This window comes from Plecotus auritus, assembly GCF_963455305.1.
Source record: "Plecotus auritus genome assembly, chromosome: 8".
In the NCBI taxonomy this organism is placed as follows: Eukaryota; Metazoa; Chordata; class Mammalia; order Chiroptera; family Vespertilionidae; genus Plecotus; species Plecotus auritus.
Window position 1 is genome coordinate 56,003,009 of NC_137782.1, and position 144,179 is coordinate 56,147,187.

Here is a 144,179-nt window from a genome sequence, read left to right on the forward strand (position 1 = left end):
AACTGCAGTGTGCCAGCTCGTTCCAAAGTGGTCTGCTAAAAATGCAAACTGTATGCTGTCTCCAATGACTTCAACTGAGTAAAAATAAGCCTAGAGGGGAAAATAAACTTCTTTTTTCCCTAAAACTTCACACAGGGAGTAAGCAAAACTTCCCAAATTTCTGGGTAATGACTAGCATTTCCAAAACGGAGTTTGATTTGGAATGTGAGAAGCCAAAGGTACCTGTGAAAATAATGGGGCAACTGGGAAGCACAGGTTGCCTTAATCAGGCTTGAGGGAGAGGCTAGAAGCACAAAGCTAAGCCCTCCTCTGGCTGAACAGAAACACTCGCAGGCGTCCTCAAACTATGGCCCGCGGGCCACATGCGGCCCGCCGATGACGTTTATCCGGCCTGCCGGGTGCCGCTGCCTGTCCTGCTTAGCAACCGACTCATCCTGGGCCCACAGTGCGCACAGGAATTTGTTCATAGTTTTTTTGTTTGTTTTTTTTTTTAACTATAGTCCAGCCTTCCAACTGTCTGAGGGACAGTGAACTGGCCCCCTGTATAAAAAGTTTGAGGACCCCTGCAGAATCCATTTCACTTTCTATAGGTTGGTAACTTTCAAAGTTCTCAGGAATGACCAGTAAATGGATTTAAAAAAATCATTGTTTTTGCCAACCCACCCTCCCTGACTTCTTTCCTGCCCTGAAGGGGGTTTGGTGTCTCCATCCCATCCTTCCTTACCCTGGGTACAGTTTTGCAAGCCCAGCTACTCATTAGCTTGTGATGGTATCCTGGCTTGGGAGGGCAGGCCAGGATGGGGCTCAGCATGAGGGCCTGTGGGGAGAACCCAAAAACACAAGGAAAGGCCATCAAAGATGAATTTCATCTGCCTCAGGATTTTGCTGAGGACCTGCTCTGCACACACGTGTGTGAATGAGAATGTGTGCATATATGTGTGTTATTGAATGGATGACTGTTTATTATTTTTTTGTTGGTTTGATTTTTTTTCTGAGTTGGGTATTAAAGCATATTTAGGGGGTGCTGTATTGCTGTATTAAGCCGCTGTGTGGTCTGGGGAGTCCCAAATAATTGGCTGGCAGCTCCATGAAGTTCCATGCCCATGACCTGGATGGAGTTCCCCAAGAGTGAAATGAAGATTTGGAAATGTGAGCAAGCTCTGGGTAGCCATAAACCACAGTATCACAACTGTAAACCCATTTTGTGGAGATGTTGGAGCTGTCTACCTTAACCCCTCCCCCTCTCTGCTTAGAAATCAGGACTTCCTGTTGAAAGAACACAAGCTCTGCCATTAACTGAAGGAAACTACACAAATGAATCAGGCTGCCTAGTGTGGGACCTGTAGCAAGTTACTTGACTTCTCTAAACCCCAGTTCCTTCCTTTGTAATTATAGCACTTGCTTCAAAATGTAGTTGGGAGAACAAGATGTTATAAACCATGTAAAGTGTTTACCATAATGTCTAGAGCATAGCACATAGTCATATAGAAGTGTTGTTATGAGATGGGTATGAAAAAGATGATTTAATTTCAAAGCACTTGTACACTTTTCCAAAGATCAACTTACTTAGCCAAGTAATAAACTCTTGTTTTACAATAAAAAAAAGATGATTTAAAGTCTTAGCCCTTAATTATTCAATGGGAATAAGAATAATACCTGCACGACAGAGGAAACTGAGATGAAAAAAGTGAATGACTAGAAAAGTATTTTTAAAAATACAAAGTATTGTTATTTATTTAAAAATTAACATACTCTCCAATCTTCTCTGACATGGGATATAGATAAAACATGAACTTTACCCCCTCCAATATATTTTTATTGATTTCAGAGAGGAAGGGAGAGGGAAAAAGAGATAGAAACATCAATGATGAGGGAGAATCATTGATCAGCTGCCTCCTCCATGCCCCTCCCCCACTTAGCAATCAAGCCAAAAACCTGGGCATGTGCCCTGACCGGGAATCAAACTGTGACCTCCTTGTTCATAGGTCAATGCTCAACCACTGAGCCAAACCAACTGGGCTAACATGGACTTTTGTTGTAATGATTGTGACTTATTTTAGCGGATCTTAGCACAGATCGTTCGGTGTGTATCAGTTGTTCAAGCTTCACTCTTGGGTCAGCAAGTTGTCCTAACCAAGGGTGTGTTGGTCTATCTGGAGTGTGTTTAATGCTCCCAACAGTACAGAGACCTCAGACTGCATTGAGCTTACACAGTATGTGGTTTGCATAGTATTTTGTGCCTGATCTGGGAAACAGAATCTGTTATTTCACTTTCTTTAAAATCTGGCCGGCAGTTTGGGGGAAGTAGGTAGCTTTTACCCATTTCAAAGCCTTTGGGTGGCTATTATTAACTACTGTAAAGAACCTAAATGTTGCGTATGACCTCACACTTAGTTCATGACGATTTTTATGAATAGTCTTTTTAGGGCAAAATAAACAAGTTTATTTTTCTACTAGTTACACCTCTATTGTCAAGGCTAATTGTTGAGTAATACCTTATGACTTGGTATTCACAGATAGGCATTGCCACAAGTGCCATGAAATGGCTCTCTCCCTTGCAATAGGCACTTTAATGTACTTCCAGGTGGGTTTTGAAGCTGCTGATTCTGAGTTTAAATCCTGATTCTGCTTCTGTGTTACTTAGGGCAAGTTACTTAACCTCTCAGAGCCTCAGACTTTTAAAAATTTATTTATTAAATGTATTGGGGTAACATTGATTAATAACAGTATATAAATTCCAGGTATGCAACTTTATAATATGACATCTATATACTCTATTGTGTGCTCACCATCCAAAGTCTAGTCTCTTCTGTCACTAAGTATTTAACCCCCCTTTACCCTCTTTGCCCTCCCGCACCCAGATCCTCCCCATATTGTAACCACCATTCTCAGATTTCCTTTTTAAAATGGTAGCTATCTTTAATAGTACCACTGTACAGCCTACTTTTTCTCCATTTTCCCCCACAACCCCAGTGCTTATCTGTGCCAACTCTTTCAAATGCCTTCAATTCAGTGGCGTTTCAAATGCTTTAATTCACTGGTGTTTTACAAATTTACTGAACTCTAGAATCTCTAGGAGAGCTTTCAAAAATAGAAATTATGGTAGTTTGCAAAAAAAAAAAAAAAATGGCCATAGTAATTCACTATGGCAATGTGATTGGGCAGTTCTTTCCATTAAGGGTGGAGTCTCTTTCCACTCATGCATCTGTGAATTGGTGCTGGGCCTATAATGGTTTTCTTTGGTCAATAGGATATGGCAGAAGGAACTGTACCAGTTCCATGCCTAGGCCTGAAAGGCTGTCCAAACAAAAGCCATCTTAGACTGGCCAGTCCCAGGCATCTGGGGAGCTGACTGCAGATGTACCAGTGAGCCCAGCCAAGACCAGAAGAACCACCCGGTTAAGACCAGCCCATACTGACAACCAACAGGATTGTAAGCTATAACCATGGTATTTCTTTTAAGTCGCTATGGTTTAGTGTGGCGTTATATAGCAAAAGCTAACTAATACACAAATGTTTGAGGTCATATCCGATTGGTTGGATGGGACCTAAGTTTCAGTATATTTTAAAAGCTCTCTGGTCCCTAGCCAATTTTGCTCAGTGGATAGAGGGTCAGCCTGCAAACTGAAGGGTCCTGGGATCAAGAGCACGTACCTCATTTGCAGGCTCGATCCCCGGCCCTGGTCAGGGTGTGTGGGGGAGGTAACCAATTGATGTGTCCCTCTCACATCAATGTTTCTCTCTCTCTGTCTCTCTCCCTCTCTTCCACTCTCTCTAAAAATCAATGGAAAAATACTTTCAGGTGAGGATTAACAACAACAAAAAAGCTCTCTGGGTGAATCTAATGTATATTCAGAATTGAAAACCACTGTCTAGATAAAGGCACTTAGTACTTCATGAACTGAATTATAGGTGGGTCTTTCACTTAGATCAAAATTTACCTAATAGAACTCCTTTGAAGCTTGGGGATATTTAAGTTTAAAGCAAATAAAAGAATTCTTTAATGCATTAACTTAGAGAAAATAATAAGCCAAGATGTGACCTATACTAAAAATAAAAATACCTTCAAAATATTTTTTGACAAAAAAATGCAAGGCACTTTAGACATAACCTATCCCAACCTAACCTTGTAGGAGAGACTGAAGCCTAGAGAGTTCAATGACTTATTCAAAGCCATATAACTAATTTGTGGCACAGCTTAGATTCCATGGGAAGCCCCAAATTTGTTTGTTTTTCTTGATTATTCCATATGGTGGCAATAGTGTGATCCTCTTTTTGCTTTAGCACATGTGAGCTCATTTGAAATCTGTACAAGGATAATTTTAGGATAAGTTATCTCTAAAGTTTTGATGGATTAAGAAAAAGGCAGTCTTACGGGGACATCCTTAACCATTTGTGATTGTTAACATGAATGAGAGATTTGATTATAAAATCTGCCTTGCATCCTGGCAGAGGTAAGAGGTTGCACTCCTACCAAGCAGACAACTTTCCTGTCCTTTAAGGAACCACGGTGGGATACAGTAGCTGGGGAGGGGGGTGGGGTAAGATGCTTCATCCTTTCCATGAAAAGAGAAAAAAGCCGACTGAGCCATGGTCAATGAATGAAAGCAGTTTATTTGACATTAATTGCAGAATTTACAGCACTACCATTTAATGATAGGAATAAAAATAGAAAGAATCCAGTGTAAGCAGTGTTGCAGACAAAACATTAGGGTGGGAATTAAGCAAATTGAAAATGCAATTAACATTCAAAGACATCTTCCCCAAAACTGGGAGCTTATCAAGGGGTAAGGAGCCCCCCCCTGCTAATGGTATGTTATCCTCATCCCCAGCAGAATTTCAGGGCAGCCACTGAACATATACCTTGTTGACCATCCCTGGGAAATCTTTCAGCACAGTCTGACTTAACATGTCTGAGATGGGGCAAAATCTAGGTTATACTATACTTTGGAAATTTAGCTCAGGGTGAAAAGAAAATAAGAATGTGGATGAACTAGGGTTTTCTTTTTCAAAACAGAACCGAATGGCAATTTGATAGGCGTGTTTTCCTGATTTTAAGTATGAGAGGTGATGTCAAAGAGATTGACTAAAAAATGAAAGTTTAAGTCCCCCTCTCTGATTTTCTCGGAAATAACATCTGTAAAAGCCAGGAACTGGGACCAGAGCTGTGCATGTGACTCTTTGATCTCTTGTCCCCTTGGAATCTGGATAGAGACCCAGGGAAAGGAGCTGGATTTCTACTAATGGGCTGGGTTTCTGGAAGAACTGACCTAGAAGCCATGTGGCAGAGCATGGGCTGTCACAGGGAAGGTTAACCACCGTGTAGCCATTTCCCTGGGGCTTAAAGGCTCTCTTCTTTCCGTTTTAAACTTTAAACAGAGCTGGGGCAAATTCTCTTCTTTCCCTCTTCCTCCCTTCCCTCATTTTAGTCCTCTTTAAAATTATAAAGTTACCACCGGATTGGAAGCAAGGATTCAAGCCCCACAGGCCAGCATGTGAAATAAAAAGGACTGACTCAATCTGGAGAACAACAGTCAATGAAAGAAACATGTTCTCCCTTTGGTGGGAGGATGGTTTCTCTAGTAAGAATTCATTGACCAAGAAAGAATCTACAGTTCCTGTACTAAGAAAATGTTAACATGGGAAGAAAGATCAGAAGAGGAAGGATGGAAAAATAAAAAAGGCCAGGCTCTTTCTCTGCAGTCCAGAAACACAGCTTCTTTGAGAAAAGCAAAGGGTAAAGAAGAGAACTAACTGAAATGTTGGTCAACCCTGAATTATCTTTGCCCGTGAAATTCTTTGGCATCCTAGCCCAGGGGAGAAGAGACTGGAGTGCTCTAGGATTGGGGGCGGGGATGGGAAGAGAATAAGATTTGGTGATTGGAGATATGAATTGGAAGAGAAACCAGAACCAAGATTATGCCTGTTGCCCTGGATGGTGTTCTCAGTGGTTAGAGCGTCGGTCTGCGGGCCAAAGGGTCCAGGTTCAATTCTGGGTCAAGGGCATGTGCCTGGGTTGCAGGCTTAATCGCTGGCCCAGGTCAGAGGATGTGCGGGAGGCAACCAATTGATGTGTCTCTTTCACATCTATGCTTCTCTCTCTCTCTCTCTCTCTCTCTCTCTCTCTCTCTCTCTCTCTCTCTCTCTCTTTCTCTCTTCCCCCCTCCCTTCCACTCTCTCTAGAAATCAATGGAAAAAATATCCTTGGGTAAGGATTAACAACAACAACAAAAGATTATGCCTGTTACCATCTCAGTCTCTGCCTGCCAAGCTTAGATGTTATCATTTTGTCAGTACGAAGGTTGTCTTCTTATTTCAGGAATTCCAGTTTGCCAGATGTCATATAGCCTTTCATGATAAGAAGTTTGCTGGTACCATTTAGACTTTTGTAACACAAAATGACATAGTAAAGAAAGGAAATAATTTAGCTTCAAGGAAGTATCTGTTAATGATACAATTACTCAGCCAACAGTCTTTGAATACTTAACCTTCCTCACCAGGTTCCCTGTCATAATCTGAAAACAAAACTCCCCCCTGCCCTAGCCGGTTTGGCTCAGTGGAGAGCATCGGCCTGCAGACCAAAGGGTCCTGAGTTTGATTCCGATCAAGGGCACATGTTGCAGGCTCCTCCCCAGCCTGGGCCTTGGTCGGGGCTCGTGCAGAAGGCAACCAATTGATGTGTTTCTCTCACATCGATATTTCTCTTTGTCTTTCCCTTCCTCTTCCACTCTCTCTAAAAATCAGTGGAAAATTAGCCTCAGGTGAGGATTAAAACAAACAAACAAACAAACAAACAAACAAACAAAAACTCCCCTTGACAGAAAACTGACTCTTAAGCTAAATGCCAAATTGAGACAAAGCAAAGAAAATGGGAAGAAACCCCAAGTTGTATAGCTTTTTGAAGAAGTCTTTCAAGCAGTGATAAAGTAGGCATTGACGGGCCATTTTCTTGGCTCAGTAGCTGTGGTCCAGCCTGTCGCCTAAGAAAGATCCACAGCATGCGCAGTGTGCATGGCCCCTGAGAGAGTGGCAAGGCATGAGGCAGTGAGGTCTCCTTTTCCTTCTTGTGTTTTTCCAGATCAAAGACCTGGGACTAGCTAAGATATAAATTAGAAACAAAATCACAGAAAAACCCATCCATGCCTTTCTTTGTTTTCCAAACAATCCTCTGCACAAATTATAGATGAAATAGCTAAGCCAGAATGCACAGCAAGTGTGATGGGGGTTGGTTTGGAAGAGCCCCCTGGACTGTGGGGACCTGGACCCTTTGCAGTAGTTAAGGGGGAGGAAGACACCCTCAGCGATGGCGCAGGTGAAGCCAACAGTTGGCTGCCCACACCTTGGCTGGTGGAGCCCAGCCTGGGGGAAGGTGCCTGCCTGCTGGGCCACAGAAGACTGAGGATTACTGCTTTCTCTTCCTGCCTTTCTGTAAGAATTGGGGCCTGCCTTCATGCTGGCATGTGCTCAAGGCCAAGGGATTCCGGAGAAGTGCTGGGGCCAAGAGAGAGTGAGGTTGGAAAGTTTGGGCCCAGCTCTCTTTAAAGCTGATAGTTATGGAGATCTCCTCCTAGAGCCAACATTGACTTTCTAGCTCATGACCTTCCATTCCCCAGGCCGGGCCCACATTCCCACCATGAGACAGGAGCGAAATCCAGGCCACACTGAGGTAATCCCACAGTTCTGTGTCTCCAAGGAAAAGGACACCCACGGGCACAAAGCATTGAGTAAAAACCCTTTAATAACAAAATAACATTCACGATGTAGCTACTTCAGTTGTCTGGAAAACTCAGCTTACACTTGATTCAACATATCACTTTCCACAAAGTCTAAAAAAAAAAAAAAAAGACATAGGATGGCATAACAAAATATACCTCGAGTTTCATATGACAAGACTTCTTGGCAAATTCTAGTGGACCAGACCCGTGCGTTGCTTATAATAAAAAGGGCAGGGCACCTTCATGTCTCAGACATTCCTCTGTTTACTTTGGATGGAAAATGCATTTGAACCTTGTAGATACTACAACACCTGCATCAAGAGGAATAGTTTGTGGGTTTGTGAGTGTGAAAACTTCACTGAAACAAATAATCAATTCAGTTTATTGCGGAAGAACACATAAAGTTTTCTGGAAGATTAAACACGATTACAATCATTAACTGTCTTACAAAAGCCAACTTAAAATTCTTGTATCCATTCCCATCTTTGGCAGGTTAATAAGGGGAAAAATAAAAAAAGACTATTACAAAGCTTTCATTATCACCATCTACTTTATAAGGCCAAAAAAAAAGTTCCTTTGTGTTATTAATGAAAATGAATTCCCAGCGCTGTCTCATCGACAGGAAATAGGAATGCTCTACTGTTGGTGGTTTCCAATGTTTTGCATAGCAGGTTGCTGCTTTCCCAACTCGGGGCTGCACTCTCCTATGCAAAGTGTGCTTGGCAGTTGATTTGGCTTTATGTCAACATTTTGGTTTGGGAAATAGGTATGAAACTTGAGAGTAGGTCTCAGAACCAAAATATAAGAAAGAACAAGTTTGCTCAGAACCAAAATATAAGAAAGAACAAGTTTTCATTTGCAAATGAAAAATACTTTTTGAGATCTCGAGCCTCAGATAACTAGGGAGTTTAAAGCAAGATGGTTTTCTGAAACAGGAATTCAAAACTTCTTCCACTCCCCATTTAGTATAGATGTTGTATTGTTGGGCAGGAAAGAGCAATTTAGAGTCCTCTCCGACTCTAGGGAAGAAGAACCACGATATGGCCGCACAGGTGATGTTGTAGGGAATGGTCATCTATTTTTGCCAAAATCACTGGAATAGTTGGTGGAGTTGTCCAGGAGAATGGACAAAACAATAAAAAGCCATAGAATAATTATTGATATAGATGTCATTTGAATTTCTATTGGGAATTTGACCTGACAACAAAATACTAGAAGAAACCAAGCATAATCCAAGTGGCCACTCCCAAACAGAGAGTCAGGAGAGGGGAGAGCTAGATGGATTCACATCTCCATGCACATGGCTAGTTAGGTCTGAGGTCATGAACATAAAGCCAAAATGATGCCCTTTTGTGGAGACTGAAAATGCAGAGTTGAGTTGTTTTCAATGCTTGTTTCCAAACCCCTCTTGCACAGCATGAGACAGCTGTGTCACAAGGATCCCAGTTGTGGACAACAAGTTGGCTAACTCAAACTTGGAATGACCGTTCTCATAAAATTTGAACCCAGTTCAACTGACTCATTTTGAAATTCCAACAGATGTAAAGGTATTTTCGAGGTGAGACATCTCCCATGAAAACCAATGTTACCACTGCCTGAGGCTGAACTGTGTACATTTTCACAGTTTAATGTATACACAACTGTTCCACAACTGCTAACAAACGATTGGCGCCCATGCATAAATAAAGTCCATTGAACCAAAGGGGAAGGACGATCTAGTTCAAAATGAAATGTTGCTATTAAGACCACAATGCATCACATTGCTAAGTTTTTAGCCTCATGCATAAACTTATAGCACTGATTGGCAGTTGCTAATTATAAAACTACACTGTTAACACAGAACAATTAATTGTTCAGACCAAGTAGCACAAATGTAGAAAATAATATTTTTTTTTCAACAGAGCAAATGAACACAGATTGTTTCTTCAGCAAAATATGAAACTGTAAACTTTGGGCTCATTCTGCAACTTTCCCCAATCAAGAATAAATAAAATCCAAAGGGGGGAAAAAAAAAGAACACACATTTTTGTAAGCGCACCTTTTTGTCTATTACAAAAGCACAACCTAAAACATATAAAGCTTTTTTTTTCTTTTTTCTTTTTTTAAATCACAGTTACCAAAAGAAACAGTGAATATTTATTACATACGCTATAATAACATTACTCTAAACACTATTATCTATGAGGTATATCTGAGAAAATTCGGTAAGGAATTGCGCGGTCTGCATTGCCAACATGCCCAGGGTTCATATTAAAGCTTTGGAACCGTGAAGAACTAGAAAAGGGAGAAGGACGGGGAGCAGAAGGAAGAGACAGAACCTTTGGTATTAGTACAAATCTTGTTCTTTGCAGGGTTGCATTGCAAAGCACCACAGTACAATAAGCCCACCAATTTACTGTATGGAGGCCCAGTTGAAGCTGAGGTATTCACAGGAAGGATTAAAAAAAGCACAGAGAGGTCCAGACTGGCTAAATCGTTGCTTTGGTTCAAGCAAGGCACTCGTCCCGTGGTTATGTCACACTTTGCAAGTGAAGCATGAGGCTGAGGGGAGATTGCTGAGGAGGGGTCTGCCACTTGGGGATGTTTTCTGTGTTCAGGCTGCCATCGCTCTCTCTAGGTTCCTTCTTGCAGGGGCCTGATGGTAGGAAGGAAGGGAAGGTGGTGTTTGCTTAGAGGGGAGCACTCTGCTGCTGAATGCTCAGATCTCTGGTGGGCCTCCCAGGTGTTCTGAGACTTCTATCGCCAGTAGGAATTGGGGAAGAAAACCAATGCAACGTGCTGTTTGGAAGGAACGCCCTACAAGCCTGCCATGTATAGGGGATGGTGGGGCTTTCAGTTTGTCTGGATTGGAGGGAACTTTCGCAAATCAGTCTGGTGCTTGGAAAGCACAGAAAGGGGATAAGTGAGTCTCCTAAAGGCGGTCATCTGTCTTCTAAATTCCTCTACTAGCTACTCTTTGTTGAGGCATGCGCTGATTGGTCTTTTTCTTTTTTAGCTTCTTTGTCTACATGGTCCCTTAAAAAGCTCAAGGTAGCTACATCTCTATGTGAAATGCAAAATACTAGTGCTCAATAAAGAGCTGTAAAATGACAGGTGGGTCTTTGCATATGTCTAATACCCATTTGCTCAAAAGCTGAGAATGATTCATTGGCCAACATGCAAGTCACTCTAATGAATGGACCTTAATAGTGACTGAATCATGTAATGCAATAAAAAAAAGACTAATTTCATGAGTAAGAAGGGAAGAGAGAAGCAACTTTAAGTAATCATTTCTTAACTGGCTTGTTTATTCCTCTGAAATTTTGGGTCATCTGTCATTTACAATAAATAATCCTTGACATAAGACTTAATGTTCTCTCACTAGAAATGAAATATAAACACACACCTACAATTCAAGAGGAAAAGGCAAAAACTGAATAGCTTACTAGTAAATGTCACCTGTACAAACGGTGATCAAATTCCTTTTCTCTGATACTAACCTAAAATATCCATAATAATTAAACTCAACAGACCACGAACAAACTCTCTCTTCCCATTGAATGAAAGTGTATGTATAGCACACTTTGTAATGGGGAACTTCAATAGTGATCACATCGGATCAATGTGTACTTCCTAGGCAAAAACCTCTCGATGGGCCCTCATATTTCAAGGCTGGCCATTTTTATAGCAACTGACCATAAGTGACTTTCTGTTGAGGTTCTAACTAGACAAACACTGAAATGCCTCTGACTATTTTTACCCACTGAAATGTTAAGTGATAGGAACGGGCCCTACTCATTGCTAAAGGATTGCCACCCTGCTCTTTGCCAACGTGTGGCCTGTCTCCTGCAGAGGAAGCGCCTAGCACTGGAGCAGGAGGCCTTTGCCTCTACATAGCGTTCAACTCCTCCAGGCCTCCGGGGGAAGGGGAGTGTTGACTAAATGATTTCTAAGCTCCCTTCTAGCTCTACTGTTGAGTGGTTAGAGTTTCTATGGTCCAGTAATTGGAAATCTTTACCGTTTTAGCTCCATAGTAAGGACAAGGTCATGGCTAGGACTGAAGGCCACTTCCAACCAGACTTCTTCACCCATTTGGCATTGGAATTTAAGGAATTCAATTACAGCAGCATCTGAATTTGCATCCTGAACATGTGGCAGGAATGGGGAACAAACGAGAGAAACACAGAAAATATCCCTTCTCAAATTAGCAGCCGCCGTCGCACAGATAATTCTTTCTTTGGGGTATCTGAGCTGTGGCTGTACATACCATACATCAGAGAGAATAGTTAAAATTGTAAAAGAGCACAAGCAAAATGCAGACCGCACAGAGAAAGGAATCTTTGGTATCTTTGGTGTCTCAACACGATTAAAATTACAAATGGAAAAAGTCAGTGAGGTAGCCTTCTTTGGTTCTCACTAGAAATAGAAAGTTTTTCCTTTTTTTTTTTCCTTTTTTTCTGCTTTTTTTTTTTTTCCTTTTCTGTTTTGTTGTTTTACACACACACATAGTTCATTCTTGGAAGCAGCTAGTGTAAGGGTTTCTCTCTTTTTGCAGTTATGATTTTTTAAATGTATTTTTCCAGTTTCTGTATAGAAGCCCCGAAATCCAGGCTGGTGAAGCAGGGTCTCGGCTTATGTTTTCTGAATGCACAGGTTCAAGTTGAATAGTCATTGCTTGTCCACAGACTTTGCTCTGTTGTTCTGACCACAAACAAACTATAGTGCTCTCTGTTGTTTTAAATAAAAAATATAAACTATACAGTGCACCTTTCACAGATGCTGAATAAGTTAAATAAATAAGTTACATTAGGAAGGCTCTGCGGGCCCCAATAATTCAAAGGTGAAGTTTGCCTGGTACCAGGTGAGGCTGCGAACTTAAATTAAATAATTTAATAATTGTTATTTAAACTATTTTCAAAGTTAATTCAAGAAGGAAACATACCTTGATTTCTCTTTTTTTCCTGTAACCTGTACTTCTTCCGTCTGTAACAGAATTTCACTGCTTCATAAAGCAAACTAACCTTCAAGAGATTGGTCTAGATTTTGATAAATAAGCACAAGGAGTAAAATCAAACTAAGGAAGGATGATTAAATAATTACCCACATCCTATACATTTCTGTACTAAAAACTAATTAAATAAATTAATTACATAGCTGGTTGGGTCATAACCCAAAGAGACAAGAAAAAAAATGTTTCTTTTGACTGTCTTCATTTTTTGATGGACAACATTTATTAACCTCTTTCAATAGTGTAAATGAAAGTAAAGCAGGAAATTATAACTTCTAGAACTTATGCTCAGAAAGACCATTTAGATGTGACAAGCATGAAAAAATAATCACCACTTCCCCCCCCCCAACTCTAGCTAGCGAAGCCCCCACAATACCACATCACCATTGTCTCAACCCTGGGAACCAGAGTCCACTTTTCCCCTATTAATTTGCGCTTTCTTTTGCTATTTTTTTTCCCTTCTTTTTCTTTGTTTTATTCTTTTAGCCCCTTTTCAGGTCTTTGGATTTAGCTTTAGTTATGAGAGATCCAGAATAAAGCTATTCAACCGAAGTAATCAAGCATATGTATCATTCTTACAGAGATGATTAAATAACATCCAAGGTTTCTTGAAAGTTGAGTTTATCTTGGATGTGCCCAAATGAAGGTAATTCCAAGTGCACACAAGGAAGATATTTCTCCCCCTGAACTTTAGTTTTACATGTTACAATAAATAATGAAAACCATGTACGTTGTAGACATACTACATACATGTTAAATGATCATTTAAAATTCATTTATTGTAACAGATGACAGTAGATGTGTATGGAGATGTCTGTGCGCACGTATCTGTGCACAGTCTAGACACGCATAGGTAATGTGTGTGGCTATAAGGACATCATGAGAATACATGTCGAAAGATGTATCTAAACCTGTATACATCCAAGCTGACAGACTGTGTGAGCTTGAGGCAAACTTATCTACCAAGGTTTATGCTATTTGAAATGTCTGCTGCTAAAGATGGGGCAGAGTGGAAGACTTCCATGGGATGACCAAACTCGTGGCAATGTGTTTTTTCCTATGCACATTATCTTGACTAAAAAGGTATTACCTGGCTAATTCCAGTCGGCAAACTCAAACACCTGTAAGGAAAGCTCGGGCTCCAGTTTTAACTTGCCCAAGACTGTCAGAGACATTTTGGTATCTGAGAACAATGAGTATTTCCCGTCCTGTGGGATTCATGCAATCACCCATCAGCCTCCTTTGTTAAGCTTTGTGTCTACCTACGTGAAGCCCTATTTTGTTTTAATAATTATTTTTGTATTTTATAACGCATTCTAAGACTTCCTAAAACAAATAAACAAACCCTCCCTTTCTCCTGCCCCTGGCAAGAAAAATATCAAGGGTAGAAAATTGGCATTGGGAAATCCATATTTAAAGCCAATGTCATTAACTTGTGAGATCTTTACAAACTCATGTGCCCCTTCTTCCTTTAGTAAGGACTTTGTAACCTTCTTGGTAACTAGGATCTCCTGCTCTTTTACAGGTGACTTAGTCTTAGTGAAAGGTACCAAATTATTAAGCTAGTCAGTCTCGCAGGTAAATATCAGAAAGTTATAGGCACCAGCTCTCTCCCTTCTGCATCTACCATTTCCCCATTCACTCCTCCTGGTTAGGCTAACAAGTCCAAATCACAAAACATCAGCAGCAACAACAACAAAAAATCAGCTCTGATCTGTTAGGAATTGTGATAATTATGTTCCCACTATTTGTGTCTGGGTCTTGGTATAAACTGGGACCATATATATCATCTCTTTTTTTCTACTTTTTAATAGAGTTCATTATTCTTTAGTAACACTGGAATCCAGCCTGTTCTTTTTATATTTTTAAAAACTTCTACTATACAACTTCCTGAAAATCCAAGTTCACTGCAAAGTGTATTATTGTGACACAATGACAATCACACAGACACCTGTATATTTCTACCAATATTTTCAAAAGTGGGAAAGTGTCCCCCCCACCCTATCCAAGTGGTAATGATTTTTAAAAATCTGTTCAACTTTAATTTATTGGCATTAATAGGTAGGTGCCCAGCATAGACAAGGCAAAATGATTGATCATTTAAAAGATATTTATATTTGGCTTTGAAATACATTGTTTGACTTACAAACATGCATATATATATATATATATATATATATATATATACATACACACACACATGTGAGTATCAGATTTGCCTTCCTAATTTTTATTTTACTTTAGCTATGAATGAAAATTAGCTTGCATTTTCTAAGTCCATAATTGCCAAGAGCCTGCAGGAAAAGAGATACTACGGAGCCACTGGTCTCATCTCTCCAGAGAAAGCGTCAGGCTGGGTCCTTCCCGACTCATTCTCGCTGGTACCTGTAAACGGTACAGCCTACACACTATTTTACATTTTGGAAAAGCCTTTATTATTGGGGTTGAGTTTTTATTATTGTTGCTGTTTTCCTTTAAAAAATATTAGCTCTTAATAAAAATTTCCTGGAATGAAAGAATTATATTCCCAGAGCCAAAATCACATTGAAAACAGAAGTAAAGAATAAAGAAAAGTATTTTTCCACTCAATAGCCTTTGGACTTCTGGTGCCTCAAGACTGTGAATTTTGGTTTAGGACTGTCCCTTCACACTGTTTCTCCCATTGCTGATGGCTGAGGCATGCCTGGAATTTTTTTTTAGATTGAAGAAACGGACCCTAAACTATAACATGACCAAACAATTATTTTTTCCTGAAATTATTAATTTAAAAGTAAGATTTAAAAATGCTTGAGGAAACTCATGGGTCAAATTCCATTACCTTTCAATTTGTAGAGATTCTTTTTTCCTTTCAGATTTTTTAACAAATTGAAATTCGGTAGGGCTTACAATTTTGATACATAAATATATGGATACATACATGTATTCAAGTATGTACGTAAATAATTTTTTAAAACACACATTTCTCTCTAGTATGACATTATCTGGTGAGACATTTATGAAAAGTCCTTGGAGGGGAGTTCTTGGTTTTTTACATTATGACCTCTTGCTCAGGTCACCAGGAGCACAGAGGGTGTATGTGGCTACCCCTCATTTGGGCCAGTGTTGAAATCTCAGGCCACAAAGGCAGCCTCTTTTGGATTAGACATCTTCCAATGATGCCAAAGACTGAAATGCTGAGATTAGAATACCAAAGAATCACTAATCAAACCAAGCAGGCTTGGCTGCTCAATCTACTCTTGATAGAACAACCATTTCCACTGGCCACAGTCACAAGGAATCATTTGGAAATATGCACGTTGGAATTCATTTTTATCAACCAATATGGAGCATTCCCCTGCTGAAATAATGCTCTTTTTGGTCATTTGACAAAGGAGACATGGAGTATGAGCAAGAGACAAAGAGACATGGAAAAGTCAAGGAACAGCCCCAGGTAGGGTGAATGACAGAAGTCCAGGAGAGTCGCAACTCCATGGCTGCTGCCACTGAGAAGGGAGACCCACATGGTGGGAGTGAGAAGTGGGACAAGGGACAATGGGGCTCCCAGGGACAGGACCCTGCTTTGTATTTTCTCTCCAGGACTGAGACCCACCTCCACCCCACAACACCACTGGCCTTACCCCAGAGCCAGCTGTGGTTATACACAGGCTTGTCTATGCAATTCGGTAATTACCAACCTGAGGAAACCTGATTAACCCACTGCAATGGTAGGTGCTTCCCCTTTGAGAAGTCCCTTTAGTAGATCTACTCACCAGGAGGATCTAGAACACCTGGGACTGGGAAGCTCCTGGAGAACAGATTTCTGGGCTGGCCTCATCTCCGTAACTGGTGGGAATGGACCATGGAGCCTTCCCAGAAGATGAGCACACCACTGGCCCTGGCCTAGTTCTGGGGCGGGTCTGGGGATGGGCCTCACCACCTTGATCATGGTTGAGGCATAGATTAGCGATGACTCCAAATACAAATAAAATTCATTTTCACTATGGATCCATCTATCAACAGCTTATCAAGCTTGCACTTGACTTTCAACCTTTCTCAGGAATTTTCACAGAAATGTGAATACTCCAAGTCATCCACAGTGGTAAATGAACTCTGGGATGGCATGAGAAATGAGCAAAATTCTGAACGGAATACTTAATCAATGAAACACTTGACAAAAACAAGACATGAATTTGGGCAGCAATAATTTTGGGGTTATCACCAATGTCAAGTTGAATCTATATATGTGTTCATATATTATATATATATATATATCTTTCTTTAGAAATGCAACTTTACAGCTGATTTTTAAAAAGCTAATAGAAAAGTAGAAACTGGCAATTATTTTTACATGTTTCCCCCCACCCCCAAATGAAGCCCTGTTAGGATGTAGCAATCAAATGAGGCTGTCAATTCCTCTATAAACTCTTTGGTTCTGTGGCTTGGGCGAGGATGTGTCACCAAGACCCCTAACCCTGACCCTCACTCCCCTCCCCTCCCTTCCCCTGATGATAAGACTGAACAAAGAAGGAACCTTAAGTCTAAGGGATTAGCAAAGAACATTCAAATGACACTACCATTCCCCACACTCTGCAGAGCAGAGAGAAGAGAGTCGTTCACTATGCCAACATCTTAAACTTGGAGTCCATGGAACCTTTTGAGAGATTCCATATTGGGGTAGAAAGCCATAAAACAAAATGAAATCGAAACAATAAAATCAAATAAATGACCCTTTCCTTTCGTTGCTCAGAAACAAAATTGATTACCTTTATACAGATCAATGGTACTATTAGTATGATAGCCAGGCAAGAGGAGATAATGAACTGAAACAAAAGGTGTGAGAAATCCTCATCTTTGGTATTGTAGCTGTTGAGGTTTCTGTTGCTCTGTTCCGTGTTCTTTTGAAAAACTGCATAGGCACAAATTAAAGACAATCTTCAACTTTAAGATTACCGCGTGAGTTGTCAAATGAAGCAGCAGCCATTGAGGCGTTTTCCTTATTTCCATTCTTGTCTCAACCCTTTCTTTAAAATCTGCTTCCAAAAAATGTCCCAAGAGGTCTGTTTGAACACAGTGTGTCTCACTGTATTTTTTTTTTTCTGGCGTGCTTCCTTCTTCTTGGTGGTGATTTTCATTGATTTACATATTTACTTATTCACCTTAATGGGACAGTTTTGTTTGTTGCAGAAGTAGGTGCAGAAAAAGTTTCTTTGGTTTCGATTAAGTAATTCATAAAAAAAAGTCAGTCTCAAGTGTCTGTAAAGAATCATTGCAGCGTTTGGCTTGCTTTGAACACCCCCATGGTGCCCACCTGGGGCCATTCACTGGTAAATATGCACATCGTGACCTTCGCAATCTCCCAGAGTTCTGTGGGCGCTCTCCTGCTTGCTGTTGGAAGGTGACAGCCACTCCCTGGGTGGCTTGGCTGATGTCCTTGGCATAGCCTATCTGCTCAGCCTGATGGTGAGCCAAATGCAAGAGCTGAATGCCATTCGGAATTGCAGAGGTTTTCTGATTTCTAAAAGTAATCACAGTATTTTTAGGCTAGAAAATGGCAAGTAACAAATGTCTTTGGTTTGCAGTATTCTGCTTCTTTGGTGTGCTGTGTTTTCTCCAGTTTTATTCAGCTGTTTTTCTAGGACAATTTAACAATGGAAGAGGTTTAGGACTAGATGCATAACATGTATGGCGATTTGAATTACTATTTTTTTTTCTTGTTAGAAAACACTGAAAACATCCCTACCAATGGGATGGACGAGAGAACAACCCAAATCTGAAAGAGTGAGAATGAGTTACATGGTGGTCAGAATGCACAATAGGAGGAACCAGGTGACTAACAACCAAGAAGGATACATTAATGACCTAAAAAAATCTAGATCTTTTAAAATGCTGCATTTGCTCCGTGTACCATAACAGTTAAATTGGCCTCCTGAGTGTGCGTCTGCATTATGTACAAACAGAATTTGTAGCAAACTGCAAAATGTGCTTGAAGCCTTATTCCCAATGATTCCCTAATGACTTCACAATCGGTGTCTTGAAAATCCAGAGGTGGTGAATCCAAAACCTTCCTTTCTTCTCTGTTTATCTTCGTTGTGCTTGATACTTTGAGCTCAAGTGAACTGATTTGTTGTTTTGATGGATCCAAGACCATATTAGATTTTCAGGAGGTAAAGGAAAGAAAATTGTAAACTGGACCAACTTAAAGCTTTCAAAACCATTCAATGAAAAGATGCCTGAGTTGGAAAAACAGGTCCTTGGGTTTGTTTGTTTGTTTTTAACTTCATATTTAATACTTGTGCTCAGTAATTATTATATTCGATGTTTTTTATGTTATGGCTGTGAACTTTGGTGTATGTGGTGTGATGTGGCTAAGCACTTGGAAAGCAAATGAGGTCATTCTGGTTGCTAGAGTCTTCTTTTAAAGTAGCATCTTGGGAGCCCAAACTCAGGTGGAATTCCCACAGTTACTGGTGAGAACTCTGACCGCAAGAGGTTGATAGGACCCCAAGTGGGGCTGTTGACATTTTAAGCAGTCCTGAGCTTGGTTGACACTACTGAAATGAACTTACTCCAGGACGGCCCCATTTGGGTTTCTGAGATGCTCAGCATGCTCAGAGGACAAAGTCCGGTTCAAAGAGATTAATTTTCAGCTTGCACTTGGGCTCCATAGCCATTAAAAACAAAACAAAAAAGAACACCTGGCCTATGATTACAGCTAGAAGTTTCTTTTCAAGAGAATTGTGCTTTCAAATCACCAGTGAAGGGCCCCAGCTAAGAATCCAGTGTCTTTTTCCTTTGTGTTTTCTTTTGGTATGTGTTTTCCTCATTTGGAGGTGACTTGTGCCCAACTGAGAGTCCTTCCATCAGGCTTTGGTACAAGTGCTGGAGGTGGACGAGGAGCCCCCGGTGCTCAGGTCGTCCTGCCACTTCTCCAGGCTACGGCGCCGGGCGTTCATGAAGAAGTTGCTGACGGTTGTGAGCTCCAGGCCCAGCTGCTGGGAAATGGTGATCTGCATCTCTTTTGATGGGCGCTTGTTCTCCTTGAAGATGGCAAAGAGTGTTCGGCGTTGGAGGTCAGTGAACACCAGGCGGGATTTCTTCTGGGAATTGTTCCTGTCTTTGTTTGGTTCTTGCTCTTTGCGTTTGCATGCTGGAAGGGAAAGAGAGGAAGGAGAGAGTCAGTCCTGGCTCCCAAGAAGGTGATCTATTGAAAACATCGACAAAGTCAGACAAGGGGATGTAAACTGTTAAACTTTATTGTGTAAATTGCCCAGCTGTCAATAACCAGCCTTCCCAGCTCATCTCCAGGCGACAGAAGGCATCAGTCTGTATGCGGAGGGAGAAAGAAGACAGCGGGGCTGTTTTCCAGTCTGGTTTGGAACCAGTTGCTTTTTCCACCTCGCCTTCACCTCCCCCCCCCCGCCTTAAATTTCTGTAATCTGAAATCAGGGTCTGGGAAGGGAGTTAGGACTCCAGGTCCCTAGGGGAGACTGGTTAGGCAGTGTCTCTTTCATATTCATTCTTGAGAATTGTTACAACTGATCTGAAATTACTGTTGGAAGTCAAAACTTAAAAAGTGCATGATGTTTCAAAATCAAAGCTTCTACCTACATGCTTCAAAAAACTGTTAACAGAATGAAATTAGAAGTGATAGAATGATGGTATCATCCCGACCTAAATCCCCTTCTTCCAGACTTTTGAAATTTTAAGAAAAAAAAATAGGGAGGGAAAGACTATGAAAAAATTGGTTTAGCCTATTCTAATTTGGCTAGTCTGAAGTGATGCCAATACAAGAAGACCAGGGCTGAGAGTGGTGGAAGAACCCCAAGTTAAAATGACAGGACCTCAGGGTCCTTGGTATGTCAATTAGTATGTGCAGTCTCTGATTTAGCAGATGTGTACCCACATCTGGATTGACATCTGCAGCCAGGACATTAATTTATGTGTCACTAAGTCTGCCTTCCCGTACGAGTTCTCAAAGGCCGGGATCAGGTCTGTGAGATATTCCCAGTTGGCTCTTTCTGGGGCCATGAACATAAATGAAGGTTTGGGAGGCTAATGACAAGTAGTGTCCTGACTCTTTCCAGAATGTACACTTTACAAACAGATTTGTTCTCAGAAAAGTGACTTCTAAGGGTTAAGTAACGCAGTGCACACGTATTACAAATTTCAACATGGGAACATGTGTTAAAAGTCACTGGTAAGAAATCCCAGCTCGCCCAGGGATGCTGTGTAGTCTCAGCAGAGTTCATTGGAAAAAGCAAGGAGGAGAGGCACTGCATCCAGCACCCTTCCCCGAAGTAGATCCTGCTGGACATTCTGGCCCCAGATTGAGAATCTCTTCGTGCCAGAGTGATGCTCCTCCAAGACCAGCAGTTCGGGATGCTGCCCGATGCTTTTCCATACTCTTCAAGCTGGTTGCATTCTTAGGGAGCAACGTGCAGGGGGGCCGCTCTCCAATGCCGGCTGAGGGCCAGGGGAACAGCCTTCACTCTGATGGGTCTTAGGATTCTAACCTGAGGACCAACCCTCATTGGAAAGATATTCTGGAAGCTGAACTTCCCCCCACCTAACTGGCCACCCTACCTGGTGGATGCTGGATGCTGTCTCCCATAAAGGAATCCCTCCTGACATAAATAAAAAGTGATGACACTTTGCTTTGTTAAATTCTTTCTTCCTGACTTTTCCTTCTTTCATTTTGAAAAAGAAAAGTAATCCTGCTATCTTTGAATTTTAAACACACACACACACACACACACACACACACACACACACACACACACACGCATTTGTTTCCACCTGAAAGCCTGTTCTTCTGGGAGGTCTGGACTTCTCAGATCAGGCTCCCCCTGGAACGGAACTCAGAAAAGGCTGAAACAGCGGACAGGTTTCCCAGTAAAGATTCCTTCTTTGCTCATCCCTGTGAGGACCTTATATTTTTGTTAAATGATGCATGTTTGCCATAATCTCATTCTCACATGTACTCTCTCTCATCTAATCTCAACTCTTTGACAACAGTGCTTCCAAACTTTAAGGTGCACAGGAATCACCTGGAAACTCGTTCAAATGCAGACTCTAATGCAGGCAGCCTGGGCAAGGGCCTGAGCATCTGCATTTCTAACAAGCTCCCAGGTGATGCTGCTGGTCCACATGCCTCAGTTTGAAGACCAAGCCTCTACCTGATTTCTAAAATCTCAGAGGAGCACCTTGAAGGAATGAAAAGTTCCAAATCTGGGCTCCTTCATGGGACCTGGGCAAATTCCTTAACCCCTCAGTGCCTGTCTTCCTGACCTGAATGATGGAAATAATGATGCTCACCTCTATAGAGGCCTACGTGAGTAACATTACGTGAATGCTCCCTCTCCACCCTCCCTCTCACTGGAGTAACCCAGCAATCCCGAGGAAGATAAGCAGGCAGAATTGTTTTCATTTTAAAACAAAATAAATGGAGACCCAGAGGGTAAGGGACTGACCTGAGATCATATTCCAAATTTGCTGCAGACCCAGGGCAAGAATCCAGTCCTTCAGTATCTCCATCTTTCTCTACAGAAACGGCCCTTATGCTCTGGGCACAAGGCTCTGGGGGTCCCACTGTGTGGGGCAGGGTTCTGGAACCTATACTCTTATATACCTCCTCGGGCCTCTGGGAGACATGGGAGCCAGTGTGCTTAAGCACACTGCCATCTCAGGTCCCCAGACTATTGTTCCTGCCCAACTTCCTGGGACAGCTGGTGCCAAGCCTTCATCTGTGGGATTCTGATGAAGCCCCCTGATAACCAACTCTGGGCAGGTATCTTCTATAAACATTGGCTGAGACCCTATGTCAATTCATGCTCCTTTGGATTAACAAAACAGCCTTCAGTTTTCATACTAATACTGACCATTCTTCAGATAATGCTTTATTTGTGTTTTTAATGGAGTGTTTAGACAGTGTTGGCAGCTTCACCTTGTCCAACCAGTGGTAATATTTGAAGATTACATATGGAGTATCTGAAGATCACACAGACACACACATACACACATATCAAACTTAAGAGAAAATGTTAAAGGCTTAATACAGCAAACTGCAGAGAAAGAACAGAGCAATAGATCCGTGTATGCCTTCCCAAGAGCTGCCCAAAGCCACCGGATGCCAGGCAGTAGCCTGTGGTCTACAAATGTACCAGTCTGAGAGCCCAAAATAATGAGGCAGTAGGTACATAACCTGCCCAGTTCTTACCTCTGACAATGCCATCCACAATTCCTTTTTATATTTTTTATGCTACCAGGTACTTATTTCTCCACGTTTCAAAGAGCCAGGTTGCCCACCACTTCTGACAGTTACAGAAATAACAAACGCTAACAGTATTCACCCCATGATTCTTGCCCACAAAAGCAGTTGGTCAAGGGCTGAAGGAAAATAAAAAGAGGGAGAGCTTTCCCTGGTGTGATTCCGTCCAATGTGTCTGTTCTGGGGAATAGAAGTTGTTTATCTCTGTCCACCTTCTCTCCCCACTAAGTGCATGCTACCACCCCATGGAAGATTTGATTGACATAGACATGAGCCCTCTGAGGCCCCAGAACTATCTTTTCAGTTGTGAACTCAAGGCTGACAAAGATTATCACTTTAAGGTGGATAATGATGAAAAGGAGCACTGATTATCTTTATGAGTGGCCAGCTTAGGGGCTGGTGCAAAGGATTCATTGCTGAAGCAGAGGCGATGAATTGCGAAGGCAGTCCAATGACAGTTAACACTGGCAACTCTGGAAATGTCTGGAAGCTCACGGTTTCCTTTGGTGGCTTTGAAATAACAGCCCCTGTGGTCTTATGGTTGAAGTGTGGTTCAGGGTCCATGCATCTTTGTGGATAGCACTTAGTAGCTGTGGAGAAGATGCAGAGTCCGAAGATGAAGAGGAGGATGTAAAACTTCTAAGTATATCCAGAATGTGTTCTGCCCTTGAAAGTGCTAGCAAAGTTTCACAGAAAAAAGTTGTTGCTAATGAAGATGATGAAGAAGAAGATGATGAAGATGAGGAGGAGGAGGAGGATGAAGAAGAAAAAGCTGGAGAAAAAGCTCCAGTAAAGGAATTTGCACAAGATACTCCAGCCAAACACAAAGATCAAACCAGAATGGAAAAGACTCAAAGCCATCAACACCAAGATTAAACAGTCAAGAATCCTTCAAAAAACAGCAAAGAACAAACAAACGCCTAAAACGCTGAAAGCACCTAGTTCTGTAGAAGACATTAAAGCAAAAATACAAAGCAAGTATAGAAAAAATACATTGAATAATCCTGGCACTACTGGTAAATTAAGCCCAAAGATGGGGAAAGAGGAAAAGGAGAGATAAATATAGTCCATGCTGAGCATCATCAACAGTCCAGACTGAAGTCTTCTATTTTAATTTCAATGCCCTTCCTGACTTATCACCCACCCATGCCCCCTTCCAGGCTAAAAGCAATCTCACCTTAATCTTCTAAAGCAGTGGTCGGCAAACTGTGGCTCGCGAGCCACATGCGGCTCATTGGCCCCTTGAGTGTGGCTCTTCCACAAAATACCACGGCCTGGGTGAGTCTATTTTGAAGAAGTGGCGTTAGAAGAAGTTTAAATTTAAAAAATTTGGCTCTCAAAAGAAATTTCAATTGTTGTACTGTTGATATTTGGCTCTGTTAACTAATGAGTTTGCCGACCACAGTCCTAAAGCACTTTTCTTTTGACTACTGTGATTCAGTGAACTTTTCTTCCTACTCTACTTGTTCATTTGCCTCACCTCTTTGACCATGTTTTAAACACCTTTGTATCTACCTAGCTGCTCAGGAAATACTTGAATGAATAAAAAAATACACCCCCCCAAAAAACAATCAAAAAACACAGGCCACAGTGGCTCAGTTGGTTGAGCATTATCCTGTGCACTGAAAGGTTGCCTGCCTGTTTGATTCCTGGTCAGGGCACATGCCTGGGTTGTGGGCTCCATGCCCGGTAGGGAGCATGCAGGATGCAGCCAATCGATGTTTCACTCTCACATCAATGTTTCTCCCTTTCCTTTCCTCTAAAAATCAATAAAAAATCTTAAAAAAAAATTATACTCTACAGTCAAATACCCACTTCTAAAGAGTTAGGAAAATCCCAAGTAGCTCCCAAAACCCAGGAATGTGCATTAAAAACCCAACAGATGGTGGGTGCTCAGCATTGGTGTGGATGGGTCCCATCACTGCCGGGTTCCAGCTACTCCAGGAAGGCTCTGCCACTAGAAAGCGTGAGGCCACTTGGATCTACTTCTCCTCCCTCTTGTAGGATAAAATCAGAAGGGCATGTATAGGTTGATACTTAATATTGCAAGATGGTGAGGAGGGGTTGTGGATGCTGAGAGTCCTCAGCTACCTGCCCTCCCCTCCTCTCCACAGGTAGTGGCCTCTATGTGGGCCATGGAGGTTTGAGAGCTCGTTTCTATTTTAAAGACTAGGAGAAATCATTTGTTTATCTACAATGAAGCTCTCTACCCAAGCTACAGTGCCTTCCCTGTCCCCCCACCACCACCTGCTGCTCTCAGCCCTAGACCCCTGACACCTGTTTCTATCTTTTTCTCCATTTCTCATTCCCCACCTCTTTGGGGCAGAAATAGCATCAGCTCAGATTGAGAATGCTGGCTGTTTCCTGGGACTGGGACTGGCAGGTAGATATGGACAAGTAGAGGCATCTGTGGTTAACAACAAAGGGTCGGTTACTGCTTGAGGAATCCAGGGTCCAGGGTCATGGATAGACACATTTTTTAAACTACTGGGTTCCCAGGGTGAAATAAGAGGGAAACACCTCCCTCAAGATCTTGAGATGCCAACTTGCCTCTTCCCTCCTGGCCACCATGCTCTTCTCCCTCGGAGGGTCAGAAATGATATAAAGATGGTGCGTCTTCAAGGACGTGCCACTCCCTGTAGCTGATCTTTCCGAACCAGGAAAGACACAAGTGGCCTCCAGCACTGACCTTTCTCCTGCCTCCCACTGGGCCCCTATATGGTCAGGCTGCTCCTGGGCATCTTCAGGAATCCAGCTGTCCTCAAGCACCCAGAGTAAATGGCCACAGCTCTGTCCAGCACCCATATATGGGCAGCATGAAGATGTGTGGTTGGGCATGAGGCAAAGTTATAAAGCCAGGGGGACTCACTTCAGAAGGGGGTTGGCTTGATTTGAAGAGAGGCAAGACGGTGAGGGATAGCCCCGGGAATGGAGGAAAATGTTTAGGAGGCCTCAAAACATGATGTACTTTGCTTTCCTTGAACTTGCAGGTGGGGAGAAGCCCAGATGCCGACCACAGAGGTCAGTAACTAGCCTGCCAGAAAAGTCTGCTTTTCACCCACCACTAATTTTCAGTCCTATGAGAAAGATCTTTTGGTATTTGCATGCTGAGGGTTGCTGGAAGTCAGGGCATCTGTTGGTGGGGAGGGGAGAGGAGGGCAGAGTGGTAGGGAGAAGCAAAGTGGGGGGTAGGCAGAGGGCTACCCCTGCCTGCCTCAGTTTCCCCTTTGGTCTTCCCTGGAAGGGCTTGTGTCTGGACCTCAGTTCTGTGTGTGTGTGTGTGTGTGTGTGTGTGTGTGTGTGTGTGTGTTGGTTAAGGGAGACAGGATCTGATTGGTTCTGTGAGGCAGATGCAGGCTGGGGGTTGTTCTGAAACCACACTTCACCTGACACCTGGTGCCCTAGTGCTGTGGCCAGAGAGATGCCCAGGGGAAGGTGAGGGTCAGCGTCCCTGGAGAGGAGGGGAATCCCGCTCCACCAGCAAAACAGATGTCAGCTGAAATGATCAGCCCTGGGCATGGGATTCAGGCAGAGAAAGACCTATCTTGGAGTTGTTTTCAAGACCCATGGAAGACCTGCTTCTCTCAGCCCTAGACCCCTGACACCTACTGGCTGGTACTGATCAGGTTGGTTGAAGGCTAACCCTTGCCAGACTGACTGCCCCCTTCCCCAGGGGAAGAGGGCTGATTTAGTTCTCTGCAGTCTTTCTGCTCCTTAGCATGAATAAGAAGAGGCTTGGAGAGGAGGGAGCAGAGGGAACTGAGGCTTACAGGAAGTGGGTGTTCCCAAGGGGGCAAGCAGCCCAGAGGAGGGAACTAAGGCAGACTAATTGCAAAATTGGCCCCAATTCTTCCCTCCTAGCAACTATCCCCCTGCAATGTGACTGCAGCTCCTCCCAGCACAAGGGAGAATTTGTTCACCTTTCCTGTGGATCTGGGCTGGCCTGGTGATTTGCTTTGGTCAACCCAATGTGGCAGATGTGAGTGTGGCAGTTCTAGCCCAGACCTCAGAAAGCAGTGTGCTTTGTTCACACCCTGGGGATGCTGCCTGGCCAGCAGGAGACAAGCCCAGGCCAGCGTGGGTCAGTGGCCCCAGCAGCTGACTGCAGGCGCAGGAGCAAGTCCAGCTAAGACCACTTCAACAAGGTCTGGATTGGCAGAGTCACCCAGCTGATCTGTAGACTCCTGAGCAAGAATAAATGTTCATGGCTATATGCCACTGGTTTTGTGGTTCTGTGTAATGTAGCATTATTGTGGCCACAGATAACTGATATAGAAGCCAAGAAGAACTTTTGCTTTCTGCCCAGCGGGTGGGTCAAATGTAAGTTAAGAAGCCTCAGTTAGACATTGAGACCTGTTGCAAATTCCACATTAGCCACTTATCAGCTGCATGACCTTGAGCCTCAGTTTCCTCATCTATAATATGAGGATACTAATGCTCACACTCTGGACATTAAGAAGCTAGCTGTAATGCTCGGTATATAACAGGCACTCAGTAAATGTAAATATCCCTTCTTCATAGAGAAAGGAGAAAGATGAGGCTAGGAATTCAAAATTAGAAATGATTTCCCAATACTTCCTTGATGGTAAACTGTCCAGAGGGCTAACAGCAAAGAAAAGGTTAAAGATTTTTGTTTTCATTGTAAAGTTGTCTCATAGCCAATTCCCAGCCTTATGGAAAGGTAAGACTGTGATGCGTTTTCACATATATGTCAGAGATCCTAATAGGCTTTGGACCACTGGCGTTTCTGAACATCACTAATTTATGTCCAAATACAGTCTACATATGATGAGTATTGTTAGCCCCTCATAAATAATGCACAAGTGCTCTATCCTCCTTGCATTCAGTAAATACTTTCCCTGAATAGTTCAATGTGATCTTGCCATGGAGCAGGGGAGGGAAGGGGAAGGAAGTCATCAGGGTGTGCATTTGTCAGCGCTGACATTCAGCCTCCCAGTATATTATGGCTTTGGAAACTCTGCCTAACGAGACTCATTTCTACCTTTCAGCCTGAGAGCCTGAAGGTGCCCTTTAACAAGGGCTAGTGCGAAGGGGGAGAGTGACCCTCTCCAGCAAGGAGGGCGCACACACACAGGGGCTGGAGTTGTACTGGAAAAATCCATTACAAAGTAAGTTCTCATATGTATATCCAGCCTTGTTCCAAGAAACCTGTAGGATTTTGAGGAAAAAAGAGGAGAAATAAACTCCTTGGACTTGCCTGCTCTGAAGAGGTGGCCCTTTGGTACTGATAGAATACCGAGCCCTTCCTCTGGAACAAATTTGCATATTTAAGAGCTTTAAAAAATAGCAGGATCCCTTGCATTCAAATAGGGAGACAAGAATAGAAGAGTTATACACTGTTATAGTACACTAGAGGCCCGGTGCATGGATTTGTGCACAGGTGGGGTCCCTCGGCCTGGCGTGCACCCTCTCGCGATCCAGGACCCCTTGGGGGATGTCGGAGAACTGGTTTCAGCTGGATCCCCGCAGGCCAAGCCTAGGGACACCACTCGTGCACGAATCCGTGCACTGGACCTCTAGTGTGCATATAAGATCTTTGGTTAATCTCATCCCGCCCTCCCTCCCACCCCACTTCCCTCTGAGATTCATCAGTCTGTTCCTGTTTCCATGCCTGTGGTTTCTATTCCTGCGTTGAGTGTCTGCCCCCTTGTGGTCAGTGTGCATCACAGCTACCGGGTGAATGGTCAAACTGTTGGATGGTCGCTTATGCTTTTATATATAGAGATATTTACTGTTCAGGAAGCTACTGATGCTGATATATCTTAGCGATGCAGGGACGGGTCTTGGCTCACTGCTACAGGGGACATGAAGAGGAGGGTTCTGACACATGAGACTTGGGGCTCAGGCTCTAAGCATGTCCATCAGTCACTGAGGGCCAGAGGGTAACAGGAACACTGATCACCCATTGGGGAGGTAGAATTCTTGATGAAAGCAGAAGGGCTGCAAGGGACACGATCTTTTCAACTCATGATTTGATTATCTTGTGCTCTCTAAAATGTAGAAGCTATAAATAGTTCTCAGATGCTTTGCAGTTTTCCCTGCTTCTCTGTGATTTCCTGAGCTTATTGTCAAAGGCCACCTTGGTCCAGACTACTACGGAGACAGTACTATGATCTTGGCTCCTGAGAGCTAAACTTGAATTTCACTCTCCTTCTCCAACTGACCCTGGCCTGAGCCTGATGGGAAACTTAATGGCTTTGTCTCCAGGTTGGGAGCTGGCATTCCTCATGGACCAGATGCCAATCCACTCAGGCAGTGTAGCCAGCGCCATCCAGACCAACATCTATTAGGGAGACCAAGGACAGAGACAAGGAAGACACACCACACAAATGGACTTGGAGCCATCCTTGGTCGTTGGGTTTCATCCCTCTTATTACTCCCTAATGGCTCTGAGTGCAGCCAAAGCCCTGGCCAGACAAACCTCTATGCCATTTGGCGAATTATCCTGGACATGTGGAGGGCACTCAGGTTGAACAACCTACATGCCAGTGAGAGAGCTACTGCCTGACTTCTTGGAGCAAACATTGCCGGTAAGGGGGTAGGAGGAGGGATGCGGGAGCTGGAGGGAGAGAGGAGAGAGAGAAAATGAGAAGGGACAAGAGAGCAGGGACACTTGTTCTGGGGATGGCAGAAAGGAGTCATGTCCCAAGTGCAGAGATGCAGAAGTCCAGGGGGCTTGGTTTATTACGCTCCCAGCAGCATTCAATGCCTGAAGCCACACCTTGGCTTCATTCTGATCTGGGGCAAATTTCTGCCTATGTGAGTTTCCTTGCAGCACCCTCTTCCTCTCGCATGGATGATCAATGATAACCTTCTGCTGCCTCTACACCCCCACCCTCCCATGCCTTCACTTGGGTGTTGGGAGGATCATAAGCAGGTTGGTCATGACAAGTGTTACAGGAACTCCCTAGTGTGCATTTATTATCAAATGAAAGCCAGCCACTATTCTAGTTTTGGTGCCTCAAAGGGGAAAGCAAGTTTTATTTCCTTCCCTATTTTTACCTTCAATACAAAGGCACTGAAGGGAACTCAGGAAATGGGGGTCCTTGGATGTCTGCCAACTTGCTTATACAGAGGTGGGCCTGGAAAAGGCCCAGGTTGGCCACAGAAAGCGCATCTCCTAGAGGAGGGCACTAGGCCTCTGCATCTCATGTTGCCTGAGCTCCTCCAGGGGTCCCTTCCCAGCAGGTTCTGCTGAGCACTGGAGCTTGCATGCCCAGCACCGATGTGCCTTCTACTTCGGCTTCCCTTTCAGCAGAAACTCTCAGAGAAAAAGGGGAGCCCCAAGGAACTGGTTTCTAATAGCTGATATTCCAGGCCAGCTGGTAAAAAAAGAAAAAAAGAGGTAACATGATTTCCCAAACACTGCCCAGAGGTAGTCAGTGGCAAGCCCTGAGAACCCAAATACCCTCATCGCTAATCCACTGGGGCTTTTACTCCCCACTTGACCATTAGAATAAATCTCTTAGGGCTCTCAGTCTGAATTCACAATTCCTGATAGTCTATTCTGCCTATGCGGAAGCCTGGCAAAGGGACACCTTTTGTTCTGCCACAAAACTTCATTCCTGCAAGCCACCCAGGAAGTCCTGAGTTGCTAAAAACAAACATTTAACTCTGGACAGGAACATCTGGCTTAAAATGGCTAAGACAGCCTTGGTGCAGCCTCTCCTCACCTCCCACTAAGATCGTCTCAAAGACCTAGAACAGCAATTTTCAACCAGTGTGCCACAATAATTTTTTAAAAGGATATAGGGATCTGCCTTTATTTAAAAATTTTTTTAAAAAATTGATTTTTAGAGAGAGGGGGAAGGAGAGGGAGAGATAAAAACATCGATGTAATAGTGAAACATTGATTGGCTGCCTCCTGCACACCCCCTACTGGGAATTGAACTGGCAACCTTTTGCCCAACAAAAGGGATGATGCCCAACCAACTGAGCAACACTGGCCAGGGCACCACAATAATTTTTAAAAGATGCAATACCTGCCTATTTAGTCAGGGGCACTGACCTCTTTTCCCTTAGATTGTCAAATTAAAAAAATGATACCAGCCAACACAATAGCCATCCAGTGTAGATGAATCAAAGTTATACCTACTCTGTTTGCTCAGATCGGCAAAAATATATTTTTTGGTGTGCCACAAATTTTAGTAATTAGTTTGTGTGTGCCATGAGATGAAAATGATTGAAAATAGCTAACCTAGAATAAAAAAACTCACCAAGCTGAAAAGCAGAACTGCAATCAACCTGTATGGAGGTATTTCTGAGGAATTTCTACCTAAACACAGGCCAATGGAACCGGACTTAAAAAAATAACACCTGAGTCCTCCAGCTTTCACACATTCAAATTAAGCAGCCATCACTCACTTGATAGGTGTTGCCTTTTGAAACAGTCAGGGTGTTGTCCACTCACTTTCACCTACCAATTGAGAACTGCAACTCTCAGACAACAAAAATGAGGGGGTGTGGGGAAGAGGGACCCCAGCGGTGGTAGGTCACATCCCAGCAGCTGTAGTTTCCTGAGTGCTCTGGGTGAGGATAGGGAGAAGAGGAGGCTTTGGTGTGTAGTATATTAGGGATGGAAGTACATGTTCCATTTAACCAGCTTGTCAGCTACCCGGGAGTGGACGCAGATGAGCCCATATCAGTCCAGCAGGGCCAAATTACAAGAAAGCAGGTGAGATGTTAGGTGCTAGGGTAGATGTATCAATTGGCAATTTAGTGCAGGTCTGAGGGTGAGTGCTCTACCATCCTGAAAGGAGGTCATGAGGAATGCATACACACCTTCAATGGACCACTTCAGACCTGACTGGGTCTATTTTTTTTAATTTATCTTTATTGTTGAAAGTATTATAGATGTTGCTCCCTTTTCCCCATTGACCTCTTTTAGCCCACTCCTGCCCCTGCCCTTCACCACATGGGTTATGCATATGTATATACATAAAAGCCTAAGCATCCATTTGACCGTTCAACTGTTTGACTGTTCGACTGGTAGCTATGATGTGCACTGACCACCAGAGGCAAATGCTCAATGCACAGGCATGGAAAACATGGAATAGACTGATGAATCTCAGAGGGAAGGGAGGAGGGGGGAGGGTGGGAAGAGATTAACCAAAGATCTTATATGCATTTTAGAGGCCTGGTGCATGCATTCATGCACTGGTGGGGTCCTTCGGCCTCGCCTGCAGGAATCAGGCTGAAACCGGCAGTTCAACATCCCCCAAGGGGTCCCTGATTGCGAGAGAGTGCAAGCCAGGCCAAGGGACCCCACCGGTGCACGAATTTGTGCACCAGGCCCCTTGTATGCATATAAGTTCTTTGGTTAATCTCTTCCTACCCACCCATCCCTGCCTTCCCTCTGTGACGGGGTCTTTCTCATAAACAGGACCAAAGGAAACATGAAAAATAATTGAAAACAGGAAAAGAGACCATCATCTGAAATTAGAAGAGATTCATCTGAAAATATCCTACAGAAACTTAAAGAACATTTTAGAGAGTCATTTGGTATCTCCACATGATGCAAAAAGAGATGGCTTTTATGAAATAGGAATAGAAAATGAGAAGAAAACAGAACTCTATAAGTAACAGTATGTAATAAAAATGATAAGGTAAGAGATGAGAAAGATTAAGAAATTTTCAGGAAAACAAGGAATAAACAACAATGGAGAAAATTAAGAGCAAAACTGACAATGCAGTGGTAATGCTACAATTTATGCACTTTAGGTGGTTGTCCTGTAGGAAGGTAGTCTCTATTATATGATGACTCAAAAGTATATCTATATACTTTTATGAAAAGAAAAATAACTGAAGACATACTCCAGCTCACCTGGAATATAATTAAAATTAAAAGCTCAAGACTGTGATATTGTCCGAAAGAAGCGTTGGCCAACAGCCCCATGTAGGCTCATCCCAAACATCCACAGGAGTCTCATTACACTAACAGCACTTAAAAAAAAAAAAAAGACAGCCATCCTAACAAATGTGAGGTGATATTTCATTGCAGTTTTATTTTTTTTAAATTTATTTGGGTGATGTTAATAAAATCATATAGGTTTCAAGTGTACAATTCTATGATACATGATCTGTATATTGCATTGTATATTCCCTACCCAAAGTCAAATAATCTCCCATCACCATATATTTGGCCCCCTTTACCTTTTACCATCCACCACCCCTTTCCCTCTGGTAACCACCATACTGTTGTCTGTGTCTATGAGTTGCAGTTTTATATCACACATATGAGTAAAATATTATGGTTCTTAGCTTTTTCTGACCGACTTATTTCGCTTAGCATAATATTCTCAAGGTCCATCCATGATGTTGCAAATGGCAGTATTTCATCTTTTCTTATGGCTGAGCAGTAATCCATGGTATGTATGTACCACATCTTCTTTGTCTAGTCATCTATTGACACTTTGGTGTTTTCTCTATATATTACTGTATATATGAAACTTTCTTTTCATAAACCTAATGGTAACCACACACGCAAAACCCCCAAAACTAAGACACATAACTTAAAAAAAAGAGAAAACAGAAGGAAAAAGTATGGAATACCACCAAACAAAAATGACAGAAACACAAAGGAAAAAAAAAAAAAAACAATGGAGGCACAGAGCTACCAGAAAACAACAATGGCTATAGGAAATCCTCATACATCAGTAATTATCCTACATTTAAATGGACTAAATTTATCAATAAAAAGGTATCAGATTGGATAAAAAAAAACAAAACCCAACCATATGCTGCCTTCAGGAGATACATCTAAGCTGCAAAGACAAAGATAGATTCAAAGTGAAAGAGTGGAAAAAGATTCTCCAAGAAAATAGCATCCACAGAAAAGCAGGTATAGCCATACTTATAACTGACAACATAGATTTCAAGATAACAAAGGTAACAAGAGACAAAGATGGGCATCCTAATGTATAACGAGCCAGGGTTCGTAACATCCAAAACGACCGAACGCCAGGCTGCGCGTGCAGCAGGCTTGGGTGGGCGGGGACTGGCAAGCGGGCTGAACTGCTGACCTCTTTGTCCTTCCTGGGTTGCGGGTGCCGCAGCGACCCAGCACTGACTGCCACTGCCAAGGCAGGTGTGATGCGATTGCTTGGGGGGACCCGCCATCACCCCATGATTGCCCTGCAGAGGAAGGCCCAGGTTACCCGGCCAGCGGCAGTGGGCGAGGCCTTCCTCTGTGGGGCAATCAATAATGGGGCTCCTGGACTGCGAGAGGGCACAGGCCAGGCTGAAGGACACCCCACCCCCCGAGTGCATGAATTTCATGCACCGGGCCTCTAGTTTTATAATAATAAAGGGGACACTATATCAAGAAGGCATAACACTGTTCCAATCAGAGAGTGCTGAAATATATAAAGCAACTACTAACAGAACTAAAGTGAGAAACTGACAAAAATATAATCATAGTAGGGAACCTAAATACTCCATTGACAGCTCTAGATAGATCATCCAAACAGAAAATCAATAAACATTGGCCTTAAATGACACATTAGACCAAATGGACATAATTGACATTCACAGAGCCTTTCATCCCAGAACATCAGATTATACATTCTTCTCCAGTGCACAAGCAACATTCTCAATGACAGACCATATGTTGGGTTGCAAAACAAGCCTCGACAAATTTAAGAAAGACTGAAATCATACCAAGTATATTCTCTGACCACAGTGCTTTGAAATTAGAAATCAACTGCGAAAAGGAACTAAGGAAACCCACAAATATGTGGAAATTAAACAACGTATTACTAAAAAGTGACTTGGTCAAAGAAATACAAGATGAGATAAAAAGATATAGAAAGGCAAATGAAAATGACAATATAATATATCAAAACTTCTGAGTTGGGCCAGCATAGCTCAGTGGTTGAGTGTTGACCTATGAACCAGGAGGTCAGGGTTCGATTCCCGGTCAGGGCACATGCCCAGGTTGCCAGCTCAGTGTGGGGCATGTGGAGGCAGCCAATCAATGATCCTCTCTCATTATTGATGCTTCTCTCTCTCTCTCTCTCCCTCTCTCTTCCTCTTTGAAATAAATAAAAATATATCAAAACAAATCAAAACAACACCCCCCCACACACCCCCAAAAAAATCATCAGATTTGTATGGAATCACAAAAGACCCTGAATATCCAAAGCAATTCTGAGAAAAAAGAACAAAGCTAGAGATATCAGACTTTTGATTTCAAATTACACTACAGAACAACAATAATCAAAACAGTATAGTACTGGCAGAAAAACAGATACACAGACCAATGGAATACAATTGAGAGGCCAGAAATAAAACCACATGTATATGGGCAAATAATTTTTCACAAGAATCCAAAAACACACAATGGATAAGAGGAAGCCTCTTCAATAAATGATGCTGGGAAAATTGGAAAGCTGAAACTAGACTACAGTTTGTCCGCATGCACAGAAATTAATTAAAAATGGATCAAAACCCTAAATATAAGATCAGAAACAATAAATTACATAGAAGAATACATAGGTACTAAAGTTATGGACCTTAGTCTTAGAGAAGATGTTATGAATTTGACCCCTGCTGGCCTGATCTTGCCCCTAACTGCTCTCCCCTGCTGGCCTGATCGCCCCTAACTGCCACCCCCCCCTTGCCAGCCTGATCTCACCCCCAACTGCCCTCCCCTGCAGGCCTGATCTCGCCCTCAACTAATATTAATAGGACTATATTAAACTGAAAAGCTTCTGCACAGCAAAGGAAACCATTAACAACAACAACAAAAAGCAACCAACTGAATGGAAGATATTTTCAAACAATAGCTCTTACAAGGGGTTAATATCCAACATACATAAAGATCTCATACAACTCAACACCAAACAAACAATCCAATTTAAAAATGGGCAGAGGATACTTCTCCCAAGAAGACATATTAATGGCCAACAGATATATGAAAAGATGCTCAACTTCACTAGCTGTTAGGGAAATGCAAATCTACACTACAGTGAGATTCCATGTCACACCTGTTAGAATAGCTATTATCAACAAGACAAGTAGGTAAGTGTTGGAGAGGATGTGGAGAAAAAAGAGCCCTCATTCACTGCTGGTTGGATTGTAAACTGGTACAGCCATTATGGAAAACTGGATGGTGGTTCAACAGCACCTCTGTGGAAGTACTACACCAAAGAATCTGCAGGAAAATAGAAGCATCCATGCCCCCTTTTGCCACAGGATCTCAATTGTGTTTAAAAACAAATAACTAACGTTTTTCATCATTATCTGAATAACATAGTTTGAAAAGAAAAAGACTTCTGGAAAAATATATCCCTCTTGCAGAGCTGAATATCAGATTCACAAATCCAGTTCAACAGATGAAAAACAAAACAAAAACCAATTATGTCAATAAAACAAAACAAAAACTAGAAAGAAATATTTCAAAGTGTTAAGTTTCAGGTGAGGCATGAAAGGACCACTATTATTTAATCCTTTTTAATAAAAGGCTAATATGCCAATCAACCAAATGGCAGAATGACCAGTTGCTATGACGCGCACTGACCACCAGGAGGCAGAAGCTGATCCCTGGTGATCAGTGTGCTCCCACAGGGGGAGCGCCACTCAGCCAGAAGCCGGGTTCACAGCTGGCAAGTGCAGCAGCAGTGGCAGGAGCCTCTCCCATCTCTGTAGCAGCACTAAGGATGTCTGTCTGTTGGCTTAGGCCCGCTCCCCCTGGGGAGCGGGCCTAAGCCATCAGTCAGACATCCCCCGAGGGCTCCTGGACTGTGAGAGGTCACAGACCAGACTGAGGGATCCCCCCCAAGTGCACTGGGCCTCTAGTCTATACTAATAAAAGGGTAATATGCTAATTAGACTGGGTCGACCGGCCATCTTCCAGACATCCGACTTCCTTCCGGACAAAGCCATGGTGGTGGGGCCCAAGGCAGAGGCAGTTAGGGGCGATCAGGCCGGCAGGGGAGGGCAGTTGGGGGTGACCAGGCCGTCAGGGGAGGGCAGTTGGGGGGGACCATGTTGGCAGGGGAGGGCAGTTGGGGGAAAACTGGCCTGCAGGCAAGGGCAGTTGGGGGTGACCAGGCTTGCAGGGGAGGGCCATTGGGGGCAACCAAGCTGGCAGAGGAGGGCAGTTGGGGGGGACCAGGCTGGCATGGGAGGGCAGTTAGGGGCATTAGGCAGGCAGGCAGGTGAGTGGTTAGGAGCCAGTGGTCCTAGATTGAGAGAGGGATGTCCGACTGCCGGTTTAGGCCCGATCCCACATGGGTCCCAGACATCTTCCAAGGGGTCCCGGATTGGAGAGGGTGCAGGCTGGGCTGAGTGAACCCCCCGCCCCGTGCATAAATTTTGTGCAACAGGCCTCTAGTATTAAAATAAGAAAAAACAAATAAGAAGTGAAAATTTAAAAGAAATAAAAGTAACTGATAAAATGACAAAAGCTGACAGGAGCTGAATGCTCATCACTCAATAGGCACTGTTCTAAGTATATTAACTCATTTAATTTTTACTATCAACCTATGAGGTGATTTATAATTAATGATACTGAGTCACAGAATATTAAACAATTACTTAAGGTTACATAGTAAGTAATAAAGCTGGGATTCACACTCAGGTAGTTTGATTCCAGACTTTTTGAACCTAGTAACACCCTCATCATTATAAGTTAACTAGAGGCCTGGTGCACGAAATTCATGCATGGAGGGGGGTTCCTCAGCCCAGCCTTCACCCTCTCCAATCTGGGTTGACTGGCTCTTAACCACTCACCTGCCTGCCTGCCTGATCACCCCTAGTCCCTCTGTCTGCCTGCCTAACCACCCCTAACCCCTCTGCCTGCTGGCCTGATTGCCCCTACCTTGCCCCCCTGCTGGCCTAATCACCCCTAACCTCTCTGCCTGCCTGCCTGATCGCCCCTAACTGCCCTTCCCTGCTGGCCTGATCTTGCCCCTAACTGCTCTCCCCTGCTGGCCTGATCACCCCTAACTGCGCCCCCCCTGCCAGCCTGATCTCACCCCCAACTGCCCTCCCCTGCAGGCCTGATCTCACCCTCAACTGCCTTCTCCTGCTGGCCTGATTGCCCCTAACTGCCTCTGCCGTGGCCCCCACCACCATGACTTTGTCCAGAAGGAAGTCAGACATCTGGAAGATGGCCGGTTGACCCAGTCTAATTAGCATATTACCCTTTTATTAGTATAGATTATATAGGATAGTATTGTTTAAATGGGGGTGGGGAGAGCCTTTTTCAGCAGGAGGAGATGCTCTTGGCAGACAAAAAAACATAATCCCTATATCTGGACTGATAGCCAGCCATATGCACTATACTGCCAAACTGGTCATTAAAAAATTGAATCACTTTCTTACACCTTACAACAAACAGCTGTTGCCCTTAAAATCCCTCCTCAGGCCCCACTTTAGGTTCTGCCTTTGCAGTTCACCCAGAGTAGGTTCTGATTGGTCAGTTTCTATGCCAGTCAGCATCAAAAGCTCCACCTCCTAGGCAGCCATTGGCTCCTCGCAATTCACCCAGATTTGGTTCTCATTGGTCAAAAACTCTGCCTCCTACGCAGCCATGAAGAAAGTGTGTTTGGTTCTGATTGGTTGGTTTCTATGCCAGTCAGCATCTCCGGGCCTGTCTCCAGGCCTGATCATAGAGGCGGGGCTGATCAGCAGCCGCCCCAGACTGCTGGTGAGCGGGCTGAACTTCTGACCTCTGGGAGAGAGAGAGGCTTGCTTCTGATCACCCTGCTTCTCTCTCCGGGCCTTGCCAGCAGTTGCTGCCGCTACTGATCAGCCCCGCCTCTCTCTCTCTCTCCAAGAGGTCAGCAGTTCAGCCTGCTGAGCAGCCTGGCATTTGGTCAAGCCTTCGGTCGTTTTGGATGTTATGACCCTGGCTCTTTATATATATAGATATGAAATTTTAACCTAGAAAACCCAAGAGCCTCAATACTCAAATTGTTAGAACTAATTAGAAAGTTCAGTAAGGTGGTCAGTTACAAGATGAACATACAAATATTAATATAGATTGTGTATACATAGAAAATATAAGATAATATACAGGTTAACTATTAGAATTAATGTAAGAATTTAGCAAGATTTCTAGACACACCCTAGACGGTTTGGCTAAATGGATAGAGTGCCGGCCTGAAGACTAAAGGGTCCCAGGTTCAATTCCAGACAAGTGCACATACCTCAATTGCAGGCTTGATTCCCCACCCTGGTTGGGGCGCATGTGAAAGGCAACCAATTGATGTGTCTCTTTCATTTTGATGTTTCTCTCTCTCTGTCTCTCCCTCTCCTTTCCACTCTCTCTCTCAAAAAAAAAAAAATCAATGGAAAAATATCCTTGGGTGAGGATTAACAAAACAACAACAAACAAAAGGAATTCTAGACCCAACAGGAGTAGACAAAAATAAGTTGTATTTCTATCTAACACGACAAACAGAAAATGAAAAAGATACTGTTTTTAATAGGATCAAAAATCAAGTACATAGAAATAAATATAAAAATAGGTATGCAAGATTTTGACAGAGAAAACTATAAACTTTGTTAGAGAACTTAATGAATGCCTAAATCAAAGGATAAAATGATTCAATATTATAAAGAGTTTAAATCTCTCAATATTGATCTATAGATCATATCAAATCTCTGACCAAAATCCCAGCAGATTTCTCTCCTTCCCTCCCTTTCTTCTTTCTTTCCTTTCAGTTTTGGGGATTTGACAAACTGATTCTAAAATCTATGTGAGAATGCAAAAAAAAAAAAAAATCAAAGAATAGACAAGCTATTCTTGATGATGAACAACAAGATGGGAGGACTGGCTGTATCAACCATCAAGACCTCCAATAAGACTATAATGGTGTAGTACTGGGAAAAGAATATACAATAGGCCAGTGGAACAGACCAGAAAGTCCATAAACAGATCTATACACATATGGCCACTTGATTCTGTGACAACATTGGTACTGCAGAACATCAAGAAAGTGTGTTACTTTCAACAATGGAGCTAGGGTAACTGGACAGGCATTAGGTGGGGCTCAATTCTTGACCCTTACTTCATGTCATACACAACAAATAAGTTCTGCAAGGATCACAGACATTAGTGTGAATGGCAAAACAATAAAGCTATTAGAAAATAATATAGAGTAGTATCTTCATAATCACAGGAAATATTTCTTTTAAAAAATGTTTTATTGATTTTTTAAAGAAAGACGAGGGGAGAGGAAGAGAGGGAGAAACATCAATTGACTGCCTCCCATATGCACCCTGTCTGGGGATCAAACTGGCAACCTTTTGGTGCATGGGATGATGCTCAACCATCTGAGCCATGCCAGCCAGGGTAGGAAAGATTTCATAAGACTGAAAAAGCAGAAATCTAAAGGAGAAAGATTTATATATTAGAGCACATTAAAATTAAGAACTTCTATGTATCAAAAGGTATGAATAAGAGAGTAAAGGGGAGGGGGAGTAAAAGGAGAGCCATGAATATTTGCAACATATATGATTGACAAAGCGCCTGAATCCAGAATACATAAAAACTCTTGGAAATCAATAAGAAAAAGTCAGACATCCTAATATGAAAACAGGCATGCTTGGATGGGCACTTCACAGAAGAAATCCACACTTCCAATCCTATATAATAAAGAAGTAATATGCAAATTGACCCTCACACCCTCACAAGATGGCCACCTCCATGTCGTCACAAGATGGCTGCCCCCACGTTGTCACAAGATGGCCATCAGGGGAGGGCAGTTGGGGGCGACCAGGCCTGCAGGGGAGGGCAGTTTGGGGGGACCAGGTCTTCAGGGGAGGGCATTTGGGGGCAATCGGGCAGGCAGGGGAGCAGTTAGGTGTCAATCAGGCTGGCAAGGGAGTGGTTAGGGGGTGATCAGGCTGGCAAGCAGAAGCAGGTTAGGGGCAATCAGGCAAGCAGCAGGCGAGTGGTTAGGAGCCAGCAGTCCCGGATTGTGAGAGGGATGTCTGACTGCCAGTTTAGGCCCGATCCCGAATTTCATGCACTGGGCCACTAGTAATTATATAAAAATGATGCTCAAAGTTATTAGTAATCCTGGAATTACAAATTCAAAACATTACACATCCACTAGACTTACTTCTAGTAAGTCTCTCAATACCAAGTGCTGGCAAAGAAATGAGGACTCTCTCCTAGGCTGCCAGTTGGAGTGGAAATTGGTACAACAGGTTAGACAACTGTTTGGCAGTATCTGATAAGGTTGGATATATGTATGTATGCCCCATGACCCAAGTTCTCTCCTAGATAGACTGCCTTCTTGCAGATGCTATCGTGTATTGGCCTTCACCCATTCCAACTGCCAGCACCTTCAGCTCTTTGCCTAAGGGCTTCCTCTGGTTGCCAGACCCTGCTCTGTCCATATGCAGGGCAGGCCAGAGGGGTTGGGGAACTTCCCAAGAGCTTCCCCAATCAGTGGGGGATGAGAGCTGCCAGATAAATAACCCAACACCCTTGTTTTCCAGGCAGAAGAACTCAGAAATGTATTCTATGGACACAAACAGGAACACTTGGTAGGATTAAGCTCCAATTTCCTATGGTGGAAATGTGCTTTGATGAAGCAACTATTATTGGATTTCTTCTCGTCCTTGTCTTATCTCTCCACTCCTTTACCAGTGCTTTTTGGGATCACCTTTCAAATAAACTTCCTGTACTTGAATTCTTAAGAAATATATGCTTATGTACATTAGAACACATGTCCAAGAATGTTCAGAGCAGCTCTGTTTGTAACAAAACTAGAAGCAACCAAAGTGCCCATCAACAGGAAAATGGGTAAACTGCGGCATATTAACTTAATGTAATACTACATATCTATGAAAAAGAGGAAATCACTACTACATGCAACAACATGAAGAGGAAAAGAAAAGCCAGACTCAAAGATATACAAACCCAGTGAGTCCATTTGTATCAAGTTAAAAAACTGACAAAATGAAACTAGTGGTTAAGGGTACATACTTCAGTATTAAGAACTTTGAAACAAAGCCAAGAGTTGATCATAAAAGGTAGGTTTCTGCTTACCTCTGTGGTTGAGGGAGGGGTTTTTGATAAGAAAGGGAATAGGGGGGACTTCTGAAGTGCTGGCAATATTCAATTTGCTTCATGAGCATTAATTAAGTAATCCATTTATGTTTCATGCACTCCCCATAAACGTGTTTTATTTTACAATAATATGTTTTTAAAAGCTATAGTATTCCTATACACAAAAGTACCCCTTAAGAAAATGCAACAGAAAAAAATTACAATAAAACAACTACCTAGGAATAACTTAAAAAAAAAAGGGCCCAAACTATAACTTTTCTTTCCTTACTGGGGACATAAAGGTATTTTTCTATTTTTCAATTTTTAAAATTAAGCCTGTATGACTTAATCTTTTCACACAAAAAAATTGTGATAAAATACACATAACAAGATTTACTATCTTAACCATTTTTAAGTGTATAGTTCGGTAGTGTCAAATATATTTACATTGTTGTGCAACCAATCTCCAGAATTTTTTCATCTTGTAATACAGGTAACTCTATACCCATTGAACAACAACTCTCCATTCTCCCTCTCCCTGGGCCCTGGCAACCACCATTCTACTTTCTGTTTTTATGAATCGGAGTACTCTAGATTCCTCATGTAAGTAAAATCACACAGGATATACATGCATTTTTTGTGACTGGTTTATTTCACATAGCATAATGTCCTCAAGATTCATCCATGTTACGGCATGTGTCAGAATTTCCCTCCTTTAAAGGTTGAATAATATCTTATTTAAGTATGTACCACATTTCATTTATTCATCCATTGATGAACACTTGGGTTGCTTCTACCTTTTGACTATGGTGACTAATACTGCTCTGGACATGGGTGTACAAATATCTCCTTAAGATCCTGCTTTCAGTGATTTGGAATATATACCCAGAAGTGGTATTGCTGGATCATATAGTAATTCTTTAAAAAAAAAAGATTTTGAGGAACTGCCATATTCTTATAGCGGCAGCACCATTTCCCATTCCCACCAACAGTGCAGAGGTTTCCAGTTTCTTCACATCCAACATGGTATTCTCTGGGTTTTTTGAAAACAAAAACAAAACAAATAAACCCAAATGGGTGTGAGGTCAAATAAAATTTTAATGAAAAGAATGGACGTTAGAAGTCTGAGAGAGAACCAGGCTTCCAGAATCTAGGCAGCACCTGGCCACACATTTGCCAAAACCGAAGAGAATTTGCTTGCCTTATTCTCTTCCAGGTACAAGTTCTCAGGACAGTTTCTCTTGGTATTATCCTGTCTTTACCTTAGGTTCCAGAAGAGGTTAAAACGATGTTCAGCTGCCACCCAGAAGCTCCGTCTTTCTCTTTAAAAAATGCTCCCTCCCCTGCAGCCCTGGCCCCCTCCAGAGGCCAGTCCGCACTGCAGACTTCCCTCTCTCACTGCATCAAAGGGCAGGGACAGGGTGCAGCTGTAACCAGACCCGGAGAGCACCCAGGATGCACCTGTGGATTGGAACTAATGGCATTAGGCGATCATTCAGGGAATAGAGCAGCAATTACCCCTTGGATGCTTTCTCCAAGATGACCACATGCAGAACACCAAGAGGGGCGAGAGTAATGAATCACCAAGTGAATTAACTGGAAGCCGCTCTAATTAGTGTTATAATTTTTCATGAAAACACTAATGAATATGAAATAATGTGGCCATGAAACCACTAGGACAATTAATCCTTGGGAGTAATCTGGGTTCAGGAAAGGATTCTAGAGGCTGTTTAAATTGACTTGCATGTTGAAAATTCAGGCTTTAAAATCTTATATTAGCAAATAAACTAGAAGCCCAGTGCATTCGTGCACTGGGAGGGGGGGGCAGGGGGGGAGAGGTGGGTCCCTGGCCTGTGCCCTCTTGCAGTCCGGGACCCCTCAGGGGATGTCCGCCCACCTGCTTGCTGCTCCTTACCACTCAGTTCACTGCTCCTTAGTGCTGCCGCAGAGGTGGGAGAAGCTCCCACCACCTCCGCTGCGCTCGCTAGCTGTGACCCCATCTTCTGGCTGAGCAGTGCTCCCCCTATGGGAGCACACTGACCACCAGGGAGCAGCTCCTGCATTGAGCGTCTGCCCCCTGGTGGTCAATGCGCATACATAGCGACCAGTTGTTCCGCTGTTCAGTCAATTTGCATATTAAGCTTTTATTATATAGGAATTGCTACTTAAGGAAAAGCAACAGTGGGGGTGTCTGTGGCCTTCCTTCCTTCCTTCCTTCCTTCCTTCCTTCCTTCCTTCCTTCCTTCCTTCCTTCCTTCCTTCCTTCTTTCCTTCCTTCCTTCCTTTTTTCCTTCCTTCCTTCCTTCCATCTTTCATCCTTTCTTCTTTTCTTCTTTCCTCCCTCCCTCCCTTCTTTTTTTTTTAATGTTATTGACTTTTTTTTTTAGGGAGAGAGGAAGGGAGAGAGAGAGAAAGAGTAAAACATTGATGTGAGAGAGAAACATCAATCAGTTGCCTCCCATATGTGCCCCACCCAGGACCAAACCAGCAGCCTGGGCATGTTCCCTGACAGGGAATCAAACAGGCAACCTTTGATGCACGGGATGACACTCAACACACTGAGTCACACCGGCCAGGGCCTTTCCTTCCTTCTTAAGGCTCCTGGCTTTGGCAATAAAGTCCATGGTGTGAAACAGGAACCCTTAAGGGAGTTAGATGAGGATCCACGTGAAAGTATAATGAATGGATTTGGGAACGTGATAAAGAGACAGGGTCCAGATGTATCAAAACCAGAAAAGATGCTACAGGAAACCATTCTCAGCACTTTTAGCCTCATGACTCCCTGGGTATCTGAAAAAATAACTGCTTGGGGGAAGGGGTGATCCTGATGGAGAAATAAAAATGAGTTGAGACTTGTTGGCTGAGCTGCAATGTTTACATGTAAAATTGTAAAATTCTGTCAAATGTGGGGCTTGTGCTCAACATGTGCCACGCTTGCAAAATGGGCTCTATCCCAACATAACTCAATAAGGATTCAGTCAGGATCTACTGTGTGCACAGAAGGCGTTCTAACCACCAGCTTAGTAAAATGCCTGTGATTGTTAGGAAAGTTTTAAAAGGACACAGGGTTGGGGAGTGGGGTGGTGGCGGGAGTCAATAGCACTGCTGTGTGTTTGACCAGTTTGGAAGGATCATATCCAGGAAGCAATCTGGAGTCTGGCAATCTGTCTTAACACAAATTCCACCAGTAAACATGATGCTGAAGAATAGATCTGTCCATGAGGAACAGGGTGTCATTTGTAGTATGGAGGAAATAAGAGGTAAATGTGTTGGGTGCAGTGCTAAGTACTTGTGGTGTCTCATTTAATCTGCATACCAACTACATGATGTGAAATATCAGCCTTATCCCCATTCTACAGAGGAGACAACCGAAGCTCTCTGAAGTTAACCACTTGCCTGAGGTCTCATAGCTAGCTAGGATGTGGTGCAGTGGGACACAAATTGAATCTAACACCAAAGCTCATGCTCTCAATGACAATACCAAGCAATACTCTTTTCTCCCCCTCTCCCCCTCCCCCCGCAGGGAGAGTGGAAGACAGAGGGAAAAACAGAGAGAAACATCGATATGAGAGAAACACATCAATTGGTTGCCTTCTGCATGAGCCCCAACCAGGGCTCGGACAAAGGAGGAATCTGCAACCAAGGCATGTGCCCTTGACCGGTATCAAACCCAGGATGCTTCCGTCTGCAGGCTGATGGTCTATCCACTGAGTCAAATAGGCTATAGCCCAAACAATTCTCTTAACATAAAAACTATGGGAGAGTTGGTAACTCAGGCCAAATCCTTGCTTATGTACAGAGAAGTTACAAAAGATAATATTAATCAATAATAATAACAGCTAAATTGGCAAACATTCACAATGTTGTTCTAAGCATCTAAATGCATTAGTTCATTTAAGCTCATTTAAGGTACACTTTCTGATGTACTTACCATTTGAGGCACAGAGATTGCTATGGGGTGAATTTTTATGAACCCAAGATTCATATGTTGACATCCTAACCCCCAAAGGTGATGGTTTCGGTTGGGGGGGGGGTCTTTGGGAAGTGCTTAAATAACATGGGTGGAACCTTTATGAACAAAATTAGCACTTTAAGAGGCTCCAGGAAGCTCCCTAACCCTTTCTGCCATGTGAGCATTCAATGAGAAGTCCGCAACCTAGAAGAGGGCCCTCACCTGACCATAATGGCACCCCGATCTCGGACTTCCAGCCTCAAGAACTGTGAGCAATGCATTTCTGTTGTTTCCAAGCCTCCGAGTTTGTGGTATTTTGTTATAGCAGAACTAAGATACTGATAAAGATAAACCTTGAAGACCTTGAAAATTCTAATGATTTCTGAAATGTTTAAAGACTAATTAACAATGCAACAGAAAACAGATCTTTGGGACTATTTTTTTATTTATTTTGTAATTTTATTTTATTTATTTTATTTTTTAAATATATTTTATTGAGTTTTTACAGAGAGGAAAGGAGAGGGTTAGAGAGCTAGAAACATCAATGAGAGAGACACATCGATTCAGCTGCCTCCTGCACACCCCCTACTGGAGATGTGCCTGCAACCAAGGTACATGCCCCTGACTGGAATCGAACCGGGGACCCTTCAGTCTGCAGGCCGTCACTCTATCCACTGAGCAAAACTGGCCAGGGCTGGGACAATTTTTTTAAATAGCAAAGTAGTGCTTATGGAATGCCAACTCTCCAATTACAGCTCTATCACCCTAGGTTCTCTTGTCCTTGAATTTGATGGAATGGCTGTCTCTAGGAAAGCTGGGATAAAAGAGGAGGAGGGTCTGTGTTGCTGTCCTCAATGGCAGAGTGGGTAGAGCAGAGAGATAAGGACTTTTCTCCTGCATCTTGCTTCCAAAGATACAAGACACTGAGAATCCCACCTCTTCACTGGGGATGAATCCTCAGACAACTCATCCTATTTGTTTTCAAACCCAGTCTGGAATTCCAGCCTCTCAGTTATGCAAATAAGACCTTTGTATACCCCAAAGGAAGCCTTGAGTTACACTGTGAGTTTGTAAACGGAAGTCCCAGGACTCTAGCTAATCCATGAAGGATTACCAACTTTGTTCACAATGCTCAGCATCCAAGTAAATCAGCCTGCCAAACAACAGGCACAAAAATCTGAGGACTTTCTGGAATTGCAGGGTAAACGAGTTCAGGGTCAGCTTGTTATGAATAACAGGGGACTACATCTGCCTACTAAGGGTGTCATTTCGTCATATCCATGGGAAGTGTAAGCACTGGGTATTGATTCATAGGATGCCATTTCAGATGTACACAGAACAAATCCAGCTAAACAAAGTTATCTGCCCAATGAAACTCAAAAATATTTCTCAATTTAATTTTCAATAGACTTCAATGTGAAGGAAATTTAATTATGTAAGTAAAATAGAACACAATGAAATGTCCATTAAAATTGCTTCCAAAAGTTTAAAATGTTTTCCTTTTTCATGCAATGTGTTTAGAGCAGCCGAGATATCTGTGTTCGTACAATGTCTTGAAAAGTGGGGCGAGGAAATCAATGTGATCACCTCTCTGAATTAAGTATGCACAAATGAAAGCAACTAAGATCTATATAAATCAGCTCAAGTAGCCCTCTGTGTACCAGACCATTAGGGGGCAGGCAGAGAAGAAGGACGACACAAATAAACACATTGACTAGGGGCATACTCACTAATGGAAGGCATCTCTTAACACCCGCATTAAGAATCAAGACAAAACTGTCAAGTAGTTTTTAACACTGCTTATGATTTTAAAAACACATGCCCCAGATATAAAACCCAAGGTTAAAAAACAACAACAAACCTTAGACACTGTTGGGAGTCACAATGAGTCAATCTTTTGATCTTTTTGATATCGCCTTCTAATTGCTTCTATATTCATTATCGAACCCTGAGCAAAAGGTTCCTTCCCATTGTTTGGAGTTTATCAGCACAGAATAACCGAGATCTGAATTGGAAGGCTGAGCTTCTCTAGACAACTGATGTTGGCTTTTGTACCTTGGATGTTTGGTGGTTATTTCAGTGGAAAAAAAGTAGAAAAGTTTAAAATGAAGCCTTGTTTTAAAATACATGTAGAGCTATGTGTAGTCATCTGCTGGGGCTGGAGGGGACCTCCTGGTAGGACAGGAGAGTGGGGATCAATGGCATGCCATATTTACTGAGTGCCAACTACGTTTTAGGCAGCGTGCTATTGCTAACAAGAAGGTGAAGGAAAGCAAAGCTCGGAGTTCCTGCTACTATGCGACTGCAGGTTAGGCATGTCCACAAACAGTCATAGGACAAAGAAACACAGCTCCTGTCCAGTTGGGCATAGTTATGTTACTTGTATACAGTATAAAATAGTAAAGAACTTTGAAATATTTTCACATTTACTTTCTGTTTGTTGCCAAATTTGTTTTCCTATCTTATCCCTACCATAGAAATGGCTTCCTGCAAGAATAAAGGTGCAGACCTGGCCGGGTGGGTCAGTTGGTTGGAGTGTCATCCAATGCACCAAAAAGGTTATGTATTTGATTCCCGGTCAGGGCACATACCTAGGTTGCGGGTTCTGTCCCTGGTTGGAGTGCCTACAGGGGGCAATCTATTGATGTTTCTCCTCACATTGATGTTTCTCTCTCCCTTCCTCTCTCTCTAAAATCAATAATTTAAAAACACACATGTTCTCAAGTGAGGATTAAAACAAAAACAAAAACAGAATAAAGGTGTACCAAAACATGTAATATGAGGTAGACTGAAAAAAAAAAAAAAGCTCCAATTCAATCCTTCTCTTACCCATGTTCCTTATGTAACCTTGTAGTGCCTTCACACTCTGTCTCTGGGTTCAGCCATGTAACTGGCTTTCACCAGTGGAATTTTAGAGTATATTATTGCTTGCACATTCCCCTTTGCCATTGCCATGGTCCCAGGAGAAGATGGGAAATATGTGGAGTAGAGCCACCCACACACATGATCAAGCCAGCTGAACCACAGATGTACAGGCAAGACCAGCTGGGACCAACCTAGATCGGCTGAGTTCTGCAGATAAGTGAGAAAAAAATGCTTACTGTTGCATTCCTTGAGTTTTGGAATGGTCTGTTACTCAGCATTATGCCAATGGATAACTGATACATAGCACATAACAGAAGTTTAATTAAATCTGTACTTTATTTCCTTTGTCTCTTCTTCCCCAACATCCAAAGCCATCTTATCCCTCAAGTCATCACTCTAGGTGAGGGGTTCTGTGGGAAAGTCCTGAAGACAGTTCATCAGCCTATTACCCAACAGCTACTTTATACAAATCATCTCTAATACTTCTATCTGCTCTCGAAGGTGGACATATTATTTCCACTTTATAAAGGAGGAAACTGAGACTCATAGAGGTTAAGTTAGAGCTAGTAAAGGCAGAGTTAGAATTAATACCCAAGCCTGTCTGACTCCAAAGCCAAAGATCATTCATTCCACTGATCTACCCAGCGGAGGAGGGGGAAAAGGAGTGCTTGATGCCTCCACTCCCTTCAGAGCAGCCAAGGAGAGAGGAATCTGGGTCGTATAGACACTGTTCCCAGGACTTGCTCTAGACTTCCTCTCTTCTGAGCCTGGGGCTTCTTGCCCATTTCAGATTGGATGTTCATATCTCAGAGTCTCATTCTGAGGAGGCAGAACACAGGATCCTGAGCTGCTGTGGCTTATGATAGAAAAGCCCACTTATCCCTACTGTGATTTTCATCCCTTTCTCCCCTAATCCAGTCATCTAGCTATTCTCCACCCTGCCCTTTAATATATATATATATATATATTTTAGAAAGAAAGAGAGAGATAGAAACATCAATGATGAGAGAGAGAATCATTGATCAGCTGCCTCCTGCATGCCCCACACTGGATATCAAGCACACAACCTGGGCATGTGCCCTTGGCCGGAATCAAACCTGGGACCCTTCAGTCCGCAGGCTGATGCTCTATCCACTGAGCCAAACCAGCTAGGGCCACCCTGCCCTTTTAATTGACTTTCCAGAATCTGCCTATGGAAGCTCAAGTCTGAGGCTCTAGATGAAAAACTGGTCATGGAGGGGTGAGCTCAGCAGTACTAACTCCTGCTCCCACTTTGAAAGATGGCAGAAGTGGAGGCTAGGGCACTGAGCAGAAGAGAATAAAGGAGAGTGTGTGCCCTTTGGTGCCAGCCATGTCCAGGCCATGGTGCCCCAGCCAGAGGAGAGTTCGACCTCTGACTGGGAGTCCAAGGCTTTTCAGAGAGGCCTCAGAGCTGCCTCCTGCTCTGGCCAAACCTTCCTGTCTCTGCCTACTTGTCAAAGGAAACTTGGTTGTCTAGGCAAGGCACACAAACGACAGTCACTTAAGTCAATTGCTTACTGAGCATCTCTACTGGTAATTATCATGCAGCACAGCAATGCATTCAATTAAAGGCAAGAAGAAAAAGTCTAGAACAAGCATGTCAAACTTGCAGCCGCATGCCGGCCATGAGTTTCACATGCTAGGTCTAGGATGTTTTAAAATTAACACTAAGTTTTGTTCATATGTACTTGATCTTCATAGTTTGTAAAATGAATGTCAAAGCATAACTGTAAAAATGATAAAAATATCACAAGGCAATATAGAATTTCCACACAAGACATTTAGCTAATTATTTTAGTTCCAGTTTCTTACTGAAGTTGACATAATAAAATCTGTTTTCATTCAATGCCATATGGGTATTGTGAAGGTAAATTAGGATTTATCCACTCAAATCTTTAAAAGCCAGTAAAATCAAAGGTAAAAAAAAAAAAGCTACCTAATTTTTTCTATGCTTTACTACTTAGTTCAGTACTGTGTATGCAAAACTATGTCTAACATCCCTGAAAATTTTTGAACTACTGGGTCTCAAGGATCCTAAGTAACTCTTTTATGTACTCATTTGCCAAAAAATAAAGAAATGAGAAAGGAAGAGGGTAAATGTATCAATATAAGATGTTGACCTCTGGCTCTTTTCTTTACTCTTTTTTAAAGAATATATTTTTTTATTGATTTCAGAGAGGAAGGGAAAGGGAGAGAGAGACAGAAACATTAATGATGAGAATCATTGATCGGCTGCTTCCTGCACGCCCCCTACTGGGGATGGAGCTCACAACCTGGGCATGTGCCCTTGACCGGAATTGAACCTGGGATCCTTCAGTCTGCAGGCTGATGCTCTATCCACTGAGCAAAACTGGCTAGGGCCTTTTTCTTTACTTTACAGGTAAATTTAAATAAATAACAATCTAGGAATTTGCTGTATATCAAGTAATGACCATTTATATGCAAATTTACTTTACTTATTATTATTATTTTTAAATATTTTTATTGATTTCAGAGAGGAAGGGAGAGGGAGAGAGAGACAGAAACATCCATGATGAGAGAGAATCACTGATTGGCTGCCTCCTGCATGCCCCCACTGGGGATCAAGCCTGTAACCTGGGCATGTGTCCCTGACTGGAATCGAACCTGGGACCCTTCAGTCTGCAGGCCAACGCTCTATCCACTGAGCCAAACTGGTGAGGGCTACTTTACTTATTATTAAAATGACTTCAAAAGGGAAACCAGTCTCTCTAATTTGCTAAATTGTTCTAATATTTCTATTAATGAACAAAACATTTATAGACAAGAGTATCTCTTTTCGAAAAGGAAAGCAAGAAAATAAGGCCAGACATAAGTACACATATACAAACTATTCCCCCAGAATGACTGGTTTCTGACTTAAGACTCTGTGTACAAGGTGATGTTATTGAAAGAGAGAGGGAATAAAATAAGAGACTCGTATATGGTGGTAATGGTGAAGGGGGCAAGGAGACAGGAACATGAGATAGAGACTGAGTTTGTGGACTTGCGGCAAAGATGTTCAGATGCAGAAGTAAATAGGGATCTGGAGCTCAGGAGACATATCAAGGATGGAGAGAGACTGGCAGTCCTCAATATAGAGAGATACTAAACCAACTGATGAGATTATCCAGGGTGCGTTCACTGAGTGCAAAAATAAAATAGCCTGGGCCAGAACGCCGAGCTAGCTGGACGGAGCAAGAGGAGCCCAGAAAGGAGGTTGAGAAGGAGTGATCAGAATGCTAAAAAGAAAAGTAAGAGAGTATAATATTTCAGAAGTCAAGAGAAGAAAGGGAGAGCAAAAGGTGGTCAGCAGTGTGTCAAATTCTGTGGAGAGGCCAGATTAAGAACTAAGAAGTGTCCATTAGATTTGGCTACAAAGACCTCAATAGTGACATTAGTAAGAGCAGGTTTAGTAAACAGGTGTGGGTGGAACCAGACTAAAGTGCTGGGCCTGAAACAGAAGGTAAGAAATAGGCACTGAGTTATAGTAACTCTTTCTAGAAGTGAAAAGAAGGAAGAGATAAAGCTAGAACAGGTGTTGGGGGGAACATTAAAAAAAAAAGATAGATGAGCCTGGCAGGCATGGCTCAGTGGTTGAGCATCGACGTATGAACCAGGAGATCAAGGTTCAATTCCTGGTTAGGGCACATGCCCGGGTTGTGGGCTCAATCAATTGATCCCAGTGTGGGATGGGAAGGAGGGAGCTGATCAGTGATTCTCTCTCATCATTGATGTTTCTATCTCTCTCTCCCTCTCTTACTCTCTGAAATCAATAAAAATATATTTACCAAAACAAAAAACAAACAAACAAACAAAAAAAATACCCACAGAAGACACTGGAGCACAAAAATACTGATGGGAAGTATTTTATGAGCACAGAAAAACTTGGAGTCCTAAGGAAGCAGGAGAGGCAGGGGCCCAGAATCGGGTCAAGGAATTGGCCTTTCAATAGGAAGACTGTCTCTTCCTTTTCAGGGGAATTTTTAGGAAATGATGAGGGGGATAGAATTGGGAGTGAATAAAGAATTCACTCTTGTGCCTTGAACATGAATTGAAGTGAACTCATTCACTGAATTCATTAGGCATACATTAGGAGGCAACTGAATCCAAGATTTTAAAAAACCTTTTAGATTTAGGAATTTATCATACTGTTTCAGAAAAGTAAAAAGTTCTTTCACTCTACACTCTTTTTAGTATTTGAAATCAAAGAAGACTATAGGTGAGGTCCTGTTTACACAGCAGTCTTGTCAAAATATTCTTTTAAAACCACATTGAGTTCACTAAAAGAGAAATGCATTTAGTACAAGCTTGCAGAGTAGACTGCCTTATTTTTAAATTTAATTTATTGGGGTGACATTGGTTAATAAAGTTATATAGGTTTCAGGTGTACAGTTCTATAATACATCATCTGTATATTGTATTGTGTGTTCACCACCCCAAGTCATTTATGCCCCGTTTACTGTCTTCTACCTTCCCCCATACTCCTTTTCCTCTGGTAATCACTCTTCTGTTATATGTGTCTATGGACTGCCTTATTTTAAATAAAATGCAGTGATGCATATAAAAAAAGACTTTTAAAGAAAGAACTTTGCTAAAAAACAAAACAAAACAAAAAACTTTTTTTTAAAAATAAAACTTTGCTTACTGTCAAATCCATGTTTTACTGGAAAAGATTTTGATAGTGCAAATTCAAAGATCATACAGCTCAAAAAACTGCTTTTATCAGTGTTTACCAAACAGATCTAAAACAAGTTCTTAGATCTGATTCAAATATGTTCTCGCAAATAATGTTCCTATTCATTTTTAGAGCAAAATTTTACATATTTAAACACAGAAAATTATTTTTTCAACAATGAAAATCAATGCTCTACCAGATTAATTTTGGGCTGGTTTTTTTTCTTCCTTTCATCCAAGAGCCACTTGGAATTTAAAAATGAATTGTCACAGGGAAGAAAATCTCATTTATCATACCCTTGACTTTCTTTTAAAGAGGACACACTTGTCTGTTCCTATGCTCCACCTCCCTTTAGTAATAAATTAGGTTTGAAGTATAAAATTCCTTGAAATAAAGCAAGAGTTTTACATTTTAATTAGCTTTGGAAAAGCAAAGGCTATTTTACTAGAAATCCATAAAGATGTGAATTGTCCCCAATCATAGGCCAAAAGGACCCACCTACCTCTTTTCTCTGGAATAAGAACACAAATAAAGCAGAGCAGCCAGAGTCAGGGGTCAGTGCCTAATGTCAGCTCCCATCCTGGTCAAGGCCATAGCACTGCATTGTATGGCTTGGGGGCAGTGACTCAACCAGTGGCCCAAAACAGCTGTGGAGAGATACTTCTTAAAGAGAACCCTATCAAGGATGACTCTCAAGAAATGAAACCCAGTTTCTAGATTATTTGGAGATAGTGCTGTCCTATAGCTGGTTCTTCCTTCAACATTTTGCTGATATAAAGTGAGAGTATTATTTAATATAATGAAAACCATGTTTTCAAAAATCAGAAGTAGGTGGGAAAGCAAGTATCCATTTGTGTATAGCTGTGTGTGTGTGTGTGTGTGGTGGGGAGGGCAACCAGACTGTAAACCTTGAGAGGAAATCTGAAATTTGAAATATCATGTTGAGAGAAGTAATCAGTGCCTGCAGAAGGCAGAACATCGTGAAAATAGTTTAATCCCTCCAACCCCCACTCAGAAAAAGGTAATGGTCTTCGTCTTTGTAAGGAAAGGGTCCTTTAGCACCTTTTGTCCTGTCTTCACCAATGCCTCCTCTCCCTTTGTTATCGCTGACCTCACTCAAGAGAACCAGAGCCACGGGTGCAAGAGGAAAATCTGAGGCTCTGTTCAGTCTGGGGGTGGGCCAGGGGGTATGGAGGGGGCACTGAGATATAGAGAGTTGGAGCTACTGATCAGGGTGCTGCCTGGATTTAACCCCATAAAGGGCCCAGCTCTGGGTCGAGATGGAAACTCACTCAGATTGCAGCCCCCAAGCACATGGCTCTGGGCTCTCCATGGCGCTGTTCGTGGTGCTGAAGGCGCATGCTGCCAGGGGCTCTGGGCCTGATAAATGTGAGCCGAGTCTGGAAACAGTTGCCGCCCACAGAGCTACAGCCAGTTCCACAGCTAGGATCCCAGTCTAGCTCACTGGCTCACTTCTTTGCAATTGCAAAATGCCTGGTTCACTTTTTCTCTTTCCAGGAGATTTCACAGAGCCCACCGCTGGCTCGCTGCTTTGGCATATCTCTTTTCCTGATGTCCTCCCTGCCCATACTAATTCTCTCCTACCCCCTCACTTTTGTGCAATATTTTACCTTTTCAGAACACCTTACAGTTGGTATAGCCCTCAATGGCACCATCGATTAAACCATTTCTCTTACACACATAACCATTCCTCTCCTCTCCCACAGATTTTTTTGCTTTCTCTGACCCTCTTTCTCCAAGCACTTTCCATCTAAGCAGGAGACTATTATCTCAATGTGCAGACTATTACCCCACACAGCAGAATCGTTAATTTCTCTTTGGCAATGAATGAGAAAAGGCAGAAGTTAGAGTCCCAAATGACCAGGAATAAGTTCCAAAAGAAATGTCTAGGAAAATATAGGTAGCCGAAACCGGTTTGGCTCAGTGGATAGAGCGTCGGCCTGCGGACTGAAGGGTCCCGGGTTCGATTCCGGTCAAGGGCATGTACCTTGGTTGCGGGCACATCCCCAGTGGGGGTTGTGCAGGAGGCGGCTGGTGATGTTTCTCTCTCATCGATGTTTCTAGCTCTCTATCCCTCTCCCTTCCTCTCTGTAAAAAAAATCAATAAAATATATTTTTAAAAAAATTATATATAAAAAAAAGAAAATATAGGTAGTGGTCAGGAGGATGAGGAATGGGGTCCCAGATCTAGAAACAAAGTGGAGGAAGGGACTTGAGCCTTGTGGGAGGTGCAAGGCTCATTGCACTGAGAAGACTCCCGGCAGGTGGCACTCTAGTTCAAGGTGCTCTCAGAGGAAGCCTTAACTGCTGAGTCCACCCCAACCTTCTTTCTGTTAAACAACCCCCCAGCCCTGTTTGGAATATGTCTTCCTCTTGATCCAGGCACTTATCCAGACTAGATTCCTGCTAAAAAGCAGCGTTTGCACAATTCTATTTACCTTAACTCACAGGGATGAAGAGAACATAAATAGAAAAGAAAGGGTCAGTGGGAGGATTCTTTTCTGATGTGATTGATGGTACTCAGATAAAAATTGTTTAATCATCAATAACGTGATTCAGCAATTGGGAAATGTGAACAAGTTTTGTAACTGATTGCTGTGCTCAAAGCCCTGGAGAGGCCCACTTGGTTGGGCCAAGTTTGGGGAGGGCAATGCCAGCAGGATGCTCCCTCCCTCCTACCAGGGCAGAGCTAGCTGTGCCTACAGCCTGACTGGCCTGACCTTTGGCTTCTGCAGCAGGAGCGCTGTTGGGCTGGGGTTAATGGCACTTTGCAGGGTGCTCCAATTGAGTAAACAAAAAATGTCTTGCCCTGTTCTAATGGAGCACATTATTCTGAGGCCTCAGCCTTCATCCAGGCCCCTGCAGCTGCTCTGCAGGTCAGTGCTACCAATAAAGCAATTAGCCAATGAGAAAACTCTTCTTCCCTGAGGGGGACTCTAGGGTTTTGTTGCAGTTGCTATGCTTTGCTTCGGGGTTTTAAACAGACAACCCAAGTTGATCTGTGCCTCTTACATCAGACTCCAGGATGAGGGCAGTGAAATTGTGTGTTTGCTGAGTGTGATATTTTAAGGGACTCTAGTTAAACACAGACTGGAGAGCTCACTGCTTCCTGTTCAATTAACCTGAACCAAAGCTGAACTCTGCCCTTTGAACTCACTCAGCAGATAAATACATTAGCTCACCTAAGGAATCATTAATATTTTTCAGTCACATAAAACAAACATGAATATCTGAATACAACCCAAGAGATAACCAATTAGGAATTGCACATGCACCATGTTGGAAAAAAAATCACAAATGGATGTTATTCACAGAACCAGAGGGTCAAGGAAGAAAGGAAATGGATCGCGCCAACAGTTCTGGAAACAAAGAGGACTTTCATTTTCATGTCTGCAAACACGAGCAAGAGTGAGCAATATTTAGTAATTCCTATTCCATCTACACTGCTCTGTAAGAAAATTTGTACCTTACTGTTGGCCTAGTCTCTACCCACTTCCATCAGAAAACCTAACTTCAAGCCCCCTCTCAGTGTCCATGCTCACATACAGAGCCCCCAGAAAATACTGCATTTTCTGAGGACAATTCTATTCCTGATTTGCTACAAATGAACCAAAATAATTTTTGTGGAAGTATTACTGCTTTGAAGTGAACCAGCTTAAATGAACCAAGCTAGTGGATTGATTGAAATAATTTTACAGTGGAAAATGATGTTCTACAGATGTTGCTACTCTAGCATGTAAACAGGTTTTCTTTGGTTGGAAAAAAAAAGGGAGATGCTAAATACATTCATTTTGTCTTTATCTCTGCATGTCATCTTAGAAGAATGAGAAAAACACCCCAATCAAATCATTACACATTTCAGTTTGATTCAATTTCACTTCCCACAATTCTGCCTCCTGACCCCTCCCCTCCTACTCTCTTTTCATTTTTGTTTGGTTTGGAGTGTGGGCTTAATGCCCAGCTATCCTAGATGAGAACACTTAAAGGAATATCACAAGTGCGAAGGGTAAATCTATTGAACGAGGGTCTTTAACTATGTGGTTTCCTTAAAGGGAAAGGTTGGATCAATAGGATCAATATGAAAGGTTTCCCTGGCCCTACATAAAAGGGTAAGGGCTTCTCTTTTCACTGGTTTAACTTTACTCTCTGACAAATGCAAATCAATGGATCTGTGTTTACAACAGATTCCCTAACAGACTCAACTTGGGTAAAGCCCAGAGCCTCGCTCTGGGGGTGGGGAGTCCAAGCCTGATCTAGAGAGATGCTCTAGGGCAGAGCTCCATGCTTAAAGCCCTGGGGATGCAGTGGGGAGTGAGCTGGCATGGCTACCAATCATCCTTAATGAAGGGGCTTGCTGTCCACTGGGATCCAGCTGCTGCTGTCTGTGGCTTCTCCAAACAGGGTAGAAAAATGGAAGAAACCCATTCCTCCAAGCATGTCCACCCAGTGCAAATATAAAGCCCAAATTCCTGGGATCTGGTGAGCTAGTCAACCTTGTTTCCTACAAAAATAAATGTGGAAGGCTGACAACACAGGAATCTGAAGTGAAATATCTACAATTGGAGCAGCACAGGTATGTGAGCTCCAGAATGCTCTTTCTGCCCTTTCTTAGGTGGTAACTGGCTCTCTTAGCAATGACAAGGCAAACCACTAAAACTAGATTCTTTTCCTCTTAATTTTACCTTTCCCTTTAAAAATGTGATGTTTCCCAGAGATTACATGACTTCAAGTCAATAGCAGTTACAGAGAAATTATTTTTCTTCCTGCAGGAGAAAGTATATGTATATTTGATTACATGAGCCAAAGTCCAATGCTGATTAAATTACATTGGAGGTGTGCTTCCAACCCAAACAAAGTCTGCTTTCTACAGAAGAGTAATGGATCTTCAAATGGCGAGAGAGGCGTCAAGGTGGAAGGCAGAGTCTCCCTTCCCTCTGGGAAAATTTGCATGGGCAGTTTTTCACAACAAATGTCCACAGCTTCTAGGAACCCTACCCCTCAAGTGAGACTCTATCTGCACGCCCTGCAGCCTGCCTCTATGCATTGCCTATCTACACCTTTTCAGGCATCAGGTGGGCTGAGTTACTCAATCATCTTCCCTACCTCCTCCCTTCCTGTCCCTTCAAAAACCTGTGCATGTGTGTGTTTTTTTCAGTCTTTATCTTGAGACATGGAAATAAAAAAGCCTTTCCCAAAGTCACTGAAGTGGATTAGGGGGGCATATTGGGTGATGAGGGGTGATGATGCCCCCCTCCCCAGCCCATCTTCAGCAGGCTCTGCACCTGACAGCATAAATGGCCCTATTGGGCTTCCTCATCATGGTCTCTCCCCACCAGAAAAGTATCCCCCTGGATGAAGTGACTTTCCCCAGGTCAGGAAAAACAAGGGTCTGTGAGTGGTCAGGGGTGAAAATAGTCCAGAGGGTCTTTGATGAAGTTTAATGCCCAGGGTGCCTCAATATTCACCCTTTTCCCCAGGGCCCTTTATCCAGGCAATTATTTCTATTTAATTCCCTCCTCATTTCCCTTCCTTTGGCAGGAACCCAGAAACTAAATCTTTCTGCTTCTCCTCTGAGAATTTCATTCCTCCAGGGAGTCTCCCTACATGATACCACTTTTCCTGAACACAGTGTCTGCCAACACCATCACCAGCCATAGCATGTAGGGCCCAGTACTTTCTTCCTGAGAACTCCTCAAACCTCCTCCTCTAATCTTCCTTTAGAAAAAGGTTCTAATGGCTAGAAAACCAACAGGTGACCCTAAAATGAAGTTTGGGGTTGAAACAGCAGGAGAGGCAGGTTCTCGATCTCTCAAGGTTTAGGCCTGGAGGTGGGGAAGGTAAGCCATCAGGGGCAGGTCCCTCTTGCCTCTGTGCAGACCTGGCTCAAGAGGGGAGTGGGGCAGTCTCCTCTTGGAGACACAGAGAATCTGGAAGACTCAGTTTCCCCTCTGTCCCACCCTCACCACTCACCAGGATCCTCACCCTGTTTTGGGATTCTAAGATGGGGGTAGGGGAGAGTCTAAGACCCCACTCTCCAAAATGCCATTCAACCCTCAGAGAAGTAGAATATAGGGATCCTTATTGTGGGGCATGTGGGGAGGGGCAATTGTCTTCCTAACCGAAGGAAAGCACCCACTTTCAGTTTCTGTATCTGATCACTGATCACCTGACCTAGTTCACTGTAGTTTTCAAGAGCCGGGTAAGGGCACATTCTGAGGAGGAATCAAGAAGCTATATGGAAGCTCTCTTCTTAACCAGATGCTACTGGTGGGAAGATGACCCCCATCAGGGGAGGACAGAAAGAAAAACCCATTGATCCTTTGTCACAACTCCAAGCAGAACAATTCTCCCCCATCCTCCTTTCCTTCCTCCTTTTTCTCATTTCATTCTTGGAGAAGGAAAGAAAATCCCTTTCTTTCTGGATTGAGACCTTCTCTTAGAGGAAAAGCTTAGCTTTCTCCAATTGGAGTTATAATTTCAAAAAGTCAGAACAATTAAGCTCTCGTCTCACCCTCACCATATCTCATCTCTTTCCTTCTTTCTAGTCAAATTCACCTTTACTGTTCCTCCTGGGAGAATAATCCACAATTTGGCAAGGGAGCTGTGGCAGGGTGTGGGCAGGAAGGAAGAGCTCAGATGTTCTTTCTTTTCTGGTCAGGACCGGTTACCCAGGGCAAACCTCCCTGCCTGGCTAGAGGAGAGCCCCAGTTCTCTCCTGCTGGAGGGAAGAGGAGGATGTGGTGGGGAGGTCTTCCCGTCTGGTTTTCTTACCTTCCTGCCCCAGCCTGGGTAGGAAACAAGACTCTTCCCAGGTTGGTCTAATTAGCCTGCTGCAGAGCAGACATTTCTGAGGGATGAAGCCCAGGCCTTTGTCATCAGGCTGCATTTAATTGTCCAACTAATGCATCTGTGTGCAAAGCCTGCGAATGGGGACATTTAATGCGAATGAGCTCTCTCTTTTAATGAGAGCAGTCAAGGATGAGGGGGGATCCACGGATCCGGAAGCTGCGGGGTTAGCAGGCAGCTTTAGAGACATTTCCAAAGTAGGGTCTGGTTATTCCCGCATATGGAGGTGGTGACTGAATTTCCTAGATGGTTTCAATGGAGGAACGAAGTTGCCCAGGGCCCTGCTGGAGCAGCTGTAGGGGCCTGGGGGAGGGGGAGAGGACTCCTCCAGGACAAGGAAGCTGGGAGGGCATGGTGTAAAGCCCATACACAGCCACCTGCAGAGCCAGTAGCCGGAGCGAGAGCGCAGAAAACGCAGGAAGCGGTGTGTGCGCGCTGGGGAGCTGGAGAAGTAGGCGGGCAGTCCTGCGACAAGAGAAAGCCTCGGGTATCTGGGGCCACTCTGGGGAGGAGCTGCAGGCAGACCCGAGAACCCGCCAGGAGCTGGGGAAGCAGCACGGCAGGGAGCGCCGGGAGCCGGGGCGAGCGCTCTGCTGGGAACGGTCGGGCTTACTGGAAACGCGCCGGATCAGGTTCCAGATCAATGAAATCTGGGTCCACACGTTTACGTTATTGTTGCCAGCATTAATGCTCTTTTAATCTTCTAAACATTATCAGCATCGATCTCTCTCCATATACACATTTGTTTGAGAAAGTGACATAACCACACAGTGGAAAGCCTGGAATAAAAATAAATGCGCAGCCTCTCTCGTCCAGGGCGCCGGCTGGCCTGGGCTACGTCTCTCGCGCGGCTTTGCTACCCTCCTCACATCCCGCCTCCTGGGGCCCGCTCCCATCCACCGTAATGCGTGTTAGGGAGGTGTTCTACCGGCACTCGGGGCTTGACCAAGCAAGGACAGTAGCGAGAGCTTTTCAATTATTAATCCGACCATCCAGCAGGCGAAAATATCGCGTGTTCCCTACCGACCTGGTTGCCTGTGGCTTCTTGGCCACGATCCCGAACTAAACTAGCGAGAGCTGGGCTGAGGTGGGCAGGGAGCCTTGGGGTGAGGGGTGTGGAGTGGGGAGAGGTCTGAGAATGAAGTCCCCACTCCCTCACCTTGATTTAGGAGGTGCCTGTCGGAGGTGTACCCTAAGACACCCTCCTCCCCGCCCCGCTCAGAAGGAGACAGGTACACAGTTGGTGCCCTGCCATGCTCACTGCTGCGGGCCTCAGGTGGCCCCGGCGGCATCTGGTCGCGTTGGTTAAGAGCCCTCTGCTGCGGAACAGGGTTGGCTCCAGATTGGCCACTGGGAGTTGCTGCCCGAAGAGGTCCGGAGTCTGTCCATGGCTGGGACTGGAGGCAGATTCCTAGCAGACCACCTGGGAGCCCGGGTTACAGGGTATGTTGTCGAGGGCTGAGGACTCTGCTTTGTCTTCTGGGCGTTGGAGGCAACACTCCCGCCACTGAGGCCTCATTTTCCTGGGTGGGACACTGTCCAGGTTCTTGCCTGGGTTCTCTCCCTCTTGGTTCTTGTTTGTGCCTTGGTTTAGAGGCTTTTCCTGGGCAAGCTGGAGAGTGTTGGTTCTCGAACCCGTGGGAGTGTGTCCTCCCAGCCTCTGCCACAATTCATAAAAACTGCCCTGCGGGAACCAGCAGTGGGAAACCCCTGAAGAGGCCCAGCTGGGAGCAGTTGCTGCCTCTGCCACCCTTTCCAAACGAAATCTCGCACTTGGAGTCCATTTCTCTGAAGCCTAGTGCTGGGGCAATCTGAGTTTCCTGACATCTTCTCCCTTCCCTCTTGAAATGCTACCTTGAGCTGTGTACACCGAGGAGGTGGGCAGGGGGAGAGGAAGGACCTGCTTCTGTTGTGACAGTGTGCTTCACCTAAGGGTGAGGTTTGCAGGCAATGGTCCATATCAGACATCTTAATTCTTAAGTCCCTCAAACCCCTGTCTGCTTGGGCCTCTGGCAAGACTAGGAGGGGCCCAAAATGAGAAAGAGAAAGGGAAACTAAAAGGAGATAGGTAGGTAGGTAGATAGATGGATAGATAGACAGAGTGAGCTTGGTCTGGAGCAGGAGTGTGTGTGTGGGGGGGGTGGCACCACTTCTAGGCACAGGGCTGTGAGACAAGGCCCAGCAGTCCTGTGGAGCTACTAGGATTGTTTAACCCCTGGAACCGGAGCCCAACAATGTGGGCCCTCAGCAACGGCCCAGCCCGGTGGGGATTCCAATCAATCGATACTCCTGGCGGTAAAGGTTTCAGCTTTTCTTCTCCATTTGCTCCAGTCCCCTCATGCTCCCAAGTACATAATACCTACTTACCAACCCAGCTTCTGTGTCAGTGTCTGAAGAGACTGATCTACCGACCCCAAACTGAAAAGCCTTCTATGTAATAATGACCACTCAACATGCTTGTAGTTGCTGATAAAATGACCAGATAAAAAGGCTAAAGCTCTTGTCCCTTTTCAACTTGGGGTAATAAAACAGACGCACCAAATTTGAATGCTTGAACGAAGCATTCAGCAGGAATTTCCCACTCTCTGAAGGAGGCAGTTTCAGAGGTGGTTTTGGGGCTCCTCCTAAAAGCCCCAGAGGAGTCATCCTGGGACTCTCAGTGGTGGGGTCCCGGCAGAATTGCCACACTTATCCTTCAACCCAGCAAGCCTGGGGTCATTTTGGAGTGCTAACAGTAAAACATGACTTGCCACACCACTTTCAGATACAGGAAGGCAGTGCTTTTTTTTTTTTTTTTTTAGCTCTGTCCTTTGCTCCACAGGCGTGAGGGGGCGACAGCACTCTGAGATGGGCTGGAATGGAATAGCTGTCATCCAGCCTTTAACTGTACCCCCCAAAAACCAGCTGCCAAGTTCCTTCTGGCCGCCTATGTCCAGGAAGCTAGCACATGCTAGAGCTCTCAGGAGAGAGACTGGGTGGGGGGGGGGGGGGGGGAGGGGGTGTGTTAAAACAAAAGGGAAGCACACTATTGGGAATTGTCAGTAAGCCTCCAATTTGTATCTCACCGCTACTCTCTATTCACTGCTTAATCTTTGCTAGGAAACAAGAGCAAATCAGAGGAAAATGTAGGAGAGGATGAAGACTAAGCTAGAGAGAGATAAAGTAGACTTCTAAATCCAAGCAAAAGTACTTGGAGTTCGCCGATTTGAAGAAGCTCTTTCGGGCAAAGCTAGTTTTCTTTTTATCTTCCCAGATCAACACTGCGGGGTCGCTGGAGGCAAAGGCTGAGGTGGTCAGATCGGAAACACCCCCTCCCCAAGCCTGGGTGAGAACGCTGTCTGTCACGTCCCCCAGCCCGGTCCGGTGTCAGTAGAGTGCACCCCATAAGCCCGGCTGGGCGGTGCGAGGAAAGCCCGGGGCGCCGGAGAGGAAGCCGTGCTTTCCCCTCCGGAAGCGCGTTGTGTGCGGCTGGCTCAGAACCCACAGAACCGCGTGTGAGTCCCACTGTCCCCGCCTATGGAAATCAATGCCACTACAACTTATCCCCCAGATGGCCCGCGGGCCCCGAGAGATCACTCCAGTCCAAGAGAAGCTGCCCAACCCTGTTTGCAGTAAGGTACAGTGTGTCTTCCCCAATGGGGTGCCTGGACACTTAGACCCTATGGGCCCCCGGCTGGATCCTAAGAACAGCGCAATTGCCACGCGCACCTCGCTGGCTCTGTATGCACAAAAGCGGGCAACTGCGAGAAAGGCGCAGCCACTGCTGCGTTTTTCTCTACAGCTCCCGCCGCCCACGCAGGAGGTGTCTGTGCTCCTAGAACAATAGAGGGCTGTACCTCGCGGCTCCGCCACTAGAGGAGGCACAAAGAGCCAAGGCAGCTCCAGAACAATGTAACCAGCGCATCAACTCGTCCCCTCCCGCTGGTCGTCAGCCCTCCCTGCCACGGCGCGCGCACAATCAGCGTCCGCTTAATGCAAAGGCGGAGCCTGTAGCCCGCGGCCAAGATGCATTAACTAACATGCATCTTAATTTCGCAGCACCTCTTTCCTAAGAGCGCCTAACCTCTCTACAAGCCCAGCCAAACCTCGGCAAATCCCAGCAAACGCTAGGAGCGGGGCAAGGGTGGCTGGCAAGTGAGGCACAGCGCTCTCCATTCTTAGTTTCTCTTCCCCCATTCTCCCAGAGATTAATGTGGCAGTCCAAACTCTCATCCTTGCACCCTACCCTCGCTGTGGACAGTGACATGGGAGCTAGCCCAAGTCGGCTCTTTGGGTCAGAAAGTCCCTGCGCCAACACCAAGGCCGAAGAAGGGCTCAGGAAGCGCTGTTACAGTCTAGCCACCAGTTCCCGGTGCGGGCAAGGCTGTGACTCCTGCCAATAACCAAAGAAGTTTGCCTGATATGGTGGGTAGGAGAACAGAGAGATCTTTTTCTCTTCTGAAGAGCAAAACCCTTCAACCGATTCCATACAGGGAGACTAGGCAGCCTGGAAAACTGAAATGTATTGTTTAAGCAAGTGTTCAATGAACAGGGTTTTGAACAAGGGTAATACCTGGTCTCTGTGAGTCCTGGAAAAAGAGGGCTCCTAGTGGATACCAGGCACCCCATTTAGCCTCGGAAAGAGAGGGCAAAATTGACACATTGAGGGAGACAAATGAAACGTGTGTGTGTGTGTGTGTGTGTGTGTGTGTGTGTGTAGGGGGGAGTCGGTAGATCAAAGCTGTAGACAAGGAGGAAGGAAAAGAAGAAAAACAGAAGAAGGAAGAGCAGAAAGAAGAGGAGGAAGAGAGGAAGAGGAACAAGAAATAAAGTCAAGAACAGGAAGTGTGTAGGGGATAGCAGGAGGGAACCCAGAGAAGTGCTAGGTGTGCTGACCTGGGGCCACAAGCACCCCGGAGTCCTCTCCCCAGCAGCTTGGCTCCAGGTGACTCTCTGGGCTTACCTGCCAGGCGTAAGGCGGACATGCGCTGGAACTCCGGCTCCTGCAGCCACTTCCACATCCTGCGGAAGGTCTCCCTGCCAGATTTGAGTTTACTCCACGGCTTTGGGTTCCGGAGCAGGTCGGAGAGAGTCCCCTGAGACCGGCACAGCACCCTCTGCGCGAAGATCGCCTGCGGAATGCTGTAGCGCTTCAGCTCGGCGGTGATGCGCTGGGCCACCTCTTTGGTGTTGATCTCCTCCAGCTGGCCGGATGTGGCCACCTGCGAGCCCGATGAGGACGAGGGTGGACGTTCGCGGCTGGCTGCCAGCACTGGCCCGTGGGACTGAGCGTGACCCGGGTGGTGCAGGCCATTGAGGTGCGACATCATGGCCGCGGGCGGGGTGCCCAGACCCCGGGACAGGTGCTGCTCACCGCGGGTCAGCATGGCAGTGTGGTGCGCGTCGAAGTTGGGGCTGAGCATTTTATCGTGGCCCGGCGGCCCGTAGTTGGGCAGGCTCTGTTGCGCGTTGTGGAGGCCACCCAGCCCGTTGCCCAACGGCGTGGCGCCCAGCGGGGACAGACTCTGGCTCATGCCCGGCATCTCCTTGTAAGGGCTGTAGAGGTTGTTCATGGCCGGGAGCCCGCGTTCATCGCGCATGAGGGTGAAGCTGCCGCTGACGTTGCCCGACAGGCGCTGGTGGTGGTGGTGGTGGTGATGGTGGTGTGGGTGGTGGTGGTGAGGGTGCGGGTGGTGGAACTTGTCCGACACGGTGGAGATGGGCGGCAGCGGCTGGAGCGGCGTCAACGTGGTGTAGGTGTTGCTCATGCCCATGCCGGGTGGGGACGAGTCGCAGGACATGCTCATGGCGTGATGGAGCGGGATAGAGAGCTCGGGCCGGTAGTCGCCGCCGTCCAGGATCGAGGCCATGCTAGTGACCATGGCCGAGCGCGACGCCGCCGCCGCCGCTGCTGCCGCCGTGCCCAGCTCCTGGTGAGCCGTTGGCGGCGGCGGCGGGCCCCGCAGTGAGCCGGCAGCGCCGCGGCCCGCGTGGTGGGGACTGGGGCTGGCCAGCAGCTCCTGCTCATGGCCCGGGCCCCCGCCGCCCCCGCCGCCGCCCCCGCCGCCGCCCCCGCCGCTGCCGCCGCCGGCCGGCCCGTGTAAAGTGCCCAGACTTTCCATTGTCAGCTCCGGGTTCATGGCGCAGCCTTCTAGTTCTTTGGTGAGGCATCGATAGGCGGTGTAGGCAGCCTTCATTCAGTCCATCGGGGCACGGGGGCGGCGGGGGCGGCCGGCGGGCTGGCAAGGCGCGCGTGGCGGAGCTCCGCCGCGGGAGCAGGGGAGGGCACCAGACTGCGTGAGTGTGTGGAGGGGGAGCGTGCGTGCGGTGTGCGCCCCGGGCTGCGGGCGGGCGCGCCCGGGGTGGGGGCGGGGTGGGGGCGGCGGGGCGTGCGTGTGGGAGAGGAGAGGGGGGCGGGGAGGGAGGGAGGGATCACCGAGCCCCGCCGCTCGGGCCGGCGCGCAGCCTAGCCATGTCCCAGCCCGCTCCGGTGCGGACGGCTTCTGTTTGGGTGAGCGGGAGCTGTCCAGAAGGGCTCTGCCGCTGGCCGGGGCAGCCAACCTACCCTCCCGGACCCGGGGCGGAGCAGCACCCGATGAGCGCCGCGAACAGCCACTCCGAGGCCAAGGCTGGCCTGGGGGGCGGGCCTCCTGTGCACATCTACCAATGGCTTAGGAGGAGGCGGGGCTGCGCGTTTCAGGTTTGGCTGACGGCTCTGTCTTTTTTTCTCCTCTGCCACTGGAATCAAACGTCAAAGAGAGGGAGGGAGGGGAAGAAGGGGTAGAAGAGGAAGAGGGGCAAGAGTGCGAGCGGGGGACAGAAATTATGTTAAAGATGCCGCGTTGTGTCTCTCCCTCCCTCCCCTCAACAGCTGCGATCTGGGGGAAAAGGGCCTTGCTTCAGTTCCCTTCGCTTCACCCCAGAGCTTTTCTCCGGGCTAGAAAGCTGGGAGGAAAGGACTCCGCTACTTGCTGGTGTAAAAACAAACACAGGTCTCAGCAAGCCACTTCCTAAGCGTCCCTAGCTGGGAGCCAGTAGTTTTTAGCATTTTAAAATGCGGGCGCTAATGTTTTCTAATGCAGGGCAAATTCCCGAGACTGGGGGGTGCTTAATCTACCGCCCGAGAGGAACTCCAGCGCCCTCGCCGCCTGTGAGCTGCGGCAGGCGGATGCAGCAAGCACACAGGAGGCTCGGCCCGTGGTAGTGCATGCAAAGTTAACACAATAATATCATTTAATTATCTGGCGAGCCCATAAATCTCCCTGTTATGAGGCTTCAGAAGGGCCCTGCTAGATTGCAAAACAAAGCTAGAACTCCAAGAGCTTCGGTTTCAATGTGACCAAATGCTTGCCTCATTAGAGATTTGTTAATTTTAAAAATTGTCGGTGGTGGTGTGGGGGTGGGGGTGGGTGTTGCGGCAAGATTGTTGCCGCTGCCTAAAGTAAGCAAACTTCTCTTGGGGGCAGGGAGTATGTAAACCGTCTGGGACGACACCCGTGGATCTTTCCCCAAACACTCTCTCTCTCCTCTCTCTCTCTCTCTCTCTCTCTCTCTCTCTCTCTCTCTCTCTCTCTCTCTCTCTCCTCCTCTCTCTCTCTCTCTCTCTCTCTCTCTCCTCCTCTCTCTCTCTCTCTCTCTCTCTCTCTCTCTCTCTCTCTCTCTCTCTCTCTCTCACACACACACACACACACACACACACACACACACACACTTCTCTCGAATCCCGGGAGAGGAACACCGCGGATTAGGGCTGTGGTAGATGCCATGAAGCTTTGGCAGACATTGGCATATCCAAACCTTGTTTCTGACCAGAACCCCGGCAAGTTCTAGAACTCTCTCAAGCCGCAGCTTTAAAAAGTACACCTTCTTTTACTTAGAATTTCCGTTATTCGGTAACCCCGGAGTGGTGTCGAGAGAAGATGGAGATTTCTGCGACCCGGGTCGGGGCGTGGAGAGAGGTGGTAGCCGACAGAGCCACCGGACACCGAAAGCCTTAAAAGTAGCAGATTCTGCCAAAGCAGGTTGCGCGCTCTGTTTGCCTCCAGAAGATTCAAGCTAGCTGAGGTTGCGCAGATGTTGCCTTTGTTTAAAGAGACAGTAATTAAGGACAGGGTGGACATAAGTTTGAGAAGCGTGACCTATTTTCTTTTGATCAGCTGTCAAAAAGAAGAGCAGGGAGTCTCCTTAAGACAGCCCCCTCCAACCACTTCCAGCTGTTAGAGAAAACTTGCTAGGAAAACAAGGGCACAGTCTGGAATACTGTATGTGCCTTCCAGGAGCTTGAGAAAGGGTTGAAAATAGTTCTTAGTCTCCCTGACCTTTTAGGGCTGCCCTCCTCTCTTCTAGCTACAGAGCCTCCTGAGCCCATCCCATCCCACCCAATCCTGTCACATGAAATGTACAGTGATGTTACTCACAGGTCTACATGGAGCTCCGGACAATACCTTACCAGTTATTATTTCAAATAGCTGCTTCTCTGTAATATCAAAGCCTGGGTAAGAAAGTGGATTGTAGACATACTTTTCTGGATGCTCACATCTGTAATGTCACAAAACTAGACCGGTGAAATAATTCAGTTTTCTGTTTCTCTGCCTTTTCTCTCCCTCTCACCTTCTCCTACGGTCTCTCTCCCCACACCCCACCTTATATATGGCAGCTGGACAATTGGGATAATTTGAAACAGTTATTATTTGAAATATACATGGAATTGAACAAAAGGTAATAAAAGTGCAAGGTAGGGGAAGGAGTCTGTCTGGTATGCCCTGGTGCTGAAGCAGTGTCCTCTGCCCTCGCTTCAGCCTCAAAGACTGGCCAGTGACCCCAGGCTTGGACATTGATAGGCAGTGCCTCTATACAGAAAACTAAATATATAAGTTGCCATTTAAATAATTTTTCAAAATGATAAACTCATTTACCAGGCTATCAAGATTAATATCCTAGGAATTGCATTTCGGTGTGTCTGGGAGCAGTCAAGTACTAGGGAGTTGAAAGGTGAGTTGCATATTCTCGCTGCCTAGCTCCCTCCCTCCCTCCTCCCTGCCTCCTCCCTCTCTCCCACCAAAGCTCCCCCTTCACTCGATCAATATTGGCGATCTCAGGGAAATCATGAAATAGTATTGGCTTCTTTGTGTATAATTTCATTGGGGTAGATTAAAGCAGATTTTTCACGTTGTTTTTCTAATGGTGGTTTGAGGTTTTGTATTTCAAACCAAAACCCACTTAAAAGGAAAATTAATGGGTATGTCTAGTCAGCCTCCTAATTTTTTACTGAATTAGGTTTGCGTGCCCTTTTCCCTTTCTTTCAAAAAAAAAAAGAAAGAATATTTATTTTCTACTTGAAGATAATTTTAAGAACATCAGTACTAATAAGGTTTTCAAATATGTTTTAACATATCTTTGGTATTTCTTTTTCTATTGTTCTTTAAGAAAATAAAAAAAGCTTTCTAACTGCCCCTTGTTTAGGACATATACACTAGGCTTCACAAGTTCTTCGACTCAAGAGTTTTTTCTTTTAATTTGAAGTTACATGCCTGTTCCCCCTTCCCCTTGGCATTTGATCCGCAAATAGACTATACAGAACTGTGGTAGCAGGAGAGCTAGTTCATGACTAGTAGAATCTGGACAAACAGTTGCACTAGCCATTTTATCAGGGACAGGATATCCATTTCTTGGTGTGCCACATCCACAGGTCTGATATTCTTTAAGATCAAACACTTAAATGGGTCAAAAGAAGCCTTTAAATAAAATGCAGCTTTGAAGGCAAATGTAAAACCTATTGTACTGTAAAGGAAAAAAAAATCTGAACTTGAGCTAGCAATTGAAGAAAAAGACTGGAAATTTTTACTTTTCATATGTGTTTTCACATTAAATTATTTTTAGGCTCTGAGAGGGAGAAAGCAGTGGACATTCAATTAAAACAGAGACCCTATAAATTATTCACACACACAAAAATAAACAGCCCACAAGTAAACCCAGTCTGGATGAGGGGCCCAACAGCTTTGTTTTCACCAAACAACAGTAACCACAACCCAAATCTCGGAAAGAGGAGAGCTGCTGATTTCCACCCAAATGTTCAAAATGCTGGAGAAGGTTTTGTGTCGAGCAGAGCACATTTGTGCTACAACTAGGTTTATCTGAGCACTACAAAAAGACATAATGGTGGGTTGATTTGGACTATTTTATTTTTGTCCTTCCCCAAACCATCTGGCGTGTGAGTGTAGGGGTATTGATCAGGATCTGTGAGCTGCAGACCCCATGCCAATCTATAGCGTTTCTGGCAATCAGCATCGCCCATGAATTGCAGCTGTCTGTGCAGCTCCCGAACAGAAATCTTCAAAAAAGTGCCCCCCTTATCAAACACATCATCCGTTCAGGGGTAAGTCAATATCTTTTCTTTGTCATTCCGTGAGCCAGGATTATGCAGGAGAAAGTTTTTTTGTTGTTGTTGTCTGTTGTAGCTGCCGCTGCTGCGCCTGCTCCCCCCCCCCCCCTTTTTAAAGGAAGGAGAGCAATTTTCTAGCCTTTGAATGGAAATGGGTTTCCAGAAAGGCCTCAAGCATTTGTACGAATCGGACGACAAATGCTGTTTAAATATTGTGGGGGAATTCCAAGAGGAGGGAGAAATTCGTATGTTGCTAGACACAAATAATAAGTGATAATAGAGGGTGCCTTTTAACGGAACAGAATTTTGTCCCCCCTTTTCCGGAGCCCCTGGTGATGAAGACACCGCAAGGCTCTGTGATTACACTTGCAGATGGACGTTGGGTGCTGGTGGTGAAAAGGGAGCCTTCGGAATTGTGGCTCTGTTTGATATCTCCATTAGCTTCAATTTTCCTCGGCTTGAAAGCTAGGGCCAGTTGAGCACTGGGAGAGGAAAACTAAAACCAAAGCTCCACAAACTCCCTTTGGCCTCTCAGCTCAGAAACTCATTGACACATTTAGATTTCGGTTGAATCTAGGAAAGTTAAAAAAAAAAAAAAGTTGTCCAGGTGGTGAAACGGAAGCAGTCCTTCCTCCATGTGAATGTTGTTAAAATTCGAAAACGCCAGGTTAGTTGGCAGAGCTGGCAAAGAACTGACTGCCCTTAACTTTTTGGCTGACAAAGAACACTTTGTGCCAGGGTGGGGGGAGAGTTGGAGTTTGTTAGTGTTCTTCCCACCCTCAGCTGGCCTCTTAGGAGGGAAAATGAAGGTACAGGAGAGCCTTCCCTTAGAGCCCCAAGCCCAGTGCCTAGATTGGAAAGTGGGGAGTGGGGCAACAGGGGTGATCTCAACGGGGTGGCTGGGCTGGGGGCAAGCCCTACCACAGCTTCAGTAGTCCACGGGCGGGAATGGTCAGTCTTGGGGGAGGGAAGAGAAGACCCCCCACCCCAAAGAGAGTTGACACCTGCTTCAGGGGCCAGAGTCCGGAGAGGCAGCCAAAACACTGAGCACCGCAGAGGTACTCTGCCGGCGTGTCCATCTGCCTAGTTTTGGAGAAAGCCAGGGACTAGGTCACCCACCTTGATCGCCCCCCCCCACCACCACTCCTATAGATAGGGAACTGTTGGAGTTTTGTGTCCTCAGGGACATACACACATGCACACGCACACACATGCATGCATGCAAGCGTCCCTGCACTCTCTGGCTTTCCTGGTGCCCTTGCGGGAGGAGTTTGGGCAGGAGTGGTTGTTGGGGCCTCTGATCCCGGCAGGAGGTCACTGTCATGGGGGCTGGGTTTTGGGACTGCGGCCAGGAATTCGGGGCCCATCACAGAACCTTATTTGCCCCCCTTCCCATTTCGGTTCTGTTTTCGTGGCTGCTATTACTGTGGAAGCGGTGGGAGACATAATTTCACTCTTTCGGGGAAAATCAAATTCAAAGAAGTAAAGGGGAATGAGAGGATTCGAACCTGCGAAGATCAGAGGGTTTCTTCTGGGTGGGGGTGGGAAGCCACCAGCACAGTTCTCACAAGAACGACTTTTTTCCGAAAATAACGTGGCACTTGAACAAAGCTACTTCGTAGCCTAAGAGCGAGGATGAATTTGCTCTTAATGGGCTTCCAGTTCCTTTCCCAGGACGTTCAGTTCCCATCCCTGTAGCCCTGTGGGTCCGCCATCCTACTTTCTTTTTGACCGTGGATTTCAGAAAACACAACTCAAGTGTGCTTAAAATAAAGTTTTCCTCTTCCCGGTTGTCACCCCACGAAAGATAAACTGGCGTGAGGTCCTTTTGTTCAGGTCAAGTTGTGCGTGAAATCTTTTTGTTGTCCTTTCAAAGGGAAGGCAAAAGTTGCAGTAAAAAGGACAAATTTAACTGAAAGGGGAGCCGTTTTCAAGTTGCTCTGAGACCCTAAGCACGGGCATCGCCTTTTATTTATGACCTTCTTAAAAACGATTACTTATTTATTTGCTCTGGACATAACTATTTTTGATTGTGTATTCAATATTGTTTAGGTATTGATACAAACATCCAGGACTTCCCCTCTCTATGAAAATGGTAGATTATTAAAGTCTTTTTGTATAATTTCAATTGTCTAGCTCCCATAGAATTTTAAAAAAGTATACAGTATTTTTTTTTAAAAAAAGAATTGGCCATATTTTAAACTTGAGAAATATTATTTCCGATTTCAAAATATAATATTTATATTTGAAACGAAGAAAACCGAGGATTTAAAATGTTTATGCGAATCAGACCATTTCTTTAAAAAAATCAATATATATTTTTAGATTCCTTGGTCTGAGCTCCCAAACATGACATAACCAAAGGGAGTCGGAGCTGATCTTTCAAAAATAACACGATCAAAAGGCCACGCTCAGATTATTGAAGGAGCATTTTATCTTTGGAAAATCGCTTCGATGTCACTTTTGGGGATTTTAAATTTTTTATTGTTTCCAAACGTGTAACAAAAAGCAACTCTGACCGACCGCAGGTTCGGAGGCGGCCGTTGGGTCACTGCGGGACGCGGTCCCCGAGGGCCCCTTGAATCAGCTCCAGGCCGGCCGGGCACAGGTGGTTTGTCTGCTTCCAAAGAACCGGGTGTCGGGGCGCCCGCCGCCGGGGCTGGGAGAGCCGTGCCCGCCGCGCTCGCGTCTCGGGAGGGAGACCTGTTGGCGTCGAGGCCACGGGCGCGGGAGGCTGCGAGCGGTTCCCGGACTGGCCGCGCTCTCCCGGTTCCGCCGAGCCCTTCGCCCCGGTCCCGCTCTCCCGGCCCGCGCCGCGCAGCCTGACGGGGAGGGGGCTGCGCGGCCCCGCGGCTCGGGAGGCGGGAAGCGGAGGCGGAGGGAGCCGGCCAGGATTGATGTCTAAATCAATGCCGTTTCTAGGCGCTTCTCTCGGCTCCTCTCCATCTTCCTTAGAGGCAGATCGCCTCCCGAGGGTGGGCTTCCGCTCCCTTCGCAAAGTCAGTGTCCGCACCAAACCGAAACCGCAGCCCCGCGCGGGGCGCCGAGGGGCCGGGTGGACCTGCCCCAAGGACCGACAGGACAGCGGGGGAACTGCTGGCCTGGCAGCCGCGCCCGTCGGCGCGCCCAGTGCCCCCTCGACCCCCTCCCGCAGGCCACCCCGCGCCCCTCCTGAATTCCGCTTCTCTCCCGCACTCGGAGCGGCGCCCCCCGCTCGCCTTCCCCCTCCCCACCAGCTCGGACCCAGGGCGAGGCCTGTCCCCGTCTGCCTTCCTGGCTCCCAACTAGGCCCCGATTTGATGGGATCTGGAAGGGGGAGACCCCTAGTTTCCGACGCTACGGCAGGCCCGGCCGCTTCTGATTTAATTATTCACTGATGAATTAGACAGCTGCAATTGTTGTGAAAAAATCAGCGGCCACGATCGATTCCAGGAACGAGTAGGGGGTGAGGAGGCCGCGGGGGATAAGAGGGAAGTCGGCCCGGCCCTCGGGTGCCCTGGTCCAGGAGACCTGGCCAGGCCGCAGCCCCAGCCGAGCGCGCAGGCCCGGCCCCGACCCCGACCCCGACCCCGACTCCTCTCCTCGCACTGGGCCCAGCGGGGTGGGCGCGCGCGAGGCCACGGGCCTGGCTCCCCTCTCGGCCTGCTCTCGCCTCCGGTGGAGGAGCCGAAGGGGGTGTGTGTGAAGAGAAGGGCTGGAGGGCGGAGGCGACGGCCCCGTGGATGCCCCGGCCTGGCGCCCCTGCCCACCTGGCGCCCGGGTGGGGGAGGCGGAAGGCGGCCGGCGGGCGCTTCCGGTCCCGCACACGTGGGCGCGGGGTCTAGCGAGGCCGCGGGGAGCTCCTCGCCGGGCTGGCGAAGGCCGAAGGCTTCTAGGGCCTCGCTGCCCTGCGCCTTCCGCTGCGCCCGGGACCCTGGCTCCCCTGCGCTGCCGCCCTCCTTGAGGGCAGGGCGAGCCCCATCCGGTCGAGGACGGTGAGTTCCAGCCCGCGCACCACCGTCTCCTGGTGCCCTCGAGGCAGGAGTCCGGAGCCCGAGGGCAGTGGATTCCATTTCCCTCTTCTTTGACCTAGGCACTGGGTTAGGAAGGCTTTCAGAACAAGGAGCTGGCACAGTTGTGTGGCGAATACAAGCTAAAGAAGCCATTAGGTTATATTGATGCAAAACTGTAGAAGGATTTGATGTGGCCAGATAGAGTATGAAAAGCCGTGTGTGTGTGTGTGTGTGTGTGTGTGTGTGTGTGTGTGTGTGTGTGTGTGTGTTCGCGCGCGCGCGCGTGCGCGCGCCTCTATCAGAAAAGCACTGGAAGCCAGAGGGTCCTTTGGTATATACATTTTACGTTCTCTTCTTTGGTCGTATTAAATTCATGTGGTTTTCCTTACAATTTGAAATTATTTTTATACTACGTTTTATAGGCGTCACAAATTATACAGGGCATTTATAGGCTATGGAGAACAAAAATATTAAAGGTTTAAAGCGCCTCATCCCCAATGTTTCATTTTTCTTTCTTCTTAAAACTACTTTGAAGTATTTACTATCTCCCTTTGTTGGTGAAATGTGCTCTTTAGACCTTATCCTGAAAGAGGTGAGCACTGGCTCCCTGGAGATCAGATATAGAGTCAGAAAGGGACCTCAGAGGTTCATCACAATCCACGGGGCTGTGCATAGGTCACTGAACACAAAATGGCCTTTCCTGTCTTGCTTACTGAGATGGTTTAATAGATTTTGTAGTGGTCTTCCAACTATCAGACTGGGGAAACCTGGCTTTGGGGCTTTGTGTTCCCATAAACCAAATATGATGTCCATGTGAAGTTCTTTACCTTATCGACATAAATTGGTAAAAAGAAAGTGAAATTCTTAGGACAATTCTGAAACATTATGCTTTGAACCACAATGTTTCAAACATGGCTTGTAATGAGATATGTCGAAAGCCCTTAAACTTTTCCATCTGGGCTTGTGAAAGATTTCCGAAAAATCCTGTAAATGATATTCTGTGTACTAGTACATCTGCTACAAAACTACGGTATTTGATTTGGATGTAAATTAGTATTAATTTGTCCCCACCCCTATTTTTTAGTATTAATCTAGGTAGGGGGAAGGAGTGAGCTATGGCTGATTTCACTCCAGTAAATGTGGGGTGAGTAGAAACAGTTGGTTGAGGGTCCTCTGGTCCCATGCACCTGGAGGTCAAGGTTCTGGATTCGGGCACATGCCCCCATTGCTTGTAGGCTTGATCACCAGTAGGGGGCATGCAGGAGGCAGCCAGTTTGATATTTCTCTCTAATGGATGTTTCTATCTCTCTCTCCCTCTTCCTGAAATCAATAAAAACATATTTCAAAAGTACAAGCCAGAGGTTAGATAGATTCATATGATTAAAGCAAACATTTTTGTGTTTTGAAGAGATATAGTTTTTGCATTTGCAGATGCTGTTACCTCAGTGACTCAGATGGTGAACTGTTTTCAACCACAGTGGACCTGGTGAATGTCAGTCAGTTCATAGCTGAAGTTTTAGTTCCTATTTATAGACTTCTTCTTTTGGAGCTATTTGACTATCTAATTTCCTTTGAGAAAAAATTGTTTTGCTTTCTTTTATGTTCATATTTTAATTTTATTCCCCAGCTCGTATGTTAAATATTGTAACTTAAATATTGGAACATTAGTGGGGGCAGCAATCAGGTGCAATACTCAGAATATGGGAGAGTTCTTGGAAATTGTCAAGTGTTATACAGAAAATTGGTGATGGTTCATTGATTCATTAATTTATTTCTTCATTTAAGAAATATTTATTGAATACATCCTAGGTGCCTCTTTCAGTTTTGGTTTCCAAGTAAACGAAGTTGTCTTTAATTTAAGTAGAAAAGAACTCCATGGAAGAAACCATGTAGCTTACAGAGGCAATAGGAATACAAGAGAGTCAAGCTTGGAAAGCAAGCAGAAATCAAGGGACAATGGGAACAGCAGCAAAGTCAAGGTCACACTATGCAATAGATTGGTTAGGAAGCTTCTGTGGTCACTGTTGTCTCTGTTGATGCTGCCAAGAGAGACAGGCTATCCCTGTGTTTTTATGTTGTTTCTGCAAGAGCCAGTGGGGGAGGGGGATACCCGCTTGTATGGCATATACCAAGATCCTAGCTATCCAAGGGTGAGAAGGAGGGGCACTGATTCTACTGCACATTTTAGGGAATCATTTAAAATAAGAAATTTTTTTTGGATAGTGGGCAGCAAAAAAACAGAAAACAAACAAAAAGCACCCTGAAATATGTTACTACTTAGGTGCTGGGGGTAGAACAATGAACAAATTAGATATGGTCTCTGCTCTTAAGAATCTTACATATTAGTGGAGTGAAGATGACTGTTCTTTTCTTTTCTTTTCTTTTTTTTTTTTTGTATAAAGAAGGGGGAAAAAAACCCAGCAAAGAATTATTCAGATCTCATCTCAAAGTAATGGGCTAAGTTTCCCCTTATTTCCCCTCATTCTTATCTTTTGGGTAAGTTTGGAAGTTAGTTAGGGGAAGTTAGAAATTACTGATTTAGGGAGTGCTGTGTCTAGTCCATCACCTGCAATCTCAAGGTCAAGTGTGTGGTGGAAACAAGATCTGAATCTGGAGGCGGACCAGGCAATCCTGTTGTCTAGTGCCCTCCTCATGCAGATGCTCTCCAAAGTCCTTTCCACGCATGCTCCCCTTTTATCAAAATGGGCTCTTTATGATTATTGGGTTAATTTCCTGAGGGCTCTTTTTTAGATATCCTAAGTCTGAACCGAAGTTGTTATGGGGTTTATAGCCTTAAAAGCTATTTCTGATGGGATACTTTTGTAATGATTAACTTCATATAACAAAAAGGTTTTGGGATTCTCTTTTAAAAATGAATTTTTAAAAATTTCGAATTCTGATTCAGTGAATGGGTTTGTTGCTTCAAGTTTTTTTTGTTTTTTTTTTAAAATATATTTTATTGATATTTTACAGAGAGGAAGGGAGAGGGACAGAGAGTTGGAAACATCGATGAGAGAGAAACATCGATCAGCTGCCTCCTGCACAACCCCCTCTGGGGATTTGCCTGCAACCAAGGTACATGCCCTTGACCGGAATCGAACCTGGGACCTTTCAGTCCGCAGGCTGACGCTCTATCCACTGAGCCAAACCGGTTTTGGCATGTTGCTTCAAGTTTTAAGTTATATTCTGAGTTTGTGGTTCCTAGCTGTAATTAATTTTCAGACCAAGAAAGGAATAGAGGGCAGAGAATGAGAGACCAGAACCTGTCATGATTTAATGTGATCAGTGAGACCAGAATTGATTCAGAGTTATGTCATTTCTGAGTATTTACTGCACATTTTTTTTTTTACTGAGGTATTTCTTTTTAAGAGGATTTTAAGTTTTAAGTAAAATGTTTACTTGATGGGGCAAAGCCCTATTTAAATCTTGTTTCTTCAAAGTGGAACCGTAGCAATATTTACTATATCATCAAAGTGTTCTGACTGGAAAAATGTGGGGACAGTTTCAAGGGTCATGTTTAACATTAGGTTTGTTTCACAATATAAATAAATCGCAGAAATCCTGCATATTTTGTATTCTTGGTATTCTGAAAAATGGGTGTCAATCAAATGATTGTGTATTAAACCAGGGTCACTTGCCTTGTAAATGAACCTTCTTTAGGACCTATTTTAAAAGTGAATAATCTCTTGGAAAACCAAACCATCGTTACAAATATATATACTTAAAAGATTGATTTCTGCATGTTGGGGTTGCTTACAATAGTAGGGGTTGGGGTGGGTGGAGGGGAATGAAATGAGCAGTGGGAGGAGTCACATTTATAGGAGTTTATTGATCCAAAGCGTGGTAAGATTTTTTTTTTTTTGGCTTGGCTTATTCTCCCCTTTTTTATACCATTTCAAATCCTACTCATCCTTTAATATACCAGTATGAAAAATTTCTGGGTGAGACCCATAGTAGGAAATGGATTCTATGTTGCAACCCTAGTACATATATAGTATATACACATTTCAGGAAGGAAAGACACCTTTTAAAAGTGCCCTGTTGTAGCCAAAATTGTATTTGAAATTAATTCCTAAAGTAGAGAGCCTTGTCGGCTGGTTCTGGGTTGTTTTTTCTCTGTATAGTGTTTGTTTTTCTTGCTGCTCATTTAGCACATGCCATCTAATGCTTGGTATTGTTATTTGTGTATGTGGTTCACTGGCTGCTTTAGATAGTTATGATGCCATCCTGGAGGGAAGTCTCTAATGACATGCCATAGGGCTCTTTATCCTACCATGTTCAGTATTTTTTTTTATTAAAGTCTTTACTGAAGGTTAGAAAGATTGCTCATCAAATTTGTAGGTGACACAGAGCAAGTAGCCATAGCTAATATATTGAAAGGTGAAATCAAGATTCAAAATGAAACATGAATGTTGGAATGAAAACCAACATGATGTAATTTAACAAAGACCAATACAAAAGCCCTTTATTGAGGCTAAAAAATATAAATCAAGGGAGGTTTCTGGATTGTGACAATAATGCATGTGAAAAGATGGTGGTATAAATCTTATATACATGCAAAATGGTTCAAAAATATTATTCTATATAAAAAAGCTAATGTAATTTTATGCTGCATCAATAGAAATATGGTATATAGCTTGCAAGGAAGGTAACAGGTTTCCAGTATTCTGGGCTGGAGATTTATCTGGCTCCAGTTACCTTATTTTAATACTAGAGGCCCAGTGCACAAAATTCGTGCACAAAGGTGTGTGTCCCTCAGCCCCGCCTGTACCTTCTCCAATCTGGGACCCCTCGAGGGATGTCCGACTGCCCGTTTAGGCCCGATCCTACCTGGATCGGGCCTAAACGGGCAGTCGGACATCCCTCTCACAATCCAGGACTGCTGGCTCCCAACTGCTCGCTGGCCTGCCTTCCTGATTGCCCCTAACTGCTTCTGCCTGCCAGCCTGATCACCCCCTAACCACTCCTCTGCCAGCCTGATTGATGCCTAACTGCTCCCCTGCCAGCCTGATTGCCCCTAACTGCCCTCCCCTGCAGGCCTGGTCCCCCCCAACGGCTCTCCCCGGCAGGCCTGGGACCCCCCCAACTGCCCTTCCTTCCCTGTAGGTTCGGTTGCCCCCAACTTCCCTCTGCCGGCCTGGTCACCCCTAACTGCCCTCCCCTGCAGGCTTGATCACCCCCAACTGCCCTCCCTTGCAGGCCTGGTCCCTCCCAACTGCCCTCCCCTGCTGGCCATCTTGTGGTGGCCATCTTGTGTCCACATGGGGTCAGCCATCTTTGACCACATGGGGGCAGCCATCTTGTGTGTTGGAGTGATGGTCAATTTGCATATTACTTTTTTATTAGATAGGATAAACATTGATAAGTTAGAGATTAGCGTAGGTCCTCAGGATGTGAAGGAAGAGGAAACCATGGTTTATGTGGAAGAGTTAGAGCAAATGTTTAGCCTAGAGAAGAGGCAAATAATACAGTACATGATTGCCACTTTAAATATTTGCCTAGCTGTCACATGGCAGAGGGGGTAGTGTTTCCTGCTCCCCAGGGCAGAGTTAGGACCAAAGGGTAAAAGTGACAGAGGAGCTGACTTTGATTCTAATAATTAAGGTTGTCCAAGAGTACACAGCAAGTTTCCATATGAAGGAGGGAATTCTTCACCCAGAGAAATATCCTGCAGAGGTTCAGGGGCTATCTGGCTAGGATGCTAGTAGTAGGGATCAGCTGAATTAGGCAACTGGTTGAAATAGATGATCTCTCTGGTTGAATTTTTATAATTCTCTGAATTGCATATTTGAAAAAGAATACTATGAAAGTGATTTCATATAGGTGATTTTAAGAGATACATTAATATTCAAGCTTGTGAGAACTTTAAATGTGCACAGTAGAGCATTTTGTATCTCAAAGCACTATAACACTATTCCTTTACTTTTGAAAAATACAACTTTGTTTCTTGTGTGCATTTGTAAAATCTAAAAAAAGCCTGAAGACCAACCTTTTTTTAATCTCATGTTGAAATAACCTTAATTGAACTGATATGACACTATTTCAGTCTTTACTCCAGTTAGAATTAACATTCATATATACCTCTGTAGAAATATTGTATTTGACTATAGGGAGCTGTGCAGATCCTATTGGGGGTTATGATTTTTACCACTAACTTTTAAAATATCTGAGAAGTTCTTTTTTTTTTTTTTTAATATATTTTATTGATATTTCACAGAGAGGAAGGGAGAGGGATAGAGAGCTAGAAACATCGATGAGAGAGAAACATCGATCAGCTGCCTCCTGCACACCCCCCACTGAGGATGTGCCCGCAACCAAGGTACATGCCCTTGACCGGAATCGAACCCGGGACCCTTCAGTCCGCAGTCCGACGCTCTATCCACTGAGCCAAACCGGTCTCGGCTGAAAAGTTCTTGATTCTCAATTATCTATCTCCAAAGGATTTAGTTAGGGGGTTGTTATTAGTTGTCCTATAATTAAATAGTTCTTGTTTTTTCAGGGTAACTTGAATTGATTGGCCAAAAATCTAGGTAATAAGCTCCATTATTTCCCCATGCTAGAATGATTCTCAAGAGCTATTGTCAAGTCCTTAAAATTGTCACAGAAGGAATTTGCTCTATGAGCCACACTTATACTAAATATTGAAGCAATAAGTTGCTCTGCCATTCCATATATATTTTATGAAGAGGTCAGTGGCAAATATTATCAGTGTCAAGGATCTCCTCTCAAAGCATAATTTGATATTACTTAAGGCTGGCTCTGGGTGACAGTATCACACTTTTCTGGCCTAGGTGGAGTAGGTAATTAATGGTTTTCGTTTTACAAATCATTTCTGTAACTTTTACTCACTCTGCAGACTGTATGGGGCACCTATGCTGACTCTCAGCGAGGCAACAGTGTTTACAAGATGAAGGAAATGAAGATACTAATTTTAATATGCTCATTTCACCCTGAAAACAACCTGTAAGGTAAGCAGGACCGATATTATTGTTCCCATTTTAACGATGAAAAAATGGAATCTCAGGGAAGTTAAGTGATTTGCTTAGGTTACACATCCAGTAAGTGGTAGAACGGGACTTGAATCTAAGGTTTTAATTCAGAGTCTAGTTATCTTTCCATCATATTAACATATATTGAGAACCTGTTGTTTATCATATAAAATGTATCTTTTCTTCACCCAACCCTTATCAGAGTCATTTACTTTTACTTGGCTGCTCAGAATTCATGCCTAGTTTTTGTGTTTGGAGAATGCACTGTGAAATAAGTTTTTATTGGATATGGGTCTCCACTTATTACTGTGAAAGCCAAAAAGCACAAACTCTTTGTCTTTCCATTCCCTGGCAGTTGGGAATCAGGAACATCAAGTAAGCTCAGCCAATAAGATACACCCCCCTGGGGATAAGACACCAAAGAACAAAAGAGTGGGGGCAGCCTAGAATTCAAGCTGGTGAAGGTGGTGCATTCTGTGTCCAGCTGTGGCAGTTCATCAGCAGGCTGGATCTTTGGTTGTGATTCCTCATGCTTAATCTTTGTTGATTTCTGACTATTTTCTGGACGTGATTCTCATCCCTTTATGGTCTGTGCTGTGAGCCATCTGCTTTCCTTTCATGAAATTTGTCTGCAAAAGCTAGCAGGGGTTAGTTTCTGTTGTTTTCAACTAAACTTTTTAGAAGAGATTCATTTTATGGATGAGAGTTGTTCAGATTTTGGACATATTTTGAAGGGGGAGCTGACAGAATTTGTTGAGGGATTGGATATGGAATGTGAGAGAAAGAAAGGAATCAAAGACATTAGAATTTTTGCTCTGAATAATAGAAAAAAATAAAGATATTATCAGTTCTAGTTGCTTATTACTTACAAACAACCCTCCAAATAGTGGACTAAAACAGCAGCCATTTTTATTATTTCTGTTGGCTTGGTTGTCTCACAGTATAATGACCGGGTTTTGAGAGTCAGTGCTCTCTGAAGGTGAACATTCCAAAAGAACCAGGAAGAAGCTGCATGGCCTTTTATGACCTATCCGCAGAACTCACATAAGGTCACTTCCACCATATTCTATGTCTAGAATTATTCACAGCCTCATCCAGATTGAAAGAGGAGGGGACATTGGAGCATCAAAGAATTTGAAGCCAAGAAAACAGAAACACCAATCAGAAAGGATATATGCACCCCTATGTTCATAGCAGCACAATTTACAATAGCTAAGATTTGGAAATAGTGTAAGTGCCCATCAGCAGATGAGTGGATTAGAAAACTAATTCCATTAGTATATCTACACAATGCAATACTATGTTGCTGTGAAAAAGAAGGAATTCTTACCATTTGCAACAGCATGGATGGAACTGGGGAGCATTATGCTAAGTGAAATAAGCCAGTCAGAGAAAGATAAATATCACATGATCTCACTCATTTGTGGATTATAATGAACAACATAAACTGATGAACAAAAATAGAACCAAAGTCATAGACACATCGAACAGACTATCCAACCTATGAGGGAAGGCGGGGGGGTAAAGGGGTAAGAGATCAACCAAAGGACTTGTATGCATACAAATGAACATAGCCAATGGACACGGACGGGGAGGTGGGGTGGCTGGGGAGAGGTCGATGGGAGGAAAAGGAGTCTTATGTAATACTTTAAACAATAAAGAATTTAAATATAAAAAAGAATTTGGAGCCATGTTTAAAACTATCATACCATTATTAAGAACCTCTAAGAATGATACATGGCTTCTGTGGGAAGCAGCGTCCCAATGCAGTCAAGTATGAGTGAATCTTACAACTCTTTCAGTGTGATATTAATGTAGAGCAGCAATTTTCAACTGGTATGCTGCAGCACACTGGTGTGCTACAAGAATTTTTAAAACATGCAATACCTGACTGTTTAGTCAGGGCCAATGACCTCTTTTCTTTTAGTTTGCCAAATAAAAAATGACAACAGCCAACACAACAATAGCCATCTCATGTGAATGAATCAAAATTATACCTATAGATTGGTAAAAAATATATTTTTTGGTGTGCTGCAGAATTTTAGTAATTAGTTTATGTGTGCCATGAGACTGAAAAAGGTAGAAAATTGCTGATGTAGATAATTAATGTGAAGAAACAGCATTTATAATAGGAATGAATAAAATATTTCTGCAGTATGTGTCCTCTGTGAAATGGAGACCTGTCATGCAAATGCCAAATGCAACTCAGTCTTTTAGGTAATCTATATATATAAAGAGCCAGGGTCCGTAACGTCCAAAATGACCGAAGGGATGACCGAACGCCAGGCTGCATTCACAGCAGGCTCAGGTGGGCAGAGACTGGTGAGCAGGCTGAACTGCTGACCTCTCGGAGAGAGAGAGCAGCGGGGCTGATCAGCAGCTGCCCCAGGCTGCTGGCGAGGCCTGGTGAGAGAGAGAGGCATGGCTGCTGGCAAGGCCCAGAGAGAGAAGCAGGGGCTGATCTGCAGCCTCCGTGGCAGCTGCTGATCAGCCCTTTCCTCTCTCTCTCTCCGGGCCTCGCCAGCAGCCATGCCTCTTTCTCTCTCTGAGAGGTCAGCAGTTCAGCCTGCTCGCCAGCAGCCTGAGGTGGCTGCTGATCAGCCCCACCTCTCTGATCAGGCCTGGAGCTAGTCCTGGAGATGCTGACTGGCATAGAAACCGACCAATCAGAATAAAATCTGGGTGAACTGCGAGGAGCCAATGGTTGCCTAGAAGGCGGAGCTTTTGGCACTTATTGGCATATAAACTGACCAATCAGAACCTAATCGGTGAACTGTGAAGGCAGAACCTAAGGTGGAGGCTGAGGAGGAATTTTAAGGGCAACAGCTGTTTGGTGTAAGGTGTAAGAAAGTGGTTCAATTTTTTAATGACCAGTTTGGCAGTATAGTGCATATGGTTGACTATCAGTCCAGATAAAGGGATTATGTGTTTTTGTCTGCCAAGAGCATCTCCTCCTGCTGAAAAAGGCTCCCCCCCATTTAAGCAATCCTATCCTATATAATCTATCTGTACTAATAAAAGGGTAATATGCTAATTAGACCGGGTTGACCGGCCATCTTCCAGACGTCCAACTTCCTTCCGGACAAAGCCATGGTGGTGGGGGCCAAGGCAGAGGCAGTTAGGGGCGATCAGGCCGGCAGGGGAAGGCAGTTGGGGGCAACCAGGCCAGCAGGGGAGGGCATTTGGGGACAAGATCAGGTCTGCAGGGGAGGGCAGTTAGGGGCGATCAGGCAGGCAGGCAGAGGCAGTTAGGGGCAATCAGGCTGGCAGGGGAGAGCAGTTAGGGGTGAGATCAGGCCAGCAGGGGAGGGCAATTAGGGGTGATCAGGCAGGCAGGCAGAGGGATTGGGGCAATCAGGCAGGCAGGCAGAAGCAGTTAGGGGCAATCAGGCAGGCAGGCATGTGAGCGGTTAGAAGCCAGCAGTCCCAGATTGTGAGAGGGCCTAAACTGGCAGTTGGACATCCCCCAAAGGGTCCCCGATTGGAGAGGGTCCAAGCTGGGCTGAGGGAACCCCCCCCATGCATGAATTTTGTGCACCGGCCCACTAGTTCTATATAATAAAAGCCTAATATGCTAAGTGTCCAATCGTCCAGTCGGCCATTCAACCAATCAAAGAGTAATATGCTAATGATACGCTAAGGCCGCTCAACTGCTTGCTATGACATGCACTGACCACCAGGGGCAGATGATCCAGCCTGTAGGTTAGCTTGCTGCTGGGGTCCGCCGATCAGGACTGAGAGAGATGGGCTGGACACACCCTGGAGCCCTCCTACGGTTCCTCCCTGGCTGGCCAACCTCCCACGTACCTCCCTGGCCCCGATCATTGCACTGGTGGGGTCCCTTGGCCTGACCTGCACCCTCTCGCAATCCAGGATGATGTTGGAGAGCCGGTTTCAGTCTGATCCCACAGACCAGGCTGAGGGACTCGTGCACTGGGCCTCTAGTTTTTATATAATTATTATAGCTGTTTCTATGATAGCAGGTGGCTGCTCTGCTTATGCCTTGGGCTTTGTCCTGTAGAGAGGACCAATGTTGAACAAAATTCCTGGCCTTGCCTGTTAATTGATCATTCATATGAAGAGGGGCAGTTTTGGTGTGTGGGGATAAATTCCACATTTTGCAAAGGGGAATTGGTTCTAGAAATTAATGTGTATTAAGAAGGCATAAGTAGGAAGTGAGATTTGAGGTGGCTGTGGAAAAGAAAGCTGTTTGGATGATTTATAGAGTGGGGGTACTAACATAAAGAGAAGATGAGGGGTAAGGGGAAAAGTTAACCTGTTCATGGGAAGGGAATACAGAGTTTAGGGCTGTGTAAAGATGGGATCAAATGGGATGGATTGGACTGATGGAGCTTTTCCAAATCATCCCGATCTGGCCTTTGTTTGAGTGTGTTTTGAATTTTGATCAGTGTGCTTCCTCATAATATGTATGTCACCATTGAAGTGGTTCAGTGACCCAGGGGTCCAAATGCATGAAATCACTTTAAAGAGACAGATAGACAGGTTTCTAACCCTTCAGCTAGTTAGCTACATTCAGGTCCCACTTAAGAAAATTACCTGGATTTAAGATAATCCTCAGAGGATTTTGGTTCCATTAAAAATTTTGAGCACAGGATAGATGTAATCCTTGATTCCTCATTTAATAAAATATAGAGGGAAATGGGTGCACACACATCAGCACCCTGAAATAGCAGACGACTAGAAGTACCTTGGTTGGAATACATTCAGACAGATAGAAATATGTTTGAAATCATTGGGTGACATTTCAGTGGTGGTTCCCCTTCCCCTTTCCAATTTGCTGGGAATTTTTTTTTTTCTTTCACAGAGTATTGCAGAAGCATTTGCACTTGCTTGTGTTCGCAGAATGCCAAGGCATGATATTACTCACTGATTCCTTGCAAGTCAGGGAAAAGATTTTAACAAGTGCAAAACTGCACTGGTTGCTTTGAAGTTAACTGCAATGGAAGAGAAGGCCCCTGTTCTTGTTAAGGGGGCAGGGCTAAACATCTGAAAAATGTAAAATATTACATATTAAATATATTCATGCTAGTTTTTAAACTAGTTTTGCAAGCATCTTTTTGTTTGATACTAGACATATATGGAGTGTTTAATATGTGTCAGATATCATAATATATTATCTCATTTAATATTTCTAAGAACTCCAATGAGGGAGGTATTGTTATTTTTGCAGATAAGGTCCTCCTGGCAATTCTGAGGGGAGTCAGAACCAGCTTTTAAAATAGATTAGGAAACAGGCTCCCAATGCTAAATGACTTCCATACAGTTATCTTATCTTAATGACCTAATCTTTTTAACCCTATCTCATGGACCAGTGCACTGTGATACCAGCATGTGAATTTTCTGACATTGTGTTAGTATTGTACTATCTTTATATATACCAACACTTTATATCTTTATTTATATCTTCAGTCTAACACTTTGTGTTGGAATAAGCATGATGCTTTGCAGTGAGTTTATTTAATAACCTGTGTAGCCTCATAGATTCAGAATGAGACCTGGAGGGAGGTATACCACCAACTTTTGAGAGGGCAGCTAGATTGGATTAAATGGAGAACTTACTGAAGGTGATGGAACTTAGACAAGAAACTTCTGTTGAACCAGTGCAGACTGTTTAGGCCATGTGGTGATGTGTGTGAGCATGGCTATCTTAGATTGGGTACTTGGAAATAAACTTTGAGGCAGAGTTTTATGCAGAGAGTTTATTGTGAATGAATTCAGGAGATACATCTCTAAGGTAGTGGGGAAGGCGGGATTGGGCAGAGGGAGAAATCTGTGACAACGGGGCCTCAGTTGATTCTGCAGGAAGCTCTGAAGATGGGTGGTCCTTCAGAGTTGTCCCATATTGAAACATGTGGACCAGACCTTTGTATCTCTTCATGAGCCAGTCATTAGTCATAGGCGGTCCCCTAGGAGGGACTATCATTCTGGGAGAGGCAGATCCTTGCTGCCGAGGGCAATTCTGAGTGATGAACTCAGCTATGGGTCATCGTACCCAGTATTCTTAGCAGCTGAGGCATGAGTGTGTCAATCCTGAAGAGGGGACCTGGTGGAGCATCTTTGTGTGCTGCTCAACTCCACTTCCTTTTTATAATAAGTTCACCCTATCTGGGAATATATATTGAATTTTGGTTGGTCTTGTTTCCTGGGAACTTGCAAATGAAGGTTTAGTGGGAACTACTACAGCTCTTGCTGCTACAGTTGATCTCAAGGCTGTAACTGATGCTTGTTATTGCCCTTCTTTAGCATTCATTCTAGATTCCCCTTAGCCCTGGCTAGCCCCTCTGCTGGTCTAGGGGTCTTACATCCTAGAGAGTTCTGAGCCCCTGGTTACTGTGCCTTTCTCAGGTTATGGCCATTGTTCTTATCCACAGAGGTATAATGAGACTCCACAGTGGGTCACCTGATTGCTTGCTACACACACTCTTCTCTACAGGTAGAAGTGTTCCTTTTTTAGGGCCTTTAGACCAACAGAGCCTAACTTGCATGAATAGTAAGCATACGTTCAGTGCCTAGAACAGTGCCTGGTACATTAGGGAGTGTTCATTGAATGAAGGAATGAATCCTATATAAATAAAACCCTAATATGCAAATTGACTGAACGGCAGAATGACCAGGGGAACGACCGGTCGCTATGATATGCACTGACCACCAGGGGGAAGCTCGGGGGAAGCTCCTGCATTGAGTGTCTGCCCCCTGACACCCAGAGGGAGGCGACAGGTGGCTGCGGTGATCAGGGGTCAGGGCTGACCAGTGGGAGGCACCAGGCCACCAGCCAAGGCGGGTGCCAGCAGGGGGGCCCCCAGATTGCCCCACCCACTGGTTGTCCCAGAGATCGGCCCTGATCACTGGCCAGGCCTAGGGACCCTACCCTATATATTGGGAATAGTCTCTTAGATTTAAAAATTAAAACCTGGCAAGGCTACTCTAACACTGAAAAAACAGGATGATGCAGCGATGACATGCATGGACTCTGAATTGCGTATTTTGTGGTCAGCCCTGATTCTGATAATTATAACTGTGTGACAAAGCCAATTACTTAACTTCTCTCTGCTTCAGTTTTTCCACCCATAAGATGGGGAAAATGGTACTACTGCCTCAGAAGGATCATGTTATGTACTACTTTTTATAATCAGGGCAAAAAAAATGTAGCTTCCCATACAACAGCAAGATGCCTTTCACCTGTATGAAAAGTATGGTCACTGGTGCATGCAGCATCCCGGATTATGAGAGGGATGTCTGACTGTCGGGCTCAGGCCAGGCTGAGGGACTCCCCCCTCCCATGCACGAATTTCGTGCACCAGGCCTCTAGTGAATGAATATTGACCAAGCTTGGTTTTACTTCTATGCAATTTCCATTTTGATACCCTCTTTTCCATTCTCCTCCAAAACTGTTGGCTACTTAGCTTTCCTCCCTGACTTCAGTGCACCCATGGCTCTGTCATTCTCTGAACTCTATAATCCATTTTTCACCTTGCATACTCAGCTCCCACCCATCTAGGCCTTCTGGTCTTGCTCCTACTCTTTTCAGGATCTTTGCAGGAAGTTGGTAAAACAACACGTATCTCAATGTTTATGGTGCTCATTATGCAGTTCCCAGTGTCCTTCTGGAATAATTGCTTTAATGCAAAGGTTTATTTCCAATAGCAATTATTTCAGGGCCAGTTGCAGTTAAGAAGAGGAACTGGATTTAGGATGTGAGGGAATTTAAATGTCTTTTAAATCATCCTAGGCCAGTGGTTGGCAAACTCATTAGTCAACAGAGCCAAATATCAACAGTACAATGATTTAAATTTCTTTTGAGAGCTGAAAACCGACTTATGCGCACGGGCCACGAAGTTTCAATCACACTGTATGTGCGCGCCCGCACATGGTATTTTGTGGAAGAGCCACACTCAAGGGGCCAAAGAGCCGCATGTGGCTCGCGAGCCGCAGTTTGCCAACCACTGTCCTAGGCTATCTGCTGCTTATTCTGCTTATGCTGAATGAAGTAGAATTGAGAGGAAAACCTAGGTGCAAAGGGAGTGTGTATTTGGGAGCTAGAACAGGGGATTTCAGGATATTCCAGTTGGTGGACCAAGACTTAAGATTCTAATGCTGAAGAATTAAAACAAAAATCTCTTCTTCAGACTTCTTCTCTTAAAGAATTTAATGAATAGATTGGGAATTTGTTTTCAGAGCCCTTTAAGAAAATGTGGCTCTGCATATAACAATCTGTCCTGTTCATCATAAACTGGGAGGTATAGAAGCAGAGCTATAAAGCCTAAAGGCTCCAACACCACTGTGTCAGTGGTGCTTCCTTCACTTCATCACCTAGCCTGCCAGGGATGCCTGCTTCCTGAAGACTGACCCCAGAATCTGAGACGTGTAGAACCCCAGAGGCTGGCCACTCCTCTTTCCTCCCAATGCAAGAATATGACATCATCTTGAAAATCTCATTACTTCGTGGGGTAGCCCATTCCATTGCTTTCAGGCTATCAGGGTTAGGAAAGCCTTTGACTTGTGACTTTCACCTTTTAGTTCTGTGTTTGGCCCTTCCAGAGAGTAGATTCAGTCCTCTACCTCTACCAGGTGCAGCTCCAGCAATCTCTTGCTTCTGTTACTCAGCCTGCAGAGGGTTAATTATGCGTGCAGCTCTGCTCTGCAGCCAGAAGCACAAAAGGCTGTGTTAAATGAAAGTCACAGAAGCTGTGCCTTCTAGCGGAAGGTCCTCTGCCCCTCCTCCCAAAACACATGGATGTGGGCAATAGGTACACATGAGGACCATCGCTTTCTGTTGACTGTGTGTGTGACAGAGCCTCTGCCTCTGCATCCTCATTTGGAGTTTCTGGCTCTATGGTCGGTGACTCTAAGCACCATAGAAATAATCCTTGGAGTGTGAGTGTGAGTGTGTGCGTGTGCGTGTGCGTGTGCGTGTGATGAGGACTAGAGTGGGATAAGGTGTTAGGGCAGAAGAATGCCAGAGATCTAGATTATTCTATAATTGACAAAGAAATTGACTTCTGAAATTTTTGCAGAGTCCTCAAGTAAAGTAGCTGCACACACCATAGCTATAATCACTAAATTTGATTAATCATTGACGATTGAGTCCAACTTTCAAACGCTCTCCCTCCGGGCACAGCATCATTACTGATTGTCTACTGAATGGATAATCCTATTGCTGGTTCTGCATGGAATGCACTATCTAAGCCACCTGCAAGTTTGAGATTGAATAAGGGAGAGAAGTCAGTGATATCAGTACAACCATATTAATTGTAGCTCCCGCTTATTGAATGTTTACTCATTAGTCAGTTATTTAATTCATGTAACCCCCACTCCATCACCCTCACTGTAACATCCTTGGAAAGTGGAGGTTATCAGAGACTCTGTGACTGGTATGTGCCAGAGCAGGAACTAGGGTCTAAGCTTTTCTGACTGCATAGCCTTGGTTCTCTCCATGAAGCCCCACTGCCTTCCTTACAGGGACAGGGGCAGAAATCTGTCACAAGGTACAACAGTGACTTTATGCTGAAAACACTGTGAATTCAGTCCAGTTCACACAGCCTCATCGCTCATGCAAACACCTTGTGGAATAAGTTTAATCTAGGCTGACATCGTAGAGGAGGTGTCTCCTTGACTAAAAAACATTGTACAAGCAATGGAGAATTCTAATTCATAGGGAAATCAACTTGGGCTTGCTTTGGATTTAGTTTGCTTAGGGGTCAAACACAACTGAAAAATGGAAAAGCTATTCTCCTTCCCCTGCTCATTTTTTTCCTTCAGCAAGGAGAAAGTCTGATTTAAAGAAAGTGGAGAGGGGTCCTCTCCCTCTGAGCCTCTCCTTTTGCCTGTGCTGAGGTAGGAAAACCCATCTCCCTGTTCATTTCCTTCCTCCCTCTCCCCTCAGATTGGAGTTCCATTCTGCACTTTGTGGTTTTCACTTAAGGAATGTTAATGAGATAGCATTGTAATCACCGGATTTTATAAATATCTCATCCACAAATTGGACCACAAAACCCAAATGAGCCAGCTGAGCATCTATATTCTATGAGCCTGTGTTTTCCCCACAGTCTTAACCAAAGGATGTAAAACATGTTCTTGCTTAGAAGCTGTTCAGGCCCGTGGGTGTTAGATGCTGAGGACAACTGCTATCTGCCTGGCCCTAACTCAAGTGGCTGGTTGGGTATGAGCCTTTCACACAGTCCTGGGTGATGTAAGGGATTTAGGCTTGTTCAATTATACCCTTTTCAAGTTAACGCTAGAAAAATGAGAAATTGATTTTTTTGACGAAACAATATTTTAGAAATTCTGGATATAAAAATGGGATTTGACCTCTTATCAAGTCAGCTATCATGATGATGATTACAGTCTTCAATTATGCCATATTTTGTAAGTCACGGCCTAATGCGATCAGCTTGTCAGATTTGTTTCGGGGAGAGGGTAGAGCAATGATAAAGCATCCAGCTGTGACTGCTTTGTGGTATGAAGGGGAGAACCTTGCAGATCCATCTTGTTCAACAAATCTGCTGGAGTGAGCATCCTTCCATTCGGCTATTGGAATCTAACAATCCGGCTTAATCTCTGCAGAGATCTATACTGAATAATTTCCCTGGTGTTTCATATTTTTACCTGGTATTTCTTATTTTTACCATCATCCTTCTATTATTAAATCCAAATCATAACCAAACAATAAGCAAAGAAGTAACATATATTGCAGATGTCTATTGACTTACTACCCGGTGGCCCAGAAAAATGTATGCATTTTTTGAATGATTATAAAGTCAGTGTTTATTAACATACAGTTCATTTTAAATATTTAAAAGAATCTACAGAAATGAATAATTTTTTTTATCAATATCTGTTTTCAAACTGATGACTGGTCTTTGTGGTTTTCGCTTAATGAATGTTAATGAGATGGTCCAGGCACTGCTGATAATGCGAAGCATTGGAATCACAAACATCAAGAATCATTTTGTTGCCCTAACTAGTTTGGCTCAGTGGATAGAACTTTGGCCTGGGGACTGAAGGGTCCTGTGTTCGATTCTGGTCAAGGGTACATGCCTGGTCCTGGGCTCAATCCCCAGTAGGGGGTGTGCAGGAGGCAGCCGATCAATGATTCTCTTATCATTGATGTTTCTATCTCTCTCTCTCCCTTCCTCTCTAAAATCAATAAAAACATATTTTTAAAAAAGAATCATTTTTTGTTAAGTATTTGTGTGCCCTCAACTCATCAACTGTTGCCAGTTTTGTGCCATAAACTTTATCTTTTATGTATCCCCATAAAAACGTCTAGTGGCACTTTAGGATAAATTTTCTTCATTCAAAGGTTATTCTGGCTTCACCCATTATTTCAGATCAGCTTAACCTGAAAAGGAGTGAAAATTAAGTGCGTTATCAGCTGTTAAAGTGTGTATACATTTTTTGGGACACCCTATATTAGGTTAAACAGCATTTTTAAGGTAGGACTGAACTTTATTCACTTTTGTATCCTCAGCACTTAGCACATTGCTTGGCCCATAGAAAGGACTTAAGTCATGTTCTTTTAATATTTGTAAATTATAGTCCAACCTTGGAACTATCTGAAGAATAGTTCCCAGGCTTCTCCACTGGAGTAATATGAAAGAAATCCTAATTATTTAAAATTTGCCAGTAAAAGATGTTTGTTTTGGGTAAGTGACTATTTGCAAGGTAGTTAGTTATCCCAAATATTGAGTGACCTGGTAAATGATATAAAAAAATAACTATAATGTAAGGAGAACATGAAAGATTTTGTTAAAAACTACCACCACCACCACCTCTCCTCATATATAGGAATCTGGATGACTGTATCTTTAAATTTCTTATTATGCATTCCAAATATTTGAGATAAATGGCCATTTTCAATACCGTTTGTTTAATCACTGATTTAAAGAGTCATTATAATCATATATTGTATGAATTCTTGGATCTGCTTTTAGAATTTTTGTCCTAGAATAGAATATATTGATTTTTCCGTCTACTCATCACTAATAATACACTTTTAATTATAGTAACTTTTTTTATATGTTTAATATCTGCCAAGGCTAGTCACTCATTACTAATTGTTTTTCGATATTTTTTTGGTTATTTTTGCATAGCTTTTCTGTAAGCTAAATTTAATAGTCATTTTGTCAAATTAAGTTGTTCTTTGCTTGCTCTCTGTCATCTATTTCCAAAATCTGGTTGGAATTACATTAAATTTCTTTATTAATTTTTGGGAAAATTGACTAATTTATGATGTTATATCTCTTAATGTGATGTTATTTTCACTCTAGTGCTATAGAAACGAGACTGTGTAGCAGGGAAATAACCGGTCTAAGAATCAAGACATGTGAATTCTAGTATCTGCCCAGTTGTAACTGTGTGTCTGTTTATGCCACAGTTTTCTCATCTCAGATGTTGAAAGACATAAATACCTTTACATATTTGAGGCTTTATTATATATGGGGTTTTTAGTGATTTATTACCCTTTGTTTTATAGAATATGGATATCCTTCCCTTAAGGGTCAGATAAAAAGTGAGATTATAACTTAATACATAGAGGACTTTTAATTCTAGTTTGGGAGTTGGAAGTTACAAGAGACCACTGCCTTCATCCTATAAAAGAGAATAAACCAGATAGCCACAAAATCATAACTTTAAAGACTCATCAGACACAGTAACAACCCAACTGTCCATGGACGAATGAATAGATAAACAAAATGTGGTATCTACATACAATGGAATATCATTCCGCCTTAAAAAGTAAGGAATATCATTCCGCCTTAAAAAGTAATTCTGAAATGCTGTGCAACATAGATGAATCTTGAGAACATTATACTAAGGGAAACAAGCTAGTCACAAAAGGACATACATGAATAATTCACCACTCACATGAGGTGAAATGGTCAAATTGTTAGAGTCAGAAAGTAGAATGCTGTTTGTTGGGGTCTGGGGGAAAGGAGAATGGGGAGTTGTTGTTTAATGGGTGCAGAGTTTCAGTTTGGGAAGATGAAAAAGTTCTGGAGATGGTTGGTGATGATGGTTGCACAAAGCTTAACACCACTGAAATGTACACTTAAAAATGAATAAAATAGTAAATCTTAAGTATATTTTACCAGAATTAACAATAACCATCAGAGAGCCAAGGATAGAAAAAAAAAAAAAACTTAAAGTAAGCACAACCCAAAAGTGATAAGCTATTTCTAGAAGGAAGGAGCAGTGCAGTGGGAGGAGGAGAAGCATGCCAGAAGCAAGGGTAAGAAGCCAGCTGAGCTTTAGATAACTTTTAAAAAATTGTTTTATTGATCTACAATTGACATACAACAAATTTCAAGTATTTAAAGTGTAAAATTAAAAAAATAATAAAGTGTAAAATTTGATACATTTTGACATCATTATACACCCATGAAACTATCACACTAAATAATGAACATAATACCACCAAAAATTTCTTTGTGTCCCATTTGTAATCCTTCTCATCTTCTCCCCTGGCCCCACCTCCACCCCCAGGCAACCAATGATCTGCTTTTTGTCACTATAAATTCGTTTGTATTTTCAGGAATTTTATATGAACACAGTCATGCAGTATGAAATCTTTTAGGCTTGGCTTCTTTTACTCAGCATAATTACTTTAAGATTCATCGGTACTGTTGAGTATACCAGTTCATTTCTTCTTACTAAGGAGTAGTATAGTATTCCATTGTATAGCTATACCATATTTAAAAAAATTCACTTTTCTGCTGATGGACATTTGGTTGTTTCCAATTTTGGCTGCTACAAATGGAGCTGCTGTATGAGTGTTTGTACACAAGTTTTTGTATAGACATATGCTTTCTTTTCTTGGGTAAATACCAAGGAGTGGAATGGCTGGATCAAGTTTTTAAGAGACTGACACACTGTTTTCCAAAGTGGTTTGTACCATTTTATATTCTTACCACAGAGTATGAGAATATCAGTTTTTCCAAGTATGTCTTCACCAACACTTGGTAGTTAGTCTTTTTTAATTTTAGCATTTAAATGAGAATATAAAGGCATTTTGTATTTTATTTTATTTTATTTATTTATTTTTTTTTTTAAATAAATCTTTATTCAGATTATTACAATTATTTCTCCTTTCCCCCCCCATAGCTCCCCTCCACCCCTTTCCCACCCCACCTTCTGCCCTTACCTCCCCCCCACTGTCCTCATCCAAAGGTGTATGATTTTTGTCCATTCTCTTCATGAACCCCCCCATACCCCTTTCCCCCTGAGAATTATCAGTCCACTCCCTTTCTATGCCCCTGATTCTATTATATTCACCAGATTATTCTGCTCCTCAGGTTTTTAATTCACTTGATTTTTAGGTTCGCTTGTTGATAGATATGTATTTGTTGTTCATAATTTTTCTCTTTACTTTTTTCTTCTTCCTCTTCTTTAAGAATACCTTTCAGCATTTCATATAATACTGGTTTGGTGGTGATGAACTCCTTCAGCTTTTTCTTATCTGTGAAGCTCTTTATCTGCCCTTCAATTCTGAATGATAGCTTTGCTGGGTAGAGTAATCTTGGTTGTAGGTTCTTGCTATTCATCACATTGAAAATTTCTTGCCACTCCCGTCTGGCCTGCATAGTTTCTGTTGAGAAGTCAGCTGACAGTCGTATGGGTGCTCCCTTGTAGGTAATTAACTGTTTTTCTCTTGCTGCTTTTAATATTCTCTCTTTGTCTTTTGCTCTTGGCATTTTAATTATGATGTGTCTTGGTGTGGTCCTCTTTGGATTCCTTTTGTTTGGGGTTCTGTGGGCTTCCTGGACTTGTAAGTCTATTTCTTTCACCAGGTGGGGGAAGTTTTCGGTCATTATTTCTTCAAATAGGTTTTCAGTATCTTGCTCTCTCTCTTCTTCTGGCACCCCCATAATTCTGATGTTGGTACGCTTGAAGTTGTCCCAGAGTCTTCTTACATTATCTTCAACTTTTTGGATTTTTTTTTTTGCTTTTTGCTTTTTCGGTTGAGTGTTTTTTGCTTCTTTGTATTTCACTTCTTTGACTTGATTCTTGTGTTTCTCTATTCTGTTTCTGGGTCTCTGTATAATATTTTTTATTTCAGTCAGTGTATGTTTAATTTCTAGTTGGTCCTTTTTCATATCTTCGAGGGTCTCGTTATATTTATCGGCCTTTTCTAGGATATTCTGAAAAAGCCTTATAACCGTGGTTTTGAATTCTATATCCAGTCGTTTGTTTTCCTCCATTTCTTTCGTTTGTGATCTGATTCTTTGACCCTGCATTTTTATTGATTCCCTGAGTTGGTAAGGTAGATATTTGTGCTAGGTTTCCAATATGGCCCAGTGGGTCTGCTTCCCCAGTTAACCTGAGGTGGACACTCTTGGTGCACCCCTTTGTGGACTGTGTGTACAGCCTTGTTGTAATTAAGTCTTTATTGTTGTTGGTATCACTGGGAAGAATTGACCTCCGGGTCAGTTGGCTGTAAGGATCAGCTGTGTCTATGCTGGGAGAAGCCCGGTGCTGGAGACAGCCCTATAGGATTAGACTTGCCAAACTGCAATAGCCTCTGTGCTCAGCTTGGATGGGGTGGAGCCTCAGTCTTGGCTTCCTGTCAGCCCCGCCCCTGCGCGCACGTGCGCTTTCAGTCCTCCGCCTTCCCCAGCTCGAGTCTCCGCCTGAGAGTCCAGACTCCCCCCACAAGAGCGTGGGTCCCCAGGGGCTCGCCTGGAACCGGGGTTCACTGCAGTCAGAACTGGGGCACAGTGCCGTCAGGAGCCTCTGACTCCCCTCCACCAGGGAAAGCCCGCGGCAACCTCCGCAGCCCTTGTGCGCACCGGCGCGGGCGCGCTTTCAGTCCTCTGCCTTCCCCGGCTCACGAGTCTCCGCCCGAGAGTCCAGACTCCCCCCACAAGAGCGTGGGTCCCCAGGGGCTCGCCTGGAACTGGGGTTCACTGCAGTCAGAACTGGGGCTCAGTGCAGTCAGAATCCTCTGACTCCCCTCCACTAGGGAAAGCCTGTGGCAACCCCCGCAGCCTTTGTGCGCACCAGCGCGTACGTGCGTGCGCACTTTCAGTCCTCCGCCTTCCCCGGCTCCCGAGTCTCTGCCCGAGAGTCCAGACTCCCCCCACAAGAGCGTGGGTCCCCAGGGGCTCGCCTGGAACTGGGGTTCAGTGCAGTCAGAACTGGGGTTCAGTGCGGTCGGAGGCTTTCTTCCCCCTTCCGCCAGAGAAAGTCAGCCAGGCTCTCAGCCGCCCTTCCTCTCTGCGCGCACAAAGCCCCTTTGCCGTACCTCCAATTCTCTGTGAGCTTTTCTCCTTCCTTCTAGTTGTAGAATTTTCACTCAGCCTGCTTTCCTGTGGTTCTGGATGGTGTCCGTTCTGTCTTTTAGTTGTAGTTTTGAAATTGTTGTGCTAGGCAGCAGTTTAGGTGTTTACCTATGCCGCCATCTTGGTTTCTCTCCCGGCATTTTGTATTTTAATTTGTATTTCCCTAATGGCTAATTGTGTTGAACATTTTTTCATGTGCTTATTTGCCATCTGTGTATCTTCTTTGATGAGATGTCTGTAAAAAATCTTTTGCCCTCAATGACTTTTAGTGGCCACATGTGAGTTGGCATGACCAATTAATTTCTTAAGGAGCTCCAGCTACAGATCAGGTCTGACTCACCCTAAGCTTTATAATGGACTTCATTGAGTATGTGGAGGTAGTACACTCTTAGTTTCCTAGAGCTGCCATAGCAGTACCACTGAGTGGCTTAAACACAGAATAGAAAATAAGATTTCACAGATTGCAGAATCTTGGAGGGAAGGGAGGGGAGGGTGGGTAGGTGGAAGGTAATCAACCAAGGACCGACCTTACGTGCATATATGCATGGCCCATGGACACAGACAATGGGGCGGTGAGGACCTGTGGCTGGGGTGGGCTGAAGAGGCCAATGGGAAAAAAGGGGGACATATGTAATACTTTCAACAATAAAGAATTATTAAAATAAAATAAAGATTTCAGGTCAGCGCAAAACAAAAAAAATGCTGTATTACATGTGTAATTGAAATAGCAGAAAAAGAGGAGAGAGAGAATGGGATCGATGAAATATTTGAAGAAGTAAAGCCAAAATTTTTCAAAAATTGATAAAAGACACTCACTGACAGATCTCAGAATCTCCAAGAACTACAATTCAAAGGAAAACAGCTCTAGGCACAAATTAATCAAGCTGCTTGGAACCAAAGATAAAGAAAATAATTCTAAAAGCAGTCAGAATAAAAAGAACATATTACATATGGGGGAGGGGAATAAGAAAATAAACTGACTTCTCCAGAAATGTGAATTACAGACAATAATGAAAGAATAAATTTAAAGTACTGAAAGATAAAACAAAAACTGTCTATCTAGAATCCTTTATAAAGTGACAATATCCTTTAAAAAATGAAGGTAAAATAAAAACATTTTTAGACAGACTAAAGTGAAGTTATGTTTGGTAATAAATGAACCCCCCCAAAGTTCAGTGGTTTACCAACAGAATTTGGCTTGGCTCACTAGAACACCAATGGGAATGCAAAATCATGAATAGGTTTCTAAAAATGCCATTTTTCTTTTTTTTTCTTTTTCTTTTTTTTTTAAATCTTTATTGTTGAAAGTATTCCATAGGTCCTCCTTTCTCCCCCATTAATTTCTTCCAGCCGGCTCCTGTCCTCCCCTACACACACAGGCCCTCAACACCCCATTGTCTTTGTCCACAGGTTATGCATATATGCATACAAGTTCATTGATTGACTCTTCCCGCCCACCCTCCCCTGTCTTCCCTCTGAGGTTCAACAGTCTGCTCATGCTTCCATGACTCTGGTTCTATTTTTGATCATCAGTTTTTTTGGTTCATTAGTTCATGTGATACTTATCTTTCTCTGACTGGCTTATTTCACTCAGCATAATACTCTCCAGATCCACTCATGCTGTTGCAAATGGTAAGAGTTTTTCCTTTTCTATTGCCTCATAGTATTCCATTGTGTAAAGGTACCATAGTTTTTTTATCCACTCATCTGCTGAAGGGCACTTAGGCTGTTTCTAAGTCTTAGCTATTGTAAATTGTGCTGCTATGAACATAGGGGTTGAAGATGCCATTTTTCTATGTGGCTGTCTGGAATCTGCCCACCCCAGCTTCCGGCCTGTCTTTCCATAACCACTTTCCCCCTTTCCAGAGGGACTAAGTCTGTTTTTCTTTCTTCATCACAATGCTGTCACCTATTTTATCCCTTGAGCTTCTTATGTGTCCACAAACTGGCAGCAGAGGAGGTCATACTCCTAATTCCAAGCTCCTGGGGTTATTCTGATAATTCTCTCCTTACATAGGCTGGGTCTTGGTGTGCCATGGGCTTGCTCACTCATGTCCCAAGGGCCTGGCTCTTGGTAGGGGGCACCTTCAGAAGCTTGAGGTAATTATATCTTGTTCATCTCAAAGGCAATCGCTGGCTACAAAACAAGGTGAAATCTAGAGTTGGTGTTACTGAATCCATGCAGGGCCAGATGAGGACACTGAGCTGGGGATGAGTGAGAGGGGTACTCTAGGGAGTTAATACATGAGGAAGGTCATTACAGTCAGAAGGGAAGCAAATGAGGAGAACTTCCCTGAAGCAGAATGTTGGGATCACTTATAGGGCAGTCAAAAAATTAACTCTACCCACAACAAAGAAACAGTCCAGGCATTGATCACAAAGAACATAGAGAATTACAAAAGTTAAAGAGAATGACGAAGTTCTCTGGTCCTTTGTTCCTGGTTGGTAGTTCATGATTCTCTTCTTTATCCTGATCACCCCAACCCTCCTTCTTTTATACCCAAGACTCATTGAACTTACCTCTTCCATCATCCCTTCTCCCTGCTCTAGTGTTTGCCTGACCTGTCTCATGGAAAATTCCTTCCCTTGGCTAGGGGTGGACCAAAGAGGGAGAATGGACAGGCCTGTAGTATACTCTGGCACCAGTGGATCATTTCCTGGTCTCTGGAATTTCCAGGTGTGGGGGACGTCTCCCATCTGAAAACTCTCTGCTACCTACAGGAAAGACCATTTAGGCCATTTCCTCTTAGAAATTTTCACATTCCATGTAATTTTGTCTCCTAAGAAGGCTCTTAGTAGTCATTCTGGTCTTGATATATATAAGGCAGAAAGCTTTCTTGTATATGTCCCATTTTGAAGGACGTAATGCTTCCAACAGGATGAAACAAATCTATGTGGCTGTTTCAGTTTCTGATTTTCTATTTAACTTTGCCTTTTCTCTCCTTTAAGCCACTCAATCATCCTCCTTTACTATTTTCTACACTTTGTTAGTTTCAGTATGTTCCATTTCTGAAAAAAATATCCCCAACTGAATCTCCATCTCAGTTCCCAACAGGCTTTGTTTGCTGATTAGGTCACAAAGGTTTCTGGAAGCTAAATCAGATACATTAGTATTTGTGACTAAAATTGTTTAGCTCTAAGTCTATATATCTGTGATATCTACTACAGGATGAGAATGAGTTTCAAATTGATCTTTAAGTGTTGAACAATGTGTCTACTGAAACATTTTAAACATTTCTTCTGAGTCTATCACCTCATGTCATAGGCTGGGTCAGCTTTCATATTTTCGACATACACTTCTTTTTCTTTCAATGTGTTGCATGCACCCCAGCCAGAAAACCCACTTACACAAGATCGATATTCCGGCATTGAGCATCTCCTTGGTGTAGGAAAAGAATTCTTGTATAACAGGAACATTTTTAGAATTTGTTAACTTTGGAGGTGATAGTTGATTTGTTTCTGAATCTATTGTTGGAAGCATATCCATTTACAGTCTATAGAAACCCAAAGCTTTATAAAACGTAATTTGAACACATCATTCCCATCACCCAATAATGCTTTGGGCTTTTGCAGTATGGGCTTGTTACCTTGGTTTCTTTTTAAAAATCTTTATTGTTGAAAGTATTACAGATGTCCCCCCTTTTTCTTCTCATTGACCCCCCTCCACACTGCTCCTGCCCCCTCCCCAAGCCTTCCTCACACTATTGTTTGTCCATGGGCTATGCATATACCATATGCATATAAGTTCTTTGGTTAATCTCTTCCCACCTCTGCCCCCCTTCCCTCTGAAATATGTCAGCCTGTTGCATGTTTCATTGTCTCTGGACCTGTTTCGTTCATTAGAATAGACATATAAGTGAGATCATGTGATACTTGTCTTTCTCTGACTGGCTTATTTCACTTAGCATAATACTCTTCAGGTCCCTCCATGCTGTCTCAAAAGGTTTGGATTTGTTACCTTTCAAGGGGGAATAATGGCATCCAGAGCACATCTGAGTCTATGCATCCCTGAACTGTACTCTATGGGCTGATGGGTCTTTGAATTACTTGGCAGATGGGGTAATATTGTAAATGGATGTAGTGGGTTGAATTGTGGCCCCAAAATATATGTACACCTGAAATGTGACCTCATTTTTAATAAGGGTCTATGCAGATATAATTAAGGTAAGGATTTTGAGATGAGATCATCTTCTATTGGGGTAGGCCCCAAATCCAATGTCAAGTCCTTCTGAGAGAAGGGGAAACATACAAACAGAGAAGGCCATGGGAGATGGAGGCAGAGTAGAGTCATATAGCTATAAGCCAAGGAATGCCAAGGGTTTCTGGCAGCTACCAGAAGCAAGGCGAGAAATATCAACCAATTCTCCCTTGGGACTTCCAGAGGGAATCGGAATCAACCTTGCTGATAACCTTGATTTCAGACTTCTGGCCTCCAGACCTGTGACAGAGTAAATTTCTGTTGCTTTAAGCCACCAAATCTGTGGTAATTTATCATGACAGTCTTAATAAACTAGTACAATAAAAGTTGTCAAATGAAATATTTTACATAGAGTAAGGAGCATGTTCCTTAAAGCAAAGGCTGGCAAACTATAGCCCAACAGGCCAAATGATGCTGCCCGTTTTTGTAAATAAAGTTTTATTGGAACAGAGTTGTACTTAATCATTTATGAATCATCTCTACTGCTCTTATGCTACAACAGCAGAGATGAGTAGTTGTGACTGAGATGTAAGGCCCAAAGTGATGAGTATATTTACTAATATTTACATATTTTTGGTACAAATACAGATTTACTTAATGATAGGGAATAAGGAATTCTGAAGTGATTTCTTTGGCCACCATTAATATATTTGCTTTGAAAATCTGCATGTCTATATTTTGAATTTGCTTAAAGTCAAATCTCTCCAATAGAAGCGGAGATATTGATTTAAAAAAGTTCAACAAAAACAACTGATCTATAGGATTTGTATAGCCTCCAGGTTGATTGTTTAGTTCAACCTTCTCATTTTGACTTCTTGGACTTAATGTGAATTGGATACATTATTAGGTTGGTAGGATTGAATGAGCAATAAGCATACCCTCAGAATAAGAAAAAGAGCTATCTATCATTGTATTGAAGGTCCCGTCTCTCCCAGATGGTCCTGGGTGCTTTATATTTGATTAGCAATGAGGATGTAATTGGATGGGTTTTCTCTCTTGATGTGTGAAATTCTCCCAGCTCCTAAATAAGAGATAATAGTAACTGAATTTAAGTAGCTCACAACAATGGCTTATTTATTTACTTTAGTGTAGCACATAAAAATACATGATTTCCCTATTGAGGAATTCATTCTCGATGATTCATGCTTTCCTTCTAACCCTTTTGCCTTTTTGAAAGTCTTTTAAGTTTTCTAGGGAAATAAAGATTTAGAAATTTGGTCATTGAACTTCCACTTGAACATTTCTGATTGGCTTTGAAAAAGACTTCCTTTATAAAAATATTTCATATCTTTTGAAAATCCACTTTAAGGGCTTTATACAGGGAAATAATCATGGATGTACAGACATTCAGTTACAAAGATGTTGACCAAAGCACAATGAAAAATGGCAAAGAATCTAAGTCTAAATTTGAAAATACAAAGAGAATTGGTTAAATAAGTTATAGTGCTTCCATACTGTGAGCTTATCATCAAATAATATTTGATAACATGGAAAGATGCTCCATGATATAATTTTAACTTGGAAAAAAGCAGAAAACAATAGTATGCATGGTGTAGGACAAGCACACACTCAGAAAAAACAGATTAAGGTTTTTAATATTTTGGTTTGCTTTTCTTTATTTTCTAATATTTTTTCAAAGAATATATTTGCAATAATAAGAAAAAAGAGTTAAACTGAAAATGAGCAGGCTGTTCTTTCAAATATTTTCATTTAGAATTGAAACTTGTTAGTTGATATAAAAATAACTTTTTCCTTTTGCTTCCCAGAAAAATCTATCCTAATAAAAGGGTAATATGCTAATTTGACTGGACATCTTTTGGACATCCTTCCAGACAAAACCATGGTGTTGGGGGCCGAGGCAGAGGTGGTCAGGGGCAATCAGGCTGGTAGGGGGGAGCAGTTAGGGGGCGATCAGGCCAGCAGGGGGGAGCAGTTAGGGGACGATCAGGTCAGCAGGCAGAGGTGGTTAGGGGTGATCAGGCAGGCAGGCAGGCGAGCGGTTAGGAGCCCAGTGGGATTGGGCCTAAACCAGCAGTTGGACATCCCCCAAGGGGTCCCGGATTGGATAGGGTGCAGGCCGGGCTGAGGAACTCCCCCCCACCTTGCCTGAATTTCATGCACTGGGTCTCTAGTTTATTATAAGGTACTTAAATTATTGCTTGTTAGGAAAGTACATTTGGACAAGTCACTTTCTCTCCTGAGCCTTGGTCTCTTCATTTAGAAATGAAAGCATTGAATTTACTGAATCTCTGAACCTCTAAATTCCTGGCCGCTATGACATTCCAAGTGGTATGAGATAGTATTCAGAGCAGCCTTTTAGTGGAGCTAACTTACCAAGAATAGCTCACTCAAATTGCCTCAGTTGTTGAGGATGACATTAGCTCACCTCCCGTCCCTCCTCAGGCCTTTGGACCCTGGAGAAGGCTCACTGGAGAAGGCAGCCATGCTCTTGCTTAGACTAACACAGAAAGCCTATTTCCTTACTGGCCTGGGAACCTTGAGTCAATTTGGTCCTTTTATGAGTGGGGTTTCTTTAATAACTGTCTTGTTCAAGCTCTGGAAATGCAGTTTCTTTTTAATTTATTGGAGAGAGCGAGAGATCGAGAGAGCAAGAGAGAGAGAGAGAGAGACATCGATTTGTTGTTCCACTTATTTATGCATTCATTGGTTGTTTTTTGTATGTGTCCTGACTGGGGATTGATCCCACAACCTTGGCACATCAGGATGATACTCTAACCAACTGAGCTACCTGGCCAGGACATAATATATTTTCTTAGGAAAATAAAATTTACTTTTAAAATTTAATTTGTACTAATTGGCCTCAGGCAAAGAGAGCCTGCAATAAACTTGTTGTCATTTTTATGTTTTGTGGGTGTTTGTGAAATGTTTTGTTTTAGAACAACTTACCGTTTCTCTGAGAGGTGGGAGCAATAATCAGCTTGGCAAGTAGTTTTAGAAAAACGTAAGTCCTAAGTATTATGGTTAGTCTCTATAATTTTGTTGTCTTCACTCGAAATTAATGGGGTCATCCTTTTCTCTCTCTGCCTTACTCTTTCTCAGTGTCCCTACCTGCATCCCAACATTCCCTGGAGCTGCCCAGGATAAAAGGTATTCCCTAGTAATACGTTGAACTGTTTCCCCAATAAGACTTTTAACTTTTTTTCAGGATAGCCATGGTGATTTTGCTAATTTTTTACCCTGTTCATATCCTGCCCCGTGTTGCGCATAGTGAAAAAGAAGGGTTTTACGTTTGAATTAAAGAGCATTGCAAGAAGCACTCTCTGGTGCAAACCTGTTTACTGAGGGAGGGGTCTTCCAATCATGCTGTATTTTTTTAATCCTACACAATTTTTTGCTTGAAATTATTATCAGCCAGCCTTAAGAACAGGTTAAACTTTGTACATTAATATTCTGGGACATCTTGATGCTGGAATATGGATATTGAGAAAAACAGTTCCTAGAACTGTTCATTAATTCATTGAGTCTTCAAGTACTTAGTGAGTGTTGATCATGGTGCTGTCTGGGAAGCATGGTCAGAGCAGAGTGAGGACTTTGGTGTCTGTGGTGTAGGCACAAAGATGGGAAGGGAGATAACGAGAGTCCAGGTGGTCCATAGACTCTATGGTGTGTCTTTCTGTCCGTACATTCAACAAATATCACTTGAGAGCCTACTAAGTTCCCAGCACTGTTATAGGCATTGGGGATATGGTGTGACTAAGACAGGCAGTTACCTGCTTTGTAGAAGGTAGAGCTTATAATATGTATAGTGGGAGAGACAGATAAGCCATGAGTAGATAAATACTATCATTTTAAGTGAGGAAAGAAAATACTATGAAGAAAAATAACACACAGTATGGGGAAGGAGGCTAATGGGGATATTCAGGGAAGGCCTATGAAGAGGTGGCCTAATGAGGGACTGGAGTGGGGTAAAGGTGCAAGGAGCACTGGACCAAGAGTCATCCAGCATTCTCAATTTAACTCACAGTGCAGCATGCATCGAGTCCCTCAATGTCTCTCCCTCACCCAGTTATTGATGCAATTCAATGATGTATGCGACTGTACCATTCAAGAGTACAGTGGAACCTCAGTTCTCAAATTCAATTCATTCCAGAAGGTTGTTTGAGAAGCGATTTGTTCGAAAACCGAATCATCTTTTCCCATTAGAAATAATGTAAATTGAATTCATCCATTCTAGACCACCAAATGATTCCCTGTTTTAACCTTTCTTATATATAGTACATTTAATGTACTGTTTAATCTATAAATAATCACTTATTTTTTAAAATTTATTGAACCACCCCCTACCAGTGTAAGGTTCGAGGCGCAGGAAATGGGAGTCGGAGACCAAGGCAGGTTAAAGAGGAGGCTTATTCTGCACTAACGAGCGAGATTCATTACAGAGGAGCGTAGAAAGACCAGGATTAGAGGAGGGGGAGGAGGAGAAGGAGGAGGACCTCAGCCGGGCTGCCTGGTAGACCGGGAGAGACAGCAACACATGCAGTGGTGAACATGCCTTTTGAGGGGAGGAACAGGAAGGGGTAGGGCCCAGGGCGGAACGGGAAGGGGTGGGGCCCAGGGCACTCAGCACGCACTGATTGGTGGTTGAATGTCTCGGGGATGTCCCGGCGGCAGACGCGGTTATGTCATACTCCGCCCACCAGTTATGGGGAGGGAGGATCCATCAACCAGCTTTAAAGGAATCACGTTTCAGGGGTGTCTTTCAGGTCAGCATGCAGCATGTTTGCTTGTTCACTTACCACTGCATCCCAAATGCCGTCACTGGCTAACTGCTTTCCTTTATCCAAATCAACAGGTTTTCCTACCTCTTCAATTGCCTGTGACCATTGCTTCTTTCACACCCTTAGCAACATTAGCACTCTTGATGGCCTCTTTAAGTTTTAAAATTGTGCTAATCGTTTATTTCCCCAGCAACAAAAGCATTCTCTCCTTTGTCGACTGAGAGATGCTTTTTGTCATGCTGAGGTATCAACATGAAAGGGTTGTCAGTTCAAAAACTGAAATTTGGTTCCACAATGGAGACATTTTTTTCTGTGAACAACTTGGTCAAGAACCGAATTGTTGGAGATGGGAGACGTTCGAGAAATGAGGTTTGACTGTACGTATTATTATTAATAATATTAAGGCCTGTTGCATGATTTGCATTTAAAGTACCTCTAGAAAAATTGTGTGTGGAAAGCATTTTTAGTTTTTGCTATTAGTTCATCTCTGTAGGCAGTCAAGTCCAGCCTTTCTGGAGTCCCACAAATCTCCAAGGAGAATTCTTCAAAACACTGAGAATGAAGAAAGGGAGGCTGCACTTCATCTTTTCACTGGATGGAGTATGTTAGTGTGTGCATGTGGGGTCTTCCTAATGAGACAGAAACAACCAGCAGTTCTCCAATGCACAATAAACCAGTTTATTTAAAAACAACGCATTCTGTACTGTGTTTGGCACATGAGGCAACAAGGCAGGCACATTCACACGTAACAGGTACACGTGGGGAGCTGTCGAAGCAAATCATTGCATTTCTTCACAAACTACAGTCACAATGCACACGCGATTACCTCTACAAAAGAAAGATGAGCATCCTTTTCACCAAGAAGGCAGAAGATATTTACATGTTCCTCAGTCCAGTTCTTTCAGGTCTCCATGGCCCTGTCAGTCTGGCAGCATGTTTGTAAGGCAGCTGAGACTGCCTTTCACAAGAGATGTGAGTCTGATTCCTAAGCGCCAAGGCTTCTTCTGAGGGGGCTGAGAGGGAGTGAAGTCTACAGTGCCAGTCACTCAGCATAAAATAGCATTTTCCAAAACAAATGCATCAGGTACGGGGGAGGGGGGGGGCGCGCACAGAGTTCGATGGTCTAACAATATAAGAAGCATTTATTTTTCCCTGACACATGCTTCTTGCTCATTTCTTTAATAACTTACATTCACTGTTCTCCTGCCTTTGCACCTTTTGGTTTCATCATTATAGAGAGCTTTGTTCTTACTTCTACATTGATATGACATTATTTAAAATGATGCTAAGATGAAATGGTGAAACCAAGGAGGTTAAGTGAGAGAATATGTCACAAACATTCTTTTGTCTTGACTTCTGATTTATGCTTTCGCAGTGGATTGTCAGTTTTCCATCTAAATAATGGAGGCTGCATGTTGTGGTGTAGCACAGGCAGTGTTTGAGGCGCCCAGACTCCAATTCCAGTTCACTAGCTGGGAAGTAAGACACTTCCTACATTTGGAACCTCAGTTTTTGCACCTCCACGTTGATGATGTTGGTTTAGAATCCAGACCTGAGATAATGTCTAGATCTGTGAAGTGCTGCTGTGTCCTGTGTAAGTGATGCTGCATTGTGTTGTTGCAATATTTTTGTTCTGTGTCCTGGGATAATTTCAGTGCTAATTGGTCGTGCTTGATGATTGGATCTAAACCCATCAATAAACCCCTCCCAGGCTCTGTGGCTGTCAGGCTGCTTCTCTGAATAGTAAGGGCTCAGATCTGTATCTTAAAATGTGGTTAAAGAGCATTTCTGACATGGAGACCAATTATTTTAAGTCTTGCAATATGGTCTAGATTCCTGATTTCCCCTTCCTTTTTGCAAGTATGCCAATGACTTTATGCCACCTATGCATGTTGACTAAACCTTCCTCCCATTATCTACCAATTTCCCTTCCCCACCTCCCTAGCTAACAATGTTGTAAGAGTGGCTGGTCTCCCAAGACTGGTTTTACTGTGAACATGTTTATAATAAAATGGGGCCTGCTGGCAAGTCCCTTCTGCTTATGTTTATGGACTTATGTCTTTGGTGTCCAGAAAAGAGCCAGAGAATGGAGGTGTACTTTGTTCCCAGGCTACATACATGCAATTTTTTGTGAATACAGAATAACATCTGAACATGTACCTGACTCCTTTAAAACCAAATGTAGCTTATCCAGTGTAGAGAAACAAACACATTTAGATGACTTAAGGAGAACAAAAACCAGAGGTGTACCCTGGACTTTTAAACATAATATAGAAAATGTCCAAGTTGAGTTTCAAACATTTACAGTCCAGCAATGTCTTACTAAACCCATAGGATATATACTATAGCAAGGGAAGTAGATTTGGTCCTTTATGATCTAATTTTGATTTACTATACACAGAATAAAAAACAATAGCCACTTATTGTGTATGAGGAATTAAGTACATTTTTTTCTAGCATTGCCTTCCAAAGGATTTAATTAAACCCACTTAAGAATGATTTCTATGGGAAAAACCTCTAATTTGCAAACAAAGCTTGTTTTGTTGCTCACCAGAGTGTCTGATTTCTAAGTACTCAGTAAGGACGGGCTTTCACTTACAACCAGTGTTGAGGAAGAAGGAATGTTTACTGCTCAACATCGAAGGAACTGCAGTGGCCAAATGTTTGTTGGAAGTTTTTATTTTCAGGATTCAGCCTTACACTAGCTTAGCTAAATGCAAGGCATTGCATGACGCCTTCCTCTGAAAGTTTGCCCAGTGGTATTCTTATTTAGTGGTGTTTCTTGCCCATTTGGAACTTTTCTGAGGGCAAATAATGGTAAAGCCCAGCTGAGTGCATACTCAAACCCTGGGAATGAGGCATACTTATCTGAGTATCTCTTGGTGGGGTAGAAACATTTGAACTACAGAACCGCTTTAGGTGTGGTGTGGCCAGATAAACATATGGGATGTCTTATTCTTCCTCTGCTCCTTTACAGGCACTAATTTCTTCTTGATGCCTGTAAATTTTGTGTTGTGTCAGAAGGATGAAAACACATGTAATACCTTAATCAATTAAAAAATTAAAAAATAAATAAAATAAATAAATAAAAGAATTTACATGGGCACCATTTCTCAGGGAAAAAAGAAAAGAAAAGAAAAGCAAGCGCCCAGGGAAAATTAGAGAAGTAGAGAAATAGGTGATGGACTATAGGATATGAAATAAGATCAGCCAAACATTGTTTCAATTGGCAGTTAAATGCAAATGTTTACCTGGAAAGTCACACTTAGAAATTAGACAAGCCATGGCTAGTAATCTCCCAAGGTACTGAGAAATATGTTGAGAGGTTCATAAGAGTCACATGGCTAGGGAATATTTTGAACACTTTAGGGTCCTTAGCCTCGGGACCCAACAATATACTAAAAATTAGTAGAACCAAAGTAGAAATGCTTTCTTGGGAGGAGGGTGTACTTGGGAATTCTCCCAAAACCACTGATAGCATCTCCTATTTGGTATTCACTGACTCAGAAATTGATTGGCTCTTTAAAACATTTTAGCTGGTTCACATCAACTTAGTAGCTTGAAATTGGCTATGGTGAGAGTATTTATACCACAGAAATTGGCAAGTGCTACAAATCAGGACTTCATCATTCTTTAGAGCCAATTGTTGAACATTTAGCAGCACATCAAAGAGCTAAAATTGTCAGTCTCACAGAAGGGAAATTAAAGGAGCCCTTTACTATCTCTGATGATTAAAGGCTCTGCATGTGCACAGCTATGGAAGGCCAAAACTTCTTTAGGATGGGGGCACCCCAGTGCCAACTGACCTCCTCTCATATACCCAGTTGGTCTTAAGAATTTTAGCTCCTTGAATTTCTTTTTTTAAAAATTGGTTTCATTTTAACATGGGGACATTTGTATTTGGGGTATTACCTGGAGGTTCAGAAATCAGACCCCTTTAGGAACATTTTAAGCTCTGGGAATGATATCCAAGTAGAATCTGAATGATTAATTTAACTTCCCTGCTTCTCTATCTATTTGTAAAGATAAGTTACCTGAGATCTGCTTCTTAGTTTGAAATATAAAGAGCTGGCCTAGGGGTAGAGTATATTAAAGCTATGTCTCTCTACTCTATCTTCAGTCTTGCATCCACTCTGATAAATTTACCAGTTAATATTTGTTTACAAATTGGTGAGTGGTCACTTTAGCCTAAACAGTTGAATGATTGAGTCAGTAAGACTATGTCTGTGTTGCCATGTATCCTGATAACTTCAAGGAGCATATCTGTTAATTGCATAAGGAGTGGTAAGCTTTCAGCTACTTTGGTGATAATGATATATATGACTTTGCTATATAGCGTTTGTTCCCAAATGATGGCCACCCCAGAATCATCTGGGATTTGTAAGCTGGGTTTATCCCAGGACATAGAGTCAAAAGTGTGGGGAGCAAGAACCATACATTAAAGAGCTTCTCATGTCATACAACTTTGTTTGCTGGTGGATCAGCAGCATAATCCAGGTCCTAACCCTATAACCCACTGTGGTCTTAAATTGCAGTCAGTTATTCTATGACAGGCTCTTTACTGTGATTCCACTGTAATCAACAAGAGAATGAGCAGCGTTACGGATTAAAACATCTATTTAAACACATATATCTTCAAAAATTCATTACAATAAAAAGACATTTTAAGAAATACTGCATAATACAATAACAATGTTCTAAAATTTGCTGTGGTTAAACAGTGTGAAAGAGGCATATTTAGTCATTTTGGTCCTTGGTGTCCACTGACCTGTGGCCTTGATTAATTGGGCCACAGATACAAGACAGGTCAATCAGGTGGCCCCCGGGGGCTCTAGGTCCCCAGTACTTAGATGCTCCATCGGGGTTTTCCAGCCACACACTCATAGCCCAAACTCTCTTTGAAATAACAGTTCTGTACATTCTGGGAGAAGTAGAGGCCAAACAGATATGTTTACCTGGCACATTCACACAATTAGGGGAAAAAAGATTTAGAGATCTAGAACTATACAGAAAACTGCTCAGTCTGTCATTTTGCACATGAAGACCCAACCAAATTATTCATTATTATTTGCACATCTTAGCATATTGAACTAAATGTAGTAATACAAAAGTCTGCTGTTGAAATTGCTCACAACATGGAAGGCATTGACAAAGGTATTTCTTACCTCAAGGGGTCTCAGCTGAAAATATACATATAGAGAAGTACATAACCATTCTCAGTATTCAACTTTCAAATTATGCATACATATCACTAAAACAAGATTTTATTAAGATGAATAGATTACTGAAGATTCCAGCTGTCAACTGTGACCCATCAGTAACTGAATTGTGATTTATCAGAATCATAATTTACCAAGAAGGTTTCCTCTCATTTCAGGCATAATGTATGTTATTATCAGTAGACTTTGTATATCTAAGTAAGAATCCCCTTTATTGTTTTGCATTGAGAAATAAATAATTTGGGGTATCTTTTTTCTCCTTTACAGCTTTTATAACTTATTTTCTGTGCCTTGTGAACCCCAGACCAAAATCACTTTCCCTTTGAGCCCGTCTTCATTGGATGCTGATAAGGCCAAGAAGTATTAGATGAGGAGGTATAATTGCTTCACTGATTATCTATGCAATATTGGGAAAATCACTTAGCTTCTCCGATACTCAATTTCTTATTTGTAATGTCAAGAATGAGGACAAAAGGTGCTCAAAGGCTCTTCCAATTTCAGTGTCCTAGGGTTCTACAATTCTGTCCCTGCTTCTTTAGGTCTCAGATCAACATCTCTTTGCTGTGTAAGAGTGTTTAATAATTAGTACCTTGCCCAAAGTCAGAAGAAATGCTCTTCCATTCCTTGGCTTCCCCACCAAATAGGTTAGTTCTGGCATTCACATTCGTGGATAACTGGAGGCTCAGGCACAAGGAGGCTGAGGCAGCCTCTCTCTTTGCACATTTTGGCTGGTAGCCCCATGGTCAGGTGCCTGATATCAAAGTCACAGACAGATGGCACAGTGGTCACAGTCAGCACTGCTAGGCACATGACACTACTAAGCACAAGTACTTTTACAAAGGTTAAGTACATTTAAGACACAGAAGCAAAGGAAGAGGAGCCATAGATATTTATCAGACATGAAAAAGATTTTCTGGGTGTGGGAGGCATTCTTGATATCACATTTTAACTCTGTCTCCCTTGGAACTACATGTCTGTGCATGACATTCAGAACAACCATGAAAACTTGAGGGACTAGCATTAAGCAGGTTGCTAAATGTCCACGGGGCTTTCTTATCTCTATAACTGAATTGGTCATTTGTATTGGTATCATGTGTTGCGGGTTTTATGGTGAAATTCATTCCAGTTGTTGAGGGTGGACTCTGCTGTGAAAATCAGTAAAGAAGAAAGGTTCTGTCAAAAGGATGCATTTAACCTAGAACCAATAAGGCAAGGGCAATGAAAAAGCCGGGGGTTTGTAGCTGTGGCTGAATCATGATGGGGGACCCAACTGATCCAGCTACTGGTCCTGCCTTCCCAATTAACTGTTCTTGACCACACAGGAAGTTCTGGTTACTGGCACCGCTGCCTTTCATATCAGGACTTATGGGATTCACCAACTCTTTTGGTCATGACCGTGGTTATATAGGTTTAATCTTTGAAAGAGTCTTTAAAATCAAAAAGATTTTGTGTAAAGAGCTAGAGGCTGTTTTTCTCTATGCTGGAACTGTAGGTCAAGGGCATAGCTAACAATAAAAATAACCATAAAAACTGACATATATTGAGTGCTTACTACATGCTGAAAACTGGGATAAATGCTTTACCTACATATTGCATCTAATTTTTGCAATAGGAGGAAGGTAGGCTGTATATAAAATTTATAAATTATAAGAATGGTGGTTAACCACTGTGGGAGGGCTTAGGATTTTCTTCAGAGGTTTTTAAAGAAAAGGGAAGAGGGATCTTTTTGGATCAGGAAGTCCTGCCTAGAAACAGGATATAAGCCTGGTCTCTAAGCCCTTCTAGTTCTGGGGCACAAGTCCATTTCTTCAATATTTTGAGTTCTTGTGAAAGTGAAAGATGAAATGATGTTGGGAGATGGAAAAGTTCTCCCACTCTAGATTAAGATGGAGCCAACAGTGAAATGAAATTTAAAAAAAAAAACCAACAAACACTTGGCTTTATGATGAGATCTAATTTAAATGTTCCACCGTAAATCACTTAACTGGTTTTAGGGATTCTGGTTCTTTGCTTTTTTAACCTGTCTGGTTCAAAGTGTCTACGTATTTGTATTCAATGAAATGTAATGGGCACATTGGGATTAAAACTCTAGAGTCAAAATCTGGCCTGTGCAATGTTGGCATTAATATCACTTAGGTGTAACCTAATGAACTAAGTGCTTATTAAGAGCCAACTAAACATTTGGTCAGTTATCAATCTCTCAGTGATCCTGACAGAGCCCAGCATGAGAACTGTAGTAGCATCCTCTTTAGAGTGACAGGGAACAAGCATGATTTTGCTAGGCATCAAATTATATCATTGAATTTAGAAATTTAAAATTTAGAAATTTATAATTATTTCAAATATCAATCTGTTTTAGTGTTTTCTGTTTTGAAATATCTATTCCTATTTCCCCCCATCTATTTGGATGGTTGCCATCAATCAGAGTTGTAAGTGTCACAATTGGCAACATATTTGAAACTGTATGGTTTTTATTTCATTAGTTAATATCTGGATCTATGTAGGCTTCTATGATTAGCTTTTTTTTTTTTTAAATTGGAATAAGACAGCTCCCATTCAGAACCAGGCAGACCATGAGTATAAGGACTATGTCTTTCCATATTGTATTTGGTTTAATTTTAAGCATGATTATACTTTCCCAAAGCGGGGGGGGGGGGGGAGAGTAAGTTGATCAATTACTGAACTACAGCAATTCTTTTCAACAGTATTTGTAACATTTCAAGAAATCTAAATGAGATTTCTGGAAAAGAACAAGCTACCCCACCCAAATGTATTATAAATATGCTTGACTGGCATTTGGAAAGAAGAAATTCTTATTAAAATTTAACATCAACTTGGCCAGACTTTGGGCTGAATTGGAAGAACAAAATGCTGCCCAATGAAAAGCCAGGGATGGAAGTGATGTGATTTCTACTTCTAAGGCTGAAATAATGAAAAAGAGAATGGCCCACTAATTTCTTCATGGCAAGTCTGCACATCTCAAATTCCAAGAGTTATTTAGTAGCAGATTTTGCCACTGCACAATGGCTTTTCATTTTGAAATACTTAATTTGTAGATGTGTAGGTCTGATTTCAGTGGGAAGGGGGAATATCCAGTGTCTACAATTGTCTTGAAGAGAGAAAATGGGTCTGGAGCAGTGCTGGTGGATACAATGATGGTGAAGTTGACCTCACCTGAGCACTATTCATATGGGGGCCTGGCCAACCTTGAAGCTTCTATTCTGCTCGAATCTTGCTGGTTCTCATAGGCTCTGAATGGGCAACATGGTTACAACACTTTAAGATATACGGGATCTATGACAACTTCTAAGCATTCTTCTTTCTCTGTGTCCCAGGCTCTTAAGTTGACTCATTGCTTCTATATTCTGAGAGTATTCCCAGCCCAGTGCTTGGATTGGGATTGTGAGAGGCACTAAACCCAGTCTGGAATGCCCTTGCAGATGTGGCAACAGAATGATTTGACATAATAGCACTCATGACAAGTGGCCATGCCACCCGACATAGGCTTTCTCTGTAACAGTAAAAGATGCACTGCATTATAGCCACTCACCACAGAGGGACCACTCTGTTGTAGAAAGACTGTCTGGATAGTGAGAACTTAACAAGAGGCATTTTTTATCAAAGTAATCGTAATGAGATCCATCATGATTTGCTCAGTTTGTCATGAAACATCAAAGTTACCCAGAGCCTTGAACACATCAAATACAGATGCAACATATGCAAGCAAAACGAATTCACTATGATTCCTAGCAAATTATTACACTCCATGGCAGTGGGGAAAAGGAGAGATAGAGATAGAGGGAGAGAGGGAAAGAGGGGGATAGAGATGGAGAGATGAGATATGCATAACAATTTTTTATGTTTCCATTTTGAAGAGTCTGATCCCACACAGGAAAAAATGAAATCCTGCCCAAGTTGACTAGAGGCCTCTCATTATGAGCACTATATCTTGAGCAAAGCTGCAGAAACTCCAGCTCCAGTCCTCATAAAAATAGGAGGCAGTTTATTAAAATACAAACATGAAAATACGTCAAACCATTAGTTAGCAGCATGGTTCCAAATGCAACATTCCATTTACCAATCAAGTTTTAATCATGTGGCTTCAATGCATCTGTCCTGCTAAGACCCTTAAGAGAGCAGTGCAACAGAGGGAGAGGAGACATCTTTCCTTTTAAATGGCAGACAGTCCTTATAAGAAATTCTCTAGGGTTCTGTTCTGATGACTATTCATTTTGATTTGGGGCACTTTTTAAACCACCATTTGGCACTTTCTGTTCAGAGTTCTTAGGCACAGTGTGACAGAGTCAGCTTGGTGAGCCCTTCCCCATGCATTCGGTACAGCAACTGAAACTCAGCAGGCAGCTGGTGGGACTCCTGCCACTTGGTGGTAAATTTGGTTCCTTTTTTGTCATAGTAATGGTATGGAAGATCTTCCCTTGTGTTGGGGTCAAATCCAAAAGGCCAAAATCCATACAAGTGGATCTCTTCACATATTGCTGATGCAAGGGTGTACATAAGAATACCAGTGCTCAGCCGTTTGGGCGACAAATGTTTGTTTTTCCAGTACCTGTGGAACAATAAGTATAGGTGGATTCAGTGGCCAGTGTTGAAAGTTTCAGTCAGAGGTCATTTGACTGGGCTGGGAGGTCAATTTGTCCAAGCAACATTGATACTACTTGCTTTGAATCTATCTTGTAGACTATAAAACACCTCTGGGCAGGACTAGCTACATAATTTGTGAGACCAGGAGCAAAATGAAAATGTAGGTCCTCATTTCAAAATGTATTGAGAATTTCAAGAGTGCAGTAGCAGATTATTAAATCAAGTGCTGGGCCCTTCTAAAAACGGGCTTCTGTGTGACACAAGGCTGCATATGTTGGAAGCCCACTCTGCCTCTGGGTTGGCCTACTCTAGGGCTAGAGAGTGGTGGCTCTGACTCAGTGGTGACACCACAGAGGCCCACCGGTGAGAGTGACTATGCTTCTCATACACAAGGGAAGCTTGGGAGTGGGAAGGGGTTGTTTACTCTAATGGGATCTCTTATGTCACTTCCTTTCCCAAAGGTTAAATCTTTCTTTTTGGGTTTGGAAAGATTGTGGGACCTTATTTTTTAATACTCTCTTGTAAAAAATCATATTCCCTGCTTCTTTGTTTTCTAACTAGAGCTTCCCAAGTCCTTCTTTAGCATGTCAGGACCTAAAAAAAGTATATAAATACTTTCTGAACTTAAAAAAAAGCTAAATTATAGTTCTTATTCCTTCCATATTTAGATAGTATTCTGAAGCCTTTCTTCCTACAATGCCAAATATTTGAGACTGCTGTGGTGTGTGTGTGTGTGTGTGTGTGTGTGTGTGTGTGTGTGTGTATGTGTGTGTGTATGTATGTGTGTATTTATATCATTGGCTGTGTAGCAGAATTAAACTGTTCATGAATCAGTTTCTATGGACTGTATTTTGTTCAAGTTTTCATTGAATCAGTGTGTCTGGTTCAAGCCTGAGTGGCTGTGGGACAGTATGGCTAAGTCTCTAGACCTTCTGAAAGGTGGAGCAGGGAAGGCCACAAAGGCCAGTTTGCTGAAGTTTCTGAGCATATAGAGCTCCTTCTTCACGCTTTAAAGATAATCCTTTACCATACCAGTTGAAATGTAAATGTTCAATCTTGGTTTTAATATTCTAACTTACAGGAGTTAGAATGACTAGTGACAATTCTTTTGGTACTGTTGAATTTAAATAGAGCCAAGAGAGGAGCAAAATGATTAGGTCAAAAGATCACAGGAGAGGCCAGCTTCTCATTCTGGTTCTGCCCCCTTTTTTGTACAGTTACATTGGGTAAATAACTCATGTTCTTTGTACCTTGGTTAATTCATCTTTAAACTTAGGAATTGGGCTGCAAAACCATACAACCTGGAAAACTGGAACAGTCCTTGTAATTATTAATAATGTCCTCTTTCTTTCAAATAAAATATTCTAGTTTGGACTTTAAATGATGGTGTCACCCTACCTGTTAGATACATACCAGTTTATTAGACAATGATTCTTCCTTCTGTGAGAGGTGAGCTAAACAGATCTTAAATTTGGAAAACTTTAGAGGACTACAGGTTGGGAAAATCTACTGTGAGATAAAAGTCTTTGAAATTCCCTGTTTTCACCAGGCCTCCAAGTGCCCACTGTAACTTGTAATTATATCTGGACAACATGTTAGTACATTTGGGCTACTTGCATAAGGGTAAATTAGAGTTGAGTCAATTTCCTCAGATGATTTAAAGAAAAAAATACTACAATTAATACTGCTTTATAAAACGCCCCTGGATTAGTGGTTTCCAATTCTGACTGCATGTTAGAATCATCTGGGGAGTTATTAAGACATACCAAGTACCTGCCCCTACCCTCCTCCTCCACCAGACCAATTGCAATAGAATCTCTTGAAGTAGAGCCTAGGCAACAGTATCTTAAAAAGTTATCCAGATGTTTCCAATGTACAGCCAGAGTTAAGAGTCATCAGACTAGATGAAAATATTGCATTTCTGGTCAATCTGTCTATCAAATTACAAGGGAACAAGGAGCCCATAAAATACTATTCACATATTTTGTCATTCAAATCCCAAATTACAAAGGCAGATTATGCAATTTATGATTTATCTATGTGTTTATCTATTTTGGGCATCTATAAAACATCCAGATATCAAATAAAAAAGAGTATTTTAAGTCAATTGCATCTTTAAAAAAATACTTGATTTGTCTAATTTTGCAGTTGGCATTATTAGGCCATAGCTACTCATTTAAAGAAAATTCTTGATCTGTGATGATTCATGACTAATTGGGGGGCTTACCAGTAAGGTAGAGGACAAAGAATAGAGATAGTAGGATGATGAAACACCAGCCGCCCCCGCCCCCCCATTTGGCACTTGGTGACCAACTAGGGGTAGGAGATTGAACTTCTTACCTAGAATGGTTCATTCATTCATTACAAAACACAGGAGTTTGCCCTAAAGTACTAAGCTAACCACAACAATGAACTAATCCAGTAGTTCCCACCCCCAAGAGATTACAATATTGATTTGCCATCTGGTGGGGTATGAGTTAAAGGCAATAAAATATACACACCTGTTGACATGTTGCATTATATTCCCAGGCCAAGCCAATTGGACTTTTAACTGACCTCTGTGTTCAACAAAAAAGTCAACTAATGTCCTGGTAACAGTTGCTGAAGTGTGGAAGAAAAATGCAGGGATCCAAAGAATGGCCCCATCGAGCTTTTTTAAACTGAGGAAAAAGTTGTTACGGTCCTGAATGGTCAAAAGATTGTTGTAATATTTTTCCAGGATGCTGGGGTTGAAGGTGGTAAGGTTGGTTTTCCTTCCAACATCTCTTTGGAAAGCCTCCGTAGGGGCGAAATTGCAACGAAAAACAAAATCTGACTTATCTATTTCTTGTCCACACCGGCTCCCTGTTAGGATCCCACTATTTCCAACCACAGCACAGACATTATAATGCTTATTCACAATGGGTGACACATCTGGAAGCAGTGATCGGAAGTTATTGCTAATAGAGAAAACATATTTATGGTTGGAATAATCATAGTGCATCAGTTGTCCGATCCGAACACTATTCTTGGTCAAAGAAAAATTTTTTATTACATCGACATGCTGAAGAATTTCTTGCCTAAAATAAAAAGAAATTCATTAAATACATCCCATTCAAAATTGATTTTTCCATCTTATGTCTTATGCTGCCTTTCCATTCAGACAAGAATCATAGGCACATTGAATCCAAGAAAGATTATACATTCATAATAATTGTGGTCTTTGAGAGGAGACTGTTTCAGAATCTACAGACATGTTAATCTCTCAGTCAATTTGTGAATGTAATCCTTCGAGGCTTGTAAGTGTTGTAACTTACAGTTTTCGCTGCCATTCTTTGGTTTTCTGCTCTACATGAAGAGTATATTTGATTAAGGGGAAGGCACAGGTTAAACTATGTCAGAAAGACGGGGAGACAATTGACACAGACCCCAAGGAGCTCACATTAATGCACACACATTGGTGACTTAGAGTTTGTAATTAGGGACTACTTGTTTGCTGTTGGACTGCAGTGTTCAAGGAATATAAAATATCACTGGTGTACAAATAAGAGCCAACTGGATATGAGTCAGTATAGTACTATCTATTATTAAAATATGAAAATGGTGATGGAAGTGGATGTAGTTGAATATTTAATAGTAATGAGGTGATAATCTCATTAAGGTCCTTTGAATAATGAAACAGGAATATTTTTCTACTTGATTATATAGAAACACAATTTAGTTGGAGATACCTAATCCTCAGAAGAAGAGGCTATTGCAAATCCTGGAAAAGTATGTATATTCTAAGAATTCAGAGAATAAACAAGGCAAAGGTGATACTTAGTACTAATTTCAGGTTGCTTTCATGTTGAGCTTTTAGTAAAATTAAGCATCTCTTAAAGTCCCATCTATTTAAAATATTTAGGAGAGCTAAGTAACATGTTACTTTGCTATAAGATTCTACAATTCTAGGAAATCACATTGAATTTTCTTTGTCTTTTGAATTAAAAAAAATAGCAGGATTGAAACTAAATGCTTTGCATATCATTGCTTTACCTAGAATTTTATTTTTTAAAATTACTTCATTTGTCAAAGTACAGAGCAACATAAACTGAAAGCTTTAATACAAAACTTCCAAAGTTATCAATACTGCTCGTTAGTAGTACAAGTTGTTACAAAGGTAAAAGTAAGTTTAAAATGATGCTGGAAAAATTAACTAAAGATTACCTAATGCATGGATTGAAAGGAGGGAAGTTTTGAGAAAGAAATATTGTTCTGGCTGGTCATTTGGGTCACATGGCCTAGTGAATGAAGAATATTTTTATTGAATTAAAATATGTTTTGGGAAAAGGAATAACGTGTTCTACCCATTAAAGTTTTCTATAAAATTAATATTGTATTAAAAACCCAATGGTTAAAAAAAAGGCACTTCCTGGGTTTTAGAATTAATCAATTATTGTCATAGATTAATTTCTAATTAAAGTGTTTTAAAAGTTTTAATCATGATCACATGATTATGTCAAAAAAGTATGTCAACTTTTTAAGAAAATAACATTTTCACAACACCATGTATATCTATTAAATTTGCTTTAAATCTGTCATTAAATTAAAAAAGAGAGAGGCAATAACTAGAAATGCTCTGACCAAAACACAATCTCCTAAATAGACTGGTAAAATAAGAATTTAAAATAAGTGTTCCCACCCCTAATGAATACACTAGATGGCCTACATTCCATTTAGCAGTATAATAATCCCACCAGGAAGGGAGGAGTCATGATTTATCTGGGGTTGCTAAAAGTAGACCAGAGTCACTGAGGAGAATAAATAAATTTGAATAAATCTAATCCTCCCTCCCCACCTCAAAAACAAAAACAAAAATAACCCAAAACCAAAACCTCAACTGCTAACCTTATACCACATCAGCTCCTCCATCTACTGTATAAAGGAGGCTGCTGCAAGACAATGCATAAGAATGATGTTGGGTAGCTTTTATTAAAATATTTTAATATATTAAAAGCTGTCAAAGTTTAATGAAAACAAGCAGACAAAACCATTCTTAAGTACCTGCATATATTGGGGCCAAGATGTTCACTAGTAATCTGACAGGGATGAATTATAGTATTTTCTGGTTGTTTCACTGAGACAATACTATTTTATTTAAACATGTTTTTTCCAGTGGGGGAATGAAAACGCATTTACAATTAACTTAAAAAAATAGATGGCTTTGGCAGCCATGCATGTTAACTATAAATCATGGTGCTCAACTAAGCCCAAGTTATAGAGGATATTGGAAATACCTTTTTTCTCCCATTCAAATTGGCCTTCCTGATGTTTTCTTTTTATGAGAGGGCACTGCATACATAAAAAGGGTTCCCAAACAGCCTTTGTACACTCAGGCCAAGAAGGCAATACAAATACATCTCAGGGTGGGGGACAGAATTTTCTTGTTTGATTATTTTGTTTTGTTATGTTTTCTTTTTTGAGCTCCAGAATTCAAAAATACCTTTTGGACCTTTTCCCCCTAGCCTACCTTTGATGTAAAAACGCTGTCCGATTAAATGTCCACTTAGAAGGTTTGTCTTGAAGTTCGTGGGCCAGAGAATTCGTAATGGGCACAAATGACGGATTTAGAAACTTCAGCGCAAATTGTGACCTGGAGAGGAGTATGAGTACAGATAGACACGCTGGCCTCAGCTGGGGAAGCCAAGGGAGCCATTAAAGCCCCGCCGGCTGGGGGCTGAGGGCTGGCGCACACACGGGCTCCATCTCACCACACGGCCTCCTCTCATTTGGTTCACTCTCTGCTCCCCACACACACCCGGGAGGAAGAAAAAGAACTAGGGAAATCCGTCTCCATTGTCCATCCCTCTGGGTCCGGGAGAGACCATAAAATGGCCGTCTTGCGGAGAGGAGAGCCGGGGCGGTGCGGGCGCGGCCGCAAGGCTGATGTACGGTGAGGACCAGGAGTCAGCACCGCGGACAGCGCCGCTCCACGCTGGTGGCCGCCCTGGCGAATTGATTTTTGGGGAAAGGGCTGAGGACTCCCAAGACCTAGGGGAAGGCTGGGGGTGGCTGCTGCCTTAACCTCTTCCTTCCTGAGTTTAGGTCTGACTTCACTCCCAGTCTCTGACTGGGGACCCCAGAAGCTACCGGCTCGGCTGGGCTTCTCTAGGGTTTGCACCTCTAAGGCCCTGCTTGGACCACAGAGTGGCAGCTTGTATTTGCCACCCACCCAACAGGAGGCCTTGCTGTGAGAACTTCTAGGGGTCAAAGGTAGGGTCAGGGGGTCCCGATGAGTTGTGTCAAGCTGCGCCTGGAGCCTGCCCCTGCCCAGTCCAGCCTGGCTCCAGGCTGTGGCTTAGATCTGGGGCGAGGGTAGGAGGAGGCCCTTAGGAGGGCGGGGAAATTGCAGAAATCCCGGGGAAGGTGGGGGTGGGGGTGGGGCACCAGGGGGAAGGGTGGCAGCCTGGGTTAAAGGATCAAGGTAAAATACCCCAGGGGCTTGGTAAGAACAGACCCGCACAACGACATTTGAGGGTGTATGGGCGGTGAGGGATGGGAGTGGAGGAGGTTACAAGGGGAGTGTGGCGCCTGCGCCATTAAATCGCCTCTGGACTGCCCAGAGCCCAGCCTCGGAATCTGTGGACAGGGCCCAGGGAAGGCACTCACCTCACCCACGTTCATCTCCCGGTTCACCTCCCCCTGCCCCCAAACACACACAGTGCTTCTCTCTCCACCATCATTCTCCTTAAACCCTACCCTCATTTTGGAAATGGGGGAAGGGGTGCCAAGGAAGAATACGAGAAATGCAATCACATCGATTATTACAACAGAGTTTAGGGGCTTTGGGTTAAAAAACAAAAGGGAGGTCGGAGAGAGGAGTGGAAGGACCACGCAGTTTATCTTGCCCAAGGTATCTCAGAGAACCCCAAACACCCACCTCATTGCCCTCCCCCTCCCCCATATACCCGATGCCCGAGGGCGCTCAGAGGCCCTCACTCACCGGAATCCCGCGTGGAGCATGTACATTCGGGGCGCCCCCGGGCTGGCGTACTTGGAAGTGGTGAAGATGTTCTCCTTTTTCAGGGATACGTAGCTGATGAGCGATAAAATCAGCAGGGCAACACTGAGCATGACCAGCCCCAGCACACTGGCGACCCGGGCCATTTTGCAATTTCTCATCCCGGGCTGGGCTGGGCTGGGATCAGGAACAGCGGGGAAATCGGTCCATTGAGCAGCCAGCAGCTCGCTGGCGTGTCAGGCGTGTGTGTTCTCGCGCGCGTGTTAGCGTGTGTGGCAGGGGTTGGGGGGAGGGGACCGGGTCGGGGAGCCACAGAGGCAGGAGGAGGTATGGGGTGGGCCAGGGCCCCAGAGAGAAATGGGACTCTCCAGGCTGGGGTGAGCGGGCAGGGAAGCTGAGCAGGAAGATGGAGGGTCTGCGCTGTGGCGCCGAGAGTGAGTGCGCAGCGCTGTGCGTCTAGGGCTGCGGGCTCAAGCTCCCCCGCGCGTTTCCAGCGAGGCTGCCATCTCCTCCGCCGCCTGCAAGATAAATGTGATTGGAATAATGTTACAGTTCGATCTAAGCGCAGGATTTAATTAATGAACTCTAATCTTCCAAATAACCCGGGGAGGGGCGGGAGAGGGAGAAGAGTAGGGGAGGTGGCGAAGGGAGGGGAATTGAGGCTGGAAGGCTGCAGCCCACGTCAAGAACCTCATGCTGAGGGGTGCAAGTGAAGAGGTGGCTGTAGAAAGACAGAGGCCTGAACTTAGTTAATGCACCATTCATTACTTTATAAATATATCAGAGAATAGGAGACAAATAACTGGATTTGCTGTTCCGGAGGATACACACCAGCTGGGTGCTTCTAAGATGCAGGGAGAGTAGTTTTAGGAAGGCAGACATTTAAAAACTTCTCTCTTCACCACAGAGGCACTGCCCTAAACCCCACCGGGTAGCATTCTCCCCAGCAACCCAGCAAGGAAATCCTAACCAGCTGGCCCAACCTGCCTTGTGAGTAAGTAAAACCTCCTTGGGCCCTAGCTGGTTTGGCTCAGTGAGTAGAGCATGGGCCTTCGGACTGAAGGATCCGGGTTTCAATTCTGGTCAAGAGCACATACCTGAGTTGTGGGCTCCATCCCCAATGAGGAGTATGCAGGAGGAAGCCAATCAATTATTCTCTTTCATCCTTGATGTTTCTATCTCTCTCTCCCTCCCCCTTCCTCTCTGAAATCAATACAAATATATTTACCTCCTTGGAATTTTCCAGAATCTCTCATCTGCCTTCCATGCTCACTACATACTTTGCTCCTCTGCAAAAGATGTGCAGTGCCTAGTGAAGTTCTGGCTCCCCCTCCCCTGTCCACAGCCAGCTGTCCCAGCACACAGAAGGTGGCCAACAGGGCGGGGCTCTGTGTTCACCAGCCCGGAGCATTCTCCCTGATTTAACTCTGTATTCTCCACATTTCTGACTCATCCCTGTGGCCAGACCTTGGGTATGGGCCACCTCACAGTCCTGAGAAGCCAAGAAGCTGAAGGCATTATAAAACTTGTCCATTATAAATGCATAGACCCCTCTTTTGAAGGAGCCCAAGAACCAGGCTGCCTCTGAAGGTGGAAAGGAAGCCTAATACTTTGTATTGCTTGACCTTCAGTTTGTTTTAGCATATTCATATGTTGCCTGTTTTAATAACCATTGGAAACAAAAATTAATCCATTTTCAGTCAGGCTGTTGTGTGCTCAGAGGCAAGCCACATGTTTCTTTTTAAAATATATATACGCTGAAACCGGTTTGGCTCAGTGGATAGAGCGTCGGCCTGCGGACTCAAGGGTCCCAGGTTCGATTCCGGTCAAGGGCATGTACCGTGGTTGCGGGCACATCCCCAGTAGGAGGTGTGCAGGAGGCAGCTAATCGATGTTTCTCTCTCATCGATGTTTCTAGCTCTCTATCCCTCTCCTTTCCTCTCTGTAAAATATCAATAAAATATATTAAAAAAAAAAATAAAAAAAATAAAATATATATACATTTTTATTGATTTCAGAGAGGAAGGGAGAAGGAGAAAGAGAGATAGAAACATTGTTGAGAGAGAGAGAATTATTGATCAGCTGCCTCCTGCATGCCCCCCACTAGGGATTGAGCCCACAACCTCGGCATGTGACCTCCTGGTTCATAGGTTGACGCTTAACCACTGAGCCATGCCAGCCAGGCACACATGTTTCTTTATCTCTGCTCTTTGTGGTTAGCTTGTGGCTTCTTCCACCCTAGCTTTACCCTTGGCTTGGCCCTAAGCACCAATGGAAGAAGCTGGAGATGAGAAATTGGCCTTCAAGAGCCTTTTCCAACAAAACAAGTTGATCTTTTCCAAGTTGGTCATGATTTCTTTCTCTCCTGAACTTCTTGCCATATTGGCTTTGGGGGAACTAATGTTCTGGTCTGTCTGGAGCCAGGGCCATGTGGTCTTCCTCGTGCTGCCAGCAACAGTCTCATTAGAGGGTGTGCTTAATAAATGCTTGAGGACCAAATGAGCTCCCTTGTGAAACACATCTGTCTGGTTATGGACAGCCAGCAACACACATTATACAATTGTATGTTTCCAATGTATGTACCCACTCTAGACATTTTATACAAAAATTTTAAAATGTGCTTCAAGAGGACATAATCTTTTCCTTATGGGGCATTTTATTATTTAAAAAAATTTTAGAAAAGTTCTGTTCTTCTGTACATGATGAATATTGAATTATGTTTTTTTGAATAATTATTATAGCTTTTAAAAAGAAAGGATCATATGAATATACTATAAAATGCCAAAAGGAGTAAGATCTTATGAGAACTGTCTAGGAATTACACATGCTGGGAAAACTCTTCTTGAACAAGAAGTCAGTGAACAAGCCTAGGGCAATGGTTACACCTTCAGGCCAGCAGACTTGACTTCAAAAGCTTACTCTGGCACCCAGGAGCCATGTGACCTTGGGTAAATTATCAACCTCTCTGTGTGTCAGGCTCTTCATCTGCAGAACCAGATAAAAACCTCGCAGGAATTGGGGGAAGATTAAGCAAGGATGTCAAGGCCTTGGCCCAGCTCCTGGCCTGCATTAAGCAGTTAATACATGTGAGCTAAAATGGCTAGGGCAAGTTTTTAGTGTCTTTCCCTGACCCCATACATGTCCCACTACAAAATGCATAGGGAAGCATGTACTTGGTGAGGCATTTTCCTATGGAAAATAGCAAAGATCAAGAAGGTCTTTGGTTCTCTTTATAAAACAGCGTTATAAGCTTTCCTTGGGGCCTATGATATGACTCATTCTGCCCGGATTTAAAAACTAATCTATTACTTACACTTAGTTTCTGTGAACCTTCTAAGGAAAGTCCTACTAGTGTAATTCCTATATTGCATGTGCGTCATTGAAAGTCATATAACATAAAGGAACTAAATTAGCCAGAAAATAAACAGGCAGGCAGGAACCCTTGCCACAGATGCCAGGCCTAGAGGTGAAAATGGATTGCTCAGTAATTACCAGAGGGGAAAATCCAGGGGGTGGTGCTTCGAAGAGCAACTGCAGCAGCTGGACACTGGGATTATAGCTACTTAGTACATTAAAAACTAATTAGGATATTTAAAAAAATCAAATCAGACTTGTACAAGAGTATAGGAGGGTGAACACAAAAAATACAGAAAGACCCCCTCTGACATAATATTTTAGGGGGGGGGGTGTTATTTTAGACACAGCACTTCCCTCTCCAACCCCCATGAGTGCTCGTCTTTTGCAAATATGGCTCTGTTGACATGTGTAGTCCCTTACCAACCAAGAGTAACTTCCGCACATGGATGGGGAAGGCTGGGAAAGGTGGTGTCTTTTGTTAGAAGCAGCCAGATTCATTCATTTAGTTCTGTTTTCTTTCATCAATTTATTAAATAAAATGTATTGGTTATCAGGCACCATGCTGGGTAGATACAGGGGCTATAAAATCACCCTTAATCTCATAATGCTTATGGTCTTATGGGGAGCGAGGAGTAAGCAGTCCTGTGTGAGGAGCTCAGCAATAGGAGGCTGGTGAGAGAACTACGAATTGAACTCTTCCTGTGGAAGGCTGGCAGGTTCTTCACAGAGGGCAACATCTGAGTGAGTTTTAAAGCATGAGTAGGATTAATTAGGTAAAGAAGTTGAGGGGTCTAGGAGGCAGGGAAGAGGATGGTAGATTTGGGGCACAGAAAGAGGCATGAGGTGACTGTCAAAAAGAAGAGCCTAAAAAGGGAGTTGGGGTCAGACTGTAAAGAGTCTTGAGGACATGCTAAGGAGAAGGCTGTGTCTTCTAGCAGCACTTCTCAGACCATCCAGTGTTTACAGAGAGGAGTGACTCAATCTGATTTGCACGGAATGGATGTAGGAGCAGCCGGAGTGAGGCCCGTGGGGAGGTGGGAACAGCAGCTGCTCTCTTGGACACCAGCTGATGTGTCCAGTGGCTCACCTGCCTGTCCACATGCTAGAAGCTCCAGAATGCTGTAATCTATCAATGAACCAATTGACCATTTTCTGTTATGAGATACTATTGAATAAGGCCTCAAGGGGTTGACTTTTGGAAGGGCAAGTGGTTCCTCCTAGACGACACAGAGATCATGGTCCAGTGAGCTTGAGGGGAGTCCTCTGGGGACCTGCTCTTTGGCCCCATGTGACTGGAGTTCTTCTGTACACGATTCCCTGACTTCTTAGTTTCTGGTAGACCTAACAATGGCCACAGAGGAAAGATCTTGGAATCCTCTGGGTTTCTACCTCCTGTTTCCTGATAGGAGATAAATACTTTATGTGTTCAGAGGTTGGAAAAGCCATTGTGGTCAAAAGCTCTCAGATAAAACTGAGACTAGAAAGATGCATGGAAGTTTCCAGAGATGGAGTTGGCAACGGGCAGGGCAGGCAGGGAAAGTGAGTGGAACAAAGATGTGGAGGCGGAAGAGGGAAAGGCATGTTGGAGCCAGCAGCCAGATAAGCCCCCTTGGAGTAAAGTAAAAGTGGCCACGATATAGCGAGCTCTTTTGGGCCAGCTGCTTTTTAAACATTATTGGTAATCTTTGCCCTGATCTGGTGAGGAAGACATACTTATCCTCACTTTATAGTTGAAGGAATTGATGTTAAGGGTTGGCTCAAGGTAAAGCCTCTTGGACTTGAAAGCCCCGTTTCTACTTTTGCATACCGCTTGCATGCAGGTCCTAGGACAGAGAGCTGGAAATGTGTGTGCGCCTGGGAAGTTTGAAAGCATCATCCTTTGGCAGTGCGAACCACTTCATACTACTGATAATGATGATGTCATTTCATATTTATTGCATACCTACTATGTGTTGGGTATTATATTAGGCAACTTATACACTGAGTGGCCAGATTATTATGATCTCTGAACGCATAATAATATGGCCACTCAGAGTGTGTGTGTGTGTGTGTGTGTGTGTGTGTGTGTGTATGTTAAGAGGCCCGGTGCATGAATTCGTGCATGGGTGGGGTCTGGCCAGCCTGGCCAGGGGGAGGGGACATGGGCAGTTGGCCGGCTTGCCTGCTGGTCGAACTCCTGGTCGAGGGGACAATTTGCATATTAGCCTTTTATTATATAGGATATACACTGAGTGGCCAGATTATTATGCACTCAGAGATCATGTGTATAACTGAGCTCATTCAATCTCTCTTTTATCCCTTTGAGGATATAAGGACTGCCACCGTTTCAAGAATGAAAAACTGAGGCTCAGAGAGGTTAAGTAATTTGCCAAGGTCACACAGGTAGTGACTGCCATGTATTCCATTGGTATTCCAGGGTCCAGAGGAAGAGGGGCTTAAATTTTCTCCCTTCATCATTGTGGTGTTACTGAAGAAGAGAGTGCATACTAAGCTCTTTGAAAAAGCCATTTAGTCACAAGGGTGGAGAGGGGGGGACAACAAGACAAAGACCAGAGTGATACATCTGAAAAGCAGTGGACTTCTCTGGGGCTGGGAGAATGCTTGGTAGGACTGGAGCCTCAGGATGGAGGGCCAGCCACCCGCTGGGGACACTCAGGAGACAGCATCTTACCTTCACTGTACCATTTAGTGTCAGCACTGCTGATGCTCAAGGTGGAAAGAAGGCAGGGAACTTCTTTGTTCTACATTGTACCTGAGGTCCAGGCTTGGGCGAAGGTCGGTCTCCAGGACTGATTGGAGAGAAAGGTCATCCACCTCGACTGGGATGTATGAGTTGGCTTGCTTATCAAAGAGACCACATTTAATTAAATTAATTGGTTAGGTAAGCTAGTACAAAACATAAAGCACAGGAGGCATGCACTCTGAACAATAAAACTCCCTCCCATCTTTGTCTCTGTAGAGACAGTCACTGTTGCCACTCAGAGATGCTCTATGCATCAACAGCATATGAGTATATGTTAATTTTTAAACATAAATTCTGAGACCAGCGTGAAATGATGTTTATTTCAAGGTTTTTATCTGTATCTTTACAAAAGACATTTGCATAATATTTTAACATTTCAGATGTTTGCAATGATTAGGTTTTCTTAGAAGCTGAGAAATTTTGCACCTATAGATGAATGCTTCCCTTAAAGTTCAGTGAAGCCTTTCTGTGCGAAAGGAATACAAGAACTTCAAATAGCCTTTTCTTCACTGAATAAATAAAATATATCTGGAACACTATCTTAAGACCTTTTTTTGAGGCCCAGTCCCTAGGAAATGGTTTGGAAGGAGCTATTATGTTCAATTGTGTTAATCTCTTGGGTCCTTGCATGGAATTTCGACTTTTCAAGTGTTTGCAGCAATTACTTTTTTTAGAAGCTGAGGTATTATACTTGGAGAAGCTACTTGAAAAATAATCTTACAGTTAAGTTTTAAGCTATTCTTATGTCTATTGTGCCCCTTTATTGCACTGACTGTGGGTATAGGAAATCACCCACGGTTAGAGCAGGTGCAGTAACATTGCCTAGGTACCATCAGGGGAGGTGTTTTAGCAAGAAATCTAATTTTAGCCTTCATCTTGAGTTTTTGGGGCGTTATTTGTCCCTTGTGCTTCTAAAACTGTAATTGTCAACAACACATCTTTGAGAGCAGGGAAAAAACCACTTTTTGTATATTGCAACAGAAAATGGTAAAATTTCCATGTAATTTTAAGGGTTGCACTACCACCTGCTGATTTATTGAAGAGTGTTGTTTCCACAGAGGAAATGGTAGGAACTGTTGAAGGAGAGACTAACAAGAATTTCCTTCTTAGGCTCCTGACCCCCACCCCCCATCCCCGCCTCCCAATTATAAGCACAGATTCCTACCTGGAATTTCTTCTTTTCTGTTCATGGGGAATTCACAGGAATAAGCATTCACTGGATTTCCCTGTACTGAAAAACTCACTCTCAATGTGTGGTGAGAGATTGAGTGACACCATGTCTTAGATCATAGACCTCCATGTTCTATATCAAGTCATCTATAATAATAAAAGCATAATATGCTAATTAGACCAGACCACTGAACGACCTTCCGGACATCATTCCGGCAGGGGCTGAGGCAGAGGCAGTTAGGAGCAATCAGGCAGGCAGACAAGTGGTTAGGAGTGATCAGGCAGGCAGGCAGGAGAGCAGTTAGGGGCATCAGGCAGGCAGGTGAGTGGTTAGGGGCAATCAGGCGGACAGACAGAGGCGGTTAGGGGTGATCAGGCAGGCAGGCAAGCAGTTAGGGGTGACCAGGCAGGCAGGCAGGAGAGCAGTTAGGGGCATCAGGCAGGCAGGTGAGTGGTTAGGGGCAATCAGGCGGACAGACAGAGGCGGTTAGGGGTGATCAGGCAGGCAGGCAGAGGTGGTTAGCAGCAATCAGGCAGGCAGGCAGAGGAGTTGGGGCGATCAGGTAGGCAGGCAGAGTGGTTAGGGCCGAACAGGCAGGCAGGCAGGTGAGCAGTTAGGAGCCAGTGGTCCTGGATTGCGAGAGGGATGTCCCAGATTGTGCGAGGGTACAGGCCGGGCTGAGGGACCGCCCCCACCTCCGTGCACAAATTTCGCGCATTGGGCCTCTAGTGTTCATAATAATGCTATATGATAATGTTTTCATTGATTCCATAGATATGGAAGAAAGTCTCAGGGAGGGTAAGTAACTTGGACAAGTTCACAACATTAAAACAATTAATAATGACTTCACAATTATTTCTTTTTTTCACCAAATCTTGGTGCCTCCCATGCCAGAAGCTTAGGGTCTGCATATGGGGGCATGAAAGATGCTTCTTTGAAGTGGATGTTTCTCATTTCAAAAGCCAAGGATGTGGTACCCACCATGGCTTCTGTACCCCTTTCTCCTCATGGTTAGCTTTTTACAAGGATGTTTGAACACAAGAAAGCGACTTTTCAGTGGATGAGAGGACTGATGTAAACTTGTGAAGAATCCTTTTTGTCTGAGTTTCAAAATCCTACTTTGTTCTGTTTTATAGTTTTGCATGCAAAAGTGCCTACATCCTGTTGGAGGTGGTGTAAGATGAGGATGTCTGACTTTGGGAGTCTGTACTTCTGTTTTGAGGAGGGCAGTTTTGAAGTAAGCCTTTCCTTTGGTGGATGAGATTGGGTGAAGAGTATCTTAGGAGTTATAGGCAGATCAAGAATGTAATTAGCACTTTCTTCCTGATAGCAACTGGAGTAGGAGCCAGGCAGGCTCAGAGGTGAGAGAAGGGTAACTGATCCTCCCCACGATATCTCTGATGCTAACACCGGTTATCTGACACCTGGCTTAATTTCTATGTAGAAGTTTTCCTATCTTTTTATTCTTGTTCTGAGTTGAAGCTGCTTATTAGAAAAAAGAAACTCAACCATTATGTATGCTATTTCCTTAACAAAGAATTGAATTTCTTGTATTTTTACTGATGGAAAGCATTAAACAAAAGTGAGTAGAGAGCATGTTGTAATACTACTCTTCACACCTATGATAATCTATGATTAAAGAAAGCCTCCCTATTGGAATTTAGTCACCACAAACCTGTACCACTGCTCACCTGGGGACAGGTGCTGCCTCAAGGGCAATCAGAATGTGGAAGATTGAAAGTGTTGCTGTTTTTCTTGGAGATTGGCATGATCCTATCTAATAAAAGAATAATATGCAAATTAACCATCACTCCGCTACACCCACAAGCCATGCCCAGCAGCCAATCAGGAGCGAATATGCAAATAAACCCAACCAAGATGGCGACAGCCACAGAGAGCAGGAGGGAGGCTTGGGTTTCCCCAGCAATGGAGGAAGCCAAGCTTTCCGCCTGCCCTTGCCGGCCCAGGCCTCCACTCAAGGCTACAAAGTTTCAATGATAGAAGATACATAAATCCAAACAGAAATGGCGGCAGCCACGGAGCTGGAAAGAGCAGGAGGCTAGGATTGCCTGCGGCGATGGAAGAAGCCAAGCTTCTGCAGCCCTGGCCGGCCCAGGCCTCCACTTAAGGCTACAAAGTTTCAATTATAGAAGATACATAAATCCCAACAGAAATGGCTGCTGCCACGGAGCAAGCAGAAGGCTTGGCTCTGCTCCAGGCTACAAAGTTTCAATTGTAGAAGACAAATAAACCCCAGATACCAGGGCCTCCGCTTGGGTCACTGGGGGGCGTGGCCAGCCTGCAAACCACCACAGGCCCCTCACCCAGGCTGCCCCACGCCCCAAGGGAACCCCCACCCTGATCCGGGACACCCTTCAGGGCAAACCAGCTGGCCCCCACCCATGCACCAGGCCTCTATCCTATCTAATAAAAGTAATATGCAGATTGATGATCACTCCAACACACAAGATGGCTGCCCCCATGTGGTCAAAGATCCCGCCCCATGTGGACACAAGATGGCCAACACAAGATGGCCAGCAGGGGAGGGCAGTTGGGAGGGACCAGGCCTGAAAGGGAGGGCAGTTAGGGGTGATCAAGCCTGCAGGGGAGGGCAGTTAGGGGTGACCAGGCTGCATGGGAGGGCAGTTGGGGGGGGACCCAGGCCTGCAGGGGAGAGCAGTTGGGGGGTGACCAGGCCTGCAGGGAAAGGCAGTTGGGAGGGACCCAGGCCTGCAGGGGAAGGCAGTTAGGGGTGACCAGGCTGCAGGGGAGGGCAGTTGGGGGGGGGACCCAGGCCTGCAGGGGAGAGCAGTTGGGGGGTGACCAGGCCTGCAGGGGAGGGAAGTTAGGGGAAAACAGTCTGGCAGGGGAGCAGTTAGGCTTCAATCAGGCTGGCAGGGGAGTGGTTAGGGGGTGATCAGGCTGGCAGGCAGAAGCGATTAGGGGCAATCAGGAAGGCAGGCAGGTGAGCAGTTGGGAGCCAGCAGTCCTGGATTGTGAGAGGGCAGTTGGACATCCCTGGAGGGGTCCCAGATTGGAGAGGGTGCAGGCTGGGCTGAGGGACACCCCCCTTCCCCGTGCACGAATTTCGTGCACTGGGCCTCTAGTATATTATATATAGGTAGGTATGTCCATGTACCTGAAGTAGTCCCCATGGTAGTCACTGAGTTCTACTGCTGGTTTTGGTGGATATCTTAGACCAGTGGTCAGCAAACTGTGGCTCACGAGCCACATGCGGCTCGCGAGCCGCGGTTTGCCGCTCTGTTGACTAATGAGTTTGCCGTCCACTGTCTTAGACAGTCCTTCTCCATCTGCCAGGAAATTCAGCTTTTGTGATCCTGCAGTATCACCTGCATTCACAGGCATCTCTTAACCTCTCACCTGCTTTCCCCATTCTCTGTAACAATTAGGATTGACAAGTAAATAGGGACCTTATAACATTAAACTGATTTTTAAATATTTATAGGAGCATCCTTCAACTCTTTAGTTTTATGTTGGAAGGGTATGTATTTAGCAATTTTAGATAGGCTTTACAAGACTATGGAAAGGGCTTCTACCATAGATCTTATTCAAGGCCAGCTGTGAAAAAGCGAGAGCTGCATACAGCATTAGACCTTTAGGTAGTGGCTGTGAACACTTATCAAAGGGCTCTCTCTGTGTAAGCTCCATGTGGAGAGGGACACTGGTCCCATGTAGGACTTCACAGTTGATAATCACTATCTTTTGGGCCATCTTTGGGGGAAAAACCGACAACCATATAAATCTTACATTTTTATAGTACTTCAGTTCTTTCCAAAGTACTCGCACATCTGTTATCCCATCTTGACCTCCCAAGGAAACTGAGAGTTGGGCACAGCAAGTATTTCTATCCTGATTTCACAGATAAGACACAAGGAGGTTAAATCAGACAGCAGGGCAAGAGACTGAGGCTAAACATCTATGTCTGATGTTAAGACTGCTAGTCTGTCTCCTTAAAAAAAATGACCTTTCTTTTTTATTCTCTGCAATCTAGCTTCTATTGCTAAAATTGCTTTATTTAAAGCAATGTTTCTCAACTCTACCTGCACATTTAAATCACCTGGGTGATTAAAATGTAATGCCAATGCTCAGGCCCCATCCCAGGCCAATTGCATCAAGCATCTCTGTTCTTTTTTTCCCCCTCTGTATAAATAATTAACTTTTAAGATTTATTGATCTTTTTCTATTTCTCCCTTTCTCTGAGAGATGTAATCCAAATATTCTCAGGCATCTGCATGTCTTAAAGCTCCTCAGCTGAGTCTCATACACAGTGAGGATCAAAACCATTGCTAGAAGCAGACCAATGACCACCCTCATGTCAAATTTTTCTAAGCTACTCGCCTGGATCCATTGGACATTAATTCCATCTTTAAACTCACTTCTCTTTTGGTTTCTATGAGATGACACTCTCTTGGTTCCCTATTCTTCTATGACAGTGCCTTCCCTGTCTTATTTTCTTTGTCATTGCCTTTGTTTTGTCTTCCCAACTTACAAAACTTCAGCCTTGTTTTTTTCTCTGTATGGTCACAAGGTACAGGGATATGTGGGAGGTTGTGTAAAGGGCCATTTATTTTGAAGGGCTTGGACATCAGAATGTAATCCATGCAAGAGCAGAGACTTTATTCTGCTCACTGCTACAGCTGGAGGACCTAGGATAGTTCTAGAACCTACAATAGACACATGCTCAATAATTGGATGAATGATCACAGCTACTTAACTGAATCTCATGTCTGTGTGTACAGTCCTGATCCACACTCCAGTCTTGGCCCTCTAATGCCACCTCTTAGGTGTGCCACCGCCTTCTCAAACGGAACCTGTTCAAAACTGAGCATAGCATCTTCTTTCATCCTACAGAAGAGTTCTTTCAAATGTTTTCTTGCTTCTAATAGCCTCATCTTTCCCTTCCTGTAAATCAGCTTTGAATATTCTTTCTCTTTTATCCAAGCTTGCATCATGGTCTCCACATTTGGCTGACACTGCCCAGCCCATGGCCTCTGGTGAGGAAGCTATGGTAGGCTGTGCTCCGGGCAGTGATGGACCAGGAGTGGGTCCACCCACCCATTGGCTGTTTGCCCATATGGTGATCACAGAGAAAGTCACGTAGTTCCCTTGGAACATAGAGGGAGAACGTGGAGAGCACTGACTGGAAGAAATGGAGAAATAACCAGAGTAACTTTGGGAGCCAACTTGCTTAGACACTGAATGGCTTTCTAGATTCAGTTCCAGTTCCTGTGAATTCCTTTACAGAAGTTCAGTTTTTCTTAATGTCACCGGCATGAGACTGTTTTGGCAACACCCATCCATAATCAGTTATATCAATGTTAGTACTAATATTTCTCCTTTGAAAATAATATATTTTCTCAATATGTTTCTTTCTTTTTGTGCCATTTAACCAAGGTCCTACCCACCTCATACCTGAACCAGGTAATAACTTTCTAGCATTCCCCTAGCATCTTGGAGCTCACCTGGGTGCTATGCCTTCATCCATTAAATATTTAATGGGAGCATACTGTGTGCCCAAGCAGTGCTCCATGCTCTGGTGATCCAGTGATGAATGATACAGACAAGGTCTTCAGCCCTTGTGCTTGTGCACTAGACCCTGTCTGCTCCTGTCTTCTTGAGGGCATTGGTTCAGCACTTCTCTCCTGCATCATCAAATTGTTGCTCTCTGTTACTTCACTCCCAACAGCTTACCAACATATTTTTATTTCTTCCATCTTAAAAAAATTCTTCTTTTGACTCCTACTTTCTCCTTCAGCTGTTACCCTAGCTTTCTGTATCTTTTTATAGCAAAACTCCTCAAAAGAGTTGTCTATCCTTTTTTTTTAAACTTTTGAGTAATAATCAACAATTATAATTAAGTATATAATGTGATGATTTGATATACAAATTTATTGTAGAGTGATTACCAAGATCAAGGTAATTAACATATCCATAACCTCACAGAGTTAACATAGTTTAATCTTTTTGTGTGTGTGTGTGGTAAGAATGCTTCAGATTACTCTTAGCAACTTTTATGTATACCATACCATGCAGTTAATATACAGTAGAGCTAACAAAGAGTATACTTGAAAGAGTTGTCTATTCTTGATGTCTCCAACTCTTCCCAGAGTCCATTCTAGTCAGGCTTTTGTCTCTGCCTTCCACAGAACCCACTCCTTCTAGGGTCACCGATGACTTCCCTGTTGCTAAATCTAATGGTCCATCTCCACTCCCAAGCTTACTAGACTATCATTCAACACAGGTGATCGCTCCCTTTTTGGAACATTTTGTCTCTAGGTTCAGGGACTTCCTACTCCTCTGAGTGTTCTTCCTCCCTCACTGATTTGTTCCTTCTCAATTCTTTGCTGGATTCTCCTCATCTCCAGCATGAGTTCTGGATTCTCCTGAACTCTCAACTTTGCTAATATGCTTTATTACCTTAAGTTTGGAGACATTGAGTCCTTCTGCTGGGAGTCTTATTTCTCCCTTTCCCACATGAGGGAAGGCGTCTAGCAGGGGTGGTCTGATCTGACACTGTCCCCAAGGGCACTGAATTTTGGGATGTGGTGTCAGATATCCCCCTCTTCTCACTGATGCTGGGAAATCGGGTTGCAACAGGAAGAACTCCCCTGAAGCAAAGGGGGGTGTTTAGGTTGAAGAAGCTGCCAATGCTGCTGACCCTGAGACAGCCAAGTATGAATTCAGGAGGGACAACTGGAGGAGCCACCAAGCTGGGGACCAGAAGCAAGCACAGAGGATAGGGGAGGGGCCCTGGCTTTCTCTAACCCAGCTACAGGTACCTACCTCTGTGGAAGGGTGTCATATATGCTGGGGGTAGGGTACGTAAAGCCAAGAGATGGGGCAAAGATTTTTACACTCAAATGCAAAAGAGCATGGAATAAGATACAAACAGAACATGCATCTTTAAGGTGAAAACAGATTTTTTGCTACAGATCCTTTTATGCCTCTTCCCAGACCCCAGAGGATTTGCCTTTCCTGTCTGCTTGTGGGAAGGGCTGTACTGGAACATCCACCTGTGGGTCTGTTTAGTGTGATGGGTACAGAGACAGGCCCCTGGGTCGGCCCAGTGAGTGAGCATGACACAAGCCGACCTGGCTCCCACACAGCACCTGGGCCAGGAGCAGAACCTGCATGTCGCAGTCAGTCTTCACCGGGCAATCTGATCCCACCCAGGTGTGAGGTTTCAGTCTCACTTCTCTCTGCAAGCACTTCTTGCTTCTGGGTGTCACTTGCCCAGGAAGCTGGAACCAGGGAGAATTTTCCACTGTGTCAGAGCCAGGACCTTTTCTGGGGGAGGGGCAAGCCCTTTGGGGCTGGGCCTGGGCTGCTATTGGGGGTCTGAGCAGAAGGGCCTCTGCCGGTGGTGCCAACTCACTGAGGTTAGAGCAGTGAGGAACTGATGAACTCTGCTGATTCCATTGTTTCATGTGAGAATCCTGGAGTCCAGACAGTTGGCTGGTCCATAGAAGACACAGATGCAAAAGAACATCTTTTTTAAATTAAAAATGTAAAAAGTTTTTATTATGATAACAACACTTAATATGAGATCTTAACAAAATTTTTAAGTGTACAAATATAGTATTGTCAACTATAGGCACAGTCTTGTACATTGGATCGCTGGGATTTATTCATCTTGCATAACTGAAATTTTATACTCATTGGTTAGTAAGTCCTCATTTTTTCTTCCTTCCAGGTCCCAACAACTACCATTTTATTCTTTGTTTTTATGAGTTTGACTATTTTAGAGATACCTCATTTAAGTGGAATCATGCAGTATTTGTTCTTTTGCAACTGGCTTGTTTCACTTGGCATAATGTCCTCAAGGTTCATCCATGTTATCACATATTGCAGAATTTCCTTATTTTAAAAGATGAATACTATTTTATTGTGTATATATTATATATCTACCACATTTTATTTATTCATTCATTGGTAGACATTTAAGTTGTTTCCACATCTTGGCTATTGTGAATAGGGCTACAATGAACATGAAAGGGCTAATGTCTTTTTGAGATACAGATTTTAATTCCTTTCGATATATACCCAGAAGTAGGATTGCTGGATCATATGGTAGTTCTATTTTCAGTTTTTGAGAAACCTGCATGCTGTTTTCCATAGTGGCTACATTATTTGCATTCCCCACCAATAGTGTACAAGGGTTCTAATTTTTCCACATCCTAGATAGCAGTTGTCTTTCTTTCTTTTTTTCTTCCTTCCTTTCTTTTTTCCTTCCTTCCTCCCTCCCTTCCTTCCTCCCTCCCTTCCTTCCTTCCTTCCTTCCTTCCTTCCTTCCTTCCTTCCTTCCTTCCTTCCTTCCTTCCTTTTTTCCTTCCTTCCTTTCTTTTTAAATAATCATCCTAACAAATGTGAGATACCTCATTGTGGTTTTGATTTGCATTTCCCTGGTGATTACTGGCATTAAACATCTTTTCAAAGAGCTGATGGCCATTTGTATATCTTCTTTGGAGAAATGCCTATGCAGGTCCTAAGCCCATTTTTAAAATCAAGTTATTAGTATATTTTCTTTGCCATTGAGTTGTAGGAGTTTTTTATATATTTTAAAAATTAACCTCTTTGCAGGTATATGGTTGCAAATGTTTTCTCCATTCCATAGGTTGCCTTTTCACTCTGTTGTTTCCTCTGCTGCACAGAGCTTTTCAGTTCGATGTAGCCCAACTGGTCTATTTTTGCTTTTGTTGCCTGTGCTTTTGGTGTCATATCCAGGCCTTATTTATCAAGACCAATGCCATGAAGATTTCCCCCTGTGCTTTCTTCTAGGAGTTTTACAGTTTCACTTACTACATTTAAGTCTTTAATCATTTTGAGTTGATTTTTTGTGTTTGGTGTAAGATAGGGTCCAATTGAATTCTTTTGCATGTGGATGCCCAGATTTCCCAGTACCATTTGTTGGAGACACTATCCTTTCCGTTGTGTATTCTTGCCACTGTTGTTGAAATAACATTTTGGCCTTTCATTCCTCCAATGCCTTTCTTTTGAGGGAAATTAAAAGGCCCCTCTACTTCCGCAAGGCCAGGCCTTGCTACAATGGTCAGAGATTTATCCTAACAAAATGGTCTTTGCCAGAGATTTATCCTAACAAAATAGTGAATCATAAAAAAATACATAAAAATTTTATAGAAAATAGTAAAGTACAGAGATAAATCAAGAGATTTGATTTGTATCCATTCAAAGCAATAATGTTTATTATTTAAAAAATCTTCTTGAGAAGATCATGCACTGGCATAGGGCCTCAGTGATGGATACAAATCAGTGGAAACAGCAGTGTGATGTCTGGGTGCTAGGCTGTGAGTGGTTTCTATATTTTCTTTATATTTTTCTGTATTTTTTCAATATTTCTACAATGAACATTCAATATAGTATTTGTATATTATTTATCTTTTCAAATAAAAATGAAAGGTCTTTCTGACTGGATACAATTACTAGTTAATGAAGGTTAATGCCCATGTGTTTTACCATTTCTGGGTTCATTGAGTAGCCCACACCTTACTTCTAATTTGACTTTTCTTTTTGCTGAAGAAACTCCTTTGTAGCAGTTTATACAGAAAGGGAGTGTTGGATGGTTAAAAAAATCTATTAGTTTTTGTATCTTTAAAATTTCGTTTTGTTCTTGTTCTTTAATGATCATTTAGCAAAGTGTGTGGTTTTTATTACATTTTCCTTCAGCACTTTGAGGATGTTGTTGTTGTCTTCTGACATCCATTGTTGTTACTGAAAAGATTAAGGTCAGTTCAACGAGCATATTTTTGTAGAAAATCTCCTCTCTCTTTGTATATCTATCCCTCTCTCTCTCTTAGAGCATTTATTTTCTTTTTAAAGAGACTTATAATATGAAATCTTACTTCTTTCTTTCTTTCTTTCTTTCTTTCTTTCTTTCTTTCTTTCTTTTTTTCTCTATTTTTGTTGAAAGTATTACATATGTCCCTCTCCCCCTCACTGTCCTCTTCTAGCCCGCCCCCACCCCCTACTCCATCTCTGAGAGCATTTATGCTGCTACTTTTATATCCTGCAGTTTTGCTATGTTGTGTCTAAGTGGGGTTTGTCTTGGTTTGTTCTGCTTGGCACTTGGTGCACGCTTTCAGCCTGAGGATTCACCCTCTCTCATCAATTCTTAGCCATTTCCTCTTTGAATATTGCCTTGGCCTCAGTTTTCTTCTTCTAGAAGTCTGATTACTTGTATGTTTAAGTCTTTCAATCTATCCTCTATTTTTAAACTATTTTTTAAAAATTTTAAGTGAGTCAAAGTTTATATATAGAGACATGCATAGACCTTAAATATACAATTTTATAAATGTATGCTCCTGTGCAACCAATTGACCTCAATTAAGATTTAGAACATTTCTGTCATCGAGAACATTCCCTTATGCCTCCTTCCAGTCAATTCCTACCTCTCATGGGCAACTGTTCTGATTTTCCCCAGCATATATCAGTTTTTCTGTTCTTGAACTTCTTATAAATGGAATCATGCAGAATACAGTTTTTGTGTCTGTTATCTTTCACTCAAAATATTTTTGAGATTCAACCATGTTGTTCTATGTACCAGTAGCTCATTCCTTTTTTGGCAGAATAATATTCCATTGTAGAAAAATACTAGAATTTGTTTAATCTATTTTCCTGAATCATCTGCAGTGAATAGGGTCTGTTCTATTGACTGTGTTTTTTTAAATATTAGTCACATAAAATCAGGAAAATTGAAATCCTTACTATGCCACAATTACCTCTTCTGCACTCTTTATCCCCTGTTAATACCCCGCCTTCTCTTACCCAGCTCTTGAGTTTCTTCACTTTTTCCCTGTCACCTAGCTGGAAAGAAATAGGATTGCATAATTCCCTGTCACTGAACGTGGGGGGATGTGGTAGATAGAATAATGTTGCCTGCCTCCCTCCCACCCCCATTGTCCATGTCCTAATCCCTAGAACCAGTGAGTCTGTCAACTTATAAGGCAAAAAGAACTTTGCAGAAATGATTAATTAAGGATTTTGAAATGGATTATTGGGGTTGGTTCATTGGAATTACAAGTGTCCTCATAAAAGGGAGGCAGGAGCGTAAAAGACAGAGAAGGACAGGTGACAGAGGAAGCAGGGTTAGAAAAGGCGATGTGATGATGGTCATGTTTTTGGTAGTGTGTTATGGCAGCAATAGGCAATTAGTGCAGGGCCTGAAGGCTTGACCTCCCTAGATATGTTTGAAATATAAAATGGGCCCAAAGGAGAAGGGCATTACTTAGCACAAATAAATCACTCTGTTAGGGTGGGATTTCAGCCATGCAGGTGCTACATACCTCACCTACGAGGCCCGCTCCTGGGGTGTTCTTCCTGTGTTGTAATGCCTGTGCTTCCTTCATCTGTGCATTGCCATGGAGGAAGCCTTCTCCAGGAAGGGTTTTCCCATCATGCTATTGAGCTGGGAGGGTGCTAGGAGTAGGATTTAACTTATTAGAGTCAGGACAGATACTATGAAGGGAACAGGGTGTAAAAATATGCGAGATTTTCAGCCTACAGGCTGGAGGCCTTATGAGGCCCCGACTCCTTGGAGGAGATGCTGATTGGTGGAAAAAGACACCCAAATCCCTGGTGTGGCCCAGCGAGGTCTTGCCCTTTAGTCCTATAGGCTTAGCAAGGTCGTGTGGCAGCTCCTGTAACAAACTGTACAGAGAAACAAGTTGCAGTGCGAAACAAAGGTGATTTTGCTTCTGATTCTTCAGAGATAGCAATATGTCAGCAGCCTCCAGAGAGGCGGAAAGTAAATGAATCAGTGCTGGGAAGTGAAGGATACCATCCGTACTGAATGGTGAAAAGGACTCCTGAACAGCATCTTCATTGATTTTTTTCTGTAATTGACACAGCATCTTGGTTTGCCTTCGGGCTTCAGAAGGAGAAAACGGGAAGTCCCTGTACACAGCTTCCTTGGGTTAGAATTTAATAAAAAAATGCCCCTGAATGAGCTTCTTCCCTCCATTCCTCTCTCTCTTTGTGTCTTCTCTCTGCTCTATCACTCCTTTCTGTTTCCCTCATTTCTCGCTCCCTTTCCTCCCTGTCCCCCCAGTGTTCAGTGTTTCATCCCCCCACCTCCTTTTGTGCAAATAAAAGCTTAGGCAGTACATACCACAATATGGGTAACCTATTTTTGCTGGATGTGACATGAAGGCCCTTAAGAAAGAAAAAATATACAGGTTCCATCTTTCATGTTGGCTTAAATCTCATTCAGTCCGAAGTTCAATATTTTTTATAGAGAATACACCCCTCGCAGTTGCCATATCTGAGAACTATCTTCGGGGTGGATGCAGGGAGAAAACCTGGGCTCCCTTCAGGGGCTCCCAGGGGTCCACCTCATAGGAGGTGGAAGGATTACCTCCTCACCTGACTGGGAAACCCTGGCCTCAGGGCAGAGCCTGGTCCCCAGCTGTGTTGCTGGTTATGGGTTGCACAGCTGGGAAGAGCAGAGCTTAGCCAGATAATTTTCTTTTTTTAAAAATTTATCTTATTGATTTTTTACAGAAAGGAAGGGAGAGGGATACAGAGTTAGAAACATCAATTAGAGAGAAACATCAATCAGCTGCCTCCTGCACACTCCCTACTGGGTATGTGCCCCCAACCAAGGTACATGCCCTTGACTGGAATCGAACCTGGGACCCTTGAGTCCGCAGGCTGATGCTCTATCCACTGAGCCAAACTGGTTAGGGCTAGCCAGATAATTTTCAGGAGAGCCTTCTGAAACGAGTCCCTCTACAGGGCAAGCCTGGTAGCCCAGGGGATGTGCTGTTTCTGACTGGCTTGACAAGGCCTGCAAGAAAAAGGGCGCTCCTAAGCCAAAGGGAAGCGCCATCCACAGATTTATCAGTGGCACTGGGACATCCCTGAGGAACACAGGATTTGGTGCTGGGGAAGGCAGATCATCTGATAATCTCGCTTTGTATCAGACATGCTTGCTCTAGTGTGCTCAGAGGGGTGGGAGAGCATTGAGACATTCTAGCATAAAGATGTGACATCAGACCAAAAGCTAGTCTTGGCACAGAAGAGATTCCAAACATACTTAAACTAAAGTGAACTTTTTTTTTTTTTATTATTAAGGTATTATATGTGTACATATCTTACCATTGCCCCCCCCACCCCACTCCCATACATGCCCTCA

At 43.5% G+C, this 144,179-nt stretch overlaps 2 protein-coding genes and 1 pseudogene across 4 annotated transcripts; 1 reads left to right on the forward strand and 2 right to left on the reverse strand.

The window, feature by feature from the left end:
• Positions 1–4,601: 4,601 nt before the first annotated feature.
• ONECUT2 (one cut homeobox 2) lies at positions 4,602–66,534 on the reverse strand (the record flags this gene model as incomplete). The annotated part of the gene is made up of 4 exons (XM_080683032.1): positions 4,602–7,826; positions 12,637–12,730; positions 17,445–19,828; positions 65,301–66,534. The coding sequence occupies 2 exons, from the start codon at positions 66,532–66,534 to the stop codon at positions 19,542–19,544; spliced, it is 1,521 nt and encodes a 506-aa protein (XP_080539158.1). The 3' UTR covers positions 4,602–7,826; positions 12,637–12,730; positions 17,445–19,541.
• Positions 23,194–23,946, forward strand: LOC308255513 (nucleophosmin-like; annotated as a pseudogene). The gene has a single exon. The product of its transcript is annotated as a nucleophosmin-like (transcript).
• Positions 66,535–107,597: 41,063 nt separating the features above from the next.
• ST8SIA3 (ST8 alpha-N-acetyl-neuraminide alpha-2,8-sialyltransferase 3) lies at positions 107,598–125,098 on the reverse strand. Of its 2 annotated transcripts, none has more exons than XM_080683036.1 (5): positions 124,966–125,098; positions 123,720–124,255; positions 122,247–122,369; positions 119,260–119,817; positions 107,598–116,723 (listed from the first exon to the last, which is right to left on the reverse strand). In XM_080683036.1, the coding sequence occupies exons 2-5, from the start codon at positions 123,896–123,898 to the stop codon at positions 116,441–116,443; spliced, it is 1,143 nt and encodes a 380-aa protein (XP_080539162.1). In that variant the 5' UTR covers positions 123,899–124,255; positions 124,966–125,098; the 3' UTR covers positions 107,598–116,440. The 2 variants fall into 2 exon arrangements, with proteins under 2 accessions (XP_080539162.1, XP_080539163.1); XM_080683037.1 differs by having other exon boundaries at positions 124,835–125,070.
• Between the last annotated feature and the right edge of the window lie 19,081 nt (positions 125,099–144,179).

Bases quoted from the DNA above. Each gene is read 5' to 3' on its own strand.
- ST8SIA3 (XM_080683036.1), bottom strand. From the start codon at position 123,898: ATGAGAAATTGCAAAATGGCCCGGGTCGCCAGTGTGCTGGGGCTGGTC. The intron at 122,370-123,719 runs GTGAGTGAGGGC...ACTCCTCTCCAG, and splicing joins ATGCTCCACGCGGGATTCCG to GTCACAATTTGCGCTGAAGT. The intron at 116,724-119,259 runs GTGTGTATATTT...ATTGTTCCACAG, and splicing joins ATAATGCAACATGTCAACAG to GTACTGGAAAAACAAACATT.